Source organism: Staurois parvus, unplaced genomic scaffold (assembly GCF_062004578.1).
Source record: "Staurois parvus isolate SC_StPar_1 unplaced genomic scaffold, SC_StPar_1.0 ptg001352l, whole genome shotgun sequence".
Classification (NCBI taxonomy): domain Eukaryota; kingdom Metazoa; phylum Chordata; class Amphibia; order Anura; family Ranidae; genus Staurois; species Staurois parvus.
In genome coordinates, this window is record NW_028319148.1 from 1,320,567 (window position 1) to 1,429,080 (window position 108,514).

Here is a 108,514-nt window from a genome sequence, read left to right on the forward strand (position 1 = left end):
GGCTCTTATGCAGCTGAGAAGAGAGGGTATACGATCACTTCTTCCTCCTGCACACGGGACATTTTTACAGCGGCTGTTTTTGGCTTTTGACTTTTTTTTCTACAGCCAGTAAACCCCCAGCATGTTATCCTATGTGTCCATCCCCGGCATGTTATCCTATGTGTCCATCCCCGGCATGTTATCCTACGTGTTCATCCCCAGCATGTTATCCTATGTGTCCATCCCCGGCATGTTATCCTATGTGTCCATCCCCGGCATGTTATCCTATGTGTCCATCCCCGGCATGTTATCCTATGTGTCCATCCCCGGCATGTTATCCTATGTGTCCATCCCTGGCGTGTTATCCTATGTGTCCATCCCCGGCGTGTTATCCTATGTGTCCATCCCCGGCGTGTTATCCTATGTGTCCATCCCCGGCATGTTATCCTATGTGTCCATCCCCGGCATGTTTTCCTATGTGTCCATCCCCGGCGTGTTATCCTATGTGTCCATCCCCGGCGTGTTATCCTATGTGTCCATCCCCGGCATGTTATCCTGTGTGTCCATCCCCGGCATGTTATCCTATGTGTCCATCCCCGGCATGTTATCCTGTGTGTCCATCCCCGGCATGTTATCCTACGTGTCCATCCCCGGCATGTTATCCTATGTGTCCATACACACATAGACTGGAATCAACGTTTTTTGGCAGGGATGTTTTTTGGCTGAAAAAAACCCAGGACTAGTGGGCTTCTAGAAGAGTTTTTTAGCTGTAAAAACACTCTAACACTAAAAAACATGATAAAACACCGCAAACCGGCGTTTTTGGACTTTTTTGACCAAAAATGTTTTTTTTTTTGGTAAAAAAAGCTAAAAAAGACGCAAATGCGGGAAACTGCTGATAAACGCTAATGCAAAAACGCTATAAAAAACTGAAAAACTTTGTTTTTTAACGTGACTTTACACAGCTACCATTACCAGCATTATCAAAATGTCCCCGAAGTGTGCATGAGGACTTAGGCCTCACACACACCGGACGTCATAAAAACACCAGTCAGCGTTAGCTGTAGAATGCTGCATTAAAAACGTGAGTTTTGTAGTGTTTTTTTTTTAATTTTTGCATTAGCTTTTTTTTAGCATTTTTTAGTGTTTTTCAGTGTTTCCGTTTTTTAGCAGTTATGCTCCCACAAAATCTTCAGGCTCATAAACACAAGATAGCCACATTTTTTTCAGCTTTTATCAGTGTTACATTTTTAAAAAACTCTTGAAACCCTCTAGTTCTGGGTTTTTTTCCAGCAAGAAAACGTTCCTGTCAAAAAAAACGCTGAATAAAGCCTATGTGTGCATGGACACATAGGAGAACATGCTGGGGGGTTTACTGGCTGTAGAAAAAAGTGCCAAAAGCCAAAAACAGCCGCTGTAAAAAGGTCAAGTGTGCATGAGGACTTATAAAAAAGAGAAAAAAAACCTCCACTCTCTTGGCTTCCAAAACTCTGCTTTCTCCTGGTTCTCCTCCTACCTATCGCAGCGCTCCTTCAGCCTTACCTATAAGTCGGTCTCCTCCTCTCCACTCCCTCTCTCTGTAGGGGTCCCTCAAGGTTCTGTCCTTGGACCCCTTCTCTTCTCCATCTACACCTCCTCCCTTGGTCACTTGATAAACTCCCATGGCTTTAAGTACCATCTCTATGCTGATGACACACAAATCTATCTTTCTCCTCCTCACCTCACCCCTTCAGTCTCCTCTCGCATTACTAACCTACTAAGCGACATATCGGCATGGATGTCACTCCACTTCCTCAAACTCAATATTTCTAAAACTGAGCTCTTAGTATTCCCTCCAGTCCGTGCCCCCTCCCCTCCCCCGACTTATCCATCTAGATCAATAACACAATCATCAGTCCCTCCCCTCATGCCAGGGTACTAGGTGTAATCCTAGACTCCCATCTGTGCTTTCAGCCCCAAATCCAATCAATGTCCAAATCTTGTGACTTCACCTCCACAACATCTCCAAGATACGGCCGTTCCTAACCCCGGAAACCACTAAGCAACTTATTCTCTCCCTTGTTATCTCTCGCCTTGACTATTGTAACTCCCTCCTCATTGGCCGACCTCATCGCAGGCTATCCCCTCTTCAGTCTATCATGAATGCTGCTGCCAGACTCATCCACCTTACTAACCGTTCCGTATCTGCCACCCCTCTCTGCCAATCCCTCCACTGGCCTCCACTCAGTGTCCTCCACCCCTCTCTCCCAATCCCTCCACCGGCCTCCACTCAGTGTCCTCCACCCCTCTCTGCCAATCCCTCCACTTGTCTCCACTCAGCGTCCTCCACCCCTCTCTGCCAATCCCTCCACTGGTCTCCACTCAGTGTCCTCCATCCCTCTCTGCCAATCCCTCCACTGGCCTCCACTCAGTGTCCTCCACCCCTCTCTCCCAATCCCTCCACTGGCCTCCACTCAGTGTCCTCCACCCCTCTCTGCCAATCCTTCAACTGACCTCCACTCAGTGTCCTCCATCCCTCTCTGCCAATCCTTCCACTGACCTCCACTCAGTGTCCTACATCCCTCTCTGCCAATCCCTCCACTGACCTCCACTCAGTGTCTTCCACTCCTCTCTGCCAATCCCTCCACTGACCTCCACTCAATGTACTCCATCCCTCTCTGCCAATCCCTCCACTGACCTCCACTCAGTGTCCTCCACCCCTCTCTGCCAATCCCTTCATTGGCCTCCACTCAGTGTCCTCCACCCCTCTCTGCCAATCCCTCCACTGTCCTCCACTCAGTGTCCTCCACCCCTCTCTGCCAATCCCTCCACTGGTTTCCCATTGCCCAACAAATAAAATTCAAAACATTAACAATCACATATAAAGCTATTTATAACTCTGCCCCAAATTACATCACCAATCTTGTCTCTAAATATCACCCAAACCATACTTTCCGCTCCTCCCACAACCTCCTACTCTCTAGCTCCCTTGTCTCCTCCTCCCATGCTCATCTCTAGGACTTTTCCAGAGCCTCCCCCATCCTCTGGAACTCTCTACCCCAATTTATCAGACTATCGCCTACTCTGCTCACTTTTAGGCGATCTCTGAAAACCTATCTCTTCAGGGAAGCCTATCCTGCCCTCAGCTAATAATGGAATCTTCTACTCTTCCTACCAGTCCATCCCCCACAGTTACTACCTTTTGTACCACTAGCCCCTCCCTCCTAGATTGTAAGCTCCCAGGATCAGGGCCCTCCTGTCCCTCTTGTATTGAACTGTATTGTTGCTGTATTGTCTCCCGTTATATTGTAAAGTGCTGAGCAAACTGTTGGCGCGATATAAATCCTGTATAATAATAATAATAATATTTATAATTTGTTTTATATCAAAGAGTTTGCATTTCTTTTTAAACTGAATGGATTGTTTTGCAAGGCGAGTACAGTACTTTAACACATATTCAAATCCCAAAACCACTGACCAGTCCTTAGATGTGGTAGTTGCATTACTTAATTTATATTTGTTTCTTTATTTTCACTTGGGGATGCTGCCAGAAACAAACTTCGTGTCCTCGGGTGACAACACTCGATCGCTGTACCTGTGTAGAAGCACGGTTGTCACCCTAGGCTGCTCATTCCTGATTTAGATATAAACCCCCTCACCCCCTCATATCCATTACATAGGGAGGACTTGTTTTGTACTGCACAGAAGATAACTGGAAAAGGTGATAACATTGAGGTGTACAGTTTAGAAGATACCAGAAGGATGCGGAACACTGAAAATGTTCTTAAACCAAATAAAGGAAAAAGAATGCAGACATCAAATCAAAGGTCTGGTAAGCTGTAATATATTACCTTTTTATTCTTGGGCTTGCATATCTTTTAGGTAGAATTCCAGGTTTCATTTCACTTTAAATAGTTTGGGCCAAGCTGGCCTGTATGGAATATTTTCATTAGAGAACGAGGTGGTCACTCTGTTTGCTGTGATATAAAAGTATCAGCATTAGCTATATACAGTAGGCGGCACTATGCTGAAGCAGCAGGACTGGCAACCTTCTGCCTGCTGCCGGTCGTAAAGAAGGTCGGGCTGAGGATTTCACTGCCATTCAGCAGAAGACTTGTTTTTTTTAGCATTGAATATAAGGCTTCCTCTGATAGGCCCAGGGGGAGCGCCAGGTGGATGATGGGAGCATGTCATCCTCACTGATATGTTATGTGGGCATATAATTACAGGCGTACCTCGGTTTACGAATTTAATGCGTTCTCCGGGACGTTTTGTATTGCGAAAAATTTGTAGACTGAAATGCGGTTTCCCATAGGAATGCATTGAAAACCAATTAATCCGTTCCGGAGGTCAGAAAAAAAGTAAAAAAAAAAATCACTGTCACTATAGGTCAGTGCCGGTTTTTAAATGTAATTACCGGGTTTTTTTTTCTTCACTATAGCTCAGAGATTCAGCTGTCACTTTCCCCCCAGCTAAACGAAAGAAAGTTTCCTTTTAGTTTATTTCCCCGAGTTAAAACAAACAATGTTTCTTTTTAGTTTGTTTCCCCGAGATAAAAGAAACAACGTTTCCTTTTAGTCACTTCCCCGAGTTAAAAGAAACAATGTTTCTTTTTAGTTTGTTTCCCGAGATAAAAGAAACAGCGTTTCTTTTTAGTTTATTTCCCCGAGTTAAAAGAAACAATCTTTCCTTTTAGTTTATTTCCCGAGATAAAAGAAACAAAGTATCCTTTAGCTCTGGGGAAAGTGACAGCTAATTCCGTGAGCTATAGTGAAGAAAAAACAAAGCCGGCAATTGCATTTAAAAATCGGTACCAACATACACTTCATATTGCGAAAAAATTCATAAAAAATTTGTAAATCGAGGCATTATTTTCAATGGATTTTCATTCGTAAACCGAAAATTATGTTAACCGAGGCGTTCGTAAACCAAGATACACCTGTATAATAAAAATATTTTATGATGAGAATATATAGGAGAAAGATGGAATGTCATTTTTTTTTATTATTATATAATCAGTTAGTAATATATTATATTAGTGAAATATATTATCGTTGAGATATGTTCCAGTTATTAGATCTGCTGTTGGTCATAAAAGAGCTGGTCTGAAGAAGAGTATTATTGCTATGGCAACAGGAATAGGAGGGTATTTAGAACGTGACGACCCAGGAGAACCCCAGCCTCTGACAAAGTCTGTTCGGGACGTAACACGTAAGGCGGAGAGTTATCCTGTGAGGTCATCACGTTATACAGAGCCAGATTGCACACACATGACAGTTAGAGAATGGCATACAGCTGATTTTCTGAAGGGTCCAGAGGACATGTAGGATATCACATTTAGGATTTACAATTATACATATGACTGATTTTAACCTTTTCATTTTTAATAACTTAAAATGGTGAGCACTATGTAGTCTCCTTTTCCTACTTTGAATTATGGACATGTACGGGTGAAACTCAAAATATTAGAATATCGCGCAAAAGTTCATTTATTTCAGTAATTGCTGCAAAAGGGGCCCAAACCAAGTACTGAGTACATATGCATACGTATACTTTTCAGAGGTCCGATATTGTTCTATGTACAATCCGTGTTTTATTGATTGCATGGAATATTCTCATTTTCTGAGATTGTGGATTTGGGGTTTTCATGAGCTGTAAGCCATAATCATCACAATGATGACAAATCACGGCTTGAACTATCTTGCTTTGCATGTAATGAGTCTCTCATATATTAGTTTCACCTTTTAAGTTGCATTACTGAAATTAATGAACTTTTGCACCATATTCAAATTTTTTGAGTTTCACCTGTACTGTATATTGGGTGATGTGTGCATTTAGGAGACACTTATTTGAAAGTCATATCTGGGGAGATTGCCAGCTGTTTCAGTCCTCCGATTTTTTAGAGGTCCACCATTGAAGTTGAGGTGGTGTGGTATCTAAGGGGATCCATCTCAGGATTCTGCTCTATGGAAGAGCGAGGTCTCACAAGATTTTGCTTACCACTTTTGTGGACCTTATTTGGATGTTTTACACGTGAAGATTTGGGTGATTTTTTGGATATTATTCACACACAGTGTTTCGATGGATATCTGTATTAAGACACTGTTATATACAGTAAGTTTGCTCAACATGAAGGGATATATATATGTAGCGACCTCTGGTGTACACAGCTTGTTAGAAGCCTGGGTGGGAGTCAGTGGTCAGTGAGTTTACTTCAGGCAGGCTGGAGGGCTCTACAGGCCAGGCCTCTGGTAGCCCCTCTAGTTCTGGAAGCATGGAGAAGTTTATAGAAGCTAGTGGGTGAAGGCCAGAGTATGCTGATATGCAGATTTATGGGTATCTGTTCAATCTCCAGCCAGGAGACTTGGCAAGGTAACCTAATCAGCCCGTAAACATGAAAGAGCCTGGCCAGCACAGGAGTCGGGTGGAAAATGGAGTGCTGAGATGTGCTGCTGTTAGCCCGGGACCCTGGAGAAGGGGGTTCTGCCTCCAGGCTGGAGTTTGGAAGGATGGGAGAAGGTAGTTGACAGAGGGAACTCCACTGCCCTGCAGTCCACTGAGGAAGGACAGCCTGGTAACCTGGAAGAGAACCAGCCCAATGAGAAGCCTGAAAGCAGTTTATCCAAAGCAGCAGCACACAAGGATAGTGTGCATACTTCTCTACACCCCTGGGATCTACAGGAGAGAGGGCTTCTAGGTGCTATACCCAACCGGTTCTCCCTGGGACAGGGCTACAGGTCTGTTCTAGACTCTTACTCTGGGATACTCTTCCACAGCCAGGTGGATGGGCATTTCCTAACTGGGGTCTGAAGAGGTTAATTTAGAGGGGACAAAGTGCTTACAGAGTGTGTGCTACTGATCTGTCAATTGGCTGTTGCCACTCTGAAGTAGAAAGTCGAGGATCCCACATTTTTGTACAGAACTTAGGAAGTTTGTCCTCAGAGTATTGGTTTCAAGTCAAGTTAGGCATCCCATATACCCCCAGGCCCTGTCCAAGTTGTTTACCCCTAAATAAAACATCAAAAACAAGCTCATGGACTGGTTACTGACCTTGAATGAAAATTGGGAAATGCATGTTGCCTGGCCATGCAGGAAAATAGGGACAAATTCAGCTGCTCTCAAGGGGCATCAAAAAAGGGGGGATGTGGTGCTGCGCTAACGAATCTGAAGGAATCTAAATAAACTAAGAATGATGGGAAAAATGGATAACCCACAGAGACCGTAACACATGTGGACCACAACGTAAACAGCACAAATACCACGGGTGCACTTACATATGTGAAAACAACACAAATAAGCATGTCCTCAGCTCAAAATATGTGCCATAGTATTTAGAGTGAACTGTATATATGGATAAAATGATAAACATTTATGTACAGTTGCAATAAAAATTATGTGAACCCCTTGGGATTAGGTGGAATTTTGCATGAATTGGGCATAAAATGTGCTCTGAACGTCATCTAAGTCACAACAATAGAAGAACGCAGTCTGCTGAACATAATACTACACAAACATTAGATGTTGCCATGGTTTGATTGCACATAACATGTAAACATTCACAGTGCAGGGAGGAAAAAGTATGTGATGCCCTAGCTTAATGACTTCTCCCAGAGCTAATTGGAGCCAGGAGTGAGCCAACCTTGACTCCAATCAGTGTGATGATATTGGATGTGTTGTTGACAGCTGTCCTGCCCTTAAAAAACACACACCTGTTTTGGGTTTACTGGTTTCAAGAAGCACTGTCTGATGTGAACCATGCCTCGCAGAAAAAAGCTCTCAGAAGACCTACGATCAAGAATTGTTGACTTGCATGAAGCTGGAAAGGGTTACAAAAGTATCTCCAAAAGCCTTGATGTTCCTGTGTCCATGGTAAGACAGACTGTCTACAAATGGAGAAAGTTTAGCACTGTTGCTACTCTCCCTAGGCGTGGTCGTCCTGTAAAAATGACTGCAAGAGCACAGCGCAGAATGCTGCATGAGGTAAAGAAGAATCCCAGAGTGTCAGCTAAAGACCTACAGAAATCTCTGGCACATGCTAACATTTTTGTTGACACATCTACAATAAGGAAAACATTAAACAAGAATGGAGTACATGGGAGGACACCACGGAGGAAGCCATTGCTGTCCAAAAAGAAGATTGCAGCACGTTTGAAGTTTGCAAAAGAGCACCTGGATGTTCCACAGCACTACTGGCAAAATATACTGTGGACAGATGAAACCAAGATTGAGTTGTTTGGGAAGAACATACAACACTATGTGTGGAGAAAAAAAGGCACAGCACACCAACATCAAAACCTCATCCCCACTGTGAAGCATGGCGGAGGGAGCATCATGGTTTGGGGCTGCTTTGCTGCCTCAGGGCCTGGACGGATTGTTGTCATTGATGGGAAAATTAATTCCAGAGTTTATCAAGACATTTTGCAGGAAAACGTACGACCATCTGTCCACCAACTGAAGCTCCGCAGAGGATGGGTGATGCAACAAGACAATGACCCAAAGCGTACAAGTAATTCAACAAAACAATGGCTGCAACAGCACAGAATACGCCTTCTGGAGTGGCCCAGTCAGAGTCCTGACCTCAACCCGACTGAAATGCTGTGGCATGACCTTAAGAGAGCGATTCACACCAGACATCCCAAGAATATTGCTACACTGAAACAGTTTTGTGAAGAGGAGTGGTCCAAAATGACTCCAGATCGTTGTGCAGGTCTGATCTGCAACTACAGGAAACGTTTGGTTGAGGTTATTGCTGCCAAAGGAGGATCAACCAGTTATTAAGTCCAAAGGTTCACATACTTTTTCCTCCCTGCACTGTGAATGTTTACATGTTATGTGCAATTAAACCATGGCAACATCTAATCTTTGTGTAGTATTATGTTCAGCAGACTGTGTTCTTCTATTGTTGTGACTTAGATGACGATCAGAGCACATTTTGTGCCCAATTCATGCAAAACTCCACGTAATCCCAAGGGGTTCACATACTTTTTCTTGCAACTGTAAATAAAAATAATAATGAACTTGTATAACAATAATCCATGCAGAAAGATCCCAAAGGTGATATATACCAGTGCAAAACTAAACGTGGATATCATGAATATCAGGGAAGAATGTAAACAGATAATAAGTGAAACATCAAAAATAAACACGGCATAAATAATGGCACAAATAGTGCCACAAAGATGTGAATGAGCACAAATATCACAAGTGCACTACCATATGTGAAACCAACACAAATAGACACGTCCTCAGCTCAAGACATGTATCATAGTGATAAAAGTGAACTGTACATATGAAACGGGAAGAAGTAATGTGAACAGATGGTAAAATTATATATATAAAATATATAAACTGGTATAACAATAATCAATAAGTAAAAAGCACGAAAGTAATATATACCAGTGCGGGACTAAAATGGATGATAAATGTCACAAAAGAATATAAATAAATGGTGGATGAAAGATAAACAAAAAAACAAACACGTCATAAAAAATGGCATAAATATTGGCACAAAAATGTGAATAAACACAAAGAATGGTGTAATAGTCCATGATACACTAATACATGTAAAGTCCAATATTTAAATTCCAAAATAAACTTGATGGGTGATAGTGAAAGTGATCAACTTGACAAGAGATCCACTACCGGATAAATTGCCTCCTCACCTCCACGTTGTGACCCTTAGGGGCCAATGCACTTCCAAAGCGCTCAACGCCAAACAGATCCGCATCCAGGAGTGTCAACTGTCAACAATAGTGGTTGTAACTGTACTGACCCAGACTGCAGATGAGTACTTCCGTTAGACTACCGCTTCCCTGTCCGAACACCGACAACATACACCACAGCAGACCATAGAAAGACTAGACGACACCAGTCTTGAAGTAATCCAGAAAGTAGACTAGTTTATTTGAACACAGATACAAGATATATACACTCAAGGGAACAATCTCCCCTCCCTGCATAATGACACAGGGCGGGGCAATCTACATTTAGTAACAAGAGACACACCAACAGACAGTCCCATCAGGAGGGAGGGCTGCTGGAGACATCCCCCACCAAGCCAATACACATAAACACATACATCCAATAATAGTTTGCTCCCAAGCAAGACACACAATAGAACAATGGGATGCAACCACATGGCATTAAACAATCTACAACTCCCCACCCCCCTATACATGTCTACACAATATTAGGACAGATCACCCTGTACCCCTAACAGGCACAGGGGGACTTACACATAATAGGGCTATGGGGAGCTGAGACAGGGGTCTCCCCACCTCTCCAAAGTGAGCTGTGTTCCATGGGCCCCCCACCCAAAGTGACTCCCCTCACAGTGGTAGTATCCACCTCACAGAAAAAATGCACCGCACAGCCACTCAAACGATCCCAAAAGAAGAGAAAAGGAACACTTCCATAGTGTAGTCATTAATATTATTTATTGAGCAGCATGTTGCCAAATGCCCACTTACATCAAATACAGGGTATATAAAGCTCAGAACAGCATGTAAAAGTCTGGGTGAATTTGGATGGATGTAGCTGGATGGCGGCTGCTGTCCATACCAGAACTGACGTCATCACGTTTCCATCCTACTCAAAGTGCAAAAATAACATATTTTCCTTTAAAGAAGAAGTACAGCCAAAACTTTTTTTGGTATAGTTCTCCTATGGATCACAGGAGTACAGTTAGTTTTGCACTACTGTGACCCGTTTTCAGCCAACAGCGGACTGAAGTCTCGTGAGTGCTATTTTGGGATGTGTGATTAGGCAACCATCTATGTAAATAGATGGTGAATAAATAACAGAAATAATTCCTAATAAATAGATGTTTTCATATGAAAAAGGAAGTAAGATAAAGTCATGAGCTGAGAGAGATAAAAATATACTTGTAGCTTACTAGTCCTTTGATGTGGTGGCTGCGTAAATTTTTTAGGCTTTTTTCCCTTTATTTTCACCAATTGATCCTGCCTGTAGCAGGGCCAGATCTAGGGGGGTGCTGCGGAGGGCTGTGCCCACCCAGATTTTAACTGTTCCCCCTCAGGTCTCTAAAAGTGCCTCCATTAATCCATGAGCCAGTCTGATGTAGACAGTTGATGTAAGGAGGCACACTGATGGGGACAATCCATGTAAGGGGGACACCTGATGTAAGGGGGCACTCTAATGTGCATAGTTTTATGTAGGGGGGCACTCTATTGGGGACAATTGGTATAAGAGGCCACTCTGATGGGATACCTGATGTAAGGGGGTACTCTGATGTGGATAATTTTATGTAGGGGGGGCACTCTGTTGGGAACAATTTATATAAGGGGCCACTCTGATGGGATACCTGATGTAAGGGGGCACTCTGATGTGGATGATTTTATGTAGGGGGGCACTCTGTTGGGGACAATTGGTATAAGGGGCCACTCTGATGGGATACCTGATGTAAGGGGGCACTCTGATGTGGATGATTTCATGTAGGGGGGGCACTCTGTTGGGAACAATTTATATAAGGGGCCACTCTGATGGGATACCTGATGTAAGGGGGCACTCTGATGTGGATGATTTTATGTAGGGGGGGGGGACTCTGTTGGGAACAATTTATATAAGGGGCCACTCTGATGGGATACCTGATGTAAGGGGGCACTCTGATGTGGATGATTTTATGTAGGGGGGCACTCTGTTGGGGACACCTGATGTAAGGGTGCATTCTGTTGGGGACAATTGATGCAAGGGGGATGTCAGGGCTCCGGGTATGACCAGAGGTATGTGAACTGACGCAGGGAAACGCAGGCTTCAGATATGTTATAAACAATATAATTTATTAATACTAACAATACAAAACGCAGTGCAATACTAAAACATAACACAGTGCAAACGAACCAAACCAAACCACCCACAGATAACAATACATACAATGCAAGCGTAGTCAGGCAGGCCGGGTCAATAACAATCGGGCAGGTAGGAACAGGAGGAGCAGGCAGAGAGTAGTCAGGTCACGAGCCGGGTACAGCAACTAACGGGCAGGTAGGTACAGGGGGTCAGGTAGAGAATGGTCGGGGTCACAAGCCAGGGATCAAACAGGAGAAGACAGCAGAGGTCAGGATCAGGCAGGGTAGGCAACGAGTAAGTCAGGCAGGAACAGGAATGCAGGTAACAAGGTACAGGGGCCCATGGAAAAACACACACCAAGGCACAGACTGCAGGTCTGGCCATCCCTTAAATACACCTCCGTAATCAGCTTCAGGTGTTTGGCTGACTGCAGGGTTGAGTCTCTGATTGCTGAAAGCTCCCGCTGGCCAGCCCTGGTACTGCAGCCCACAAGGCAGGTGAGTCCCACCATTACTGGCAGGTCCATTCCTGACAGGGGAACTCTGATGGAGGCACACTGATGGGGACACATGATGTAAGGGGGAAAGCTGATGTAAATGGGACTCTGAAGAGGACTCTTGATTTAAAGGGGGACTCTGATAGGGACATCTGATATAGGGAGGACAGGTTCTGTATCATCCTAATACTTACTAGTGTTTCCCAGGTTATCACACTGTCTGACAGACTCTCAGTGACTCACACACAGTGTTGGCATTATGCCCCTTGCCTTTTTTGTACTGCACCCCCATTCCAGATGGGCTAGTTCCGGCCTTGGCCAGACGGGATATGGTTCAGGTTTGCTGCTACCATGACTTCAGTGCAAATCCTGCATATTCACGATTCCCAGTCTCAGTGAATTATTAACCATAATAAATTGCCTAGCCTTTCAGCTAAAGTCAGCTGGCTTAGAAGGTCCATAAGGGGATTTTGGATAAGCCAGCCCCCTCACTATAAAAGGGTGGGATCCCAGGATCCATATTCATAATGTGTTCTAGCTGTGATAGGGTGCACATAGGGAGTGCTGTTTACAAGGTGCATAGGAAAAGACTACACAGATAAAATATAAAAATGTCCTCCTGCGCTTTTATGGTAGATACTAAACTCAACTAAAAAGCAGCCAGCATCTAACCTATACCAAAATAGGAATGATTGTACAAATAAATACAGAAGTGATGCAGCGCTATACCTAATAATAAACACTCAAGAGGTATTGGAAATAATTTACATAAAGTAACCAACAGGGCAACAGATGACCCAAATCCACATGGGGATATATAAGAAATAGTGACCCCTAGTACCCAAAGGGTACCCAGTGAAGACCAAGTGAGTATCTACAGGAGAAGCCAAGCAAATAGCAAATGCTTTGTGCAAAATAAAGTGTCCACAGTTCATAAAAATGCTGTAATTTCCAAGACGTGCAGGTGAGTAACAGCACCCTTCAAACGTGATCCCAAGCAGTATGGCTGCAATGGCCTCTCACCTCCACTTCACGACCCCACAGGGCCACAAAGCAAATGTAGATCACCTCTGGATCCCTCAAACCAGTGGCTCCTCAGGTAGGATGGTGCAGGCAGTCATCAAATAGGCAATACTCAACCGGACCAATTGGCAGGTGAAGATGGATGGGTGTTTGCAGCCTGAGATGGAAACTCGCTCCTCTGCGTCCTGTGCAGGGGCGGACTGACCATTTGGAAACTCGGGCGCTGCCCGAGGGCCCGGAGTCAGTAGGGGGCCCCATAAGATGCCCCTGGTACCTTTTTCATAGGCTTTTTTGAGTTTGGGCGAGGACACAGGGGCCCCATGATCCCCTATTGCCCGGGGGCCCCATGAGTTGTCAGTCCGCCCCTGGTCCTGTGGGATACTGCAGCTAACTTCCAGGGTGGGCTCTGTAAATTAATTAGCTTTTCACCCAGCACTAGGCTCCCACAGCTGCTGGTGGAAAAGAAAGAGAGAGCCTTGAGCTTCAGTCAGCCTAGGCTTGTGCCCATACTACAGCTACAATACTTTGCTTTATGGGTGCTGCAAAAATGAAATAACATATTGCATTCAGCAGGCTCTACTGCCTCCAAACATGACCTATTCATGTGAATGCACTAAAACAGCCCTGCAACCATATGCAATACATGCAGTTGTGGCATAGTGAAGAAGTATTTGGAGGGCTACAGCAGGTTGTCAAGAGTTGACATATCATTTGCTCACTGCATGTCAAATGCTCTCAAAATGTGATTCACCAAGAATTGCTTTTCAGAGGGGTGGCAGTATAGGGCATATATGACTAAGCCCTAAGAGTGGCAACTTCTAATGCTTGGCTGGAAATACGAAGACCATGCTTGATGCGAGCAAGAACCAGTATGAGGCTTCCACTTACTGCAGAAGATAGTCTTTAGTAATCAGTAAGTCATTTGTCATTTATTTGTAAGTTCTTTTTTTAAATTATGCTTTATAGCATGCTTCCATTGACTTGAATTGAGGCATTTGGCAATCTTTGAAAGTTGCCAATAACTGCCAAACTCAAAATCAACGTAAAGCAACTGCAAATGATGCAAAGAGGTGCAAATTTTCAGCAAATTTTAAATATGTACTACACGGTTTGCTCCCGGTGTGAAGTAGAAGCATTGACTTTGAAAAGCATTCGGAGAACTTCAGCAATGCGACACAAGTGCCCGTGTTCCATGTTCTTTACACCCATGATATAACAAGGCCTAATGGTTTATAGTTAGCAGAATAATAAATAACAGGATAAAGTTTGGAGTTTAGCAATACCCTTTATTGGCTGACTTAACTTTTTGAAGGTGAAAGCTTTCAAAATGCATTAACCACTTTATCATATCAGGCATTCCTTATATATTTCAGGTATTTATATAGTGCCATCAATTTATGCAGCACTTTACATATATATAAAAAACTGTATATTCACCCAGCAAATGTGATGTGAATATATATAAAACTTAACACCTGAGAAAGTGCACAATAAATCAATCACCTAAATAAATAAATGAGTACATAAAATGTGTAAGCATGCAGCTGCCCTAATAGTGAATAATCCAATAATCACCTCATGAAACTGACAAATAAAAGCAGCTCAAAAAAATAAATAAAACACAATAGCAAGTGAAAATATAACACAAAATATAACACTTCAATAAATATACACAAATATTTAAATCATTTGACATAAGTCCACCAACTGAAAAATGAAAATTGTGATGCAGTACAAAGTCCTTATTGATCCACCAAGATCACCACATGAACAATATAACGATGATTGATTGAATAGAATGCACTCAAATATCACCACGTGCTCCAGAGGAAAACCTCCCCCAATCAGTGGCACTCACCAGATACCGTGGCCCATCCAAACCTGATAGGTAATAGCACTTGTGGCGAGTGTCAGTGTAGTACAGATCATCAATCAACAAGCCCTTCATCAATTACAGACTGATATGATGGCGGGACATCCTCCAAACTATTACACTCCGTAATCCGGGAAAGATGTGAAAGGAAACTCATAGCGTGAATCCACTAAAAACCATTTATTGGATAGAAAGTATTGCACTCACATAAAATAAATGAAAGCATGCCAAAATATCCACAATGGGTACCTGTATATCATATGGAGCACGTGTCTCACCCGATCCTCCTCACGAGGGATACGTCACTTCCGGTGGGGGATGGAAGGTGGATTATATGTTGTATGGCTTGACCCTGACACGTGTTTTGTCACCTGACTTTATCATTTTGCTATTATTATTATACAGGATTTATATAGCGCCGACAGTTTGCGCAGAGCTTTACAAAATGAAGGCAGACATTACAGTTACAATACAATTTGGTACAGGAGGAAACAGAGGGCCCGGCTTGTTAGAGCTTACAATCTTGTTTGTACTTCTTTTATTTGTCATTGCTTTACATATATATTGCACATTCACATCAGTCCCTAACCCTCAAGGGGTGTACAATCTATGATCCCTAACTCACATTCATACACATACTGGGGACAATTTAGACAGAAGCCAATTCACCTACCAGCATGTCTTTGGAGTGTGGGAGGAAACCGGAGTACCCATAGGAAACTCACACAGGCACAGGGAGAACATGCAAGCTCCAGGCAGGTGGTGCTGTGGTTGGGATTCGAAACACTGACCCTAGTACTGCCAGGCAGAAGCGCTAACTATTTAGCCACTGTGCTGCCCATGATCATGTATCAGCACCAAGCATTTTTAAAAACCTAATGTTTATATCTATGCAAAACTTTATTTCTAGTTTTGGGTAGAGTTGTGGAGGGTTAGACGCTCTAGTTCACTCAGGTTTTCCAATTTGAGAGATTCACCCTTCGATTTGTACTGAAACAAAATGAGGGGAAATTCCAAATTTTAGAGTTGTCTCCAGAACAAGAGGTGAGGGGAAATCTTCCGATGGGAACATTTGATCTGGAGATTTCCTCAACAGTGCAAAGAGAACAAAAAATAACCTGGTGGGGGTTTTAACCTCTCCATACTACAGTATATCCAAACCTAGAAAAAAATGTCAGGACATAAAAGTTTTACTCTGATTGATGGCAGACAAGGTGAAAACACCAATATTGTGGGGAGTAAAAAGATACAGGTGGAAAACCCAAGGAAGGCTCCATGATGTAATGGCTGATAAGAAAGGTTGGCATTTAAAATAAACAAAAAACATATGTTTCTTTTTACTTTGTCTGCTGATGGCAGGATACTCAATTATCATGAAGTTGTTCATGTACTTTTTCTGGGGAACTGGCTAGTCAAGTGTAGCGCTACCTTCTTTGGGGCCGCTGTGTTTCTGAGGTCTCTTAAGCTCCGCACAGCCAGGCAACACACATTTTCCACACTTGCATCCACAGTCAGTGAACAGTCCATGAGCTCGGTTTTTGTTATTTTATTATGGGACATAACTTGGATAAGGTAATAGGGATTACAGGACGCCCAACTTGACTGAATCAATGCACGGGGACAACTTCCTTCCTATTTACAGAAACAAATCCTGGACTGTTTCATCTTGAATGCGGTCAGTCATTACAGATCTGTAGCAACTGCCCCTTACGGGATAGGGCAGCGCTGCTGTTAGAAACCACGGGGGGCCCAATACAGTCAACCTGACAGGGCCCCCTCCCCCCCCCAAAAAAAAACAGTTTACTATGCTTCAGTTATGAATTAACATAGTGAGCAATGGGTATCGATCACTCATTGTGTTCATTCAGGAAAGGAAGGGGCTGGTAAATGTGACATATGTACTGGACCCTTCCTTCATTCTCCATCCTGAAGGATCCTGTTGCAGCTTGAAGTGTATTGCAGTGCTGGTGGGAAGGAGTGGATGGAAGCCAGCAGCACTGCAAGGGTGAGGGGCCTAGGCAGCTGGGGGAATGTATTGTGCACAGAGAGGATGATGGGTGTGGCGGAGGGGGGGCAACTAATGGAACTGATCCCCTGTATAGCTCTCTCTACTGCAGCTGAAAGCCAGTGGAAGAGAAGAAGAAGCCGGCTATCAGCTGGTTGTAATTGCCCCCTGCTGTGCCGATCACCCTCCCTGCCCTAATCCTATTCACCCAGCTGCCTGGGCCCCCTGCTGGCCTGGGCCCCATACAGGAGGACTGGTGGTATCCCCTTATCCACGGCCCTGGGATAGGGACTCACAGCCTCTGTGAAAATTAACTTAGATTGTTGCAGCTACATGTAGAGATGATGCTCCCAGCTCCACAGCCTGCAGACACTACCAGCCCTCCTGGCTGCTCTCAAGATCAAGGACAAAGATAAAGGTTTAAGCACAGTGCTGTCCTTTGAAAGCTTGCTACATGTGATTCCCTAGGTGTGCTGATGTACTCGCTCTGTCCTCCTTGCTCCCAGGCATTGATCTTGTTCATACCGTGATGCTGAAATGACCCTCTTGAACTAGCCTGAACCCAGCCTGGAGCCCAGCCCCCCTAGACCTAGGGAACCCCTCCCAGGCCACCTACAGCCTCCACCTGAGTCCCCTGCCAGCATGGCTCTCTCATATTTATGGGCTAGCCTTACCACACTACTAGGGCCTCTAAACCTGGGATTGGTCAAGTTTTTTTTGTTTGCAATCAGATTTTATTAAGAATACAAAGAACAGAGTTTGTAATACAAATGATAAAATAAAGAAAGACAGCTACAACACAAAATGATGGGAACGCAGGTACACAAGGAATTCAAGGATCCCCTGTAAGTGTACAACCCACCCAGAGTGTAATGGAACCGACCCAGACTGCACTTGGGTACTTCCGTTAGAATACCGCTTCCCTGTCTGAACAACGACAACAGACACCACAGCAGACCATACAAGACTAGACAACACCAATCTGTCTGAACATAGAATTCTTTATTTGAAATTCGAACTGGCATTTTATACACTCAGGGGACAATCCTCCCTCCATGCATAATGACACAGGGAGGGGCACTACACTTAGCAACAAGAGACACACAGGTATTCAAACTTCACATCAGCAAACAATCCCATCAGGAGGGAAGGCTGCTGGAGACACCCCCCACTAAGCTAATACACATAAACACATACATCCCATAATAGTTTGCTTCCAAGCAAGACACACAATAGAACAATGGGATGCAACCACATGGCATTAAACAATCAACAAACCCCCCACCCAATATTAGGACAGATCACCCTGTACCCCTAACAGGCACAGGGTGATTTACACATAAGAGGGATATGGGGAGCTGAGACAGGGGTCTCCCCATCTCTCCAAAGTGAGCTGGGTTCCATGGGCCCCCCACCCAAAGTGACTCCCGTCACACAGGGTACTATCATGAGAGACACCACCTGCCTAGATACCCACAATTGGGGAAAAAGGCCTATGTTGCTGGGGAGTGGAACCTGTTTAGCAAAGTGGCCCGAATCCAGTCCAACAGCGCCTGGAAGGGCATATGGCTGTTGATTTATTAGAACTGGAGAGTACAAAATCTGGTGCAGCTCTGCAAAGAAACCAATCAGCTTCCAGGTACTTTTTGTCAAAACTTAATTGAACAAGCTGAAGTTAGAAGCTGATTGGCTACTATGCACGTCTGCACCAGTTTTCGCACTGCCCAGTTTTAATAAATCTACTCCAAAGGGTCTACTTTTCTCACTGCAAAGGTGACCTATGATAAAAGAAAAGAGACTAAAAGTGCAGGGAGAAAGGTAAGAAAGAACCACACGTCAAGGTAAATAAGGAAACAAGGGGGATAGGTGTAAAGGAAAAGGAAGGCAAGGAGAGGCAGAGGAAGGGGGACTGCCCCATGTATAGCTCCACATTCTGTTATTAGCCATATATGTTGCAAGAAAAATCAAAGGTAAACCTAGACATTAGTAAAGTCACACCAGAGTTCAAAAGTAATCAGTACCTATGAGGACGATCCAAGAAGTCTTTTTTGAAAGTATTTGTAGGTATTATGCTAGCATGCTATCAGTTCCTCCACCCTCATCATTCAGCAAACCCCTCAGGAATAGTCAGATAGTGTGCCAGTGTTAAGGATAAAGGCTATTTTTCTTTATTTTAAACTAGTTTTTCTGCCAATAGGGATGAGGTACAGGTTGCCTATGGCAATTAACAGTTGCATCATTAGGGGTCACCATGGGGAGCTGCTCTGCCTTGGAAGGTGTATGGATGTACGGACAATGGGGGCCACAGTGGTCATCATTGTCCGCATAACAGTGCATGGATAGGGGTGATAGTTTCTGCCCACTCCTCCACCATAGCTCGGAATCTTTATGTTTGCTCCCTGCCCATCAATGCCCTCTTGCACACTGTATTGATGTGATAATGGTGGGATTAAGGCTGTAGGATGGGACTAGAGCTGGGTGACAGGCTTCTCCTGGAGGTACTTCCTATGGAGTGGAACCGACCTGTTTTTTAAATACACGAGTTTCACAGTTAACGAAGTATACATAAAAAGCTAAAATACACAGCACTGTTTCTACGATACATATTTTCTCATAAAAAAAGATATATTTAGTTTTGTTGGGTTCCAGACACATAAAAAAAAATGATTGCAAAAAGCCCTGTGATTCGATAAAATCACATCAATATAACCAATAAAAGTATTTTTTGCCAGAATCTACTATTTTTTCTTATATTTCTAAAAGAAAATTATTTACTGAAAGTATGTTATCAATCTAAAGCACTATATGTTCCCATTAAACAATATCAAGGTTGACAAAAAAGAGAAGCAATTGTTATATCAATTTGATTTTCCTCATCAGGTGGATCACTTGTTGGCTCTTCCATATACACAGCCCAGGGTCAGTAGAATGACAGCGAAGAAGAATTTTACAGCCACATATGCTGCTAGTATTAAAGTTTCTTGACCATTACTGGACATCAAAGGTGGTTCTGTAAAATATTGAGTAAAACAATGAGGATGCATGAATATATAGTTGATCCACATACAATATAGTCAGGTCATATTCAAGCTCAATTTTCACAAAAATATTAATGTAACACATAGAATATAGAAAAGTGATGGCAGAAAAAGACAAAGTGGTCCATCGAGTCTGCCCTTTTTTTTTGAGTGTGTTTTTTTTATTTTTTTTGGGAGGGAGGGTTTTGGGTTTTTTCTTTTTGTTAACATTTTTGTCTGAGTATAGATCTATGCTTGTCCCAAGCATGTTTGAAGCTATTTACTGTTGACTGGCTCACTACCTCTTCTGGAAGTCTATTCCAAGCATCAACTACTCTTTCAGTAACATAATACTTTCTGAGATTAGTTTTGAACTTTCCTCCAGTTAGTGTAAGGTCATGTCTCCGTGTTCTTGATTTTGGTTTTGTGTTGGAAATCCTGCTCTCCTGAACCTTATTACCCCCTTGATGTATTTAAGGGTTTCAGCCATGTCTCCCCTTTCCCTTCTTTCCCCAGACTGGACATGTTAAGTTCCTGAAGTCACTCTTGATATGTTTTATCCCCCAGACCTTTCACCATTTTAGTTACCCGTCTCTGGACTTGTTCTATCTTATCAATATCTTTTTGTAAGTGAGGTCTCCAGAACTGGACACAGTATTCTAAATGAGGTCTAACTAAAGATCTATATAGGGGAATCAGGACCTCCTTCCTCCCGCTGGTGACCCCTCTAGTGATAACTAAAGATCTATATAGAGGAATCGGGACCTCCTCCCTCCTGCTGGTGATCCCTCTAGTGATATAAAGATCTATATAGAGGAATCAGGACCTCCTTCCTCCTGCTGGTGACCCCTCTAGTGATAACTAAAGATCTATATAGAGGAATCAGGACCTCCTTCCTCCTGCTGGTGACCCCTCTAGTGATAACTAAAGATCTATATAGAGGAATCAGGACCTCCTTCCTCCTGCTGGTGACCCCTCTGGTGACATAAAGATCTATATAGAGGAATCAGGACCTCCTCCCTCCTGCTGGTGACCCCTCTGGTGATATAAAGATCTATATAGAGGAATCAGGACCTCCTTCCTCCTGCTGGTGACCCCTCTAGTGACATAAAGATCTATATAGAGGAATCAGGACCTCCTCCCTCCTGCTGGTGACCCCTCTGGTGATATAAAGATCTATATAGAGGAATCAGGACCTCCTTCCTCCTGCTGGTGACCCCTCTAGTGACATAAAGATCTATATAGAGGAATCAGGACCTCCTTCCTTCTGCTGGTGATCCCTCCAGTGATATAAAGATCTATATAGAGGAATCAGAACCTTCTCCCTCCTGCTGGTGACCCCTCTGGTGATATAAAGATCTATATAGAGGAATCAGGACCTCCTTCCTCCTGCTGGTGACCCCTCTAGTGACATAAAGATCTATATAGAGGAATCAGGACCTCCTTCCTCCTGCTGGTGACCCCTCTAGTGATGCATTCTAGAATTCTATTCACTTTCCTCACTGCCTGGCCACACTGTTTGCTCATTTTGCAATCATCTGAAATGAGTACCCCCAAATCCTTTTCCTCTGTAGTGCTTGCCAACACTGTACCCCCAATGTTGTACTCTCTCAGGGGATTCTTTTTCCCTAGGTGCATTATTTTACATTTAGAAACATTGAACTGCAATTTCCACTTTTTTGACCAATCTTCCAGCAATGCCAAATCATGTTCCATGTTACAGACACCTTCAGGGATATCAACCCTATTGCACACCTTTGTGTCACCAGAAAAAAAACATCCCTTACCCAACAAACCTCTAGTTGTATCCCTTAGATATAGATTAAATAATATTTAATTCCTTTTGAGATAAAAGGTTTTAGATGAATAAATAAAAACTGATCATTGTAAACACCCCTGTCAGTGTTATATGGTTTTTCTCATCCCTATAACAGCCCTCTACAGGAAAGCTGGATGGAGAGTGTTGCTCAACTTGGCTCTTCAGAATTCCCCATAGGTGTTTGATTGGGTTCAGATCAGGAGACATATTTGGCCACTGAATCACTTTCACCCTGTTCTTCTTCAGACATAAACAGTGGCCTTAGATGTGTGTTTTGGATCATTGTCATGTTGGAAAAATGCACGACGACCAAGGGCACGGAGTGATGGGAGCATCTTCTCTTTCAATATAGAGCAGTACATCGGTGAATTCATGACACCATCAATGAACTGCAGCTCCCCAACACCAGCAGCACTCATGCAGCCCCACAGGAGGACATTGACACCACCATGTTTCACTGTATGCACCATGGATTTTTCTTTGTACTCCTCACCTTTGCAAAGCCATACAGTTTTGAAGCCATCAGTTCCAGAGTACAGAGTCGCAGTAGTCTTCTTGTTTTTCAGCATGGACCCTGGCAAATTCTAGGCGGCTTTTTTGTGCATGGGCTTTAGGAGAGGCTTTCTTCGCAGACGACACCCATGCATGTCATTCCTTTGCAGTGTACGCTGTATTGTGTCACGGGAAACAATCGCCCCAGTTTGGCTTTCTACTTCTTTAGCTAACTGCAGTGAACTTGCATTGAGATTTTCTTCAACTCTTCTTATAAGAAAACACTCTTGTTGGAGTGTTAACTTCCATGGAAAGCCTGGACGTCTCTGTGAGATGGTTGCAGTTCCATCCTTGTTAAATGTTTGTATCATTTTTGCTCCAGTATCCTGACTAGTAAGTAAAGCTTTGCTGATCTTCTTGTAGCCTTCACCTTTCTTGTGTAAAGAAATTATTTTCTTTCTTAGGCCTTGTGACATTTCTCTTCCATGTGGTGTTATTGCTGACTTTATTAAAGGGGTTTTCTCTGTTAAGTAACACCATTTTATAATCATCTGTCTGCTGGACACCTGTTTAATAAATAATTAGACTCACCTGGAGTTATTATTATTATTAATATACAGTATTTATATAGCGCCAACAGTTTGCTCAGCGCTGTACATTATAATGGGAGACTGTACAAGAGACAGCACAGTAACAATACAATACACGAGGGGTTCGAGGGCCCTGCTCCTTGGAGCTTACAATCTAGGAAGGAAGGGAGAGTGGTACAGGAGGAAATAGCTGTGGGGGATGGAGTGGTGGGAAGAGCGGAGGAGATGGGCAATTAGGTGAGGCTTCTCTGAAGAGATGGGTTTTCAGGGTGCGCCTAAAGGTGAGGAGGGTAGGTGACAGTCTGATGGATTGGGGTAGTGAGTTCCAGAGGATGGGGGAAGCCCTGGAGAAGTCCTGGAGATGGGCATGGGAGGAGGAGACCAGGGAACTAGAGAGTAGGAGGTCTTGCGTGGAGCGGAGAGTGCGTTTTGGGTAGTAGATGGATATCAGGTTGGTGATGTCGTTTGGGGCAGTGTTATGAACAGCTTTGTACGTCAATGTTAATAATTTGAATTTTATGCGTTGGGCAATCAGAAGCCAGTGGAGGGATTGGCAGAGGGGGGTGGCGGATACGGAGCGGTTAGTAAGGTGGATGAGTCTGGCCGCAGAATTCAGGATAGACTGAAGCGGGGATAGCCTGTGTTGAGGTAGGCCGGTGAGAAGGGAGTTACAGTAGTCAAGTCGTGATATAATGAGGGAGTGAATGAGTTGCTTTGTAGTTTCTGGAGTTAGGAACGTGCGTATTTTGGAGATGTTGCGGAGGTGGAGTCTGCATGAATTTGTCAGCGATTGGACCTGGGGCTGGAAAGACAGATTAGAGTCTAGAATGACACCTAGTACTCTGGCTTGTGGGGTGGGGCTGATGGTGGCGTTGTTAGTCGTAATGGAGAGGTAAGCGGGGGGGGAGGGGGAGGGCGCGGGCTGGGGGGAAAACTATGAGCTCGGTTTTGGCAAGGTTTAATTTGAGGAAGTGGAGTGACATCCAGTCTGATATGTCGTTCAGTAGGTGTGTGATTCGGGTGGAGACTGAAGGGGTGAGGCGGGGGGTAGAGAGATAGATTTGAGTGTCATCGGCATAGAGATGGTAGTTGAAGCCGTGGGAGTGTATCAGTTGACCAAGGGAGGAGGTGTAGATGGAGAAGAGAAGGGGCCCGCTGACAGAACCTTGGGGGACCCCAACAGAGAGGGGGAGTGAGGGGGAGGTGGCAGCGTTATGTCATGGAAATTTTGTATTGTTGGTCGAACTTTAAATGTGTCATATATTCGTGTTATTCATATGTCTCTCGTGTGGCTTAATTAAAGCTCTGAAGGCTGCAATTGGGCCATGCGCATGTACAATGTATGTATTACAGTACTCAGCTTGGTAATGGATGAGATGGCAGATCTGCGCTTATAGACCGGCGTGTATACCACCACGGCATTCCATGCGAATGCTGCTGTCAGTAGACCGTGGGCCTGTATCCACATATCAGCAGCATGGTACCACGTGGGCTTCATAACGCAATGCGCAAGCGGTGTGAACTCCACGTGTAGGCTTGTGCATATCTTACAACCCATTACTAATCTGAACTGTATCTGGGATGGATGTGTTTTAATAAAGATCGTATCGGGCCCATCCAGGTACAGACTGATATTTTTAGGGAGTGCTTGTGCAGAGAATTTTGCATACCAATAGAAGCTAGTAGGACAGGAAATATGACCTCAGATGGCTCATAGGGGGGAAGGGGAGGAAGTCTGCTGACCTCAGAAGACTCATGGGGGAGGACCAGTGATAGATAATAGCAAAGGCTATGCTCCAATTGGAATGTACATCCTCTGTATAGGCAATCCCCATTGTATTGTTCGGTGGGAGGGATTGACTTTATTCATGTGGGGGGCATGTGTGTATTCTTAATAAAACAGAGAGCTGAGCCTAAAGCCGGCCCTTATGTGGATTGCAACCAGCCTTAGAGTGTCGTGTGATCATTCTAGGGTAACGGAGCTCCAATCACCCACAAATTCAACAGAACCAAAGTATTTGGATGGGCAGGAATCGTGTAGTTTGGCTGCAGTCGTGGTAAGCGAGATTCGCACAGCTTTATGGGGGATTTCTGCGCATCCAACTGCGAGTACTCACGGTAAGGAGAAATTCGTTAAAGCGAATTTCCAAGACAGTTTGGCGAGCCTGGTGGATACTAACGCGTATTATTGCGTAGCTAACAAAGAACGGGGGGGAAATGAACTATCATGAACTAGCAAAAAGTATGCCGGCACATTTCAGGTCTCTCTGCCATTAAGAGGATCGCTTTTTGCGTGTTCGTGTGGCTGATTTCGCTCTCTGTTAGCTAACAAGAAATACCGCTTAACAAGGACCTCGTTTTTTGTCCTAAACTCTTGATTTGTGGGTGAAAGACAAGGGTTTGTCTCTGCGGAGAGCAGCAGAGGGGTGGGTTTTGGTTGGCTGGATTTGGTCAAGTTTAAAAATCTTCCAACCAAAAATTAAACGGGTATATGTTTTAGTGGGTAAAAGTTGTTGCATAGTGTTAGGTAAGTATTTGTGGGCTGTAGGTACTGTGGTGATTGCTTTACCCCCCTCCACGTGAGGTAATTATTACAGTGCTGAAAGGCTTAGGTTAATTGTTAACTGTTGTAAGATCTGTGTTATGTGGTCTGTACAATGTTTTGTGGTACTACTGCTCCCAGCAAGCATGCAGCAGGGGGTCCTTTCTGTTACATGTGCATGTTAGTGTGATATGTTGGTGTTTTATGTCCGTTCTGTGATTGTGCCCAAATTGTGTTGTATGTGTACTTCATATTGTTGTGTAATTGTCCAGTGTATGTTCTGTCTAAAAGTCTGTTTTATGTAAGAGGCAATTTTGAGGCTAGAGTCTGCCGTGTGTTTCCCTGTGGGGGGTCATTCTAGTGTTACCATGTGCTTCACTGTGGGGGGTCATTTTCTTGACTAAACCACATGGACTCCTTTTGTTTGGTGGCCATTTTGTTGGCTACCAAATGTGCAGTAATCTCTATGCAATGTGCATGAAGTTTCCTATATGCATTTGACCCATATTGTGTTTTTAATCCAAATTTTTTACAGTTTCATTTGTTTGCTTTTAGCTTTAAATTTGCGTATTGCCAGCCAATTTAAAGTGTATTAAGCGAGTTTTCCCTTCACGTGTTCCACATTTAATGAGCGCGGTGTAGTCTGGGTTTTTGCACATAGATTTCTTGTATAGTGATTATGTTTTTCTTGTGTTTTTCCTGTTAAAAGTAGTTCCTTATTGTAAAGCGGGTTTGTTTTAAGCTGCTGTGTCGCGTGTTCCGCGTCCAGCAGACTTTTTGTGTAAACGGTTCTAGGTGGTTGCAGTAAAGATTGCGTGTATAACGTGGATCGTTTAGCGGTGCTGATAGGAGTGATTTTTGCGTCAGCAACAAGGTTACTTTTGGCGCAGTTTTTCGGTTTACCTCGGTGTAATTGTTTTACTGTGAAACGTCCCGTGTTTTTCATAAGGATCCACTTTGTCCTTTTTAACAGTTTTTCAGGTTGAAAAGAGTTTTTTTTCTGTGTGTATTAGGAAAGTTTTTTTCTTTACACAAATTTCCTAAAGGTCAGTTAGCAGGTTTCTGCCCAACCAGTGACCCCTAAGTAACATCCAAGAACCCCTCTTTTTGTTTTGACTTGTGTTAGCTACTGTGTGCAGGGAGAGAAAAGCCACTTTCATCATTGTGCGGTGTGGCCTGCCAAACACAGTGGGTGATGAGAGCCACATAAATTACGCTGTGTGAGTGGGCGGTCCAGGGAAGTCCTGGTTACCACAAACACTTCGGGTGGTCAGGATCACACAAATTGCGCTGTGGGAGTGGGAGGTGTGCTCTCAGTCTGACCGCCACTTGATGCGCTTCGGGTGATCGATAAGTATCACATAAATTACGCTGTGCTGGGAAAGTGGTGGAATCAGGCCTCTCGGTAGGATCCCACCGAGTGCTCCAGGGGGTAAACAGGTACCCGGACGCGGGATATATACCAGTGACTAGTCACGATGGGCAGTAGTCAGTCCATGAAGAGAGAGGGGGAACCAGCCCTCTTCAGGGTAAGGACAGCTGCACAACTGATGAAGGTGAGTTTGGGGGGGAAGTCTACAGAACCCCTCAAAAGGTGGAATAAATGGTCGAAGGGTACCAGATGGGAAATTCCCCGGGAAGGTACATTTGACGCATGGAGGTGGGAAAAATTCATCTCTGAATTTGGACCACGGATGCAGGCGTCAGAACTAGAGATCGCACAGCTATGGCTTCACAGGTCAATCCGATTAGGGAAGCAGGGCATACATAAACTGGTGTCTGTCCGGAAGAACCAGGTGATGTATACCTGGCCTCCAGAGGGAATAAAACAGGAGGATCCAGTGTCAGAGGTGGAAGAAGCTCTTTCAGGGCTGACTCTACTAAGGCAGGCAGGATCAGGGTCTGCTGGGGTTCCCCAACAACCAACAGTGGCTGAGATAAGTATAACTGCACCTGTCTCTTCTGTTAGTGACGTCACTCTTGACATACCTTCTGTGTCTTCTGTATCTATGCCTCAGCCTCTGCCTCTACCTCTCCCTTCTCCCTGCTTCACCCCAGCTCCTTCTGTTTCCAACTATGAAGCCTACTCAACAACCGATTTGCAGACTATCTGTGAATCAAGGGGAATAGATACCCGGTTAAAAAACAGGGCGGATTGCATCAAAGCGCTACGAACCACTGATCAGACCCCTGCCCCCCAGCTATACCCTGATCTGAGGGACCTCAAACCTGAAGGTGCAGTAAGCGAGGTGGTTAATCTAAGCCCACCGATGATGCTGGGCCAGCCCTTGCACTCTTCCCGGACCGAGGCCTATCCAGTCAGGGTGCAGCAATTTGAAGGTCCTCCCAATGCACAGGGGGAACGGACTTTAGGGGAACGGGTAGTTTGGCATGTCCCCTTCACCCCGGCAGGGATCCGCACTATTCTGGCTGAGCTCCCGGACTATCGAGTCAATCCGAGAGGATTTGCTCGAATGTTTGGACAAAACCAGTTCAGCTATGGTATGAGCGGGTCAGATTGTGCACAGATCCTACGGGCAAAGGTGGGCATGGAAGTGGCCAGTACAGTGATTGCAGGGTGCTCTATAACCACGCATGAGGAGATGACTTCAGGGGGCAAAGAGTTCTGTACACAGCTAAAGGCAAAGCTTCCAGAAATGTATGGTGCTACCTCTACTACGGACATGATGAAGCTCACCCAGGGTCCTAATGAGGAAAGCGCCTGCTTCTGGCGCCGTCTCAAGCAGACGGCACTGGATGCGGATCTGGAAGTTGGACCTGATGCTCCAACTGAAGGGGTAAAGGTGACCGCGACGCACATTCTGTTGCGGGCCAAATTTTTGGAAGGCATCGATACTAAAATTCGGGAAAGGCTGGTTCTGGCCCGACCCGAATATAATGAGATGTCTATCCCTGCTATCCTTTCCACTCTTGCGGCAATAGAGAGGGAAATGGATAGAAGAAAACAAGACAAGGCCAAAGTTCTTATGTCCCAGACCCCACACGAAAAACCAAGGGATCTGGGTCACAGGAAGGATAGGCCCCCACCCAGGTGCTTCCAGTGCCACCAAACGGGGCACATGAGGAGGAGCTGTCCCCAATTACCTAAAGGTCGGTGGCAGTTCATTCCTGATGAGTCCTCCGCCCCTATGACCACCATGGTAAGTAACTCCTATGAATTCTCATAGGAAGTTGACAAATCGGTGTCGGCCCAGATCCATCTTTTTCTAGAGGAATTAAAATATCCCCTCCCTTGCCTCACTGACACCGGTGCAGCAAGAACGGTCCTGCGAAAACAGGACATCCAAGGCAAGGTACCCCTCTCAGGGGAAAGCCCTCCTAACCCCTACTAACCTCACTATCAAACGATGCACTATTCTTAACCCAGCTTCTCTTCTTCCTGTGTCGGAAGATGAGAAGGGGGGGGAGGACAGCAATGACAGTGCTGAATTTTGCAACACGACTAACAATACTAACACCTCTTCTGCTAACATGTCTTCTTTGTCCACTACTAATCTCTCTTCCAAAGGACACGACTGCATTTCTTTGGTGGAACTGGAGTCAGCGGCGACACACCCCATATCACCCCGAGAGTAGCGGTAAGGTTGAACGTCTTCCGATACCCAAAAACCTTGGCCTGAGTGTCTCCCCATTGCCCCCTATTCCATCCAGAATGCCCCTCGGCAACCACATGGGCTGTCACCCTACGAGGTGTTGTTTGGGGGACCTCCCAAAACAGGGTTGTACTTTCCTCAACAGTTGTCGTCTTTGCATTCACAGCTTACAGGTTATGTGCAATCTCTGCAACGGGAGCTGCAGAAGATACACCATCGGGTTCGCGAATCGCTCCCCGATCCAAATACAATAACAGGTGTTCTTTCTATTGAGCCAGGTGATTGGGTCGTCCTAAAGAAACATCAAAGAACCGGACTCGAGCCACGGTTCACCGGACCATACCAAGTCCAGCTGACGACACCTACCTCACTCAAGCTCGAGGGACGAGACAACTGGGTGCACGCAAGCCACTACAAGAAGCTTTTCAGCTACACCAGAGAATGAGGGGTGTCATTTTCCTTTTTCTTTTTGTTTGTATGTCATACATGTGTGTGAACGGAGGAAAAGACGGCAGATACCCCAACCTTTTATTTAAAATGCACCTGCGTTTAGCCAGAACCGCCAACAAAACCAACTGTTGGGTATGCTCTAAGCCCCCACCCAGTCATCACATGTCCGCAATGGCCGCTGTTCATGCCCTATATGACATCCGCGTCGGCATGAAAAAGCAAGGGACCCCTGGTCAGCCCCCACGTAGACATTTGTCGGTAGAACTTAATGACACATTTTTAGCAGGTAACATCAGTTTCAGCACCAATATTAGCTCTAGCTCCTGTAGGGCCCTCACCAGTCCATTATGGGTAACTGGGCAGCTAGGCAGCCCTCAGGTGTGCTTTAACATCAGCTTTGGCACAGGTAACAAGTTTGTTGGGACTACCACCTGTGAGGGAGGTATAACTGTCAATCTGACTAACCAGACTTCCCTTCTGAGTAACCACACTGACCGACCAGACCACGTGTGTTGGAAGGACGGATGTGATGTGCAGACTGAGGGAGCAATCCCCCAGTCTGTGCAACTGTTGCTCAGTGCCAGAGGCCGAACGAGGAACTCTTCCTGCTCTGCTCTGACAGGTCCATACTATTTTCTGTGTGGTTCGGCAGCCTATAGAACATTTCCCCAGAACGCGAAAGGTTCGTGTGCCCTCATAAAGCTAGTCCCCGCATCCTATGTAGTGATGGACCATGAAGAGTTGATGGTCCACAAGAAGGTAAGGATGGCAGTGAGAGTTCGCAGGGAACTGTTCTCTGAGGGCGACCAGGCATGGGCTTGGTTCCCCTCATGGACAGGATGGGGAATAGAACTTATGAAGCGCCTGAACAATTTTTCTGTCATCGTGGATAGTATGTTTAACGAGACCGTAGAGGCTGTCAGAGAAATTGCCCAAGAACAACGGCAGATGGGAATTTTAGTGCTTCAGGAGAAGATGGCCCTTGATTATCTTTTAGCCGCCAAAGGGGGGTTCTGTGAGTTCATCGGAGAGGATTGTTGTACTTGGATAGAAGACACCGATGACAAGGTCCAGGCCCATATGGACAAAGTTAGTGAACTACAGGGAAAAGCTAGAGCTATAGCTAGTGAGGGTTGGAATCCGTTCAAGGGTTTGGGAGGATTGGGAGATTTCCTGTTCTCCATCGGATCTTGGTTGAAGGAAGTGGGAGTGTATATCCTGATGCTTCTCTTTTTCATCTGCCTTTTATATGCCGCGGTGAGATGTTCCTGTTGCCTCATCGACCGTGTAAGCCAAGCTCGGGCAGACGACCACATCTCCATGCCCGCTCCGGGGATCCCACTCCAACCACTGATCGGGGGAAGACCTCACCAACCAACCACCTTCTCTACAGATTACGTCCTGGCTTCCCTCTAATTTATCTCTCTGAAGACCACATTCTCCAAGACCTTCAAGCAAGCTTCAAGCCTCATCATTGTTTGTGTCTGCGATTTGGAAAACTGTCTGGGTCGAGACCAGCCTTGTGTGGCCCCGTCTGCAGGGGCAATTTGAGAATCTATTGCTGGATCTCCCCAGACCACCGTGGGATCACAAGCTTTATTCATACCACAAGTCTGTTTGTGGTTTTTGCAAGAGCCTTCCTGTAGTGAAGGTTCCAACGCTCTTGAGGATCATCGCTTCAATCAAGCCTGTTTGCGTCGAGTCTGCGTCGGGTCTTGTTGTTTCAGGTACCCCGTGGAGCTTTATTCTCAGGGACAACTACAGGAACTCTTTGAAGTTTGAGACTACACCCATCAAGCTGAAGAAGATCAAGAAGGGACACGAGGAGAATATGATAAAACAGGAGGGAATGTCATGGAAATTTTGTATTGTTGGTCGAACTTTAAATGTGTCATATATTCGTGTTATTCATATGTCTCTCGTGTGGCTTAATTAAAGCTCTGAAGGCTGCAATTGGGCCATGCGCATGTACAATGTATGTATTACAGTACTCAGCTTGGTAATGGATGAGATGGCAGATCTGCGCTTATAGACCGGCGTGTATACCACCACGGCATTCCATGCGAATGCTGCTGTCAGTAGACCGTGGGCCTGTATCCACATATCAGCAGCATGGTACCACGTGGGCTTCATAACGCAATGCGCAAGCGGTGTGAACTCCACGTGTAGGCTTGTGCATATCTTACAACCCATTACTAATCTGAACTGTATCTGGGATGGATGTGTTTTAATAAAGATCGTATCGGGCCCATCCAGGTACAGACTGATATTTTTAGGGAGTGCTTGTGCAGAGAATTTTGCATACCAATAGAAGCTAGTAGGACAGGAAATATGACCTCAGATGGCTCATAGGGGGGAAGGGGAGGAAGTCTGCTGACCTCAGAAGACTCATGGGGGAGGACCAGTGATAGATAATAGCAAAGGCTATGCTCCAATTGGAATGTACATCCTCTGTATAGGCAATCCCCATTGTATTGTTCGGTGGGAGGGATTGACTTTATTCATGTGGGGGGCATGTGTGTATTCTTAATAAAACAGAGAGCTGAGCCTAAAGCCGGCCCTTATGTGGATTGCAACCAGCCTTAGAGTGTCGTGTGATCATTCTAGGGTAACGGAGCTCCAATCACCCACAAATTCAACAGAACCAAAGTATTTGGATGGGCAGGAATCGTGTAGTTTGGCTGCAGTCGTGGTAAGCGAGATTCGCACAGCTTTATGGGGGATTTCTGCGCATCCAACTGCGAGTACTCACGGTAAGGAGAAATTCGTTAAAGCGAATTTCCAAGACAGTTATAGGTAACACTGAAGGAGCATTGTGATAGATAGGAAGAGAGCCAGGAGAGAGCGGAGTCTCTGAGGCCAAAAGATTATAGTTTTTTGAGGAGGAGGGGGTGGTGTCGAAAGTCGCAGAGAGGTCGAGGAGTAGTAGCACTGAGTAGTGGCCATTGGCTTTAGCGGTTAACAGGTCGTTGGTGAGTTCGAGTAGGGCTGTTTCGGTGGAGTGTAGGGGACGGAAGCCAGATTGTAGGGGATCAAGGAGGTTGTTGTCAGTGAGGTGGGAGCTTAGGCGATTATAGGCTAAGCACTCAAGGAGTTTGGATGTAAATGGCAGCAGGGAGATGGGTCTAAGGTTGTTTAGGTCAGTGGGATCCAGGGAGGGTTTTTTAAGTATGGGAGTAATGTGCGCGTGCTTCAGAGGGGAGGGGAATGCGCCAGTAGAGAGGGAGAGATTAAAGATGTAGGTGAGGGAGAGTAGGATGGAGGAGGAGGGTGATCGTAGGAGTTGTGTGGAGACAGGGTCAAGGGGGCAGGTGGTAAGGCGAGCTTCAGAGAAGACCTTAGTGACCTCTTCAGTGGCAGCAGAGTCGAAGGAGTGGAGTGTTGAGGGGGTTTTCGTGTGAGGGATGCTAGGTGAGGCGGAAGTCTGAGCAGTGGTGCTCATTGCGTCGATCTTGCTTTGGAAGTGGTTAGCAATCTCGTGGGCAGTTAGTGGGTGGAGGTGGGGGCAGAGAGAGCAGGGAGTTGAAAACAGAGAAGAGCCAGCAAGAACTGGAGGAGAGGGTATTGATGAGGGTTACAAAGTAGGCTTGTTTGGCAGCATGGAGGGAGGAAGTGTAGGTGAAGAAGACGGATTTATATCGGGTGAACGCTTGTTGGGATCTGGTTTTGCGCCTGAGTCGCTCTAGCGCACGACTACGTCGCTTGAGATTTTTGGTGTGGTCGTTCTTCCAGGGTTGAAGCGGTCGGGGTCTAATGTTTCGTGTGGTTAGGGGTGCTAAGAAGTCAAGAGCGGCTGACAGCAAGTTGTTATAAACAGTAGTGGCCAGGTCAGGGCAGGACAGGGGAAGGATACTGTCGTAAAGTTGGTCAGCTGCAGAGTGGAAGGGGGCAGGGTTGCGGAGGTTTCGGCTGCTGTTGGTTTGACGTTTGGAGGGGTAGGTGTAAAAGGATGAGGAGACGGAGAAGGTGATGAGGTTGTGGTCAGAGAGGGGAAAAGGAGTGTTTGTGAGGTTGTGGGGGGTGCAGAGATGAGAGAAAACAAGGTCCAGGGTGTTCCCGTCGGAGTGGGTGGTGGACTGTATGCACTGTGCGAGTGCAAAAGAAGAGGTTAGGTGGAGGAGTTGGGATGTGGCCGGGTTATTGATGTTGATAGGGATGTTGAAGTCTCCAAGGATGATGGTGGGCAGCTCGGAGGAGAGAAAGAAGTAATATTCTTGTTGAATTCTTGTTAATTAGGATTTTGTTGTCTAACATTTAGATTTGCTCCTAAGACTTTCATTGGGGTGTATTCATTTTTGCAACATGGTCTTGAATTAATTTGTTAGAAAAAATACTTTTTTTTGTGTCTGCAAATGGACAAATTTTGTTTTCAATCAATGACCAGCATTTGTGGGAGGATTTTGTAGTATAGTGTTCCAAAAAAAATGTTGATTCTGAAAGGAAGCAAAGGTGTTCTGACGAATCTGTTGGGGTGTACTCATTTATGCTGAGCACTCTGTATGTATGTACTGTATATATATATATATATATATATATATATATATATATATATATATATATATATATAAATATATAAATGAGATATCCTCTTGCTACAAAAAATCTTTACTTCAGAAATTCGAGTACATACAAAAAGCAAGCAACTGTACAGGTTCAAGTAATGCCATGCTCTATCTCAAGCTGTGTGCCATTATTTAGAGCTTTTCTAGTAGATATAAGAGAAGCTGCTTCACATGTGTATCCCATATAACTAATTATACAAACCCAACATCATTCATTGTAAACAAATCAACTAAAGCTGGCCATACATGGGTCGAATTTCAAACAAATTTTCTTTTGAAAATCATAACTATAATTTTTTGTTTGAATTTTGCACCATTAGTGGGCTGCAGCAACGGTCGATTTTTGTGCATCCATCGAGTGATCGGTTATGTTGGAAATTTTTTTGAAAAACACACAAATTTCTAATCAATGATGGGAGAATTGTGCAATAAATATAATCAAAAAATAAACAAGCATGAACTGTGACCTGGAATGAAAAGTAGATTCCCAGCCACGAAATGCCTTTTCTGTAGCAACATGAGGTGAAATTAAACACTTGGTTGGTCGAATTTTGAAATCAATGTTGGCAACATTCCTCCATTCCAACATTCCTCCATTCCAACATTCCTCCATTCCAACATTCCTCCATTCCAACATTCCTCCATGGATAATAGTTCCAATTCCTCAATGTCATATATATATATAAAATTTCTCCCAGTTATAGCTTCTTTTAAAGCAATCTTGCTGACACCTTTATAAACACTAAAAAGTACTGTAGAAAGACTTAATTGATAAAATGACCTGTAAAGCTGAACTCCAGCCAGGGATAAACCATTATCATTAGAAAGGTCCTTCCTTACCTGCTGCAAAAATGCTGACCTTTCACTTTTAAAGTGGTTGTAAAGGCAGAAGAATTTTTACCTTAATGCGTTCTCTACATTAAGGTAAAAGAACATTCTGTAATCAGCTCCGCCCTGAGCCCCCTAAATACATATTGAGCCTGATATCAATCCAGCACTGTGTCCAAGAACAGCAGCTCTCTCCTCACTAGACATGGAGGCAGCAGCAGAATCCATTGGCTCCTGTTGCTGTCAATCACAGCTTGTGGGCAGAGAGTGGGGGGCATGGCCGAGCCACGCTGTGTCTATCAATAGACACGCAGAACTTGGCTTGGGGTTGAGCCTGCACTCGTGACCCTATAGCAAGCAGCTTGCTATGGAGGCACTCAGAAGGGGGGAGGAGCCAGGAGCACCAGTGGGGGACCCCAGAAGAGGAGAATCATGGCCTTTCTTTGCAAAACCATTACACAGAGCAAGTAAATATAATGTGTTTGTTATTTAAAAAATATTAATTTTACCTTTACAATCAGTTTATTGTTTGTACCTCCATGTTTTCAATTTTCCTAGTATGCCCCCTATTCTTCATGCATTATTGCATCCCTGTTATTTCACTATGGAGAAATGGCTCCCAGCCATTCAACCTCCACCGCGTAGTTTACTGAAGGTGAAGGGCTGATGTCACCACTCCCTTTGTGGATGGGCACAGTCTCTGCAGTCCACCCACATGGGAGTTGAAAGTGGAAAAAGATCGGGATAGTGAGTTCAGCTTTAATTACTGGCACTAAACATACAATGAAATGATAAATATGGAGCTAGGAGCCCCTTACCTTTACCACTGATGATTAGTCTGGTTCCTCCTCCATACTGAATTTCGTCTTCATATTGGTTGTCACCTGCACAGAGTTTGATCACCACAAAGCAGTGAAATGAAGTATTGTCTGCCTTAGTCACTTCTTTTATCATTAGATCAGTCATTCCTGTTATGTTTGTCCGATGCCTATATGCAGAATGAACCATTTCCCGGTAGGGGTGGTAGGCGTAGGGTCCGGTTACATTCCCCACCCTCCAGTATACATTGACCCGCACAACATCTCTCTCTGTATACCGACCAGTAGGAAGGGTGTAGGAGCAGGTAAGGATCACTGAACGTCCTTCTTGTAATAAGATCTCATTAGTCAGCTGATCCCAGGAAGATTGGTAATCTAAAGGAAAAATTGAAGAAATAAACCAATCCACATATATGAAACAGCAAAATCCAGGCCTGGTTTTACCTAATCTTTAGATCTTGTGTGCCTCCATGTTCTATTTTAAAGCAGATCCAACCCCAACCATTTATATAGTAAATAATAATGCAATAACAGAAGTGTGTTTTTATTAATCTGCGGTTTTCATTAGGATAATACCCTGTAATTCTGCCAAAAAGGCTGTTGTTGAGACACTTCTTGTTATAGGTCTATACTGGATGAGGGTGTGTTTCCCTACGCACCATCAGGGTGAACCATTTGGCCAACTGATGAATCTAAAATATAACCTTTATAGAGATGAGCGAATCGAAGTATCCGAAGTGGAATTCGAGTCGAATATCGGAAAAATTTCGATTCGTGCCGAATCCGAAAAACAGCCTAATTCGGACGCGCGAATCGAAATTTTTCCGAAAATGGCGGCTGACATGTGCGGCGACGGAGCGGGGATGTCGGGGAAGGCGCGCAGACAAGGCGCGCTGCCCCATAATGCATTCCTCAACGACATGTGATCGCATCAGCCAATCAGCAGCCAGCCAGCCAGCACTGTGTAATGGTCGAGGTATATATAGCGGCCATTTTGGAAATCTTCATTTGCCTGCAGTCATTGAACAGAGGCAGACCGCTCTGTACTAGGGACAGGGACAGAGTTAGGGCCACAGAAACGAGAATTGGGGACAGAGAGAAGTTACTTAGGGACAGAGAACCATTACTCAGGGACACAGACTTGTTAATGAGGGCCACAGAATCGTTATTTAGGGACAAAGAAACGCTAGTTAGGGCCACAGAATTCATACTCAGGGACAGACAGAATTGTTACTCAGTGCCAGAGAATTGTTACTTAGGGCCACAGAAACGTTATTAGGGCCACAGAATTTTTACTCAGGGACAGACAGAATTGTTACTGAGTGCCAGAGAATTGTTACTCGCACAGACACAAAATTGTTACTTGCACAGACACAGAATTGTTACTCGCACAGACACAGAATTGTTACTCAGGGCCACAGAATTCATACTCAGGGACAGACAGAATTGTTACTGAGTGCCAGAGAATTGTTACTCAGGGACAGACAGAATTGTTACTGAGTGCCAGAGAATTGTTACTCAGGGACAGACAGAATTGTTACTGAGTGCCAGAGAATTGTTACTCGCACAGACACAAAATTGTTACTTGCACAGACACAGAATTGTTACTCGCACAGACACAGAATTGTTACTCAGGGCCACAGAATTCATACTCAGGGACAGACAGAATTGTTACTGAGTGCCAGAGAATTGTTACTCAGGGACAGACAGAATTGTTACTGAGTGCCAGAGAATTGTTACTCAGGGACAGACAGAATTGTTACTGAGTGCCAGAGAATTGTTACTCAGGGACAGACAGAATTGTTACTGAGTGCCAGAGAATTGTTACTCAGGGACAGACAGAATTGTTACTGAGTGCCAGAGAATTGTTACTCGCACAGACACAAAATTGTTACTTGCACAGACACAGAATTGTTACTCGCACAGACACAGAATTGTTACTCAGGGCCACAGAATTCATACTCAGGGACAGACAGAATTGTTACTGAGTGCCAGAGAATTGTTACTCAGGGACAGACAGAATTGTTACTGAGTGCCAGAGAATTGTTACTCAGGGACAGACAGAATTGTTACTGAGTGCCAGAGAATTGTTACTCAGGGACAGACAGAATTGTTACTGAGTGCCAGAGAATTGTTACTCGCACAGACACAAAATTGTTACTTGCACAGACACAGAATTGTTACTCGCACAGACACAGAATTGTTACTCAGGGCCACAGAATTCATACTCAGGGATAGACAGAATTGTTACTGAGTGCCAGAGAATTGTTACTCAGGGACAGACAGAATTGTTACTGAGTGCCAGAGAATTGTTACTCAGGGACAGACAGAATTGTTACTGAGTGCCAGAGAATTGTTACTCGCACAGACACAAAATTGTTACTTGCACAGACACAGAATTGTTACTCGCACAGACACAGAATTGTTACTCAGGGCCACAGAATTCATACTCAGGGACAGACAGAATTGTTACTGAGTGCCAGAGAATTGTTACTCAGGGACAGACAGAATTGTTACTGAGTGCCAGAGAATTGTTACTCAGGGACAGACAGAATTGTTACTGAGTGCCAGAGAATTGTTACTCGCACAGACACAAAATTGTTACTTGCACAGACACAGAATTGTTACTCGCACAGACACAGAATTGTTACTCAGGGCCACAGAATTCATACTCAGGGACAGACAGAATTGTTACTGAGTGCCAGAGAATTGTTACTCAGGGACAGACAGAATTGTTACTGAGTGCCAGAGAATTGTTACTCAGGGACAGACAGAATTGTTACTGAGTGCCAGAGAATTGTTACTCAGGGACAGACAGAATTGTTACTGAGTGCCAGAGAATTGTTACTCAGGGACAGACAGAATTGTTACTGAGTGCCAGAGAATTGTTACTCGCACAGACACAAAATTGTTACTTGCACAGACACAGAATTGTTACTCGCACAGACACAGAATTGTTACTCAGGGCCACAGAATTCATACTCAGGGACAGACAGAATTGTTACTGAGTGCCAGAGAATTGTTACTCAGGGACAGACAGAATTGTTACTGAGTGCCAGAGAATTGTTACTCAGGGACAGACAGAATTGTTACTGAGTGCCAGAGAATTGTTACTCAGGGACAGACAGAATTGTTACTGAGTGCCAGAGAATTGTTACTCAGGGACAGACAGAATTGTTACTGAGTGCCAGAGAATTGTTACTCGCACAGACACAAAATTGTTACTTGCACAGACACAGAATTGTTACTCGCACAGACACAGAATTGTTACTCAGGGCCACAGAATTCATACTCAGGGATAGACAGAATTGTTACTGAGTGCCAGAGAATTGTTACTCAGGGACAGACAGAATTGTTACTGAGTGCCAGAGAATTGTTACTCAGGGACAGACAGAATTGTTACTGAGTGCCAGAGAATTGTTACTCGCACAGACACAAAATTGTTACTTGCACAGACACAGAATTGTTACTCGCACAGACACAGAATTGTTACTCAGGGCCACAGAATTCATACTCAGGGATAGACAGAATTGTTACTGAGTGCCAGAGAATTGTTACTCAGGGACAGACAGAATTGTTACTGAGTGCCAGAGAATTGTTACTCAGGGACAGACAGAATTGTTACTGAGTGCCAGAGAATTGTTACTCGCACAGACACAAAATTGTTACTTGCACAGACACAGAATTGTTACTCGCACAGACACAGAATTGTTACTCAGGGCCACAGAATTCATACTCAGGGACAGACAGAATTGTTACTGAGTGCCAGAGAATTGTTACTCAGGGACAGACAGAATTGTTACTGAGTGCCAGAGAATTGTTACTCGCACAGACACAAAATTGTTACTTGCACAGACACAGAATTGTTACTCGCACAGACACAGAATTGTTACTCAGGGCCACAGAATTCATACTCAGGGACAGACAGAATTGTTACTGAGTGCCAGAGAATTGTTACTCAGGGACAGACAGAATTGTTACTGAGTGCCAGAGAATTGTTACTCGCACAGACACAAAATTGTTACTTGCACAGACACAGAATTGTTACTCGCACAGACACAGAATTGTTACTCGCACAGACACATAATTGTTACTCAGGGCCACAGAATTCATACTCAGGGACAGACAGAATTGTTACTGAGTGCCAGAGAATTGTTACTCAGGGACACCTAATCGTTGAATTAAATAGTATGTCAGACAACATGCAGAGGAGTGGCAGAGGAGGCAATGTTTTAGGAGCGAGCAGACGTGGCAGCAGAGGAAGGGGTCGAGGCAGCAGTATTCGCAGCCAGAGGCCAGTGCTCCCGGTGTCATCCAGCGGTCGTGTCTCCACCGACAACCCTGCCGTCATTGATTGGTTGGCTCGGTCGTCTTCCTCTTCCCAGGTCACCTCTGACACCTACAGCCAACGGTCGGTGGGTACGTCAGACACAACCGTTAGTTGGCATGGCCCGGGACCAAGCCCACTGAAATCACGTGTCCTCTACCTGCCCCTGTCCTTTGCTGTTCCCTCACCAAGCGAAGTATCGCATGCTGTGGGCTCAGCCCCACTGTACAGTGAGGAAGAGCTAACAGAGGGCGGTCAGGAACGGGGGGAGACATCGGCCTTTTCAGCAGCCAAGCGAACAAGTACTGGCGAGGAGAGTGGCTCGGTAGCCGGTCTAGAGACAGGTCTGTCTCCTGACCCAGACGCAGCCGAGGGGGCTAGTAGTGAGGCGGAGACCCTACTTGATGATGAGGAGGTTGATCGCACTTGGCAGCCTCGTCGTCATCAGGCAATTTCTTCCGCATCATCAGGAGAAGAGGGTGGCAGCTTGGCAGCGAGCAAAACAGTCGGTGGGTTGCCCAGGAGACAGCAGCAGGGTCGCATCAGTGTCAGTGGAGCCAAACGTCCACGGAGTAGAGCACCAGCTCCACTGCAGCCTACCACCACGGCCAGTAGTGGTGCCGGTGCGCACGGAGGAAGTAGCAGTCAGCCAGTGAAGAGTAGCGGGGGCAAAGTTTCCTACTCGGTGGTGTGGCAATTTTTCCTCAAGCCGCCAGAGGAAGTAAACGTAGCCGTATGTCGACTATGTGGCCAGAAATGCAAGCGTGGCCAGGGGGCCCATGTTGGGACTACAGCGTTGCGTCAGCATATGCAGCGTCACCATTCGGTGGCCTGGGAAAACCGTGATAAACATACGGCGGTTCTGCCTGCCCCAGCCCCCGCTCCATCACCCGCTCCGTTACTTGCTCCGTCACCCGACGTCGTCAATCGCCCTCTATCAGCCAGTCAAGGCTCCAACACCTCTGCTGAGGGGAGTTGTCGCTCATTGGCATCTTCCGCTCGTTCAGATGCTCCTTCTCCTGCTACTCCTCTTCTCGGATTCCGTCAACAGTCTTTCTTGGAATCCGTATCCAAGAGACAACAGTTTGCGAGCACGCACCCGACGGTGCAAAAGCTGAACGTCCTCCTGTCCAAGTTGCTGGTGCTGCAGTCCCTCCCTTTCCAACTGGTGGACTCAGCACCTTTCCGAGAAATGATGGCTTGTGCCGCGCCACGGTGGAGAGTGCCAAGCCGTCATTTCTTTGCCCAAAAGGCAGTGCCAGCCCTGCATTCACATGTAGAAGAGATGGTGGGCCAGTCTTTGAGCATGTCGGTCTCTGCCAAAGTGCACGGCAGCGCCGACGTGTGGAGCTGTAACTACGGTCAGGGACAGTACATGTCATTTACGGCCCACTGGGTGAACGTGGTGCCGGCACAGCCGCACCAGCAACTTGGACAGGTCACGACGCTTTTGCCTCCACGTTTGCACGTCCTTGGTCCAGCAAGCATGTCCGCCTCTACCACCTCTTTTTCCGCCGTGTCCTCAGCCGCCACCCCCGTGCCAAGTCCCATTACCCGACCGGCATATCACATGTGCAGGGCGCAACGGTGTCACGCTGTGCTGCACCTGGTATGCCTTGGCGAACGTAGTCACACAGGGGAGGAACTGCTGAGTGTAATGAACAGAGAAATCGACAGATGGCTGTCTCCGCGCAAACTAAAAATCGGAACCATGTTGACTGACAACGGAAAGAACATGGTGTCTGCTCTGCGTCAAGGAAGGTTGTGCCATGCGCCATGCATGGCTCACGTGTTCAATCTGGTTGTCAAGCGGTTCCTAAAATCCACCATCCCACTGCAAGACATCCTTAAAATGTCACGTAAACTGTGCATGCATTTCAGCCATTCCTACACCGCAAAGAACACCCTCATTGAGCTGCAGCGGCAGAACGGAATTCCACAGCATCGCCTGATCTGCGACGTTGCAACAAGGTGGAATTCAACCCTACACATGTTAGACCGCCTTTACGAGCAGCGAAAGGCCATCACCGATTTCCTGATGTTACAAGCGGATAAAGGTACTCCCCTGTGTAACTTCGATGTCAGCCATTGGCAGCTCATGCGTGACACCTGCCGCTTGCTCAGGCCCTTTGAGGAGGCCACGCTATTCGTGAGTCGGCAGGACTATGGGATGAACGACGTCATTCCTCTGTTGCACGTCCTGGAACAAATGCTGTTAACAATGGCTGGTCAGGGTGCGGTAGACGTGGCGCACAGATCTCAACGCCACATGACCCCTGTGGGGGCAGGACAGGAAGAAGAGGAGGAGGTAGAGGAGGACATTTGTGCTCAGGAATTATTGAGTGAAATGGGTGGTTTTTCCACTCAGCGGACAGGAGTGGAGGAGCAGGAGCATCTGGTAGAGGAGGAGGAGGAGGAGACAGAGGACCCAGACGCACCGTGGCAGTATGCTGTGGAGATGGAGGCAGGGAGTCCCTCGCATTCCTTGGCACAAATGGCCCATAGCATGCTCGGTTGCTTGCGTAGCGACAGCCGAATAATAACCATCAGACAGAGGGATGACTTTTGGCTGTCCACCTTGTTGGACCCTCGCTACCGGTCCAAAATGGTGGCCTTTTTCACACCTGCTGAGAGGGAGGCCAAAATTACGTACTATAAAAACCACCTATGTAGTCAGTTGGTCTCTGCCTTTGTGCGCCAACGTCCATCCTCAGACACTGTGGGCCCTGTGCGCTCGCGTTCCGCTGGCATGGCAGCAGGGGAGGGGTGGGGTGGTAGGAGCAGTGGCAGCTCCACCAGCAGTGGCTGCCTCAGTCTGCAGTCGATGATGAGTAGCTTTCTTCACCAGCGCAGTGAGGAAACTACTAACCAGCCGCAGCAGCAGCAGCAGCATCAGGTGGACCTGGAGCAGGAGCTCAAACAACAGGCTTGGGCCTACTTGGACAGCACCCTGCCAACCGAGGTAGACAATCCCCTTGACTACTGGGCAACGAAACTTGACCTTTGGCCCCAACTAGCTGAATTTGCCCTTGAAAGGCTGTCATGCCCGGCCAGTAGCGTGGCATCGGAGCGCGTGTTTAGTGCGGCAGGAGGTATTGTAACTCCGCGGAGGACACGACTGTCCACCCAAAGTGTGGAGAGACTCACGTTTGTGAAAATGAATCAGGCGTGGATTAGTCTGGATTTCAAACCACCAGTTCCTGACACAACTGACTAAATCCGCCATGAATCATGCCTCAAACATGTGCCACTTTCAGGTCTCCTCACACTGCTGGTGTGTTTAATTTTTTGACATAGGGTGCTGGCAGATTACGGGCCTCCTATAGCTGCTGCCAGGCCCCTAATCTGCCATGGGCCCCTATATACCGCCTCCTCATGCTGCTGCCAAGTCTAGAGTCTCTCATGGGTCCCTGTACGGCCTCCCATTGCTGCTGTCTCCATCGCCACACTCTGCTGCCATGTGCCACTTTCAGGTCTCTTCACACTGCTGGTGTGTTAAATTTTTTGACATAGGGTGCAGGCAGATTACGGGCCTCACATAGCTGCTGCCAGGCCCCTAATCTGCCATGGGCCCCTATATACCGCCTCCTCATGCTGCTGCCAAGTCTAGAGTCTCTCATGGGTCCCTGTACGGCCTCCCATTGCTGCTGTCTCCATCGCCACACTCTGCTGCCATGTGCCACTTTCAGGTCTCTTCACACTGCTGGTGTGTTAAATTTTTTGACATAGGGTGCAGGCAGATTACGGGCCTCACATAGCTGCTGCCAGGCCCCTAATCTGCCATGGGCCCCTATATACCGCCTCCTCATGCTGCTGCCAAGTCCAGAGTCTGTCATGGGTCCCTGTACGGCCTCCCATTGCTGCTGTCTCCATCGCCACACTCTGCTGCCATGTGCCACTTTCAGGTCTCTTCACACTGCTGGTGTGTTTAATTTTTTGACATAGGGTGCAGGCAGATTACGGGCCTCACATAGCTGCTGCCAGGCCCCTAATCTGCCATGGGCCCCTATATACCGCCTCCTCATGCTGCTGCCAAGTCCAGAGTCTGTCATGGGTCCCTGTACGGCCTCCCATTGCTGCTGTCTCCATCGCCACACTCTGCTGCCATGTGCCACTTTCAGGTCTCTTCACACTGCTGGTGTGTTTAATTTTTTGACATAGGGTGCAGGCAGATTACGGGCCTCACATAGCTGCTGCCAGGCCCCTAATCTGCCATGGGCCCCTATATACCGCCTCCTCATGCTGCTGCCAAGTCTAGAGTCTCTCATGGGTCCCTGTACGGCCTCCCATTGCTGCTGTCTCCATCGCCACACTCTGCTGCCATGTGCCACTTTCAGGTCTCTTCACACTGCTGGTGTGTTAAATTTTTTGACATAGGGTGCAGGCAGATTACGGGCCTCACATAGCTGCTGCCAGGCCCCTAATCTGCCATGGGCCCCTATATACCGCCTCCTCATGCTGCTGCCAAGTCTAGAGTCTCTCATGGGTCCCTGTACGGCCTCCCATTGCTGCTGTCTCCATCGCCACACTCTGCTGCCATGTGCCACTTTCAGGTCTCTTCACACTGCTGGTGTGTTAAATTTTTTGACATAGGGTGCAGGCAGATTACGGGCCTCACATAGCTGCTGCCAGGCCCCTAATCTGCCATGGGCCCCTATATACCGCCTCCTCATGCTGCTGCCAAGTCTAGAGTCTCTCATGGGTCCCTGTACGGCCTCCCATTGCTGCTGTCTCCATCGCCACACTCTGCTGCCATGTGCCACTTTCAGGTCTCTTCACACTGCTGGTGTGTTAAATTTTTTGACATAGGGTGCAGGCAGATTACGGGCCTCACATAGCTGCTGCCAGGCCCCTAATCTGCCATGGGCCCCTATATACCGCCTCCTCATGCTGCTGCCAAGTCCAGAGTCTGTCATGGGTCCCTGTACGGCCTCCCATTGCTGCTGTCTCCATCGCCACACTCTGCTGCCATGTGCCACTTTCAGGTCTCTTCACACTGCTGGTGTGTTTAATTTTTTGACATAGGGTGCAGGCAGATTACGGGCCTCACATAGCTGCTGCCAGGCCCCTAATCTGCCATGGGCCCCTATATACCGCCTCCTCATGCTGCTGCCAAGTCCAGAGTCTGTCATGGGTCCCTGTACGGCCTCCCATTGCTGCTGTCTCCATCGCCACACTCTGCTGCCATGTGCCACTTTCAGGTCTCTTCACACTGCTGGTGTGTTTAATTTTTTGACATAGGGTGCAGGCAGATTACGGGCCTCACATAGCTGCTGCCAGGCCCCTAATCTGCCATGGGCCCCTATATACCGCCTCCTCATGCTGCTGCCAAGTCCAGAGTCTGTCATGGGTCCCTGTACGGCCTCCCATTGCTGCTGTCTCCATCGCCACACTCTGCTGCCATGTGCCACTTTCAGGTCTCTTCACACTGCTGGTGTGTTTAATTTTTTGACATAGGGTGCAGGCAGATTACGGGCCTCACATAGCTGCTGCCAGGCCCCTAATCTGCCATGGGCCCCTATATACCGCCTCCTCATGCTGCTGCCAAGTCTAGAGTCTCTCATGGGTCCCTGTACGGCCTCCCATTGCTGCTGTCTCCATCGCCACACTCTGCTGCCATGTGCCACTTTCAGGTCTCTTCACACTGCTGGTGTGTTAAATTTTTTGACATAGGGTGCAGGCAGATTACGGGCCTCACATAGCTGCTGCCAGGCCCCTAATCTGCCATGGGCCCCTATATACCGCCTCCTCATGCTGCTGCCAAGTCTAGAGTCTCTCATGGGTCCCTGTACGGCCTCCCTATGCTGCTGTCTCCATCGCCACACTCTGCTGCCATGTGCCACTTTCAGGTCTCTTCACACTGCTGGTGTGTTAAATTTTTTGACATAGGGTGCAGGCAGATTACGGGCCTCACATAGCTGCTGCCAGGCCCCTAATCTGCCATGGGCCCCTATATACCGCCTCCTCATGCTGCTGCCAAGTCCAGAGTCTGTCATGGGTCCCTGTATGGCCTCCCATTGCTGCTGTCTCCATCGCCACACTCTGCTGCCATGTGCCACTTTCAGGTCTCTTCACACTGCTGGTGTGTTTAATTTTTTGACATAGGGTGCAGGCAGATTACGGGCCTCACATAGCTGCTGCCAGGCCCCTAATCTGCCATGGGCCCCTATATACCGCCTCCTCATGCTGCTGCCAAGTCCAGAGTCTGTCATGGGTCCCTGTACGGCCTCCCATTGCTGCTGTCTCCATCGCCACACTCTGCTGCCATGTGCCACTTTCAGGTCTCTTCACACTGCTGGTGTGTTAAATTTTTTGACATAGGGTGCAGGCAGATTACGGGCCTCACATAGCTGCTGCCAGGCCCCTAATCTGCCATGGGCCCCTATATACCGCCTCCTCATGCTGCTGCCAAGTCCAGAGTCTGTCATGGGTCCCTGTATGGCCTCCCATTGCTGCTGTCTCCATCGCCACACTCTGCTGCCATGTGCCACTTTCAGGTCTCTTCACACTGCTGGTGTGTTAAATTTTTTGACATAGGGTGCAGGCAGATTACGGGCCTCACATAGCTGCTGCCAGGCCCCTAATCTGCCATGGGCCCCTATATACCGCCTCCTCATGCTGCTGCCAAGTCTAGAGTCTCTCATGGGTCCCTGTACGGCCTCCCATTGCTGCTGTCTCCATCGCCACACTCTGCTGCCATGTGCCACTTTCAGGTCTCTTCACACTGCTGGTGTGTTAAATTTTTTGACATAGGGTGCAGGCAGATTACGGGCCTCACATAGCTGCTGCCAGGCCCCTAATCTGCCATGGGCCCCTATATACCGCCTCCTCATGCTGCTGCCAAGTCTAGAGTCTCTCATGGGTCCCTGTACGGCCTCCCATTGCTGCTGTCTCCATCGCCACACTCTGCCATGTGCCACTTTCAGGTCTCTTCACACTGCTGGTGTGTTTAATTTTTTGACATAGGGTGCAGGCAGATTACGGGCCTCACATAGCTGCTGCCAGGCCCCTAATCTGCCATGGGCCCCTATATACCGCCTCCTCATGCTGCTGCCAAGTCTAGAGTCTCTCATGGGTCCCTGTACGGCCTCCCATTGCTGCTGTCTCCATCGCCACACTCTGCTGCCATGTGCCACTTTCAGGTCTCTTCACACTGCTGGTGTGTTAAATTTTTTGACATAGGGTGCAGGCAGATTACGGGCCTCACATAGCTGCTGCCAGGCCCCTAATCTGCCATGGGCCCCTATATACCGCCTCCTCATGCTGCTGCCAAGTCCAGAGTCTGTCATGGGTCCCTGTACGGCCTCCCATTGCTGCTGTCTCCATCGCCACACTCTGCTGCCATGTGCCACTTTCAGGTCTCTTCACACTGCTGGTGTGTTTAATTTTTTGACATAGGGTGCAGGCAGATTACGGGCCTCACATAGCTGCTGCCAGGCCCCTAATCTGCCATGGGCCCCTATATACCGCCTCCTCATGCTGCTGCCAAGTCCAGAGTCTGTCATGGGTCCCTGTACGGCCTCCCATTGCTGCTGTCTCCATCGCCACACTCTGCTGCCATGTGCCACTTTCAGGTCTCTTCACACTGCTGGTGTGTTTAATTTTTTGACATAGGGTGCAGGCAGATTACGGGCCTCACATAGCTGCTGCCAGGCCCCTAATCTGCCATGGGCCCCTATATACCGCCTCCTCATGCTGCTGCCAAGTCTAGAGTCTCTCATGGGTCCCTGTACGGCCTCCCATTGCTGCTGTCTCCATCGCCACACTCTGCTGCCATGTGCCACTTTCAGGTCTCTTCACACTGCTGGTGTGTTAAATTTTTTGACATAGGGTGCAGGCAGATTACGGGCCTCACATAGCTGCTGCCAGGCCCCTAATCTGCCATGGGCCCCTATATACCGCCTCCTCATGCTGCTGCCAAGTCTAGAGTCTCTCATGGGTCCCTGTACGGCCTCCCATTGCTGCTGTCTCCATCGCCACACTCTGCTGCCATGTGCCACTTTCAGGTCTCTTCACACTGCTGGTGTGTTAAATTTTTTGACATAGGGTGCAGGCAGATTACGGGCCTCACATAGCTGCTGCCAGGCCCCTAATCTGCCATGGGCCCCTATATACCGCCTCCTCATGCTGCTGCCAAGTCTAGAGTCTCTCATGGGTCCCTGTACGGCCTCCCATTGCTGCTGTCTCCATCGCCACACTCTGCTGCCATGTGCCACTTTCAGGTCTCTTCACACTGCTGGTGTGTTAAATTTTTTGACATAGGGTGCAGGCAGATTACGGGCCTCACATAGCTGCTGCCAGGCCCCTAATCTGCCATGGGCCCCTATATACCGCCTCCTCATGCTGCTGCCAAGTCCAGAGTCTGTCATGGGTCCCTGTACGGCCTCCCATTGCTGCTGTCTCCATCGCCACACTCTGCTGCCATGTGCCACTTTCAGGTCTCTTCACACTGCTGGTGTGTTTAATTTTTTGACATAGGGTGCAGGCAGATTACGGGCCTCACATAGCTGCTGCCAGGCCCCTAATCTGCCATGGGCCCCTATATACCGCCTCCTCATGCTGCTGCCAAGTCCAGAGTCTGTCATGGGTCCCTGTACGGCCTCCCATTGCTGCTGTCTCCATCGCCACACTCTGCTGCCATGTGCCACTTTCAGGTCTCTTCACACTGCTGGTGTGTTTAATTTTTTGACATAGGGTGCAGGCAGATTACGGGCCTCACATAGCTGCTGCCAGGCCCCTAATCTGCCATGGGCCCCTATATACCGCCTCCTCATGCTGCTGCCAAGTCTAGAGTCTCTCATGGGTCCCTGTACGGCCTCCCATTGCTGCTGTCTCCATCGCCACACTCTGCTGCCATGTGCCACTTTCAGGTCTCTTCACACTGCTGGTGTGTTAAATTTTTTGACATAGGGTGCAGGCAGAATACGGGCCTCACATAGCTGCTGCCAGGCCCCTAATCTGCCATGGGCCCCTATATACCGCCTCCTCATGCTGCTGCCAAGTCTAGAGTCTCTCATGGGTCCCTGTACGGCCTCCCATTGCTGCTGTCTCCATCGCCACACTCTGCTGCCATGTGCCACTTTCAGGTCTCTTCACACTGCTGGTGTGTTAAATTTTTTGACATAGGGTGCAGGCAGATTACGGGCCTCACATAGCTGCTGCCAGGCCCCTAATCTGCCATGGGCCCCTATATACCGCCTCCTCATGCTGCTGCCAAGTCCAGAGTCTGTCATGGGTCCCTGTATGGCCTCCCATTGCTGCTGTCTCCATCGCCACACTCTGCTGCCATGTGCCACTTTCAGGTCTCTTCACACTGCTGGTGTGTTTAATTTTTTGACATAGGGTGCAGGCAGATTACGGGCCTCACATAGCTGCTGCCAGGCCCCTAATCTGCCATGGGCCCCTATATACCGCCTCCTCATGCTGCTGCCAAGTCCAGAGTCTGTCATGGGTCCCTGTATGGCCTCCCATTGCTGCTGTCTCCATCGCCACACTCTGCTGCCATGTGCCACTTTCAGGTCTCTTCACACTGCTGGTGTGTTAAATTTTTTGACATAGGGTGCAGGCAGATTACGGGCCTCACATAGCTGCTGCCAGGCCCCTAATCTGCCATGGGCCCCTATATACCGCCTCCTCATGCTGCTGCCAAGTCCAGAGTCTGTCATGGGTCCCTGTATGGCCTCCCATTGCTGCTGTCTCCATCGCCACACTCTGCTGCCATGTGCCACTTTCAGGTCTCTTCACACTGCTGGTGTGTTTAATTTTTTGACATAGGGTGCAGGCAGATTACGGGCCTCACATAGCTGCTGCCAGGCCCCTAATCTGCCATGGGCCCCTATATACCGCCTCCTCATGCTGCTGCCAAGTCCAGAGTCTGTCATGGGTCCCTGTACGGCCTCCCATTGCTGCTGTCTCCATCGCCACACTCTGCTGCCATGTGCCACTTTCAGGTCTCTTCACACTGCTGGTGTGTTTAATTTTTTGACATAGGGTGCAGGCAGATTACGGGCCTCACATAGCTGCTGCCAGGCCCCTAATCTGCCATGGGCCCCTATATACCGCCTCCTCATGCTGCTGCCAAGTCTAGAGTCTCTCATGGGTCCCTGTACGGCCTCCCATTGCTGCTGTCTCCATCGCCACACTCTGCTGCCATGTGCCACTTTCAGGTCTCTTCACACTGCTGGTGTGTTAAATTTTTTGACATAGGGTGCAGGCAGATTACGGGCCTCACATAGCTGCTGCCAGGCCCCTAATCTGCCATGGGCCCCTATATACCGCCTCCTCATGCTGCTGCCAAGTCTAGAGTCTCTCATGGGTCCCTGTACGGCCTCCCATTGCTGCTGTCTCCATCGCCACACTCTGCTGCCATGTGCCACTTTCAGGTCTCTTCACACTGCTGGTGTGTTAAATTTTTTGACATAGGGTGCAGGCAGATTACGGGCCTCACATAGCTGCTGCCAGGCCCCTAATCTGCCATGGGCCCCTATATACCGCCTCCTCATGCTGCTGCCAAGTCCAGAGTCTGTCATGGGTCCCTGTACGGCCTCCCATTGCTGCTGTCTCCATCGCCACACTCTGCTGCCATGTGCCACTTTCAGGTCTCTTCACACTGCTGGTGTGTTTAATTTTTTGACATAGGGTGCAGGCAGATTACGGGCCTCACATAGCTGCTGCCAGGCCCCTAATCTGCCATGGGCCCCTATATACCGCCTCCTCATGCTGCTGCCAAGTCCAGAGTCTGTCATGGGTCCCTGTACGGCCTCCCATTGCTGCTGTCTCCATCGCCACACTCTGCTGCCATGTGCCACTTTCAGGTCTCTTCACACTGCTGGTGTGTTAAATTTTTTGACATAGGGTGCAGGCAGATTACGGGCCTCACATAGCTGCTGCCAGGCCCCTAATCTGCCATGGGCCCCTATATACCGCCTCCTCATGCTGCTGCCAAGTCCAGAGTCTGTCATGGGTCCCTGTATGGCCTCCCATTGCTGCTGTCTCCATCGCCACACTCTGCTGCCATGTGCCACTTTCAGGTCTCTTCACACTGCTGGTGTGTTAAATTTTTTGACATAGGGTGCAGGCAGATTACGGGCCTCACATAGCTGCTGCCAGGCCCCTAATCTGCCATGGGCCCCTATATACCGCCTCCTCATGCTGCTGCCAAGTCTAGAGTCTCTCATGGGTCCCTGTACGGCCTCCCATTGCTGCTGTCTCCATCGCCACACTCTGCTGCCATGTGCCACTTTCAGGTCTCTTCACACTGCTGGTGTGTTAAATTTTTTGACATAGGGTGCAGGCAGATTACGGGCCTCACATAGCTGCTGCCAGGCCCCTAATCTGCCATGGGCCCCTATATACCGCCTCCTCATGCTGCTGCCAAGTCTAGAGTCTCTCATGGGTCCCTGTACGGCCTCCCATTGCTGCTGTCTCCATCGCCACACTCTGCCATGTGCCACTTTCAGGTCTCTTCACACTGCTGGTGTGTTTAATTTTTTGACATAGGGTGCAGGCAGATTACGGGCCTCACATAGCTGCTGCCAGGCCCCTAATCTGCCATGGGCCCCTATATACCGCCTCCTCATGCTGCTGCCAAGTCTAGAGTCTCTCATGGGTCCCTGTACGGCCTCCCATTGCTGCTGTCTCCATCGCCACACTCTGCTGCCATGTGCCACTTTCAGGTCTCTTCACACTGCTGGTGTGTTAAATTTTTTGACATAGGGTGCAGGCAGATTACGGGCCTCACATAGCTGCTGCCAGGCCCCTAATCTGCCATGGGCCCCTATATACCGCCTCCTCATGCTGCTGCCAAGTCCAGAGTCTGTCATGGGTCCCTGTATGGCCTCCCATTGCTGCTGTCTCCATCGCCACACTCTGCTGCCATGTGCCACTTTCAGGTCTCTTCACACTGCTGGTGTGTTTAATTTTTTGACATAGGGTGCAGGCAGATTACGGGCCTCACATAGCTGCTGCCAGGCCCCTAATCTGCCATGGGCCCCTATATACCGCCTCCTCATGCTGCTGCCAAGTCTAGAGTCTGTCATGGGTCCCTGTACGGCCTCCCATTGCTGCTGTCTCCATCGCCACACTCTGCTGCCATGTGCCACTTTCAGGTCTCTTCACACTGCTGGTGTGTTAAATTTTTTGACATAGGGTGCAGGCAGATTACGGGCCTCACATAGCTGCTGCCAGGCCCCTAATCTGCCATGGGCCCCTATATACCGCCTCCTCATGCTGCTGCCAAGTCCAGAGTCTGTCATGGGTCCCTGTATGGCCTCCCATTGCTGCTGTCTCCATCGCCACACTCTGCTGCCATGTGCCACTTTCAGGTCTCTTCACACTGCTGGTGTGTTAAATTTTTTGACATAGGGTGCAGGCAGATTACGGGCCTCACATAGCTGCTGCCAGGCCCCTAATCTGCCATGGGCCCCTATATACCGCCTCCTCATGCTGCTGCCAAGTCTAGAGTCTCTCATGGGTCCCTGTACGGCCTCCCATTGCTGCTGTCTCCATCGCCACACTCTGCTGCCATGTGCCACTTTCAGGTCTCTTCACACTGCTGGTGTGTTTAATTTTTTGACATAGGGTGCAGGCAGATTACGGGCCTCACATAGCTGCTGCCAGGCCCCTAATCTGCCATGGGCCCCTATATACCGCCTCCTCATGCTGCTGCCAAGTCTAGAGTCTCTCATGGGTCCCTGTACGGCCTCCCATTGCTGCTGTCTCCATCGCCACACTCTGCTGCCATGTGCCACTTTCAGGTCTCTTCACACTGCTGGTGTGTTAAATTTTTTGACATAGGGTGCAGGCAGATTACGGGCCTCACATAGCTGCTGCCAGGCCCCTAATCTGCCATGGGCCCCTATATACCGCCTCCTCATGCTGCTGCCAAGTCCAGAGTCTGTCATGGGTCCCTGTATGGCCTCCCATTGCTGCTGTCTCCATCGCCACACTCTGCTGCCATGTGCCACTTTCAGGTCTCTTCACACTACTGGTGTGTTAAATTTTTTGACATAGGGTGCAGGCAGATTACGGGCCTCACATAGCTGCTGCCAGGCCCCTAATCTGCCATGGGCCCCTATATACCGCCTCCTCATGCTGCTGCCAAGTCCAGAGTCTCTCATGGGTCCCTGTACGGCCTCCCATTGCTGCTGTCTCCATCGCCACACTCTGCTGCCATGTGCCACTTTCAGGTCTCTTCACACTGCTGGTGTGTTAAATTTTTTGACATAGGGTGCTGGCAGATTACGGGCCTCCCATTGCTGCTGCCAGACATGTAATCTGCCATGGGCCCCCGTACCGACTCCTCATGCTGTGATGTTGCAACAAGGTGTAATTCAACCCTACATATGTTAGACCGCCTTTACGAACAGCTAAAGGCCATCACAGATTTCCTGATGTTAAAAGCGGATAAAGGTACTCCCTGTGTAACTTAGATGTCAGCCATTGTCAGCTCATGTGTGACACCTGCGCTTGCTCAGGCCCTTTGAGGAGGCCACGCTATTCGTGAGTCGGCAGGACTATGGGATGAATGAGGTCAAATCGGCCATGGGCCCCCGTACCGCCTGTTCACGCTGATGCTGGTCCCACAGTGTGACCTGGGTCCCTGTACGGCCTCCCATTGCTTCCACTCTGCCATGTGCCACTTTGAAATCTCCTCACACTCCTGCGGTTGTCCATTTTGTCATAGGTTGCTGGCAGATTACAGGCCTTCCATAGGTGCCACCAAGCCCCATATCGGCCATGGGCCCCCGTACCGCCTGGTCACGCTGCTGCTGGGCCCATAGTGTGACCTGGGTCCCTGTACCGCCTCCCATTGCTCCCACTCTGCCATGTGCCACTTTCAGGTCTCCTCACGCTCCTGCTGGTTTCCATTTTGTCATAGGTTGCTGTATGGCCTCCCATTGCTGCTGCCTCCACCGCCACACTGTGGCTCCAAACACTGGTTTTGGCCCCGTGACTGGCCAAAGGAGTGAAGTGTGCAGTGATTCTAAGATCGACGGCACTCATCTGCATGTCATACTGACAGACAGTATTATTTCTCTTCCCCAGCAGACTCCAAGGGCATTTAAATTAAAGGTACAGTGTTCTGCACTAATATTAAGTCTCTCTGAAGCCTAGAAACACCCTTTTTTAAGTTAAATTCACAGCGAATTTATTCGACTCGAATCGAATATTGTCCACGAATTCGCCGAATCAGTCGAATCGAATTTTTCATTTCTTCGCTCATCTCTAAACCTTTATTCAAATATATAAAAAATGTATGCTCAGCTGTAATTAATGCCTATTGGAGTGGAATGTCCTGCGCACAACAATATAATCCCCCTCACTCAGCTACCCCCCTCATCACCCCTCTCCCATGGCCCCACCACTGCTCTGACCTCCACTTCCACCCCACCCTACATTCCTCATACTGAAGCTCCCCCGACACTCCGCACCTTTGACCTTACTACCATCGAGGAAGTCTCCAAGATCCTCTCTGATGCCCGCCTCACCACCTGCCCCTTCGATCCTATCCCCTCACAACTCCTACGACCTCCCTCCCCCTCCATCCTACGCTCCCTCACCCACATCTTCAATCTCTCCCTCTCCTCAGGCATTTTCCCCTCCCCTCTGAAACATGCACACATCACCCCCATACTTAAAAAGCCCTCCCTGGACCCAAATGACCCGGACAACCTCAGACCCATCTGCCTGCTCCCCTTTACATCTAAACTCCTCGAGCGCCTAGTCTACACCCGCCTATGCTCTCACCTCAACGACAACAACCTCCTCGATCCCCTACAGTCCGGCTTCCGTCCCCTACACTCCACCGAAACCGCCTTACTCAAACTCTCCAACGACCTGCTAACCGCCAAAGCTAATGGCCACTATTCAGTGCTCCTACTCCTTGACCTCTCCGTGGCCTTCTAAACAGTCGACCACCCCCTCCTCCTCAAAAAACTACACTCCCTTGGCCTCAGACTCTGCTCTCTCCTTGCTCTCATCCTACCTGTCACAACGCTCCTTCAGCATTACCTATAATGCTACCACCTCCCCCTCACTCCCCCTCTCTGTTGGGGTCCCGCAAGGCTCTGTCCTCGGGCCCCTTCTCTTCTCCATCTACACCTCCTCCCCTGGCCAACTCATACACTCTCACGGCTTCAACTACCACCTCTATGCCAACGACACACAAATCTATCTCTCAACCCCCCACCTCACCCCCTCGGTCTCTGCCCGAATCACACACCTACTGAGCGACATATCAGACTGGAACCTCTCCAAAACCGAGTTTCTTGTCTTCCCCCCAGCCCGGACACCACCCCCCACTGACTTCTCCATCACATCCAACAACGCCACCATCAAACCCGCCCCGCAGGCCAGAGTACTTGGTGTCATTCTGGACTCCAACCTATCCTTCCAGCTCCAAGTCCAATCTTTAACAAACTCGTGCAGACTCCACCTCCGCAACATCGCCAAAATCCGCACGTTCCTAACCCCAGAAACCACTAAACAGCTCATCCACTCCCTCATCATATCACGACTCGACTACTGCAACTCCCTCCTCACTGGCCTGCCTCGCTGCTGGCTAGCCCCGCTTCAGTCAATCCTGAATACGGCAGCCAGACTCATTCACCTTTCCAACCGCTCCGTTTCCGCCATCCCCCTCTGCCAATCCCTCCACTGGCTTCCGATTGCGCAACGGATCAAATTCAAAATGATGTACAAAGCTGTCCACCATACTGCCCCGAACTACATCACTGACCTAATATCCAAGTACCGCCCAACACGCACACTCCGCTCCTCACAAGACCTTCTTCTCTCTAGTTCCCTGGTCTCCTCCTCCCATGCCCGCCTCTAGGACTTCTCCAGAGTGTCACCCATCCTCTGGAACTCCCTGCCCCAACCCATCAGATTATCACCTACTCTCCTCTCCTTTAGGCGCACCCTGAAAACCCATCTCTTCAGGGAAGCCTACCCCACCCCCTGCTAACTTGCCAACCTTCTCCACTCTTCCTACCACTCCATCCCCCATAGCTATCTCCTGCTGTGCCACCATCCCCTCCCTCCTAGACTGTAAGCTCGAAAGAGCAGGGCCCTCAATCCCCTCATGTTTTGCATTGTATTGGTATTGTTCTGTCCCCCTTTGTAATGTACAGCGCTGAGCGAACTATTGGCGCTTTATAAATGCTGTATAATAATAATAATAACTGGATACCATTGCAATTGTTTACCTTACATCCAAATGGTTAATAACACCCGACCAAAATCGGGGGGGGGGGGGGGGAGGAGTGTATTCAAAAAATGCTTTCTTTGAATAAAGGTTATATTTTAGATTCATCAATTGGCCAGATGGTGCGTAGGGAAACAAACCAACAAAAAAAAAATCCACTTTAAATAATAAAGATTTGAACAAAACGCAAAACTCGAAAAAAATGCATCAAAACTGCATGTAGAAAAACACAAAACAAACTGTGAAAAGCACAGCAAAACAGACAAAAAAAACTACCTCTTAACCTGTTCTGTGTCTACATAAGAGATTAGAAGGATGACAACCTTCTAACTTGCCGCTGGGGAGAGGGGGAAGGGAGGGAGGCAAAATGAACTGATAGGAAAAACCATAATTCTGCTGTACATTTTAAGGATGAATTATTCGACAGTGCCTGCAGCTACAGAGGTCACTAGTTTCAAGGCACATTTCTCACTTGTCGATGCTAGTTAGAATATATAAACCTTTGAATGTCCACTCCCTGGCCTCAGTTCTGTATTAAAGCCTGCTGTAGTCTTTTGAAAACCATTAAAAATCAGATCAGTCGTGTTAAAAATAAATAAATTATATATATATATATACATACTGCTCAAAAAAATTAAAGGAAGACTTTGTAATCCGAGTCTAGCATCAAGTCAATGAAACTCCTGGGATATTGATCTGGTCAGGTAAGTAGCAGAGGGGGTTGTTAGTCAGTTTCAGCTGCTTTGGTGTTAATGAAATTAACAACAGGTGCACTAGATGGGCAACAATGAGACGACCCTCGAAACAGGAATGGTTTTACAGGTGGAGGTCACTGACATTTTTTTCCCTACTCATCTTTTCTGACTGTTTTTCACTAGTTTTGCATTTGGCTAGGGTCAGTGTCACTACTGGTAGCATGAGGCCATACCTGGACCCTACAGAGGTATCACAGGCAGTCCAAATCTAACTTAGCAAAACTAGCTATTTTTAGTTTTTTGGGTTTTTTTTGTGTGCTACCTGTGAGTGGTCACAGTGATCACATGGTACAGACTGGGCCAATCACATCCCATCTGTACTATACGATTAGCTGTGGCCAATCACAGCTAATCACAACAATACACACTGTTTCATTCAGTAAAAATGGTTGCTTTTACCAGTGAAATTCACTGGTATGAGTATTCATAATGTGTAAAAAAAAATCCCACTCCTGATCACTTCACTAGAGTAGTGAATGGAACTTTTGTAATACTGTATGGATCTGGTCACAGTGTGTTAACAACAATTGTTAAATAAATTAATTTTAAAAAATTGGGAAAAAAAAGTAGCACTACCCTCGTAAGGGCCACTGTGGTTCTAGGTACCTCTAAGCTCTGCACAGCCAGGCAACACACATTTTCCACACTTGCTTCCATAGTGCAGTGAGCAGTCCATGAGCTTGGTTTTTGTTATTTTATTAGGGGAAATAGATTGGATAGGGCAGTGGTGGGCAACCTTTTTTTTCAACTGAGCCAAATCTCGCCAAAACCACGATTGAAATTTATTTTGAGAGCCACATTTTTAAAACTGAAAATTCATCCCCCATATAGTAATTCATCCCCCATAGTAATTAATCCCCCATATAGTAATTCATCCCCCCTATAGTAATTCATCCCCCCTATAGTAATTCATCCCCCCCATAGTAATTCATCCCCCATAGTAATTCATCCCCCATATAGTAATTCATCCCCCCCATAGTAATTCATCCCCCCTATAGTAATTCATCCCCCATATAGTAATTCATCCCCCCATAGTAATTCATCCCCCATAGTAATTCATCCCCCATATAGTAATTCATCCCCCATATAGTAATTCATTCCCCATATTGTGTCAATTCACTTACCTTTGCTCCGCGCGTTCCTCTCGCCGTGTTCCCACGCCGTTCTGGTCTTCAGGGCGGACTGTGAGAGGAGAGGAGTTCGTCATGCTGCCCCGCCTACATCCTGGCTGCCCCGCCTACATCCTGACAGCTGCAGAGTCCTGACTTTTGGGGCGGCCGCCCGAGAGGAGGGAGGGGGGCGGCCGCCCGAGAGGAGGGAGGGGAGCGGCCGCCCGAGAGGAGGGAGGGGGGCGGCCGCCCGAGAGGAGGGAGGGGAGCGGGCGCCCGGCACACAGAAGAGCCTGTCAAGGTCCTACCTTTTCCCTGTGGTTATGTTACTTCATGTGCTGGTGTCCATCTTGGATTCTGCTGTGCATGATGGGAGCCCTTTTATGCCTTCAGGTTTCTGTGGTCCATCCTCCAGAGGGGTGTGGCTGATGACATATAAGCCTGTGGCCCGCACATGCTCTTTGCACTTGTGTCTTGTGTCTTTGTGTTGCTGTTACTCTGTTCTGACTCTCGTGACTCTCCTGGTATCTGATTCGGCTTGTCTTGACTATTCTTTGTGTTCTCCTTTGATCTGACCCTCTGTTGCTGAACCCGGCTCGTGACCTGTGATTCTCGTCTGCTGTCCTGTACTGTTCTGTCCTGTTGTTGTTGACCCCGGCTTGTCTGACTACTCTTTTGTCTCTTCCACCAGCTACACGCCATTGGCGGCGGCCATTACCGCAGCTGAGGTGTCTCGGGGGCCGCGACCTGGTTCCTGGCTGCGTCAAGTCCATCCCCACCATCAGGGGCCCTGGTGAAGGGCAGCCTGGGACTTAGACTCCGCGCCCTGAGGGACTTTGGTCTGTGGGTGGTGGTTGTCGTCAGCCAGTGCGTTACATTGTTAGGCCTGCCTGTCCGTTCCTCAGCTCCTGCCCTGACATTACACAAGTGCCATGAACCCTGACGGTGCAGGCACGCCTTCGCTCCCAATGCTAGTCGCCAGACTCGATCAACAGGATCACCTGTTGGATCAGTTCGCTCAGGCGTTGCAAACTCTGCTTGCACGCACCGCGCACCTTACTCCTGGTGTTATTAGGCCGGTTGTCGCTCCGGTGGTCGCTTCCGCTGCTGTTCCACTTGCTGTGCCTACCGCCGCGGCTGATGCGGCACCCGCGGTGTCCAGAGGTATGACCGGTTCAGCCCCTCTTCCACAGCGCTTTGGGGGTGAGCCGAGTCAGTGTCGTGGGTTCCTCAACCAGGTGGGTATTTATTTTGAATTAATACCCCACGCCTTTCCGTCTGAGAGGTCAAAGGTGGGGTTCCTCATCTCACTACTCTCAGACAAGGCCTTGGCCTGGGCAAATCCCTTATGGGAGAGGAACGACCCGGTGATTCAAGACTTTTCTGGTTTTGTCGATGCCTTCCGTAGGGTATTCGACGTACCGGCTCGTTCCGCCTCGGCGGCCAAGCTGCTCATGACCATGCATCAGGGTTCACGGACCATGGCCGAGTACGCTATAGAGTTTCGTACCCTGGCGGCAGAGGTCGGTTGGAACAATGAGGCTCTGGTGGCTGCGTTTTCCCATGGTCTTTCTGACTCATTGAAGGACGAGATTGCAGCTAAGGAACTGCCTGTGGTGTTGGAGGAGCTCATCTCTTTCCTGATCCTGATTGACACCAGGCTCAGGGAGAGGCCTTCACTCAAGGAACGCCTGCGGAGGCCTTCCAATCGACTGGCACCTGCGTTTTCTGTCCCACCCGTTCCTCCCTCTCCTCCCACGCCTCCTGGGGATAGCTTGTCTGGTGGGGAACCCATGCAGCTGGGGTTTGCTCGCCTTTCCGAGGGGGAGCGGGCCACTCGGCAACGGGAGGGTCGCTGCCTGTACTGTGGCCTCGGTGGGCACTTTCGGCAGTCTTGTCCGGTCCGTCCGGGAAACGCTCGCACCTGAGATCATGTCGGGGACAGATCTTGGGTGGAGTTTCCTCGTCCCCGGCGTTCCGCAAGGATAAGCCACTGATCACCGTAGTCCTTTCTTGGACAGGGGGCTCGGTGACGGCCCAGGCGTTGGTAGACTCTGGGGCCGGTGGGTTGTTCTTGGACAGCTCGTTTGCTGCGCAGCACTCCATTCCCCTGCAGGCTCGTGCTGCCCCATTGGTTCTCGAAGCAATAGATGGCAGGCCCCTGCAGCCGCCGCAGGTTACCCACGAGACCCTGCCAATAGAGGTAGCCATTGGGGCTGTTCACAGGGAGTTGGCCTGTTTTCAGGTGATTTCTTCCCCACACTATTCGGTGGTTTTGGGGTATCCCTGGCTCCAGAGGCACAATCCAACCTTCAATTGGCAAACAGCCGAGATTCTCTCATGGTCTCCACAGTGTGGGGCCGGGTGCATCCGGGGGCCGGTTAAGGTATTGTGTGCCTCCTCGGACTCTGCGTTGCCCACCGACTATGGGGAATACCGGGACGTGTTCGATAAGGTACGCGCTGGTACCTTACCACCGCATCGTCCTTACGACTGCGCCATATCCCTGCAACCCGGGGCCACTCCTCCACGTGGCAGGGTGTACCCTCTCTCGGTTGCGGAGAATAAGGCCATGGAGGAGTACGTGGTGGATGCGCTTTCCCGGGGGCACATTCGTAAGTCTACTTCCCCAGCAGGAGCGGGGTTTTTTTTCGTAAAGAAGAAAGGTGGGGAATTGAGGCCCTGCATCGATTATAGGGGTCTCAATCGGATTACCATTAAAAATGCATATCCGATTCCTTTGATTTCTGAGTTGTTCGACCGCCTTAAGGGAGCAACAGTCTTTACCAAACTCGACCTTAGGGCGGCGTACAACCTCGTACGGATCAGACAGGGGGATGAGTGGAAGACCGCGTTTAACACCAGAACTGGGCACTACGAATACCTGGTGATGCCCTTCGGATTGTGTAACGCGCCCGCGGTCTTTCAGGAATTCATAAACGATGTCCTTCGTGATTTGTTGCAGCAATGCGTAGTGGTTTACCTGGATGACATCTTGGTTTACTCTACCTCCATGGAGTCCCATGTCCAGGATGTTAAGCAGGTGCTGCAACGATTGCGTGAGAACGGACTCTTTTGTAAACTCGAGAAGTGCGAGTTCCATCGATCCCAGGTTGCCTTTTTGGGCTACATAATTTCCGCGGAGGGATTTTCCATGGACCCTCAGAAGGTTGCGGCAGTTCTGCAGTGGCCTCGTCCCAATGGTCTTCGGCCCATTCAGCGCTTTCTGGGTTTTGCCAACTACTATCGGAAGTTCATCAGGAACTTCTCCACATTGGCAAAGCCTCTCTCTGACCTAACCAAGAAGGGGAGTAACCCTCACGAGTGGCCATCCGAGGCCATCAGAGCTTTCGAGGCTCTGAAAGCTGCCTTTGCTTCGGCTCCGATTCTTTCGCATCCCAATCCTGGGTTGCCCTTCGTCCTCGAAGTTGATGCTTCCGAGACGGGAGTAGGGGCTCTCCTGTCTCAGCGTCGGTCGCCCGATGGACCCCTACTTCCCTGCGGGTTCTACTCCAGGAAGCTTTCCTCGGCTGAGTGCAACTACCAGATTGGAGATCGGGAGTTGTTGGTCATCATTCTGGCTCTCAAGGAATGGAGGCACCTGCTCGAGGGTTCCGCGGTTCCGGTCCTCATTCTTACCGATCACAAGAACCTGACTTATCTTTCGGAGGCCAAGAGATTGACACCCCGCCAGGCCAGATGGGCTCTGTTCTTGTCACGCTTCAACTATGTGGTTTCATATTTGCCTGGTTCCAAGAATGTCAGGGCTGATGCGTTATCACGGCAATACTCTGAGTTGTCCAGGGAGGACTCTGAGCCAATCTCACTTATACCTCCAGATCAGATCCTGGCTGCCATTCGCACCAGTCTGACCTCTCCCCTTGGGGAGCAGATTTTGGCGGCTCAAACTGATGCTCCTCCCGGGAGGCCGGAGGGTAGATGTTTCGTACCCGAGGGATTGCGCACCCGCCTGCTGCGTACCTACCATAACGCCAAAACTGCCGGGCATCCAGGGAAGAACCAGCTGTGTTGGGTCGTCTCTCGCTTATTCTGGTGGCCAACCCTCCGTGCCGACATTGCCTCTTATGTAGCGGCATGTTCGATCTGTGCCCAGAATAAGTCTCCACGGCATCTCCCTTTGGGTCTTCTGCAACCCATTCCCAATGGGGAGCGTCCTTGGTCACATCTAGGGATGGACTTTATTGTAGACCTCCCGGTGTCTCGGGGTCATACGGTCATCCTCATGATCGTCGATCGGTTTTCCAAGATGTGCCATTGCATTCCACTCAGGAAATTACCCACAGCGCAGGAACTGGCCACGGTCTTTTCCAGGGAGATTTTTCGCCTGCATGGGTTGCCTAAGGTGATTGTCTCAGACCGCGGGAGTCAGTTCGTGTCCAGATTCTGGCGTGCCTTCTGCTCCCAGTTGGGTATTAGTCTCTCCTTTTCATCGGCCTACCACCCGCAGTCCAATGGGGCTGCGGAGCGTTCCAATCAGGCCTTAGAACAATTCCTTCGGTGTTATATTTCAGACCATCAGGATGATTGGGCCGATCTCCTGCCGTGGGCAGAGTTTGCCAGGAACTCGGCGGTCAACTCCTCCACCGGGATGTCTCCCTTCATGGCCAACTATGGGTTTCAACCCGCGGTATTACCTGAGAGGTTCTCACCACAGGACATTCCGGCTGTGGAGAACCATCTTGCTGCCCTGCGTTCTTCTTGGGGGCAGATCCAGAGGGCCTTGAGGGACTCAGCTCAGCGCCAGAAGTTCCAGGCTGATCGCAGACGGTTGCCCGCTCCTTCATACCAGGTCGGCGATCGGGTGTGGTTGTCTACTCGCAACCTCAATCTTCGGGTGCCCACACCCAAACTGGCTCCCCGTTTTGTCGGTCCTTTCCGCATTCTCCGCAAAGTGAATCCGGTGGCCTATGCACTTGCCCTTCCGTCTGGGATGCGGATCTCCAATATCTTTCATGTTTCCCTGTTGAAACCTCTGATCTGCAATCGCTTCACTACCTCTCTTCCTCGGCCCCGTCCTGTCCGGGTTGACGGTCATGAGGAGTATGAGGTGAGCCGGATCCTGGACTCTCGATTGGTGCGCGGTCAATTACAGTTCCTGGTTCATTGGCGCGGTTATGGTCCCGAGGAGCGTTCCTGGGTTCCTTCCGCGGATGTCCATGCTCCTGCCCTCCTCCGCGCTTTTCATACCCGCTTTCCTCAGAAACCTTTTGTTGAGCCGCGGAGGGGGAGGGGCCCTTGAGGGGGAGGTACTGTCAAGGTCCTACCTTTTCCCTGTGGTTATGTTACTTCATGTGCTGGTGTCCATCTTGGATTCTGCTGTGCATGATGGGAGCCCTTTTATGCCTTCAGGTTTCTGTGGTCCATCCTCCAGAGGGGTGTGGCTGATGACATATAAGCCTGTGGCCCGCACATGCTCTTTGCACTTGTGTCTTGTGTCTTTGTGTTGCTGTTACTCTGTTCTGACTCTCGTGACTCTCCTGGTATCTGATTCGGCTTGTCTTGACTATTCTTTGTATTCTCCTTTGATCTGACCCTCTGTTGCTGAACCCGGCTCGTGACCTGTGATTCTCGTCTGCTGTCCTGTACTGTTCTGTCCTGTTGTTGTTGACCCCGGCTTGTCTGACTACTCTTTTGTCTCTTCCACCAGCTACACGCCATTGGCGGCGGCCATTACCGCAGCTGAGGTGTCTCGGGGGCCGCGACCTGGTTCCTGGCTGCGTCAAGTCCATCCCCACCATCAGGGGCCCTGGTGAAGGGCAGCCTGGGACTTAGACTCCGCGCCCTGAGGGACTTTGGTCTGTGGGTGGTGGTTGTCGTCAGCCAGTGCGTTACATTGTTAGGCCTGCCTGTCCGTTCCTCAGCTCCTGCCCTGACAGAGCCGCATTTAAGTTTGTAAAGAGCCGCATGTGGCTCGCGAGCCGCGGCTTGCCGACCACTGGGATAGGGCAATGGGGGTTTTGAAATGCCCAATTTCACTGAGTCAATGCACAATTTACAGAAACAGATCCTGGACTGTTCTGTTCCTTAAATGCGGCCAGTCTTTGCAGATCAATTGCCCAGAGGTATATGTATGGGGTTGATTCCTCTGGGGTAGGTGGGATAAACTATAGGGCGTGTATATTGGGATGGAGAGTATCCAGGACGGGTGACAGCATAAGGCTGCTTTGGTTGTGGCAGGCAGAGTCACTTTTTTCTTTTTATTTTGGGGTGGGGTGCCTGATTTTTGTGTTGCCTAGGGCAGCAAAAAAACAACATAGACCACTGAGTAAAACAGCACACAGTTAACCCTTTGATCACCCCAGATGTTAACCCCTTTCTGTCCAGTGCCATTAGTACAGTGTCAGTGCTTTTTTGAATTAGTGTCACTAGGGATGTCAGTGACAGTTCCCCTCCAGTGTCAGAATTCCCACCACAGTCCTACTATAAGTCGCTGATCGCCCCCATTACTATTAAAAAAAAATCCCAGTATCTATACCGCCATTTGTAAACGCTATAACGCTCACATAAACCAATTAATTTATACTTCTTGGGATTTTCTTTTAGCAAAGACATGGAGCAGAATACATTTTGGTCTAAATTTATGGCGAAATTAGATGTTTAAATTTTTTTACTAGATATGTTTTATAGCAAAAAGTAAAAAATATTGTTTTCTTTTTCACAATTGTCTGTCTTTTTTTGTTTATAGCGCAAAAAATAAAAACCGCAGCCACAATCAAATACCACCGAAAGGAAGCTCTATTTGTGGGGAAAAAAGGCCATAAATCTCATTTGGGTGCAGCGTTGCATGACCGCGCAATTTTCAATTAAAATATCGCAGCGATGCATTGTAAAAAATGGCCTGGTCATAGGTTTGCCTACACTATTCTAGTAGCACACTAGAGGGTACTACACAATTAAATTTTTTTTCTGTACTGTCACCAGTCAGTGTCCTTGATCACCGCCACACCAAATATATGATGACTCTGTATGCAAAAATATATATTTTTTTAACTTCTTAATTTTTCCAAAAATTTGTGACAAAAAATTACAACTTTAAAAAAAACTCACAATGCCTCTTACTAAATACCTTGGCTCTCTACTTTCCAAAAAGGGCTCATTTGGGGGATATCTGTACTGTCCTGACTTTTTAAGGCCTCAATGCAGGGTCTGGGGAGAGCAGATATAGTGAATGCAGGGTCTGGGGAGAGCGGATATAGTGAATGTAGGGTCCGGGGAGACGGGATATAGTGAATGCAGGGTCCGAGGAGACGGGATATAGTGAATGCGGGGTCCGGGGAGAGCAGATATAGTGAATGCAGGGTCCGAGGAGACTGGATATAGTGAATGCAGGGTCCGGGGAGACGGGATATAGTGAATGCAGGGTCCGGGGAGACGGGATATAGTGAATGCGGGGTCCGGGGAGAGCAGATATAGTGAATGCAGGGTCCGAGGAGACTGGATATAGTGAATGCAGGGTCTGGGGAGAGCAGATATAGTGAATGCAGGGTCCGGGGAGACCAGATATAGTGAATGCAGGGTCCGAGGAGACTGGATATAGTGAATGCAGGGTCCGGGGAGACCAGATATAGTGAATGCAGGGTCCGAGGAGACTGGATATAGTGAATGCAGGGTCTGGGGAGAGCAGATATAGTGAATGCAGGGTCCGGGGAGACCAGATATAGTGAATGCAGGGTCCGAGGAGACTGGATATAGTGAATGCAGGGTCTGGGGAGAGCAGATATAGTGAATGCAGGGTTCAGGGAGAGCAGATATAGTGAATACAGGGTCCGGGGAGACCAGATATAGTGAATGCAGGGTCCGGGGAGACCAGATATAGTGAATGCAGGGTCCGAGGAGACTGGATATAGTGAATGCAGGGTCCGGGCAGAGCAGATATAGTGAATGCAGGGTTCGGGGAGACCAGATATAGTGAATGCAGGGTCCTGGGAGCCCGGATATAGTGAATGCAGGGTTCGGGGAGAGCAGATATAGTGAATGCAGGGTCCTGGGAGCCCGGATATAGTGAATGCAGGGTCCGGGGAGACCAGATATAGTGAATGTAGGGTCCTGGGAGACCAGATATAGTGAATGCAGGGTCCTGGGAGACCTGATATAGTGAATGCAGGGTCCGGGGAGACCAGATATAGTGAATGCAGGGTCCGGGGAGACCAGATATAGTGAATGCAGGGTCCGGGAGACCAGATATAGTGAATGCAGGGTCCGGGGAGACCAGATATAGTGAATGTAGGGTCCTGGGAGACCAGATATAGTGAATGCAGGGTCCTGGGAGACCGGATATAGTGAATGCAGGGTCCTGGGAGACCGGATATAGTGAATGCAGGGTCCGGTGAGACCAGATATAGTGAATGCAGGGTCCGGGGAGACCGTATATAGTGAATGCAGGGTCCGGGGAGACCAGATATAGTGAATGCAGGGTCCGGGAGACCAGATATAGTGAATGCAGGGTCCGGGGAGACCGGATATAGTGAATGCAGGGTCCGGGGAGACCAGATATAGTGAATGCAGGTTCTAGGGAGACCAGATATAGTGAATGCAGGGTCCGGGGAGACCAGATATAGTGAATGCAGGGTCCGGGGTTTAGTAACACTTTAAATAACATGCTTGTGGGATGCCTGTAAGCTGCATGTGCTTTTACAGAACAGTCCATGCCTATCAGAATTTGGGGGTGCTGTACAAGGAAGGGGGGCAGCCAAGCCTCTCCTGTTACAAGACACCTTATCCCACAGTTGAAGAATCCCTCCTTTCCTCTGGGACATTGCAATCTGACAACAGAATTTGCTACTCGGATCTATGGCTGCAGTTACTCTACAGGGTTAGGAAAAAACTTCTGACTTTCTCTGACTTATCTCTCCTGCGTATCTCTTCTGGTTTATTGAGTCAGAAAATCTGACGCCAACGGCTCGGCATAACAGTGAGACTGCTGGAATGGCAGAGCGGTCAGCAATGGCATCCTCTACTGTTCTCTGTGTTAGTACAATGTATGCTATGGTTTACCTGCAATGATCAGACTTGTAAACTGTTTGCTTCGCAGCGATTTTTGTGCGATAGAGACAATGCAGAAATAACTTTGATGATCATTTAGATTGATATCATGAATACGCAGCGAGATGCCTTGGGTGAAATTGACCAGAGAGTGCCGGCCCCCTTGATGTTCTCCATGTGTTTGGAGTACGGATCTATGACCACTTTTGTCAGGTTCTCCGTCTGCAATATACCATCTGACAAATGTAATCTTCGTGGTGTCCTTGGAGTAATAACACGGGATGATGATCTCTTCTCCTGAAACAGCCATCAGTTCATCCAGCTGAGTGACGTATTCTGTATCTGAACAAAGAAAATCTGTTAGAGGGGTATATAGGTAGCATATTGTTTATAGAGCTCAATAGCTCAAAGTGAAATGCACACACACACAAATGAGCAAAAAGTTCTCTTCTCCTCTTCTTGTCAGTGGCAGTAAAAAATGCCCATTGACTGGTGGCAGTGGGAAGAATAGTGCCCCATCATTGGTGTCAGTGGGAGGAATAGTGCCCCATCATTGGTGTCAGTGGGACGAATAGTGCCCCATTTTTGGTGTCAGGGGGAGGAATAGTGCCCCATCATTGGTATCAGTGGGAGGGATAGTGCCCCATCATTGGTATCAGTGGAAGGGATAGAGCCACATCATTGGTGTCAGTGAGAGGAATAGTGCCCCATTATTGGTGTCAGTGGGAGGAATAGTGCCCCATCATTGGTATCGGTGAGAGAAATAGTGCCCCATCATTGGTATCGGTGAGAGGAATAGTGCCCCATCATTGGTATCAGTGGAAGGGATAGAGCCACATCATTGGTGTCAGTGGGAGGAATCGTGCCCCATCATTGGTGTCAGTGGGAGGAATAGTGCTCTGTCATTGGTGTCAGTGGGACGAATAGTGCCCCATTATTGGTGTCAGTGGGAGGAATAGTGCCCCATCATTGGTATCGGTGGGAGGAATAGTGCCCCATCATTGGTGTCAGTGGGAGGAATAGTGCCCCATCATTGGTATCAGTGGGAGGAATTGTGTCCCATCATTGGTGTCAGTGGGAGGAATAGTGCCCCATCATTGGTGTCAGTGAGAGGAATAGTGCCCATCATTGGTGTCAGTGGCTGGAAGACCAGATATAGTGAATGCAGGGTCCGGGGAGAGCGGATATAGTGAATGCAGGGTCCGGGGAGAGCGGATATAGTGAATGCAGGGCCCGGGGAGACCAGATATAGTGAATGCAGGGTCCGGGGAGAACAGATATAGTGAATGCAGGGTCCAGGGAGAGCGGATATAGTGAATGCAGGGTCCGGGGAGACCAGATATAGTGAATGCAGGGTCCGGGGAGAGCGGTTATAGTGAATGCAGGGTCCGGGGAGACCAGATAACCCTCCTAGAGTAGTACAATGTTACTATGGTAACATTGCACTACTCTGCTGAAAGTATTTTTTTTTAATTGTAAAAAAAAGAATTATTAAAATAAAAATAAAATATGTTTACAAAAAATTATTGAGAGAAATTTTTTATGAATTTTTATTTTTAACGACTTGCCACCCACCCACCCACCCACCAAGAATGTGCAGTAGAGTGGCAGCTCTGGACAAAGCAACGTAATCTTATGTTGCTTTCTATTTCTGGGTGTGCGTGAGCATGTGCGCCCCCCCCCCCCCCGCTAGCCCCTATGCCTTCCAGGGAGAGAAGATGGAACATGGCACTGAGCAGAACCGCTACATTTTACACACATGTTAGATTAGCACATTTAACCCTTTGATCATCCCTATTAACCCTTTGATCGCCCCATCACCCAGCCAGTGCCATTAGTAGTGTCAGTATATAGAATTTTTCAGTGATCACTGTATTCCTGCCACTAGCGACATCAGGGTTAGTTAGCACCCCACCCAGCCAGGGTCAGCTAGCGTTAGATTGCCCGCATACTATCGCACTCACGCTATAGGTCGCTTATCACCCCCATTACTAGTACAGTGTTTGTACGGATCAATATATTGATCACGAACAGAAATATACTAGTGCCTGCTTTGTATAGTGTCCCCAAAAATGCAGTGTTAGCAGGATCAGCCCCATTCGCTGCCAGCACTAGCGTTTAGCCCCTCTTCTGTTTATCATGGAATATTGTACCAATTGCTTGTGGGCCAAAGAAATTTCTACGCACAACAATACATGGTCGACTACCCAAACTCAGCTCTTGCTAGACAATTCGCATGGAAGCCTATCACGGTTTCTGAATTTGTTTTGGCCTAACACTCAACATGGGCATTACAAAAAAGAATGAATTGCGGTCATATTAGTCCACAGACCTGTTTCATCATATGTCTGTGTTCTCTGCTGTTACATATATGCCCAACATGGACCAGCAATGTACTGGAACCAGGGGCGGACTGACCATTTGGAAACTCAGGCACTGCCCGAGGGCCTGGGGTCAGTAGGGGGCCCTGTGAGATGCCCCTGGTACCTTTTTCATAGGCTTTTTTGAGTTCGGGCAAGGATACAGGGGCCCCATGATCCCCTATTGCCCGGGGGCCCCATGAGTTGTCAGTCCGCCCCTGCCTATGGATATTAAAAATTTACACAATTTGTCTCCGTTGCACTGGCATGCAAAATTTTAAAGCATGCCCTGTTTGGTATCCATTTACTTGGCATAACATCATCTTATATATCTTATCAATTAGCAATATATTGTGCTTTTTGTGCATTAAAATTCTAAAAAGTGTATTTTTTTCCAAACAATTTGCGTTTGAAAGATCGCTGTGCAAATACTATGTGACATAAAAAATTTCAACACCCACTGTTTTATTCTCTAGTGCCTCTGCTTTAAAAAAATATATAACGTTTGGGGGTTAAAATTTTTCTAGCAGAAAACCTTTTTTCAAGTAAACAAAAAGGCTTGATCTTCAAGTGGTTAGAAGAGTGGGTGATGTATGACAGAAGCTTTAATGTTCTGAAATGTCAGAATAGTAGAAGCAACCCCCCCCCCCCCCACAATGATCCCTTTTTGGAAAGTAGACACCCCAAGACTTTTTCTTTTTCAAAACCCTGTGACAAAATTATCAAATTCTTTGGGGTGTCTACCTTCCATTTGTACTGCCCTGGCATTTTAGCACCTCAAGATAGGTGATAAGCAGTCAGAAAGTAAAAGCTGCGTAAACTCCAATATATATACCATAGTTTGTAAATGCTATAACTTTCACACAAACCGATTAATATACACGTATTGGGCTTTTTTTTTTACCAAAGACATACATATATTAAATGCAGAGTACATTTTGGTCTAAATGTATGACTAACTTTGAGTTTACTCTATATTTTTTATAACCAAAAGTAAACAAATATCTTTTTTTTTAATTTTTGGTCTTTTTTCGTTTATATCACAAAAAATAAAAAACCTATTGGTGATCAAATACCACCAAAATAAAGTTTTATTTGTGTAAAATGTCATTTGGGTACAACATTGCATGAATACCAGTTGAAATAGCGCAGTGCTGAATAGCAAAAAATGGCCAGGTCATTAAGGGGGTAATCAAAAGGCAAGTGGTTAAATTACAGTTCCTGAAAAATGAGCAAAGTGTTGGCTGTTAGAAATAAATCAAAAAACATTTACCTGAAAATTGCAGAAGAGTCCCATATGTATTCCACCATGTAGATTTATGTTTACTATTGTTCTGTAGGCAGCAAAACGTAGGCCCATCAGTTGGTTCCAGTCCTGTAATTGTGATAGATTCTGTCCTGTTCCTGTTGGGATCCTTCTCTCTGTAGAGTCTTCCTTCATATTTCTCTGTAACATCTCCCGGAGGGGAGAGGATCATCTTGGTAGATCCGCAATAATGTCCATCTGCCTCCCCCCAAACGATCTGTTTATCTTCACTCAGCTCCTCCGGATCGGAGTATGAACACAAAATGGTAACAGAACCTCCAGGTTGCACTGTACGAGTTCTCAGCTGATAAATACACGTTGAAGATTTTGCGATCCCTAAAATGAGCAGATGAGGCAATGTGTTAAAAGGAATGTATAGTCCTGTCAATGATTTTTCAGATGCACATGTAGAAGAGATCTACTGAATGTCAATGATTTTATCAATCTGTGATAATTCCTAAGGTTCCAAAAAATTGTATAGTTTTGTAATTATATAGGTACATGGGGGCAGCCATATTTGTGTATTACCCATAGACCTTTGTAGGGCTACATTATGGTTTTGATTTACTGCTCCTTCTCATATATAGTATATGTATGGGCTGGAAATGTAGCACTGCCCCCTTAGGAGTCATTGAGGTTAGGTCCCCCTATAGTCCTGCACAGCCAGGCAACCTGCATTTTCTTCAGACCTTGCACACAAGAGGCAGTAAGCAGTCCGTGAGCTTGTTTTTTGGGTTTTTATTAGGGGTATTGAACTTGGATAGGGTTGAGGGGTGTCTGGGATGCCCAAGAGAACTGTAACTGAGGGCAACACCTGAATAACTATTTACAAGTCTCTACAACAGATCTCTTTTTTGGAGAGCTCTCCAGCTTCTCCTGGTGTACCACCCCAGACCCCAGATGAATCCTCATCTCATCCAGCTGTACTGAGCAACGGGTCCCAGAATCTGTTGCTTTAACCTCCCTAGCGGTCTGATTATGTCCATATTTCTGTGCTTAAAGCGGTACATTTTTTTGCATGGAAATATGTTGTTTTTTTATTGTAGGCTGTAATTCTTAGGAATAACTCACTGAAATCTGTCCAAACAAGAGTCTAGTAAACATCCCGGGTATGATAAAATTTGAAACACAAAATCATAAATTATAATTTAATAAATAATCATAAAAAATAATAATATAATAATAAATTTAATTCAATAATATAATCAAACCAAAAACACTGAAATTTGAAATATAGCGCCAAGTTCACACATCACTGAGCAAAGTCGCAGAATCGTTTTCAGTGTCTGATGAGGAATTTCCCCCACGAATCATTATCACTCAATTCTGCAAGTGGTTCTGATTTACTATCGCTGTTCTCTAGCCGGTCTAAAGCCACTTTTGACCTAATGGGACACTTTTTGGACGCCATGGACGTTTCTCAGTTTCCAGGCAGAAAGAACAGTAAAAATGCAGGCAGGGCGCCGGACAAAGCACTCGGGACAAAATGTATGTGAAATGCATTGAAACAGCAATGACAGCAAAAATTACATTTTTTAAAAATTTCAAATTTCCCGCCGGAACACGGAAGCCGGCATCGGCCGGAGGAGATGGCCGGGGGACGCTGCAGCACTCGGGACAAAATGTATGTGAAATGGTTTGATACAGGAATGTTATACTATGTGATTTTAGTGAATGTCACTTTTGTCATTTTAAAATTTCCCACCGTTCCGTCCTCCGTATGTCCCGACGCTTGCAGGGAACGGAACCCAGATGTCAGATGCCAGCATCTGTCTGATTACATTGCCGGGGACACTGCAGGGGGGACATCGTGGGAGCGCAGGACAAGGTAAGTGATCGAGGGATCGCGGAGCAGCGTCGCATGGTGTTCCTGAGTGTAGCTCGGGGTTACCGCTTGTGGTACTGAAACTTTACCCCGAGCTACACTCGGGAATACCGCCAGGGAGGTTAAATGCACAGTTCCAGAACGAGGCTAGTTAGGTTTCCCACCAGAATGCCCTCTCCCCTTATCTGGCCCATGGGGTGTAGGATTACTCACTGTTGCTCACCTACAAGCTGGTTGGGTTGTTAGCTGCCTTCAGGCCTCCTGCTTGTCTGGTTCCTTCCTTGGCTCTACAGGTAGTCCTCTCTCTGTGGACCAGTGAGGTCAAGTGATCCTCCTTTCCAACTCCTGCCTGTAGGTAGGCCCCTTCCCACTGGGCCCCCCTCCCAGGCTCCTGCATCCAGCCTCTTACTCCATCTTCCACACTTTTCCTGCTGCTGAGGCTCAGTCATACTTAAGAGCTGTCCTGCCCCCATGCCAAGTGTTCTGCTGCGGAGTGGTCAGGATCCCTTAAGTATGCAGATCAGCCCCTCCTCACCCCTTCCCACTGCCTTCTAGAAACTTCTCGCATCTCTAGAACAGGGGGAGGCATCAGGGAACTGATCTGCAGAGCCCTCAGCCATGTCCTAAGAAGACCTGGCTGACTCATGCCCAGGCTGCTACTTAGCCTTCCTCTTTAGAAAACCTAGCTAACTAGTGGGGTGCTATACAAACAACAGAATATTTCCCAGCACATTTACCAGCTACCTTGCAACAAAACCAAATCAACCGTGCATTTGTTGCAGGCTAGCTGGTACGTGTGCCGGGAAATTTCTAATGTGCAAAGCCTCTTCTATGTGCACCGTAGTGTAGAGGCTAGTTATAGATTGGGGTGGTTGCCATTTATCTGCATATTTATGGGTTGGCCAACTCACAAAAAACAATGCACTTCTTGTGTGGCTGATCTTACTTTGATGGTTGTTAGGAATGGAGGCAGAGTGACTGCAAATTCAGTGCTTTCTCGCTCTAGTCAAATCTCTCAATTTATTACAATAACAATAATAAAACGCAAAGTCACAACACGAATTGTTACATCAGTGCAGTAGTAGCTCAATATATGCATTCACTGAAAATACCCTGTGCTATGCCTTTACATATATATACAGTTGTGTCCAAAATTATTCAACCCCCACTGAAATTGAGTGTTTTGGCCAGTTTGACATTGCTTTTGATCATTCAGTCATCTTGCTTACATTTACATTAAAGAGGCACTTGTAGGTCAGACAAATATAACATAACAGTTATAATGAAATAACCACAAATGTCTTTTCTGTGCTCACAGCATTATCAGTTTTATTCAACCCCCAAGTGACATTCAATCTTAGTACTTAGTACAGCATCCTTTTACAGTTATAACAGCTTTTAAACGTGAAGCATAGCTTGACACAAGTGTCTTGCAGCGATCTACGGGTATCTTCGCCCATTCTTCATGGGCAAAGGCCTCCAGTTCAGTCACATTCTTAGGCTTGCGCACTGCAACTGCTTTCTTTAAGTCCCACCAGAGGTTCTCAATCGGATTTAAGTCTGGTGACTGCGATGGCCACTCCAAAATGTTCCAGCCTTTCCTCTGCAACCATGCTCTAGTGGACTTGGAGGTATGCTTGGGATCATTGTCCTGTTGAAAGGTCCAACGTCTCCCAAGCCTCAGGTGTGTGACGGACTGCATCACGTTTCCATCCAATATCTCCTGGTACTGAAGAGAATTCATGGTACCTTGCACACGCTGAAGCTTCCCTGTACCTGCAGAAGCAAAACAGCCCCAAAGCATGATTGACCCTCCACCATGCTTCACAGTAGGCAAGGTGTTCTTTTCATCATAGGCCTTGTTCTTCCTCCTCCAAACATAGCGTTGATCCATGGGCCCAAACAGTTCTAATTTTGTTTCATCAGTCCACAGAACACTATCCCACAACTTTTGTGGTTTGTCCACATGGCTTTTGGCATACTGCAGTCGACTCTTCTTATTCTTTGGAGACAGCAAGGGGGTACGCCTGGGAGTTCTGGCACGGAGGCCTTCATTACGCAGTGTGCGTCTTATTGTCTGGGCTGAAACTTCTGTACCCACATCTGACAAATCTTTTCTCAGTTCCTCAGCAGTCACACGGGGACTTCTCTCCACTCTACGCTTCAGGTAGCGCACAGCAGTCGAAGTCAGCATCTTCTTTCTGCCACGACCAGGTAGCGTTTCAACAGTGCCCTTTGCCTTGAATTTGCGAATGATGCTTCCTAAGGTGTCTCTTGGTATGTTTAACATCTTTGCAATCTTCTTATAGCCATTGCCCTTCCTGTGAAGAGAAATCACCTCTTCTCTTGTCTTCCTGGACCATTCTCTTGCCTTCACCATGTTTGTAACCACACCAGTAAATGTCTAGAAGGAGCTGAGTATCACAGTCATTTTAAAGCTGCCTAATTGGTGCTTATTATGCTTGATTGCTGCTCGGTGACATCCACAGGTGTTTTCAATACCTGATGGAAAGCACCTGTATGAACCTCTGTTCTTCAGAGTGGTAGTCTTTAAGGGGTTGAATAATTGTGGCAATGAAGAAACCACATAAGAACCATTTACTACTGTATTACATAAACAATTGATGTCATTTTAGTTGCATTTGGGTAGTTACAACGTCCTTGTAGGATTTGATTCTGAATACAATTCCAAATGTACACTATAGTCCCTAAACCCCTTTACAGCATTGGGGGTTGAATAATTTTGGACACAACTGTAGATGACGTAAAGCCTGCCGCCGGCCAAAACTTATTTTACTGAACAGAGTTGAGAAGGTTTAGAACCGTTGCCTGGTTTTCAGTGTTGTCCCCATTCTGGCAACAGCCAAGCAATCATTTGCCCCAGAAATTGGTTTATGCAGTTTTTTTACTGAGTTTGTTATTTAATGAAAAATACTATGAGGCTGTACTAAGTGCTTCCTGGCTAGGGATGAGCCAAACTTATCTACGGAATTGGCTCAGTGCGAAGTAAGGCAATTTTGGCAAACGTTACTAAAGTTCAGGTGATGAATCCATTCCATTTGAAGTCAATGGGAAACAAATGTTTGGGCTATATTCTAGGTTAATAGGGGGGGGGGGGCTGGTTTAGCTTGAACTAATGTACCTCTGCATATACCATACCTATCGGATCCCTCTTGAAGCTGGAAATCACTGCAATAGGCACCACCACCATGTGATCTCCACTAGCTTCCGGATCCTGTGCTGAGTGGCTGCCCTGCTGCATTGTGAACACAGTAGGTCGTTAAAGTGGAGTTCCAGCCCTTTTTGTGTTTATTAAAAGTCAGCAGCTACAAAAACGTTTAATAAACACACACTTACCTGTCCCGGAGTCCAGTGATGTTCTTACTCTCGGCATCCCTGCTCCCCTTCTCTCCTCCCTGGCGTTGGCATCTCTACTCTGGGCACCAGGCTGTGACAGCTTGCAGCTTCACAGCCGGGTGCCCACTGCGCATGCGCGAGTCGCGCTGCACTTCCTAATTGGTCCGGCAGTATTCTGGGACCTGTTAAAGTTCCCAGGAGACTGCGGGAGGGAGGAAGGTACTGAACATACACTCACTTCGCCGCGGTGAACTGAGCCAGAAGTGGGAGCGGGTACCTGTCAAAAACAGGTATCTGCTCCCCCCCAAATATGGCAGTGGCAGGGGGGAGGAGGTAAATAAGCGGAGCTTCCACTTTTAAGTGGAACTCTGCTTTAACCCCTTGACACTGATGTCACACAAATATGCGTCCTCAAAGAACTGGGCTTTTTTCCGTGGGCTGCATATTTACATACCTGTCTTTGTGCTGGGAGTGCGCCGCACAGCACGCTCTCAGCACAAACACCAGGGTGTCACTGAGAGCCCCGGGTCCCCTTCTAACAATTTGGACCCAGGACTTCCAATTCTGGGCCACATGATCGCTGTGATAGCCTCTGATTGGCTATTACAGTGATCAGTCACTGTGAAGCCCACCCCCCTTTTTTTTTACTCTCTGAATAGAGGGGAGAGATACATTGTATCTCTCTCCCCTTGCAAAGACAAAAAAAACAACTGTTTGTAAAAAAAAAAAAATCAATAAATATAAAAAAAAGAAAAGAAAAAAGAAAGAAAAAATACCTACATCAAGGTTTGATCTAGTTGAGTGCCAGGGTTAGTGTTTGGGCCAAGGTCAGGGTCAAAGGTCAACATAAAGCTAAGTGCTAGACTAATGTCAGAGCTTCAAAAATATACAAAAAAATACATAAAAATAAAATACAATATTCTATACACATCAATATATCTTAAAAGATTTTTTTTTTTTTTTACAAAAAAACATATTGAGTTACTCCAAATGTGTATATCTTGATCATATAAAAAAAAAGAAAAAAAAATCCAGTGCACTGTGCAATATTGTGATCATAGATCAAAAACCGGATCAGAACCAGGTTCAATCATATATTTATTTATGTTTTCTAAAATGCCTTGCAACATTGGGAACATATGTCAAGAAAAAAAATGCAGAAGTCCATCAGACCACTTTGCTACAAATTCTTCCTGTGTTATGACAGAGGAAAGCCTCTTGCACACAATACTGATGTTTGAGCATCAGCATTTCTGGATGTCATTTATTTATTACAGGTACTTGTACAGTGCAGTCAATTTTGTACATATATATTGTACATTCACATCAGTCCCTAACCCTCAAGGGGTGTACAATCTAAGGTCCCTAACCCTCAAGGGGTGTACAATCTAAGGTCCCTCACCCTCAAGGGGCGTACAATCTAAGGTCCCTCACCCTCAAGGGGTGTACAATCTAAGGTCCCTAACCCTCAAGGGGCATACAGTCTAAGGTCCCTAACCCTCAAGGGGTGTACAATCTAAGGTCCCTAACCCTCAAGGGGTGTACAATCTAAGGTCCCTAACCCTCAAGGGGCGTACAATCTAAGGTCCCTAACCCTCAAGGGGTGTACAATCTAAGGTCCCTAACCCTCAAGGGGTGTACAATCTAAGGTCCCTAACCCTCAAGGGGCGTACAATCTAAGGTCCCTAACCCTCAAGGGGTGTACAATCTAAGGTCCCTAACCCTCAAGGGGTGTACAATCTAAGGTCCCTAACCCTCAAGGGGCGTACAATCTAAGGTCCCTAATCCTCAAGGGGAGTACAATCTAAGGTCCCTAACCCTCAAGGGGCATACAATCTAAGGTCCCTAACCCTCAAGGGGTGTACAATCTAAGGTCCCTAATCCTCAAGGGGTGTACAATCTAAGTCACTAACCCTCAAGGGGCATACAATCTAAGGTCCCTGACCCTCAAGGGGCATACAATCTAAGGTCCCTGACCCTCAAGGGGTGTACAATCTAAGGTCCCTAACCCTCAAGGGGTGTACAATCTAAGGTCCCTAACCCTCAAGGGGCATACAATCTAAGGTCCCTGACTCTCAAGGGGCGTACAATCTAAGGTCCCTAACCCTCAAGGGGTGTACAATCTAAGGTCCCTAACCCTCAAGGGGCGTACAATCTAAGGTCCCTAATCCTCAAGGGGAGTACAATCTAAGGTCCCTAACCCTCAAGGGGCATACAATCTAAGGTCCCTAACCCTCAAGGGGTGTACAATCTAAGGTCCCTAATCCTCAAGGGGTGTACAATCTAAGTCACTAACCCTCAAGGGGCATACAATCTAAGGTCCCTGACCCTCAAGGGGCATACAATCTAAGGTCCCTGACCCTCAAGGGGTGTACAATCTAAGGTCCCTAACCCTCAAGGGGTGTACAATCTAAGGTCCCTAACCCTCAAGGGGCATACAATCTAAGGTCCCTGACTCTCAAGGGGCGTACAATCTAAGGTCCCTAACCCTCAAGGGGTGTACAATCTAAGGTCCCTAACCCTCAAGGGGAGTACAATCTAAGTTCCCTAACTTACATTCATACATACACATAGGAGGGCCAATATAGACAGGATCCAATTAATTTACCAGCATGTCTTTGGAGTGTGGGAGAAAACCCATGCAGGCACAGCGAGAACATGCAAACTCCAGGCAGGTGTTACTGTGGCTGGGATTCAAACCAACAACCCGAGTACTGCCAGGTGGAAGTGCTAACCATTTAGCCACTGTGCTGCCCATAGTTCCAATGTTTGTTTTGTGCATATTTGCACGCATGCTCATTCACACGTGCAATACACCCCTATGCAAAATCCAGTACCATTTATACCCATATGTGCATATATACACACCTATACCCGTATTTCCTCATACTGGCGCAAAATACTGACCAGAAACGCAGATTTTTCTATTTTCATAGCTATGAACGGTCTTGAACTGCCATTTCTCATCTTCTTATATTTCGTGTGAAAACAAAAAAAATATAAAACACTGAAATTATACCCAAGCAATTGTAAATAGCTATAATTTACTGCTGCAATCCCTCCTGTCCCCAGACCGACCACAAATTAGATACGAATAATAACTTTTATAATTGGTTTTAGCACTTACCTAGGAAGGACAGACTGATGAAGATGAAGAGTCTCATCTCTCCTTCCAGGGTGCGGTAGCTGGATGGCGGAGGATGTGTGGTCACTGGTGGATGGTCTGAATGTATTCTAGTTTACAGAAAGAGGATATGAGTGGAACACAAAGTGTATAAAAAGCAGAAATCATTTTAAAAAATAGGAAGAATGTTTTACGGAAGAAGGTAAAAGAAAGCCATGACAAACCTAGAAATATCAATTCATAAGTAGAATGTCACTTTCTGCAGGAGGATACATTTTATGTCAAAGTGTTTTTGCAAGGATAGCCCATTTGTTTGTCCTGAAGAGACTTTCTAATAGGAGGCTTACAGAATATTTAAACCCAACATTTTCTATGTCTGATTGTACCATGTACTTGTATGAAAAAGTCTCCTTTACTCTTTGTGTTGCTTCCTTTGTGTGAAATCCCTGGTGTTCCTTCCAGTCCCTCTGATTTCCTATTAAAAACTGTCCACACTAGGCATGAAAGCACAGCATGGCCAGGTCTCTTGCTATGCTGGAAAATCCAATGATCCAACTTGTTCTGATACCCCCCCCTTCACAGCCATTTACTAAGAGGATCAGTGTGCTGCTGTTTCTTCTCCCCCGGCTCTTATGCAGCTGAGAAGAGAGGGTATACGATCACTTCGTCCTCCTGCACACGGGACATTTTTACAGCGGCTGTTTTTGGCTTCTGATGTTTTTTTCTACAGCCAGTAAACCCCCTCAGCATGTTATCCTATGTGTCCATCTCCGGCATGTTATCCTATGTGTCCATCCCCGGCATGTTCTCCTACGTGTCCATCCCCAGCATGTTATCCTATGTGTCCTTCCCCAGCATGTTCTCCTACGTGTCCATCCCCGGCATGTTATCCTATGTGTCCATCCCTGGCATGTTATCCTATGTGTCCATCCCCAGCATGTTATCCTACGTGTCCATCCCCGGCATGTTATCCTATGTGTCCATCCCCGGCATGTTATCCTATGTGTCCATCCCCGGCATGTTATCCTATGTGTCCATCCCCGGCATGTTATCCTACGTGTCCATCCCTGGCATGTTATCCTGTGTGTCCATCCCCGGCATGTTATCCTACGTGTCCATCCCTGGCATGTTATTCTATGTGTCCATCCCCGGCATGTTATCCTGTGTGTCCATCCCCGGCGTGTTATCCTGTGTGTCCATCCCCGGCGTGTTATCCTATGTGTCCATCCCCGGCATGTTATCCTATGTGTCCATCTCCGGAATGTTATCCAATGTGTCCATCCCCGGCATGTTGTCCTATGTGTCCATCCCCGGCATGTTATCCTATGTGTCCATCCCCGGCATGTTATCCTGTGTGTCCATCCCCGGCATGTTATCCTGTGTGTCCATCCCCGGCATGTTATCCTGTGTGTCCATCCCCGGCATGTTATCCTGTGTGTCCATCCCCGGCGTGTTATCCTGTGTGTCCATCCCCGGCGTGTTATCCTATGTGTCCATCCCCGGCGTGTTATCCTATGTGTCCATCCCCGGCGTGTTATCCTATGTGTCCATCCCCAGCATGTTATCCTATGTGTCCATCCCCAGCATGTTATCCTATGTGTCCATCTCCGGAATGTTATCCAATGTGTCCATCCCTGGCATGTTATCCTATGTGTCCATCCCCGGCATGTTATCCTATGTGTCCATCCCCGGCATGTTATCCTATGTGTCCATCCCCGGCATGTTATCCTGTGTGTCCATCCCCGGCATGTTATCCTATGTGTCCATGCACACATAGACTGGAATCAACGTTTTTTGGCTGGAAAAAACCCCCCAAGGCTAGTGGGTTTCTAGAGGAGTTTTTTAGCTGTAAAAACGCTCTAATGCTAAAAAACACGGTAAAACGCCTCATACCAGCGTTTTTGGACATTTTTTGACCCCAAATATTTTTTTTGGGTCAAAAAAGCTAAAAAATGCAAATGCAGGAAAACGCTGCTAAACGCTATTGCAAAAACGCTATAAAAAAGCTGAAAAACTGAAAACTGTTTTTTTAAACGTGACTTTACACAGCTAACGTTACCGGCGTTCTCAAAACATCCCGTGTGCAGGAGGACTTAGGCCTCACACACACCGGACGTTATAAAAACACCAGTCAGCGTTAGCTGTAGAATGCTGCATTAAAAACGTGAGTTTTGTTGTGGTTTTTTAACATTTTGTATTACTTTTTTTTTTATAGCGTTTCTTAGTGTTTTTCAGTGTTTTCGTTTTTTTGCAAAGTTATGCTCCCATAAAATCTTTAGGCTCATAAATGCCAGATAGGAGCAGTTTTTTTAGCGTTTTTCAGCTAAAAAACTCATGAAACCCACTAGATCTGGGTTTCTTTCCAGCCAGAAAACACTCCTGCCAAAAACAACCCTGAATTAGCCCTCATGCACACTTGATGTTTTTACAGCGGCTGTTTTTGTTTTTTTGGTGTCCATCCCCGGCATGTTATCCTATGTGTCCATCCCCGGCGTGTTATCCTACGTGTCCATCCCCGGCGTGTTATCCTACGTGTCCATCCCTGGCGTGTTATCCTATGTGTCCATCCCCGGCGTGTTATCCTATGTGTCCATCCCCGGCGTGTTCTCCTATGTGTCCATCCCCGGCATGTTCTCCTATGTGTCCATCCCCGGCATGTCATCCCATGTGTCCATCCCTGGCGTGTTATCCTATGTGTCCATCCCCGGCGTGTTCTCCTATGTGTCCATCCCCGGCATGTTCTCCTATGTGTCCATCCCCGGCATGTCATCCCATGTGTCCATCCCTGGCGTGTTATCCTATGTGTCCATCCCCGGCGTGTTATCCTATGTGTCCATCCCCGGCATGTTATCCTATGTGTCCATCCCCGGCGTGTTCTCCTATGTGTCCATCCCCGGCGTCTTCTCCTATGTGTCCATCCCCGGCATGTTCTCCTATGTGTCCATCCCCGGCATGTTATCCTATGTGTCCATCCCCGGCATGTTATCCTATGTGTCCATCCCCGGCGTGTTATCCTATGTGTCCATCCCCGGCGTGTTATCCTGTGTGTCCATCCCCGGCGTGTTATCCTATGTGTCCATCCCCGGCGTGTTCTCCTATGTGTCCATCCCCGGCATGTTCTCCTATGTGTCCATCCCCGGCATGTCATCCCATGTGTCCATCCCTGGCGTGTTATCCTATGTGTCCATCCCCGGCGTGTTATCTTATGTGTCCATCCCCGGCATGTTATCCTATGTGTCCATCCCCGGCGTGTTATCCTGTGTGTCCATCCCCGGAGTGTTATCCTATGTGTCCATCCCCGGCGTGTTATCCTGTGTGTCCATTCCCGGCATGTTATCCTATGTGTCCATCCCCGGCATGTTATCCTATGTGTCCATCCCCGGCATGTTATCCTATGTGTCTATCCCCAGCATGTTATCCTATGTGTCTATCCCCGGCATGTTATCCTATGTGTCCATCCCCGGCATGTTATCCTATGTGTCCATGCACACACAGACTGGAATCAACATTTTTTGGCTGGAATAAAAACCCAGGACTAGTGGGCTTCTAGATGAGTTTTTTTAGCTGTAAAAACACTGGCAAACATGGTAAAATGCAGCAAACCGGCGTTTTTGGACTTTTAAAAAAAAATTTTTTGGTAAAAGACCCCACTAAAAATGCAAACGCAGAAAAAGACAGGAAAACGCCGCTAAACGTGGCAAAATGCCGCTAAACACTAATGCAAAAATGCTAAAAAAAGCTGAAAAACTCACGTTTTTATTTCAAAATGTTTTTATTGAAGATTTTCAATAACAGGGTAATGTTATAATAATGACGTTCAGTTCAATAACAATTGTAGTCATACAGTACAGTATTGGAGCATGTGTACCCCACCATTTGGCTGGGGACAAGGAATAAGACAATAGTAACATAGGTAGATATGGATATATACTGAACTTTGGTGAGGTGTAGAAAATGGTAGAGGGGTGTAAACATGGGGAGAACAGGAAGAGGGTAGGGAGAGGGGAGGGGGAGGACGTTATAATGGGATGAGGGGAGGAGTACCAGTCTAAAATGGATGGGTAATTCAATTGTTTGTAAAACATCAGGCTTGTACTGAGCAATTGGGATGTTTTAACCAGTTAGTCCATTGGGAATTAAATTTGTGCTGGGTGGAGTTGTTGAGGGACGATCTTTTTTCCATTTCGCATTGGAAATTAAGATCTGTAATTAGTGATATGAGAGAAGGGGCAGTAGTGGTGTTCCATAGTCTGGTTATAGTGATTTTTGCTGCGAAAAGTATGTGGACCATTATGGTGCGAGAGGTATAGGAGAATTTTTCAATCCCAATATTTAAAAGCGCAAGTAGAGGGTTTGGGTTGATTACTGTTTGGGTTTTTCAGAGAGTAGTTGGAAGACACGTTTCCAAAAGGATTTAATTGATTTGCATGACCATAATATATGTAGTGTTGAACCTATGTCTCCGCATTGTCGCCAGCAAGAGGCGGAGTGTTTTGGGTAATACATGGCAAGTTTGACTGGGGTTAGATACCATTGGTGGAGGATTTTTAAGTATGCTTCCCAGTGTGAGCTGCAGCAGGATGATTTGTAAGTGGTGTTAAATGCTGTGCTCCATGCGTGTGATGTAATTGTTTCTGCAAGAGTTTTTTCCCAGTTGGATAAGGTGGTAGATTTTAAAGCAAATTGCATGTTCGTTATGTATTTGTAGAAAGTAGAGATACCTTTACCTGGGTATTGTGGCTTTGTAAAGAAAGGGTAGGCCGTATTAGGGATTTTTGTGGTGTGAGGTATACTCTGTGTTTGCATACAGTGGGCAATCCTTAAGTAGGTGAAGTATTCTGTGGATGGTAAATTGAACGTGGATTGGAGAATTTGAAATGGCTGTAGGGTGTGGTCTTTATAGAGGTCTGCTATTTTGTGTATGTTTCGTTTTTCCCATTGGGTTAGATCCAGTGAGGGTGTAATGGAGTGTAATATTTCAATTGGGGTGAGAATTCGTTTGGGGTCTGTGTATTTCATGGTCAGAAGATCGCGCCAGGCTTGAAGGGCGGCTTGGATACATGGGTGTTTTAATCGGTAATTGGTTTGTAGTATTGTAGGAATTAGGAGTGAATTTTGGGGTTTAAGTGGATGGAGGGGGTAAGGTTTCCATTGCAGACCAAATTTTTTCTCTAGTTGGGTTCCACCAGAAATATATTTGGTCCAGAAGAATAGCGTTATAGTAGGATTTTAAATGTGGAAGGCCCGCGCCTCCTTTGGAAGATGGGCGTATCAAGAGATTGGTAGTGCATCTAGGTTTTTTAAAGTTCCATAAAAATCTGGAGAGAATTGATTGAAATTTGGAAAGGAAGGTGTAAGGAACTGGTATGGGGAGTGTGCGAAAAATGTACAGGATTTTTGGTAGGATGTACATTTTCAAGATCGCAACTCGGCCTAATTTGGAAAGTTCTGAGGTATGTAGGGTGGCAATTTCTTGGGGTATAGTTTCAAATAGTGTTTTGTGGTTTGCTGAGAATAGTTGGTCTGTTGTTGAAGTGAGTTTGATTCCTAAATAGGGAATGCTATTTTTTTCCCAAGAGAAGGGGAATTGTTTAGGAAGTAATATTTGGGAATGGTGTGGTGTGTGGAGGTTTAAAATTGAAGATTTGGGTTCATTGAGTTTATAATAGGAAATCATTGAGTATTGTTGAAGTTGGATTCGTATTGTTTTGAGGGATTTGGTTGGGTTGCTAATCATCAATATAATGTCGTCTGCAAATAGGCTAATTTTATGTTCAGTGTTAAGGTATTTGATGCCAGTAAATGCCGGGTCATCTCTGAGTTTAGAGGCTAGGGGTTCGATGAGCAACGCAAATATGATGGGGGATAGTGGGCATCCTTGTCTAGTACCATTGGTGATATCAAAAGGTTCTGATAATGTTCCGTCTGTTAATACTCTGGCTGAAGGGAGGGAATATAGTGCTAGGATGGCTGTTAGCATCCATCCCGTAATTCCAAATTTCTGTAATATCAATCGCATAAATAGCCAATGTATTCGATCAAATGCTTTTTCTGCATCTAAGGATAGGAGTATTGAGGGCTGCTTGGTGTGTTCTAAATGGTGAGAAGAGATATAAGTCTTCTGGTGGCATCGGGTGCTTGGCGGCCTGGTATGAATCCTACTTGGTCTGGGTGTATTAAGTTAGGAAGATAAGGGAGTAAAGCTATAATTTTTTGCATAAAGTTTTATGTCTGTGTTAAGTAAGGAGATTGGTCTATAATTTTGGACGAGTTGCGGGTCTTTACCAGGTTTTGGGATTGTTGATATTATTGATTGTAGCATGTCTTTGGGGGAGTTTAGTTGTGTGAAGGAATTGTTGTATGGATGTAAGTGTTGGTTGGATGGTGTCAGGATTGTTTTTAAGATTATATAGTTGTTGGTAATAGGTCGCAAAGGTGTTAGCTATTTCTCATGGATTTGTGGTTAAAGTATGTGTGGTTGGGTGATGAACTGAGGATATTTTGGCTTTTAGGCATCGCTGTTTAATCATTTTGGTTAATAAGGCGTTAGCTTTGTTGCTCATGGAGTAAAATGTAGCTTTCATTTTTTGAAGGTTGAGGTCATATTTATAAAGTAGGAGGGTTCTGAGTTTGTTTCTATCCGTGGCGAGGGAAGTAGAGGTTGAGGGGTCTGGGGTTGTTTTGTTTAATTCTTCTTTTGTTTTAATTGACATGAGGAGTTCATCTATTTGTTGGTTTCTTTGTTTAGAGATACGGGTGTTTAGTTGAATAAGAATACCTCTCATGTATGCCTTGTAGGTAGACCATAGTATTGGTATAGAACAGGGGTCTGCAACCTTTAAGACATAAAGAGCCACTTGGACCCGTTTCCGAGAGGGAAAAAAAGACTGGGAGCCGCAAAACCATTGCAACATTTAAAACAAATCCGACACTGCATATATTGCAAAAAACGCTCTGGTCATGAAGGGGGTTTAAGGGCCCAGTAAGCAAAGGGTTAATCAGGGCCACAGTGTATCGTCATAATCACAATCATAGCCTTAGGTCAGTGGTGGGCAACCTTTTTTTTCGACTGAGCCAAATCTCGCCAAAACCACGATTGAAATTTATTTTGAGAGAAACATTTTTAAAACTGAAAATACATCCCCCATATAGTAATTCATCCCCCATATAGTAATTCATCCCCCATAGTAATTCATCCCCCATATAGTAATTCATCCCCCCTATAGTAATTCATCCCCCATATAGTAATTCATCCCCCATATAGTAATTCATCCCCCATATAGTAATTCATCCCCCGTAGTAATTCATCCCCCGTAGTAATTTATCCCCCCTATAGTAATTCATCCCCCCTATAGTAATTCATCCCCCATATAGTAATTCATCCCCCATATAGTAATTCATCCCCCTATAGTAATTCATCCCCCCTATAGTAATTCATCCCCCATAGTAATTCATTCCCCATATTGTGTGAATTCACTTACCTTTGCTCCGCGCGTTCCTCTCGCTGGGTTCCCGCGCCGTTCTGGTCTTCAGGGCGGACTGTGAGAGGAGAGGAGTTCGTCACGCTGCCCCGCCTACATCCGGGCTGCCCCGCCTACATCCTGACAGCCAATGTTTGCCAGCGGGCGCCCGGCACACAGAAGATCTGCATTAAAAGAGCCGCGGCTTGCCGACCCTATTGCCTGTCACCTGGTGGGCAGTGTGCTCCGGAGCCGCAGGAAAGGTGAAAAAGAGCCGCATGCGGCTCCGGAGCCGCGGGTTGCCGACACCCGGTATAGAAATATCAAGTGATTCATTCATGTCAAAAAACAGGTTATGAGCGTTTAGTATATGTTTTCTGTGGTCTGGAATCTTCAGTAAGGTTGAGTTCAATCTCTATATTCGAGGGATCGAAGAATGTTGATTGTGGTCCAGAGTGATGGAAATTGGAGCGTGGTCCGACCATGCAATGGTGCCAATCTTGGAGGAGGTGATATGTTGTAAGGTCCACTTGTCTGTGATGAAAAAGTCAATTCTGGAGTAGGAGAGGTGGGCCGGAGAATAATAGGTGTAGTCTTTTTCTGTACCATGGTGGCATCGCCATATATCGTAGAGGTCCTTGTTGTGTAGAAAACGGTTAAACGTATGTTTAAAGGAGCGTTTACTGGAAGAAGAGTCCAGGAGTGGGTTGTTTATGATGTTGAACTCTCCTCCTAGTAGTAGTCTGCCTTGTCTCTGGGTAGTAATGATTGTGATTAGTTTGTTGTAGAATTGGAGTTGGTTGGTATTTGGCCCATAGATATTGACCAGGGTATATAGGGTTTCATTGAACTTGCATACTAAAATATGGTAGCGGCCTTGTGGATCTGCTAATTCTGAGATATATTGGAATTGGAGGGAGTCTCTTATGGCGGTGATTTTTTCCAGCCAAAAAATGCTGATTCCAGTCTATGTGTGTATGGGCACCTAGGATAACATGATGGGGGGTTTACTGGCTGTAGAAAAAACGCCAAAAGACAAAAACAGCCGCTGTAAAAATGTCCCGTGTGCATGAGGACTTATAAACAGAGAAAAAAAAATATTTATAATTTGTTTTATATCAAAGGGGTTGCATTTATTTTTAAACTGAATGGATTGTTTTACAAGGTGAGTGTTTACATATACAGTACTTTAACACATATTCAAATCCCAAAACCACTGACCAGTCCTTATATGTGGTAGTTGCATTACTTTTTTTTTTTTTTTTATTTATTTTCACTTGGGGATGCTACTAGAAACAAACTTCCTTAACTAGGGTGACAACTAGAGATGAGCGAATCGAACTAGGCGAACCGGAATTCGAGTCGAATTTCAGGAAATATTCGATTCGTGTCGAAACCGAAATTTTGCCTACTTCGGGTGCGCGAATCGAACATTTCCCGATCAGCCGGCAAAAGTGTCCCTGCAGTGAGCTCCGCTATTTCTGACAGTTCTCTGACAGAAGGAACACATGTTTAGCGGTTGAAACATTGTATCTATTAGTTTACATTTAGGATACAGATGTTTCAACCACTGTACATGTGAAGAAGTTGTGAGAGAACTGTCAGAAATAGAGGAACTCTGCACATACACTTTTTGCCGGCTTGGAATTATTCTTCTTTTCATCCTACTTCTTCTTCATCCTCAGAAGAAGAGGATGAGGATGAGGATGAAGAAGAAGAAGAAGAAGAAGAAGAAGAAGAAGAAGAAGTAGGATGAAAAGAAGAATAATTCCAAGCCGGCAAAAAGTGTATGTGCAGAGTTCCTCTATTTCTGACAGTTCTCTCACAGCTTCTTCACATGTACAGCGGTTGAAACATCTGTATCCTAAATGGAAACTAATAGATACAATTTGTATCTATTAGTTTCCATTTAGGATACAGATATTTCAACCGCTGTACATGTGAAGAAGCTGTGAGAGAACTGTCAGAAATAGAGGAACTCTGCACATACACTTTTTGCCGGCATGGAATTATTCTTCTTTTCATTATACTTCTTCTTCTTCTTCTTCTTCTTCCTCATCCTCATCTTCTGAGGATGAGGATGAAGAAGAAGAAGAAGAAGAAGTAGGATGAAAAGAAGAATAATTCCAAGCCGGCAAAAAGTGTATGTGCAGAGTTCCTCTATTCTGCAGATACACTTAGAGGAGCTCTGCAGATACACTTAGAGGAGCTCTGCACATACACTTTTTGCCGGCTTGGAATTAATCTTATTTTCATCCTACTTCTTCTTCTTCTTCTTCTTCTTCTTCTTCTTCATCCTCATCCTCATCCTCAGAAGAAGAAGAGGATGAGGATGAAGAAGAAGAAGAAGAAGTAGGATGAAAATAAGAATAATTCCAAACCGGAAAAAAGTGTATGTGCAGAGCTCCTCTAAGTGTATCTGCAGAGCTCCTCTAAGTGTATCTGCAGAATAGAGGAACTCTGCACATACACTTTTTGCCGGAAACCGCTGTATGGAGTGAATGTCCCAGAACTGTCAGAAATAGACTATTTATGACAGTTCTGGGACATTCACTGCATACAGCTGTTTTAACCGCTGTATGGAGGGAATGTCATGGAACTGTCAGAAATAGACTATTAATGACAGTTCTGGGACTGTCCTTCCATGCAGCGGTTGAAACATTGTATGTATTTGTTTCCATAAATGGATCCATTTATGGAAACAAATACATACAATGTTTCAACCGCTGTATGGAAGGACAGTCCCACAACTGTCATTAATAGTCTATTTCTGACAGTTCCATGACATTCCCTCCATACAGCGGTTAAAACAGCTGTATGGAGTGAATGTCCCAGATCTGTCAGAAATAGACTATTTATGACAGTTCTGGGACATTCACTCCATACAGCTGTTTTAACCGCTGTATGGAGGGAATGTCATGGAACTGTCAGAAATAGACTATTAATGACAGTTCTGGGACTGTCCTTCAATGCAGCGGTTGAAACATTGTATGTATTTGTTTCCATAAATGGATCCATTTATGGAAACAAATACATACAATGTTTCAACCGCTGCATGGAAGGACAGTCCCACAACTGTCATTAATAGTCTATTTCTGACAGTTCCATGACATTCCCTCCATACAGCGGTTAAAACAGCTGTATGGAGTGAATGTCCCAGATCTGTCAGAAATAGACTATTTATGACAGTTCTGGGACATTCACTGCATACAGCTGTTTTAACCGCTGTATGGAGGGAATGTCATGGAACTGTCAGAAATAGACTATTAATGACAGTTCTGGGACTGTCCTTCAATGCAGCGGTTGAAACATTGTATGTATTTGTTTCCATAAATGGATCCATTTATGGAAACAAATACATACAATGTTTCAACCGCTGCATGGAAGGACAGTCCCACAACTGTCATTAATAGTCTATTTCTGACAGTTCCATGACATTCCCTCCATACAGCGGTTAAAACAGCTGTATGGAGTGAATGTCCCAGATCTATCAGAAATAGACTATTTATGACAGTTCTGGGACATTCACTCCATACAGCTGTTTTAACCGTTGTATGGAGGGAATGTCATGGAAAATAGACACAGAAATAGACTATTAATGACAGTTCTGGGACTGTCCTTCAATGCAGCGGTTGAAACATTGTATGTATTTGTTTCCATAAATGGATCCATTTATGGAAACAAATACATACAATGTTTCAACCGCTGTATGGAAGGACAGTCCCACAACTGTCATTAATAGTCTATTTCTGACAGTTCCATGACATTCCCTCCATACAGCGGTTAAAACAGCTGTATGGAGTGAATGTCCCAGATCTGTCAGAAATAGACTATTTATGACAGTTCTGGGACATTCACTCCATACAGCTGTTTTAACCGCTGTATGGAGGGAATGTCATGGAACTGTCAGAAATAGACTATTAATGACAGTTCTGGGACTGTCCTTCCATGCAGCGGTTGAAACATTGTATGTATTTGTTTCCATAAATGGATCCATTTATGGATCCATTTCCATAAATGGATCCATTTATGGAAACAAATACATACAATGTTTCAACCGCTGCATGGAAGGACAGTCCCAGAACTGTCATTAATAGTCTATTTCTGACAGTTCCATGACATTCCCTCCATACAGCAGTTAAAACAGCTGTATGGAGTGAATGTCCCAGAACTGTCATAAATAGTCTATTTCTGACAGATCTGGGACATTCACTCCATACAGCTGTTTTAACCGCTGTATGGAGGGAATGTCATGGAACTGTCAGAAATAGACTATTAATGACAGTTGTGGGACTGTCCTTCCATACAGCGGTTGAAACATTGTATGTATTTGTTTCCATAAATGGATCCATTTATGGAAACAAATACATACAATGTTTCAACCGCTGCATGGAAGGACAGTCCCAGAACTGTCATTAATAGTCTATTTCTGACAGTTCCATGACATTCCCTCCATACAGCGGTTAAAACAGCTGTATGGAGTGAATGTCCCAGAACTGTCATAAATAGTCTATTTCTGACAGATCTGGGACATTCACTCCATACAGCTGTTTTAACCGCTGTATGGAGGGAATGTCATGGAACTGTCAGAAATAGACTATTAATGACAGTTCTGGGACTGTCCTTCAATGCAGCGGTTGAAACATTGTATGTATTTGTTTCCATAAATGGATCCATTTATGGAAACAAATACATACAATGTTTCAACCGCTGCATGGAAGGACAGTCCCACAACTGTCATTAATAGTCTATTTCTGACAGTTCCATGACATTCCCTCCATACAGCGGTTAAAACAGCTGTATGGAGTGAATGTCCCAGATCTATCAGAAATAGACTATTTATGACAGTTCTGGGACATTCACTCCATACAGCTGTTTTAACCGTTGTATGGAGGGAATGTCATGGAAAATAGACACAGAAATAGACTATTAATGACAGTTCTGGGACTGTCCTTCAATGCAGCGGTTGAAACATTGTATGTATTTGTTTCCATAAATGGATCCATTTATGGAAACAAATACATACAATGTTTCAACCGCTGTATGGAAGGACAGTCCCACAACTGTCATTAATAGTCTATTTCTGACAGTTCCATGACATTCCCTCCATACAGCGGTTAAAACAGCTGTATGGAGTGAATGTCCCAGATCTGTCAGAAATAGACTATTTATGACAGTTCTGGGACATTCACTCCATACAGCTGTTTTAACCGCTGTATGGAGGGAATGTCATGGAACTGTCAGAAATAGACTATTAATGACAGTTCTGGGACTGTCCTTCCATGCAGCGGTTGAAACATTGTATGTATTTGTTTCCATAAATGGATCCATTTATGGATCCATTTCCATAAATGGATCCATTTATGGAAACAAATACATACAATGTTTCAACCGCTGCATGGAAGGACAGTCCCAGAACTGTCATTAATAGTCTATTTCTGACAGTTCCATGACATTCCCTCCATACAGCGGTTAAAACAGCTGTATGGAGTGAATGTCCCAGAACTGTCATAAATAGTCTATTTCTGACAGATCTGGGACATTCACTCCATACAGCTGTTTTAACCGCTGTATGGAGGGAATGTCATGGAACTGTCAGAAATAGACTATTAATGACAGTTGTGGGACTGTCCTTCCATACAGCGGTTGAAACATTGTATGTATTTGTTTCCATAAATGGATCCATTTATGGAAACAAATACATACAATGTTTCAACCGCTGCATGGAAGGACAGTCCCAGAACTGTCATTAATAGTCTATTTCTGACAGTTCCATGACATTCCCTCCATACAGCGGTTAAAACAGCTGTATGGAGTGAATGTCCCAGAACTGTCATAAATAGTCTATTTCTGACAGATCTGGGACATTCACTCCATACAGCTGTTTTAACCGCTGTATGGAGGGAATGTCATGGAACTGTCAGAAATAGACTATTAATGACAGTTCTGGGACTGTCCTTCAATGCAGCGGTTGAAACATTGTATGTATTTGTTTCCATAAATGGATCCATTTATGGAAACAAATACATACAATGTTTCAACCGCTGCATGGAAGGACAGTCCCACAACTGTCATTAATAGTCTATTTCTGACAGTTCCATGACATTCCCTCCATACAGCGGTTAAAACAGCTGTATGGAGTGAATGTCCCAGATCTATCAGAAATAGACTATTTATGACAGTTCTGGGACATTCACTCCATACAGCTGTTTTAACCGTTGTATGGAGGGAATGTCATGGAAAATAGACACAGAAATAGACTATTAATGACAGTTCTGGGACTGTCCTTCAATGCAGCGGTTGAAACATTGTATGTATTTGTTTCCATAAATGGATCCATTTATGGAAACAAATACATACAATGTTTCAACCGCTGTATGGAAGGACAGTCCCACAACTGTCATTAATAGTCTATTTCTGACAGTTCCATGACATTCCCTCCATACAGCGGTTAAAACAGCTGTATGGAGTGAATGTCCCAGATCTGTCAGAAATAGACTATTTATGACAGTTCTGGGACATTCACTCCATACAGCTGTTTTAACCGCTGTATGGAGGGAATGTCATGGAACTGTCAGAAATAGACTATTAATGACAGTTCTGGGACTGTCCTTCCATGCAGCGGTTGAAACATTGTATGTATTTGTTTCCATAAATGGATCCATTTATGGAAACAAATACATACAATGTTTCAACCGCTGCATGGAAGGACAGTCCCAGAACTGTCATTAATAGTCTATTTCTGACAGTTCTATGACATTCCCTCCATACAGCGGTTGAAACCGCTGTATGGAGTGAATGTCCCAGAACTGTCAGAAATAGACAGAAACTGTCACAGAACTGTCCTTCTTCTCATCCTTCTCCTTCTTCTCATCCTTCTTCTCATCCTTCTCCTTCTCCTTCTTCTCATCCTTCTTCTTCTGCTTCTCCTTCTCCTTCTTCTCATCCTTCTCCTTCTCCTTCTCATCCTTCTCCTTCTTCTCATCCTTCTCCTTCTTCTCATCCTTTTTCTTCTCATCCTTCTCCTTCTCCTTCTTCTCATCCTTCTCCTTCTTCTCATCCTTCTCCTTCTTCTCATCATTCTCCTTCTTCTCATCCTTCTCCTTCTTCTCATCCTTCTTCTTCTCATCCTTCTCCTCCTTCTTCTCATCCTTCTTCTCATCCTTCTTCTTCTCATCCTTCTCCTTCTTCTCATCCTTCTCCTTCTCCTTCTTCTCATCCTTCTCCTTCTCCTTCTTCTCATCCTTCTCCTTCTTCTCATCCTTCTCCTTCTTCTCATCCTTCTCCTTCTCCTTCTTCTCTTCCTTCTCCTTCTTATCATCCTTCTCCTTCTTCTCATCATTCTCCTTCTTCTCATCCTTCTCCTTCTTCTCATCCTTCTTCTTCTCATCCTTTTCCTTCTTCTCATCCTTCTCCTTCTTCTCATCCTTCTCCTTCTTCTCATCCTTCTTCTTCTCATCCTTCTCTTTCTTCTCATCCTTCTCCTTCTCCTTCTTCTCATCCTTCTCCTTCTCCTTCTTCTCATCCTTCTCCTTCTTCTCATCCTTCTTCTTCTCATCCTTCTCCTTCTCATCCTTCTCCTTCTTCTCATCCTTCTCCTTCTCCTTCTTCTCATCCTTCTCCTTCTCCTTCTTCTCATCCTTCTCCTTCTCCTTCTCCTTCTTCTCATCCTTCTCCTTCTTCTCATCCTTCTCCTTCTTCTCATCCTTCTCCTTCTCCTTCTTCTCATCCTTCTCCTTCTCCTTCTTCTCATCCTTCTCCTTCTCCTTCTCCTTCCTCATCTCCAAGGGCATTTAAATTAAAGGTACAGTGTTCTGCACTAATTTAAAGGCTCTCTGAAGCCTAGAAACCCTTTAAATAAGTCATCTTCGTAGCGGAGAAATTCGCATCGAATCGAATTTCACACTGGAATTCGCCGAATCAGCCGAATCGAATTTTTCATTTCTTCGCTCATCTCTAGTGACAACACTACCTCGGTAGAAGCACGGTTGTCACCCTAGGCTGCTCATTCCTGATTTGGATAAAAAAACCCTCACCTCCTCATATCCATTAAATAGGGAGGACTTGTTTTGTACTGCACAGAAGATAACATTCAGGTGTACAGTTTAGAAGACACTAGAAGGATGCGGAACACTGAAAATGTTCTTAAACCAAATAAAGGAAAATGAAAGCAGACACCATATCAAAGGTCTGGTGAGCTGTAATATACAGTATATATGTAGCGACCGCTGGTGTACATAGTTTGTATGTGTTGTTAGAGGCTTGTTTGAAGCTTGGGTGTGAGTTTACTTCAGGCAGGCTGGAGGGCTCTACAGGCCAGGCCTCTGGTACCCCCCCTGGTTCTGGAAGCTTGGAGAAGTTTCTAGAAGCTAGCGGATGGAGGCCAGAAGATGCTCATCTGTATATTTATAAGAATCTGTCCAATCTCCAGGCAGGATGCTTGGCAAGGTGGCCTAATCAGTCCATAAACATAAGAAAGCATGGCTAGCAGAGGAGTCAGGTGGAAAATGGAGTGCTGAGGTGTGCTGCTGTTAGCCTGGGAGGGGACCCTGGAGAAGGGAGTTCTGGCTCCAGGCTGGAGTTTGGAAGGATGGGAGAAGGAAGTTGACAGAGGGAACTCCACTGCCCTGCAGTCCACTGAGGAAGGACAGCCTGGTAGCCTGATAGCCTGGACCCAGCCCAGTGAGAAGCCTGAAAGCAATTTATCCATAGCAGCAGCACACAAGGATAGTGTGTGTACCTCTACAACCCTGGGATCTACAGGAGAGAGGGCTTCTAGGTGTATACCCAACCAGTTCTCCCTGGGACAGGGCTACAGGTCTGTTCTGGAATCTTACTCTGGGATACTCTTCAAAGACAGCCAGGTGGATGGGTATTTCCTAACTGGGGTCTGAAGAGGTTCACTTAGAGGGGACAAAGTGCTTACAGAGAGTGTGCTACTGATCCGTCAAGAGACTGTTGCCACTCCGGAGTAGAAAGTCGAGGATCCCACATTTTTGTACAGAACTTAGGACGTTTGTCCTCAGAGTATTGGTTTCAAGTCACGTTAGGCATCCTATATACCCCTAGACCCTGTCCAAGTTGTTTACCCCTAAATAAAACATCAAAAACAAGCTCATGGACTGGTTACTGACTCTGAATGAAAATTGGGAAATGCATGTTGCCTGGCCATGCAGGGAAATAGGGACAAACTTAGCTGCTCTCAAGAAGTATCAAAAAAGGGGGGATGGGGTGCTGCGCTAACAAATCTGAAGGAATTTAAATAAACTAAGAATAATGGGAAAAAATAGCACAAATACCACGGGTACACTAACATACGTGAAAACAACACAAATAAGCATGTCCTCAGCTCAAGACATGTGCCATAGTACTTAGAGTGAACTGTATATATGGATAAAATGATAAACATTTATGTAATTAAAAATAATAATTAACTTGTATAACAATAATCAATACAGAAAGAGCCCAAAGGTGATATATACCAGTGCAAAACTAAACGTGGATGTCATGAATATCAGGGACGGATGTAAACTTTGCTCCTCACAGGATCTCCTACTCTCCAGCTCCCTGGTCTCCTCCTCCCACGCCCGACTGCAGGACTTCTCCAAGACTTCCCCATCCTCTGGAACTCCCTACCCCAATCCATCAGACTATCACCTACCCTCCTCACCTTCAGGCGCACCCTGAAAATCCATCTCTTCAGGGAAGCCTACCCCACCCTCACCTAACAACCTCCACTCCTCCTACCACTCCATCCCCCACAGCCACTTCCTCCTGTACCACTATCCCCTCCCTCCTAGATTGTAAGCTCGAAAGAGCAGGGCCCTCAAACCCCTCGTGTATTGTATAGTACTGTTTTGTCTCATGTTCTGTCCCCCCCCGCTATTGTACAGCGCTGAGCAAACCCTTTGGCGCTATATAAATACTGTATAATAATAAACAGATATTAAGTGAAACATCAAAAATAAACACGGCATAAATAATGGCACAAATAGTGCCACAAAGATGTGCATGAGCACAAATATCACAAGTGCACTACCATATGTGAAACCAACACAAATAGACACGTCCTCAGCTCAAGACATGTATCATAGTGATAAAAGTGAACTGTACATATGAAACGGGAAGAAGTAATGTGAACAGATGGTAAAATTATATATATAAAATATATAAACTGGTATAACAATAATCAATAAGTAAAAAGCACAAAAGTAATATATACCATTGAGGGACTAAAAATGGATGACATAAATGTCACAAAAGAATATAAATAAATGGTGGATGAAAGATAAACACAAAACAAACACATCATAAAAAAATGGCATAAATATTGGCACAAAAATGTGAATAAACACAAAGGATGGTGTAATAGTCCATGATACACTAATATATGTAAAGTCCAATGTTTAAATTCCCAAATAAACTTGATGGGTGATAGTGAAAGTGATCAACTTGACAAGAGATCCACCACTGGCTAAATTGCCTCCTCACCTCCACGTTGTGACCCTTAGGGGCCAACGGGCTTCCAAAACGCTCAATGCCAAACAGATCTGCATCCAGGAGCGTCAACCGTCAACAATAGTGGTTGTAACATAACGTAACTGACCCAGACTGCAGGTGAGTACTTCTGTTAGACTACCACTTCCCTGTCCGAACACTGACAACATACACCACAGCAGACCATAAAGACTAGACGACACCAGTCTTGAAGTAATCCAGAAAGTAGACTAGTTTATTTGAACATAGTGTGACAGGAGGTCAGGAAGAACTAGGGAATGTATTCAAGATGGGAGATATATTTGTCCCAGGTTTATGCTCTACACGGACTGTTTCTCCTGTTGTGCGGTGTGGTGAGCCTGTGTGGCTCACTGTGGATAATTAGCTCAGGTGTAGTGCATTTAGGGCTCTGGGCTCTATAAAACTCCCAGGCTGCATAGGGAGATGGCTCCATCCTGGAACCAGTTGGCTGTGAAAGACAGACAGGGGAGCAACCAAACCAACCTACGGTGAGAAACAATCTCTGTGATTTTGGAACTGTGTGAACACCCTGGGTCTGAGCAGTGGTAGGCTGCCTACAGACCGCTAGATAGGAAATCTGTGTGTTGTAGTTAGTAGCCCAGTGTGGCCAGGCTTTATTTTCTGTATTGTTTGTTTTGCTGGGTTTTTTTATGCACCGTGTGTTCACTGGACTTTGTAAATAAAAGCACAAAACTTATTCACCAAGTACCTGCTGTCGTGCTGAGCCTCTTTTTATGGTGTTCTGACCCATCTAGGGGGTCAAACACAAACCGCTAGTGAGCTAATCCTTCACAATAGATACAAGATATATACACTCAAGGGAACAATCCCCCCTCCCTGCATAATGACACAAGGCAGGGCAATCTACATTTAGCAACAAGAGACACACCAACAGACAGTCCCATCAGGAGGGAGGGCTGCTGGAGACATCCCCCACCAAGCCATTACACATAAACACATACATCCCATCCCTCCCTCCTAGATTGTAAGCTCCAAGGAGCAGGGCCTTCGAACCCCTCGTGTATCACATTGTATTGTTATTGTACTGTCTCATGTTCTGTCTCCCATTGTAATGTACAGCGCTGAGAGAACTGTTGGCGCTTTATAAATACTGTATAATAATAGTTTGCTCCCAAGCAAGACACACAATAGAACAATGGGATGCAACCACATGGCATTAAACAATCTACAACCCCCCCCCCCCCATACATGTCTACACAATATTAAGACAGATCACCCTGTACCCGTAACAGGCACAGGGTGACTTACACATAATAGGGATATGGGGAACTAAGACAGGGGTCTAGCATGTATTTAGAAAGGGACTGCCAGTATCCAAGATGGCAGCTCCGTCACCTCCGGTTCTGCTGTGCGTCTGACGTCACTTCCCTTGACGCGTTTCATCATCGGACTTATTCATAAGGGATGCAGACATCTGACATCTTGGATACTGGCAGTCCCTTTCTAAATACATGTGAAGGATACCAGGACATTCCTAGAGGTCTGGTCATTATAATTTGGCGTTTTTAAAGATGGATTAAAATGTAAACCTATGAATAAAGTATATTTTATTGGTGTATTACGGGTTCACACTATAGTTTGTTTCATATATGGTGGGCATCGGTGGAGCTTGGAGCTTGGTATTAGAAGGATAAAGGAAAATGCAGGTTGCTGTACCCAGATGACATCAGGAATGTATCCATAAGGCTGTGATGATATCCTGAAAGGATCTCCTCGGTGGAGCATATTCTGTGGAATTTATCTTGTCCTGATGGTTATAAGGCATGTTTTTTAATTTTATTCGGTAAGGGTATTCACTCCTTACACATTAGAAGTGTGCACAGTTAACCTCCTTAGCGGTATTCCCGAGTGTAGCTCGGGGTAAAATTTCAGTACCAAGAGTGGTAACCCCGAGCTACACTCGGGCTTACCATGCGGCGTTGCTCTGGGGGTCCCTGCAGCACTTACCTTGTCCTTCACTCCCGCGATATGTCCCCTGCAGCGTCCCCGGCCATCTCCTCCGGCATCCGGCTTCCGTGTTCCGGCGGGAAATTTGAAATTTTTATAAAATGTCATTGCTGTTTCAATGCATTTCACATACATTTTGTCCCTACTGCTTTGTCCGGCGCCCTGCCTGCATTTTGACTGTTCTTTCTGCCTGGAAACTGAGAAAAGTCCATGGCGTCCAAAGAGCGTCCCTTTACGTCAAAAGCGGTTTTAGAACAGTGATAGTAAATCAGAACCACTTGCAGAATTGAGTGATAATGATTCGTGGGGGAAATTTGTCATCAGACACTGAAAACGATTCTGCGACTTTGCTCAGCGATGTGCGAATTTGCCTCTGTATTTCAAATTTCAGTGTTTTTGGTTTGATTATATTACTGAATTAAATATATTATTATTATAATATTTTTTATGATTATTTATTAAATTATAATTTATGATTTTGTGTTTCAAGTTTTATCATCCCCGGGATGTTTAATAGACTCTTGTTCGGACAGATTTCAGTGAGTTATTCCTAAATATTACAGCCTACAATAAAAAACTACATATTTCCATGCAAAATAATGGTACCGCTTTCAGCACAAAAAATCGGAAAGAATCATACCGCCGAGGAGGTTAATTACACTTGTTGCTAGATTTTTTTTTTTTTTTTTTTGCACTTGATTAATTCACTGTCACGTTTGACACATCAATTCACTTTGTCACTAATACTGATCACGTGTTTTTTTGCGGTTTTTACAGAGTATATTTGCTTATCCAGTGTATGTATTTTATGGTTTATCAGGGATAATGCACTAAATGTAAATTTTTCTTTTCTTTTGAGGTTAACTTTGGTCAAGGGAGCCATTTGGAAGGCTTCAACACCAGGATTTTTTGAATTTTTCACTGAGTGACTATATATTTATTTATTATTTTTTGAAAGACATTATTTTGTATTTTGCATTGATTTATATCTGGACACTTTCTTTTGGTATTTAAATTTTGTAAATTTTTAATTTTGTGATATGATTGGAGATTTATATATGTTATAGGTAGCATATGATTATTCACAGTTTTGCACTACTGTGACTCATTTTCAGCCAACAGCGGTCTGAAGTCTCATGAGGCAAACTATAGAGAGTGCTATGTTGGGATGTGTGATTAGGCAACCATCTATGCGAATAGATGGTGAAGAAATAACAAATAATTCCTAAGAAATAGATGTTTTCATATGAAAAAGGAAGTAAGATAAAGTCATGAACTGAGTGAGGTAAAAATATACTTGTACCTTACTAGTCCTTAGATGTGGTGGCTGCGTTCATTTTTTGTTTTCAGGCTTTTTTCCCTTTATTTTCACCAATTGATCCTGCCTGTAGCAGGGCTGGATCTAGGGGGGTGCTGCAGAGGGCTGTGCCCACCCAGATTTTAGCTGTTCCCCCTCAGGTCTCTAAAAGTGCCTCCATTAATCCATGAGCCAGTCTGATGTAGACAGTTGATGTAAGGAGACACATTGATGGGGACAATCCATGTAAGGGAAACACTTTGATGAGGACACCTGATGTATGGGGGCACTCTGATGTGGATGATTTTATGTAGGGGGGCACTCTGCTGGGGACAATTGAGGGGCCACTCTGATGGGATACCTGATGTATGGGGGCACTCTGATGTGGATGACTTTATGTAGGGGGGCACTCTGCTGGGGACAATTGATATAAGGGGCCACTCTGATGGGATACCTGATGTAAGGGAGCACTCTGATGGGGACAACTGATGTAAGGGGGCACTCTGATGTGGATGATTTTATGTAGAGGGGCACTCTGTTGGGAACAATTGATATAAGGGGCCACTCTGATGGGAACACCTGATATAGGGGGGCACTCTGTTGGGGACACCTAATATAAGGGGGCACTCTGTTGGGGACACCTGATGTAAGGGGGCACTCTGATGTGGATGATTTTATGTAGGGGCGCACTCTGTTGGGGACACCTGATATAAGGGCGCACTCTGTTGGGGACAATTGATGTAAGGGGGAACTCTGATGGAGGCACACTGATGGTGACACCTGATGTAAGGGGGCAAGCTGATGTAAAGGGGGACTCTGATGAGGACTCCTGATTTAAAGGGGGACTCTGATTGGGACATCTGATATAGGGAGGACAGGTTCTGTATTAGCCTAATACTTACTAGTGTTTCCCAGGTTATCACACTGTGTGACAGACTCTCAGTGACTCACACACAGTGTTGGCATTATGCCCCTTGCCTTTTTTGTACTGCACCCACATTCCAGATGGGCTAGTTCCGACCTTGGCCGGTTGGGATGTGGTTCAGGTTTGCTGCTACCATGACTTCAAATCCTGCATATTCACGATTCCCAGACTGAGTGAATTATTAACCATAATAAGTTGCCTAGCCTTTCAGCTAAAGTCAGCTGGCTTAGAAGGTCCATAAGAGGTTTCTGGATAAGCCAGCCCCCTCACTATAAGGGTGGGATCCCAGCATCCATATTCATAATGTGTTCTAGCTGTGATAGGTTGCATATAGGGAGTGCTGTTACAAGGTGCATAGAGAGACTGGTGTAGGGTTTGAAGGCTTAAAAGAGCAGTACACCATTATTTAATTAATTACTTAATGTTTTGTGGGAAATGCTGTGTGTGTGTGTTGGGAAATTTCTGGGTGTAGGGGGAAGGAAGGGATTTTTTCCTTTTTTAATCTTGTTATAATCTAATGCACTACAGTGATAACAGGCTGCATGTGTTTTTTCACAGGACTTACCTCCTAATTGATATTGGCTACAAATGTATTGCACTGGACTTTTTTTATTTAAGTGGACAGTCCATGTGAAAGGAAAAAAATGTTTAAAGCCCTCAGCCCTATAGATCTGGTATGGATTTTAGAGGGAAACCCTTGAGGTCCCTCCCAGATACCTGCCAAACTCTTAATCGGAGCATGCAGCCTGGCTGGTCTTACCAGGCCACATAGCCACAACATGTTGATGAAGGCCTCTTCCCCACAACCCTGGCCTGGTGGTTGTGGAGGTGCATGGGGAAATATTGGGACCTGTAATTCCTCTTTAGGATAAGGGAGCCCTGATATCTGTCCCCACACTTGAATGAGTAAGGGATACTTAATATTACTATTCAATTACAAACTATTGATTGTAAATAAACACACAAGTAATTTATTAACCATTTGCCGCCCGCCCTATGGCCGAATGGAGGCCGGCAAATGTCATCAGCGTTCCGGGTGGACGCCATATGGTGTCCTCCTGCACATGCGCAGATTGCGCTCCTGCAGAGCCGCGCAGCAGCGCGATCTGTCACCGGCCGTGTACCTCGGACACGGCCAATGACAGATCTGAGTATTGGCCCCCGTTGCCAGTACCATGTGATCTGCTGTGACCAATCACAGCAGGTCACATGACAGTTGTATACAATGGATGGCTTCATTCATGCCATCCATTGTATACTAGTGTCTAGCTGTGAATGGTCACAACTAATCACATGCACATGTCATGTGATTAGCTGTGGCCAAATCACAGCTAAGCACAAAAAAAAAGACCCTGAATGAATCAATGTCATTCAGGTAAATGCTTGCTTATAGCAAAGTAATTCTTTGCTAAAAGCAAATTGTGTAAAAAAAAAAAAAAAAATCACTTCCCCAAAGTAGTACAATGTTACTATGGTAACATTGTACTACTTTGGTCATAGTGAAATACGAAAAAAAAATCTTAAAAAAAAAGTAAAAAAATAATAAAAAAAATAAAAATATATATATATTTTTTCATACTGTCATTAGTCAGTGTCCCTGATCACCGCCATGCCAGTTATATGATGACGCTGTACTGCACTGGTGACAGTATGTAAAAAAAAATAGTGAAACTAATGTTTTAAATTTTTTCATTTTCTGAAAAATTATGACAAAAAAAATACAACTTCAAAAAACTCGCCATTCCTCTTATGAAGTACGTCGGACTGTCTACTCTGCAAAAAGGGGTCATTTGGGATATCTGTACTGTCCTGACATTTGGGGGATATCTGTACTGTTCTGACATTTGGGGGGATATCTGTACTGTTCTGACATTTGGGGGGATATCTGTACTGTTCTGACATTTGGGGGGATATCTGTACTGTACTGACATTCTTGGACCTCAAGAAATTAGATTGGCCGTCAGTACTTCAGGATTGATCAATATTCAGATCTATAACATAGTTTGTGAACTCTATAACTTTCCTACAAACTAAATAATACATCCTAATTTGGGTTATTTTCACCAAAGACATGTAGCAGAATACATCTCGGCCTAAATTTATGAAGAACAATTATTTATTTGCAAACTTTTATAACAGAAACAAAGAAAAACGTGTTTTTTTTTCAAAATTTTTGGTCTTTTTTTGTTAATTTAGCAAAAAATAAAAACCCCAGCGGTGATTAAATACCATCAAAAGAAAGCTCTAGTTGTGTGAAGAAAATAATAAAATTTTAGTTTGGGTACAATGTTGTATGACCGCGCAATTGTCATTCAAATTGTGAGCGCTGAAACCGGAAAAATGGCCTGGGCAGGAAGGGGGTAAAAGTGCCCGGTATTGAATTGGTTAAAATAATTAAAAACCCACAACATTCCAATGCTGTAAATCCAGCATTAATCATAATGAACACTGCCTCTTCGAAGGAAAAACATGTCAATATGCAACCCAGTTGCTTGTGCCACACTCCCACTGCTAATGACAGATCCCTGGAGCTTTCATTAGGTTTATATACAAGGAGGTAGAGGTACGATGATGTCTTTGAGTAAAAATGTACATGGCTTTATTTCGTCTCTGGCAATGGTCATATTTGGTCAGTGATGTCACCATAGCTTCACCCCTTTGCTTCCATGGCCAAGGATTACCCACCCTGTAACTGAATGGGGCCCATGACACCATTGATTTTTAGGGACAGCCTACTTAACAGCTATTGACAATGGGAAACTGTCAGGTATAACACTAAAAGTAAAACTGTTTTTATTCATGATGGTTGGTTCACAGTGAATGGGTTAATGTTCAGGCATTCGTCTGATTGCCCAAACCACCAAGGTTTGGTCTGAAAGTTAAGGTCATTCCAGTTGCAAAATTGTCACTAAAACTTATAGCAGCAATATAAACAGGACTTAGCAGAAGCTTGGCAAGCCAGAGCACTGATAATCCTTTATAAAACAGCATTAAGCAGAGACTTTTAATAAAGTATCGTAAAATTTCTAGTTCATAAAAGAGCTATAGCAGGCCTTAATGTCGGATGTAAATAGTTTAGCATGCGGAAAAATCAACATTTCCGTCTGAGTTTTGTTAATTGACAAATCTCATATTCCATAAATCCTGATCTGATAAACGTACAAGGGTTTAAACAAACGTATAAGTAAACAATCTATCTGATGCTTTAACAGAGGTCTCCAAACTTTTTAAAGAAAGGGCCAGTTGACTGGCCTTACGGCTGTAGGGGGGCTGAACCAGGGGCGGACTGACAACTCATGGGGGCCCCCAGGCAATAGGGGATCATGGGGCCCCTGTGTCCTTGCCCAAACTCATAAAAGCCTATGAAAAAGGTATCAGGGGCATCTCATGGGGCTCCCTACTGACCCCGGGCCCTCGGGCAGTGCCCGAGTTTCCAAATGGTCAGTCCGCCCCTGGGCTGAACTATGGCCAGTGTGAGTAGTAATGTCCCAGCATCAGTGAGAGTAAACACTGCTTCACCATTGGTTTTAACAGGAGGAATAGTACGCCGTTGTTGGCTTTAGCAGGAGGAATAGTGAACCATGGATGGTATCAATTGGAGGCATAGTGCCCCACCGATGGTATCAGTGGGAGAAATAGTACCTCGTCATTGGTCTTAGCAGGAAGAATGCTGCCCCATCGATGGTATCAGTGGGAAGAAGAGTGTTCCATTAATGGTGAAAGTGGGAGGAATGGTGCCTCATCATTGGTGTAAATTGGAACAATAGTGTCCCAAGGGCCGGATAGAGGTAAGCAAAGGGCCGCATCTGGCCCCCGAGCCGCAGTTTGGACACCACCGCTTTAACACATAGCAGACAAATTGGTCTCACTTATATATACCCAAACCTGAACTCAGCGGCTAGACTCATCCACCTCACCAACCGCTCCACATCCGCCTCCCCCCTCTGCCAATTCCCTCACTGGCTCCCAGTTGCCCAACGCATCAAATTCAAACTGCTAACTATCGCCTACAAAGCCAGTCACAACGCCGCCCCAAACTATATAACCGACCTGATACCCAAATACTACCCTACCCATGCCCTCCCCTCCTCACAGGACCTCCTACTCTCTAGCTCCCTGGTCTCCTCCTCCCACGCCCGATGGCAGGACTTCTCCAGGACTTCCCCCCATCCTCTGGAACTCCCTACCCCAATCCATCAGACTGTCACCTACCCTCCTCACCTTCAGGCGCACCCTGAAAACCGTCCTCTTCAGGGAAGCCTACCCCAACCTCACCTGACCTCACCTAACAACTAACCTCCTCCACTCCTCCCACCACTCCATCCCCCACAGCCATCTCCTCCTGTACCACCTTCCCCTCCCTCCTAGATTGTAAGCTCGAAAGAGCAGGGCCCTCGAACCCCTCGTGTATTGTACTGTTACTGTCTTGTCTCATGTTCTGTCCCCCTTGCTACTGTACAGCGCTGAGCATACCCTTTAAAATGGTAATTTCCTTCTGTAGTGCAGACAAGCAAACAAACACTCACTGCCGCTCAGACCTCCAGTGTCCTCAAGTAAATATGCAGAAATGGTGCTCATTGAAGGCCCCTGCTTGCCATCCACAGTAGGTAAGTAAAGAGCAGCAGCACACAATCCCTCAATGATGCTTTTTCCAACTGTATTCTTATTTCCCTGTGACCATTTTACAGTCCAACAACCAATATGCAATATTATTGCACAGAAAGAAATTACGTATAAAACTGCAGCACACATCTTCAGAGTCCAAAAAGAGCTTTATTTGTCACAGCTACAAAACATAAAGGATCTCAACACTAATGAGTTTCAACCCAATACGGGCCTTAATCATAACTATGATTAAGGTCTGTATTGGGTGGAAACACGTTAGCATTGAAATATTTTATGTTTAAGTGTGAAAAAAAAAAGTTCTTTTTGGACTCTGAAGAGGTGTGCCACTGCTATATACGTAATATATATACTTATATACTTAATATATATACTACATTATTATTGCACAGAATGAAATTAAGTATATATATTAAGTATATAGCAGCAGCACACACCTTCAGAGTCCAAAAAGAGCTTTTTTTTGTCACACTTAAAAAAACATAAAATATTTCAATGCTAACATGTTTCCACCCAATACAGACCTTAATCATAGCTATGATTAAGGCCCGTATTAGGTTGAAACTCATTAGTGTTGAGATTCTTTATGTTTTGTAGCTGTGACAAATAAAGCTCTTTTTGGACTCTGAAGATGTGTGCCGCTGCTATATACGTAATATATACTTACAGTATATACTTAATATATATACTACATTTTTTATTGCACAGAATGAAATGAAGTGTATATATATATATATATATATATATATATATATATATATATATATATATATATATATTAAGTATATAGCAGCAGCACACATCTTCACAGTCCAAAAAGAGCTTTTTTTTGTCACACTTAAAAAACAAAGGATTCCAATGCTAACGTGTTTCCATCCAATACAGGCCTTAATCATAGCTATGATTAAGGCCCGTATTGGGTTGAAACTCATTAGTGCTGAGATCCTTTATGTTTTGTAGCTGTGACAAATAAAGCTCTTTTTGGACTCTGAAGATATGTGCCGCAGTGTTATACTTAATTTCCTTCTGTGCAATAATATTGTATACTTGTTGCTGGACTGTAAAATGGTCACAGGGAAATCGGGATATAGTTGAAAAAGTGTCAGAGGGATTGTCTCCTGCACTATTTTGACACCCCCTCAGCCCACTCCTCAGACTTTTTTATTGGTTATGTCATTACTATAACCATCTTCATCAGGAAACAGAAAAGATGCAACTGTAGCTTGTGAGCTCTCAATATTCCATCAAAGCTTTGTGCGAAAGCCGTTCTTGAATGGCGGTGTCCTAATTATACTTACAGTGCAGTGAATTAGTCTTCCAAAACAAAGACCAGACAAACCTTTTTAAGTACTTTTCACTTTTTTTTCCACTTTATTGTACTGTTGCTATTCTCAGTGTTTTGTAATAACTTTTTCTGTAACTATGTTTCTTACACCACTTTTTCCTTTCATTAAAACATTATTTCAAAATTGTTCAGCTTTACCTCTAAATGCTCTAAATAGGAATTTAGAAAATTCAACTCGATTTGAAGAATGCTTCTGTATTTTAAACTATGGTACATTCCTGTCATGAGCGACAGTAAGTATCTCAGGCATTCCTTAAGGTGAATTTAAACCTTTATTTTTTTCAAATAACAAACATGTCATAGTTACCTGCTTTTGCACAGAGCAACCTCGATCCTCTTCTGCTGGGGTCCCCTGCCAGCGCTCCTGGATCCTCCCTCCTTTTGAGTACCCCCCAAGCAAGCTGCTAAGAGTACTTGTGCAGGCTTGCTGGTCATCCCCACTGCCTATGTTCATTGACACAGACAGCGGGGTTCTGCTATATCATTATAGGATTGAATTGGATGGTTTGATTTAAATGGCTCCCACTGCTATCAATCTGCCCCATGAGGAGGGAGAGAGAAGGGAGAGCCACTGCTCTTGTGCACAGTGCTGGAACGAGATTGGGCTCAGGTAAGTATAACGGGGTCTGGGGGGGGGGATCCTAGATACAGAAGTTTTTTACCCTAATGCAGTGAATTTTATTTTTCTGAATAAAGTATATTACAAAAAAAGAAAAAATGTCAAATGTAATTTAAATTGCTGGTATGATTGCTGCCAGCTACCTCATTCTGCATTTTTTTCATATCCTGGATGAGAGTCTGTATTGATGTCAATTGAGCATGTAGGCAGGTGTAGTCTGTTTTCTCCCCAGCAGGTGGTGCTCTCCCCAGCGGTGCTGTTGTTGGAGAGGAAATCAGGAGGAACCAGGTTCCTCTATGGTTCCCTGGGTTACTGAAGAAGCTATTCTATTGGATGCTGCTGCTCCAAGCAGCCATCTTGAATCAGGCAGATCCTATATAAGGTCCTGGCCTCTGGGCTTGGTGCACTTTTAGCGAGTGGACAGAGTGCGGACAGATGCCTCACCTGTGAGGGACAGTAACAATTCTAGGGAGAGGTTCCTGATGAGGAGC

The 108,514-nt window shown here is 46.0% G+C and overlaps 1 protein-coding gene across 1 annotated transcript; it reads right to left on the minus strand.

Moving 5' to 3' along the window:
- Positions 1 to 19,811: 19,811 nt before the first annotated feature.
- Positions 19,812 to 79,376, minus strand: LOC149436679 (uncharacterized). The gene is made up of 5 exons (XM_089661581.1): positions 79,272 to 79,376; positions 70,930 to 71,298; positions 67,309 to 67,638; positions 35,896 to 36,270; positions 19,812 to 20,173 (listed from the first exon to the last, which is right to left on the minus strand). The coding sequence occupies exons 1-5, from the start codon at positions 79,306 to 79,308 to the stop codon at positions 20,049 to 20,051; spliced, it is 1,236 nt and encodes a 411-aa protein (XP_089517707.1). The 5' UTR covers positions 79,309 to 79,376; the 3' UTR covers positions 19,812 to 20,048.
- Positions 79,377 to 108,514: the final 29,138 nt, after the last annotated feature.

Excerpts from the sequence above, each read along its gene's own strand:
- LOC149436679 (XM_089661581.1), bottom strand. The coding sequence starts at position 79,308 with ATGAGACTCTTCATCTTCATCAGTCTGTCCTTCCTAG. Across the intron at positions 71,299-79,271 it reads CATCAGTCTGTCCTTCCTAG|GGATCGCAAAATCTTCAACG; the intron begins GTAAGTGCTAAA and ends TGCTCATTTTAG. Across the intron at positions 36,271-67,308 it reads TACAAGTCTGATCATTGCAG|ATTACCAATCTTCCTGGGAT; the intron begins GTAAACCATAGC and ends TTTTTCCTTTAG.